The sequence below is a fragment of the Lissotriton vulgaris genome, chromosome 4_1 (assembly GCF_964263255.1).
Source record: "Lissotriton vulgaris chromosome 4_1, aLisVul1.2, whole genome shotgun sequence".
Classification (NCBI taxonomy): domain Eukaryota; kingdom Metazoa; phylum Chordata; class Amphibia; order Caudata; family Salamandridae; genus Lissotriton; species Lissotriton vulgaris.
Genome location: NC_141691.1, coordinates 1,933,327,127 through 1,933,471,305, shown reverse-complemented (window position 1 = coordinate 1,933,471,305; position 144,179 = coordinate 1,933,327,127). Strand labels below are relative to the sequence as shown.

At 45.6% G+C, this 144,179-nt stretch overlaps 1 protein-coding gene across 1 annotated transcript; it reads left to right on the top strand.

The window, feature by feature from the left end:
* Positions 1-92,701: 92,701 nt before the first annotated feature.
* LOC147724727 (uncharacterized) lies at positions 92,702-93,622 on the top strand. The gene has a single exon (XM_086967050.1). The coding sequence runs from the start codon at positions 92,702-92,704 to the stop codon at positions 93,620-93,622; it is 921 nt and encodes a 306-aa protein (XP_086823176.1).
* The last annotated feature ends 50,557 nt before the right edge of the window (positions 93,623-144,179 follow it).

The window sequence follows — 144,179 nt, the reverse complement described above, 5'->3', positions numbered from 1 at the left end:
TCTCACTCCACCGTCCACTATGTGTATGTACATGGTAATCTGATGTGACTACGTTTGAGAAGTTATTTGCGTGATATGAGTTATGTATGCGTATACAGTGTAATTTGATTACAGGTAGCAGCTGTAATAAATTCTGTCATTGAGCCCTCGTGGAATAAGAGTGCCCAAGTGTTCAATACAAAATAACTCCCTTTGTAAGAGTTTGGCATGATTATTCTGTCCTTCTCGTTTCTTGACTACTTCAATGATCTGAGCTCTCAATTGTGCGATGTTATGTTTTTCGTCAACCCAATGGTTGGCTACAGAAGTGGTCTTGTTCTTGGTTCTGAAATTACTTTTGTGCTCAGTTAGCCTGACTTTGAGTTTCCGTTCTGTTTTACCTATGTACAATTTACCACACAGGCACTTTAAACTATAGATAATATTACTGGTGTTGCAGTCTCCAGTAAAACACAATTGTATTTTCTTGCCCGTCAGAGGGTGTACTAAAATGTTACCTGTAATGATATTGTTACAGTGTATACAGTTCAAACAACGCGTAGTACATTTATGTAAATCCATGATGCCAGTCTGTTTCGAGGTTCGTATAATGTCTAACAAATTATTACCCCTAGTATAGGCAAAAATTGGTTTCTCCACGAAAATACCATTAAAATCTGCTTCATTTTGTAGTAGTTCCCATCTGTTCAAAATGACTTTCTTGATTTTATTAGAGACTGTGGAATATTTTGACACAAATGTAATTCCTTGCTTTTGTGGCTTACTCATGGGGTTGAGCAACGTTCGCCTGTCCAAAATCGCTAATCTATCAACCGTTTGTTCCAAAACTTCAGGTGGATACCCTCTTTGAGCAAACCTTAATCGATGTGTTTGGATCTGAGTTCGACATAATTCCTCATCAGAACATATCCTTTTGATGCTTAGAAATTGCGAATAAGGTAAGTTAGTGATCAAACTTCTGGGGTGGAAACTGGTGAACAGCAAGATGTTATTGCGGTCAGTGGGTTTCATATATATGTCTGTGAGGAGCATCGATCTCTGATCATCCTTGGTAATTTTCACATCCAGAAAGTTGACCTCTCTTGTGCTTATGGTGTGGGTGAATTGAATTCTTGGATTTTTCTCATTTAGTTGTACTATCTGTTTCTGCAATTCAATTTGAGACTTCGACCAAATAAGAAAAATATCATCGATATAGAGACAATATTGTACGAGACCGATTTGCCACATTTCATCAGTTAGAATGTATTCTTCCTCAAATTTCGACATAAATATATTCGCATATGCAGGTGCCCCTGAGAATCCCATGCTGGTACCGGTCATTTGACCATAAAACCTATCTTTCCAATTGAAGTAGCTGTTGTTAAGACAGAAGTGTAATAATTTCAGAATGAATATGCTTTTGTCTTGCGGTAAATCTAATTGGAGTAAAGCCCACTCTACTGCTTCCATTCCTTCATGCTGATTAATCGATGTGTATAAGGCAGTCACATCTATGTTGCATAATATCCAATTTTCATCATACACATCTTGGATCGTCTCTATTTTGTTGAGAAAATGCGTGCTGTCTCTGATGTACGTACACCATTTCTGCACAAATTTGTGAAGGTAATAGTCTAGATATTTGCCAACTGGATCAAATATTGAATCACATCCTGCCACTATGCGGCAAAAAGGTGGATCCGTAGGGTGCTTATGTATTTTTGGTGTCATATAGAGATGAGGTCGTTTTGAGTACTGTGTAGTCAGGTAAAGTTTCTGTTATGCCATCATCCTTGGCCTTAGTCAAATATTCTTGTAGAACTCCCTGCAGATTGTTAGTGGGATCAAGCAGAATATATGTGTTAATATCGCTTACATGTTCCTCCACTTTGCTTGTATAATAGTCTGTGTCCATCACGACAAGGGCTCCTCCCTTATCTGGCGGTTTCAGTGTGAGCTTTTCATTCTGTGTAATACCTTGAATAATTCTCTGTTCATGTTTGTTAAAATTGGACTTACGAGTTGATTTGTACTGAATCTTCATCAGGTCCAGCTTGACTGATTCTTCAAAAAAATCTATCATCTTATGGGACAGAGGATGCATCACCACATCAAATTCCCAGAGTCACAGCAGGAACTGGACCAAACAAAAGAAGATTTTTACCAAATTGCTTAATTCCCCCACGTGATTGGCTGCGTAGACAGGACACATGTCGCACTGTCCCCCATCACACAATGAGTATCTTTTTAGAAACAGAAAATCAAACCATTCTTTAAACATCCAGGTAGTCTGCAATGCTAAACATGTAATCACAGATATAGTAGCAAAATTCCCAGGAAGCACTCATGATTCCTTCATTTTTTGGCACTGTGGTTTATATCGCAGACTCACAAATGGCGAATTTGGAGAGGGATACCTGCTAGGTAAATGTATGGCACACACAAACAGTAGTATGAAATGTCTGAACTTGCAGGTTCTCACTAAACATCAACATACTTTATCCCTGCCAGAGACAGTGCATATGCTGTGCAGGACGAAATCAATCCATCCACAGCTGCTGAGCGGAGGTACAACACTGCTCACAGAGCCACAAGAGCCACCATTGAGAGGACCCTGGAATCCTCAAAACCCGTTTTTGGTGCCTCCATAAGAGTGGAGGTACCCTACAGTACAGCCCCTGAGACGTGTTGCAAGATTGTGGTGGCCTGCGCAATGCTACACAACATCGCTACCAAGAAGGGCACCCCCAGTGGATCTGACAGATTCAGACACATCAGATGAGGAGGATCGAGCTCCTCAAAGCAGGCGTGCAGGTGGAGCCAGGGTAGCTGCCGAGCGCCTGAGACGTGATGACATCACACAGAACTACTTGTAGGTGAGAAAACAGACCACAATGACCAATGTTGATGAAAAGAAACTAGGTTTATTCCCTTTACTGCAGGATGTGAAAAGTCACACAGTTTGACTGTAACTTTACTGGTAGCACATGTTATTGTCCTCACAGTGCCATCATGATAGTGAGTTAGGTAGTCCTCATAGCAAGTGTTGCCTTACAACATGCCATTGATGCGTTGCGCCCCTTCACCTCTGGCGTTGTCGGAGCTGTCAAGGTCAGCCACGCCCATCACTGCCTCAGGAATGAGTGTGCCCTCCACCAACTCCTCCCGAGCATCAGATCTGTTGCAGTGGAGGTCCCACCTCCAGTTGCCTTTGCCTCTGCCAATCTGGTAGCCACCCTCTCCTTTGATCTCTGCCTCATGTCGTATCACCTCTTCCTTAACCCCTTCGACGCTTGTGACAAGGTCAACTCATCATGGGATTTACCTGCCCTTGACCTTCAGACAAACAATGGGATTTTCAAAAATCCAGCGCACAGAGGGGAATATACAATAGCATCAATGTGGTTAAGTCCTCGATGGTTCCAGTCCAGGGAGGACCTTGCCTGGAAGTTCGGGCTGGACTGTTCCCATTGGGCGCGGGGTCGATTGATTTGCATATGGCTGGGTGCAAACTGGAATGGCATGGTGTGCAAAAAAACAAAGGATTTAGGCCCAGATCTCTGTACTGGGGTGAATGTATGACATTTGTGTTTGGGGGGAATATACAAAGACCAACTGCCACTCACAACTAGTCATGTGACCCAGAAACAGACAGCAGGCACCAAATGGTTAATATAAGAAAATGCCACCTTTTTAAAGGGTGCATTTACAGAACTGTGCATTAAAATGCGACGTTGGCATTAGAGGATTTTAAATTACAATTCCTTAGATACCAAGGACATGTAAAACTTAAAAGTACATCTCTTAGGGCCTGATTTTGGCGGATGGGTTACTCCTTTGCTGCGGTGATGGAAATCCCGACTGCCGAAATATGAAACCCTTTATATCTTACGTGATTTATATTCCAGCGGACAGGCTATACAGCACCGTTGTGTCAGAGTAAACCAGCTGCCACGATCTATATCTTTCCTAAGTTGTTTATTACAATACACCCTTTCATATGGGTTGTCTAGGCACTACTATATTGGGTGATATATGTATTAAAAAGGGACCTTTAAGCCTGACAAAAGGGCTATTTTTGCCAAGTCGAATTGGTAGTTTAAAACTGCATACGGGGTGCAATGGCAGACCTGGGACAAGTTTTATGGGGCTACTTAAGTGGGTGTAACCATAGGTGCTATATACAGACTAGTAGCAGTTCATTTGCCATCACTGGGAATATAGGACAAGTAGGATAAGTAAATTAAATATGCCAATTAAGTATAGACCAATTTGACCAATTTTATAGGTAGCGTGCACAAGCACATTAGCACTGGTTAGCAGTGGTAGAGTGCACTGAGTCCTAAGACCAAAAACAATGAATTCAGTAAAATAGGACAAGTGAAGTCAAAGGTTTGTGGGAAGACTACCCTAATGGTGACATGCCTAACAATTGCATTATACATGTTTGTCTATAAAGCACTCTCAGATGCAAACTGAGTCACCTACAGATCTAATGAAATACCAATTATCTACTTTGGTCAAAAGATTCAATTCACTGAAGCGGTTAACAGAGATATTGGATCCACTCTTCTGTCCCTATCAACTATTTGTTAGAATCTTGGCTTACATTTTTTTTCGCAACTCGTTTTTACTATGGAAGTCTTCCTTTTCCCAACAGGCCTCAACATAAGTGATTGTGTATTTATTTAAACTCCTTCATGCACACAACATTTACGCCATTGAACACCACTCACCTTTGCTTGTAAAATCAAATGTCATCAATGCCCTGATTGTATCTGACTTGGTGTCTGTGTCATATGCAATTAAATAAAGTCTAAATTGTTTGCTCATCATCCAAATAATGGGCTACACCCTACGGGCCTCATTTACAATACTTTTGCGCAAGGCAACACCGCAAGCCATCCTGCTGAACTACGTGAAAAGAACAGGGCTGGAACGTGCCGTATCTATCAGATACAGCTGTTGCAAAGTCATCCATGTGCCCTGGGCACCCCCCTTTTTGCTGACTGGTACTGATGGGAACTGACTCTCACTGACCCTGGGCTCTGTCTAACCAGGCCCAGGGCCACTGTTAGGCTGAAAACACACTTCGAATACAGTGAAAACACCTACACACACTTAGGCACACTAGGGGTTAGGGTACCCCTATGATTGCCTTGACCTCCCCTATAAGGCCCTTGTACATAATAGGGCAGGGGGGTCAAAACTACCTTTAAGTCCCTAGTATATAATAGGGCATGGCAGTTTATAGGCCAGCAGCCCTTTCTGCACTTTGCATGTGGGCACTGCTGAGGCTTGATATCACTATAAAAGCAGCCCTGTTTTGCAGGGCTGCTTTTAAAAGGTAAATTGTGCCCAAACTCGACTTTGGTTTTTGGGCACTTGAATATTAATAAGTTATAACCTACAATATTTTGGCACATTAGGTCCACCCAGGGTCTTCCCTATGTGTGCACAGTGGTGGTGGTGGGGGGGGGGTGGGGGCAGGTACGTATAAAGAGGACCCTTATAAAAGTGTTTTCCAAAATCAACTTTCATGCTAGGAGCACTGTTCTTATGTTTCATAGGGCACCCTAATATTGGCTTGAGTAGTCCCCTAACCCTTCACCTACATTTACCGTACCATTACACACAAAACCGATTTTGGTATTGACCTTTTGCGTAGTTAAGCACTGCATTAATGTTGTGTGGTTTTCCCCGAAAATTAGTCTAAATAATTATGCATAGGGATTCTCAGAATCACAGCAGGATTAAAATCTTCTACATAATAACTATGTATAAGGGTCATCCCTTCTATCATCCTCGGCCCACATGACACAGGTAGAATCCCCTGAGGGTAGCTTTTGGGTATATATACACCATATCTTTGCAAGGGCAGGCAGAGGAGAAAGACTTCCATGCTGACATGCTGACCCGAGACGCTGAGGTTCCTGCACGCAGACACCCCTGCTCGCAGGGGTCTGACATCCCTCATGGGGTGTACATCTCGAGACCAAGACAGGGTCCCACAGTCACTTACTTCAGGTAATAGGGTTGACTTCACCCTAGGGGGATTTGTGGCTCTACACCTACATGCATGCTAGGTACACTTAGGTACATCTAGTTAGTCTTGCTTCGTAGGAGTACATATTATTATTGTCATATTTATATACCTACGTATATTAATTGTTTTAGCACTAGGTTAGAAATCTACTATCCAATTACTCTGTTGGTACTTAATATAGTTTATATCTGTTTCTGTCTTATGATTGTTTCAGCACACCTATTTTACACTTGAATGATGCTGGTTCAGTAAATGCTTATTGAAAACGTACCCACTGTTTATTCTGGGTGTCTCTGAGACAAAGTGAGCACGAGTGCCTGAGTCAAAAGTACTGTACTGTTTCCATGATCCCTGATGGGACAGAGTTGTCATGTTCGATAGTTTCCAGGAACTATTCTCTCCTTGGTAAGAAGAGTTTACAGGGGCACTGTGAGTCAAGCTAGGTATACAGGCAAACATACCCGGTGGGAGTGTCTGGAATCAGTCTGGACACCATTTGCACAGTTTTTGTTGTCTAAACACCCAGATCCTATATAGGTTTAGAGGGACTACATAACACTGTGGAGTGAGGATCTGCAATATGTTTACATTTTCAAAACCCCTATAGTCTGCAATAGGTGTGTCAGGGGTGGGGGCACTGTAGATATAGGCAGGGTCCTGATAAAATATGTTTCATAAGTCCTGGTGTTGGTGAAATTGACCAGTTCATTTTCCCCATTGAAGATCCCCAGCTACATAGGTTAACATGCAAGAAGTTATTAATTTGACTAGAGAGTGGACTCCCTGCAAGCTACCAGTTAACAGAGCTCACCTCAATTATCACCACCCAAAAAATTCCCATCCTGGAGGACTACCAGTGGATTTGTAAGGGTTTTGTTCAAGTGGATTGGGGGAATTGAAGTCCCAAACTTTCCAGGACCATCTTGGAGCTTCCAGACCCTTGAAATAAGTTTTTGACACTTTGAAAGACTCATAGCAACTTCAGGAAGAAGTTCCAGAAGTTTAAAAAAATTTGGAGCAACTTTGGAAAAATTCTCCATAAGTGGACCTACTCGACTGGCCAGTCAAGCTGGCACCCCTCAACCGTAAGCTGGCCTCTGTCCAGGTTCATCCCCCAGAAATGCTCGGGCGGTTTGTTTTCCAGAGTTTGACTGGGAGCTGGTCGAAACCCAATCCGGCGAACCCTCACAGAATCTGGCCTGGTTAAGAGTATCGAGGGAGCACAGGAGTAAAAGCTCCATAAAAGTTTCTAAGTCCGATTGTAGAAGAGGTGACTGGGACCAACTGTGAGAGTGAAGCCGTCCACCGTCAATCGCAAAGTGGCCTGGATCTCTGGTTTGTACCGCTGTAAAGCTCTGGATGTCGGACTTCCATAGTTTGGACCGGTAGCTCAGCCCATGGTAATCCGGTGATCCCTCGCCAAATCGGGACTGACGGAGAGCATCAAGGGGCCCAGGGAGGAAAATTTCCAGAAAGGTTTCTGAGTCAGAAGATAAAACTTTGACAGAGACCTACTGCCAGGGGTACCCACACAATGCGACATCGTGGTCAGCCTGAAACCATGACTTTGTCCCGGTCTACCGCGTCCAAATGTCCCAATAGGCGCCATAGTTTTCTTTGTGCTATATAGTGCTACATCTTTCAAATTGATTTAATATCTCTGGTTTCCCACATTGGATTTTTTTCATTTATTTGTTTGGTGACATTTTAAAGATAAAAATATTTCCAATTTTTATAAATTCGTGTTGGATTTTTATTTTGTATAATGTCTTAATTATTTACTGAATTGGTGTTTTTAAATGGTTTACATACCTGTCTCTGAAGTTAAGCATGCCTGCTCGCAGCCAAGATATGAAGGGTTGAGCATGGGAATCATTTTCTGAGACCTATTCTGAGCCCTAGACGATGTTTGTGACCTTATTACCAGTGGTGGATATATATTTATCACTACTAATAACAGACTTTCCAAGAACAGCACATTCCTGTTCGCTTTTCATAGCTGGTGCTCAATTGGCTGTCTTGCCCCAATGTGGGCACCCTTGCACTGTGGTACAAGGGTGGCTGTTTTGATGGGATGATGGTTTTTGTGCAGGAAGGGGCACCTTCCTGCACAAAAACAATAAATGGGGGCGGTTTTCTCCTTCTATGTTGCTGCTGAATGCAGCACGCATTGCAAAAGGAAACAATAGGAGAAATAATGGTGTTTCTCCATGTTGCGCCTCACCTACGACTCCCCTGGGAAGCCGTAGACTTTTTATGCATTCCCAGTTTTCCAAGAACGTTGAAATTCTGGGAATGTCTCAAATTTCATGGGTGTTGCATTGAAACACTCACTGTAACCCCTATGGCATGCCACCCCATTGCAGTGTTTGGCAGCGCTGTGACTTGCGCTGCTTTGCCCCACACCATATTTACAAGACCATGATAAGCCATGACGAGTGGCTTTAAGTGGCCTTGTAGATGCAATGTGCGCCACCAGATTGTCATTAAAAGTGACATATTGGCAGCGCAAGGGACTTGTAAATGAGGCCTCTTGTTGTTAGTGTAATATGTGGTAAAAGTGTAGTATACTTACTACCCAAGTTCCCTTTGGCAACGAGCTGCCTTTGTTCTCGTCCAGAAAAACTAAGCCCAAGATTCCATGTCTAGTCTATTACAGAAACACTCTTAATTGGCCGATTGTGTTTAATTGGAGAAAAAGTTACATTTAGATTCCAATGCTATCCATGAACATGTACAAAAGAAACTTATTTCTAATGTAGTGCTTTCTCTTATAATTAATCGTTTTGGCAATGCTGTAAATGACAGGTGGTATCCTAACCCAGGCCAATGGCTCTCAATCAACTTATACCAGGAGGATGAAATACTGAACTTCCCTGCTGGGAAAGAAATTTGAGATTAGCAGGTCAAGTTCAGATCTCAGTGGCGGGCACTTTACTGACTGGGATATCTTGCAGCCTAACCAATAATCAGAATTGTGAGCTGCCAAAGCTGCTGCCCAGTAACCAATAGCATCCTCAAAAGTTCAAAGTAGATTAGAGAAAAACAATCGAAATAGCCCATCATTGAATTCTAATGTTGCATAGACCTCATCTGTGAAATCATCCGGATCAAAGGGCAAGTGAAGTTATTCTACTGTGTAAATATATATATATATATATATATATATATATATATATACCAAGAACTTCGTTACTCGAACCAGAAGACTGGAAGTAGAAGAAACGAACCGGACCCAACCAGGTATTTTCAGCGCGTGTTTTATTTACTCTTTGTGCAACCTCTCGTCCTCCATGACGCGTTTTGGGCCCTGGAGCCCTTGATCACATGACCTGGTCTTGTATTACCAGTGATTTTAAGGTACAGGTAATAGTCACATGATCCCAGGCCTATAGACATAGACAACATACTTCAGCCTAATCCACAATTTTCATCCGTCATCCGTTTTTTACAAGATGTTACATTTGAATTCTCTATAATTCACGGTTTCATAATTTGCAACTCCCTTATTTTATGACTTCAGACTTATATATATATATATATATATATATATATATATATATATATATATATATATATATATATATATATATATATATATATATATATATATATATATATATATATATATATATATATTAAAAATCAGGCAAGAACGACGAGAAAGGGTATGACAACATCACAGATGAAATCTCGCCTCGCTCGCGCCACAAGAGGTGCTTCAGCTCGGGCAGTGAGCCAGCCTCCTTGCTGAGAGCCAAGATGTGATGTTCCAGATGCGGAGAGAGTTGTACCATCTGCTGTGGGAAATCAGAGAGGATGGAACCAAGCACACGGCTGTGCCAATGGGCCCAGCCCCCACAACCCACCAGAGCCAGACAAGAAGCAGAGGACGCTCGTAAAAACAACCGAGATAGCCATTGTCTGCAATGATGCTGACGGTTAACAGCAAGAAACGTCCAACACGGAGGCAGTTTTGCAGGAAACTACACAAGGTTTGCGGCATTTCAGACACATTCAGTGTTAATAAAACATGCACTCGTACCTTTTGAGTTAAAAAAAAAAGTAAATGAACATAAAGGAGCTGAAAGACAAGACCATTTTCGCTCGTTGATCGGATTTATGAGCACACATGCCCGGATTTGTCAGTGCCCTGTATTCACCAAAGGATACTTTGCACTAGTAAATCCTTTTGCTCTGACACAATATGACCCCACCCTGGGGTATACTTTGCGGAAGTAAATCCCTGCCAATGAGTGTGTAGGGGGTGCTTGAAAGTTTTTGTTGTTCAGCTTTCAAAGTTTCTGACCACCCACACGTATGTCAGCTTGTCGCAGTTTGCAAACTCTTCCTCACCCTTCCCCCCCTGTAAACATTGGGTGAGGTTTGCTTCTGGCAAGAACTGGAATAAGTTCCTTCCTGGGGTAGGAGTGAGGAGAATCTAACAACCATTTTTTTTTAACAAGTGTTATTGTTTTGCGAAGGAAACAAGTCACATGGTCAGCCCAAAGGGCACGCCATTCTGTAACAATCAAGAGTAGCAAAATGCCCATCATAATCAAACCGGCACATACAGGTGATAGAGCGCGCAGGTCACCCGACTCAGTTTACCATACTCACCTGGGCCCATAGACAACACAAATTATACTTGGGAGTTTAATCAGGTAGCCTGTGCGCTTACTCTAATCAGAGATTTATGAATTTCATTTAGAACCTATACCATTGACTTACCAATCCATGTACTCGGTACCTAAAGTCCTAAGGAATCAAGGGTGTTATAATAATAGGAAAATAACATTTGCACTCGTATAATAACCACAAACTCTGGAAGTGTTTAAACTCTTTATCTAAAATCTTTTACATTGTCACAATCCAAGCATTAATAATAGAAATTTCTCAATTAGGAAAATAATGATTAGAATGAAAATATGCAGAGTTCTTATAAAGCAGTCTTTACGCATTTAACAAAAGGGTGGGGAGAGAGAACGAATCAGAACAATGATATACGACAATATGCAAAACTTTTATCATTTAACATTAGGGTGGGAAGAGAGAAGGAATCAGAGCAATGACATACCCACATAGAATATTTACCTAGAATGGTGTGAAGAACTAACCCTGGCCACAGGTCAGTTTAAAGGACAGAACCCCGAAAGTGCAGGCACCATAAAGGCAGACAGGTGCAGATCAGAATCAGGACAGGTAAAACCGAATTGGATCAGGACCACCAAGGGCTAAGACCAGCACCCGCAGTTAAAGTTGCAACTCCTGCGTTACTCCCTCTCTGCAGCTAACAGCCAGAACCCGGTAAAAGTTATTGATTTCTCCGACAAAGTGCTTCGCCAGCACTTCAGCTTTCAACCCCCGATCTGGGTTCGAACCTTCTGACAGGGGGCTCCGCCAGCACCTCTGCTCCCGATTACCTATTGAGTGCGTTGGGTCAGTGTCAGTGACAGGTCAGCTATTCGGACAAGTTGGACAATCTAACTAGCTAAGCCTACCCTAGTTATACTATTTTCCAGGTCAGTGTACCACCCCCCAATGTTCCAAGTGTAAGGATCCCCAATTTTGATTAGACAAAAGAATGAGGAGAGGTCATCACACCATACCAAAATGAGACTTTTGAATGAATATTAATGTTAGCATTCCCGCCCATCATTTTTTTTTCTCACGTATGTTTTATTCCACCCGGCAGTGAATGTATCAATAATGATTACAATGTAGTCCATTTTTTTTGTTCAGCTTCCTTTACAGGGGTCAGAAGTTGACTTTCCCAGGAACATCTTCTAGCAAGTCATGTCTTGGTCGGATTTCAATGCCAGTCCTTCAGGGTTTGTGTTTATTTCTGCGCAGAAGCAGTTTCTTTCAACATAGAGTTCAGTGATAGGCGTCAGGCCCAAAATGTTTTACATTTAAGAATAGAAAAGAAGCAGTTTGAGAACACGAAATAAATGAATGGACTGTATACCACTTATCTCTACTCTATTCCCATTACTTTATTTTTACCTATAGTGTTAATGTGAAGCAGAACAAACAGCTTAGCAAAAGCAGGAGTGCAAGCTTCTTGCATGTGAGGACATAGAGCAGCCATCGTAGTACTAGTGCACAGAAGCAGATAATTCCCTACAAAGCATAGATACGTCATGTCACGTGAGTGTGACAGACGCATGCGCAATAGAACACCCAGCGTAGCAGCAGCAATCTTAATGTAAGGGGATTACAGTTAGTAAAACACATAAGCAAGCTTCACTCAGACACCTATTTGTGTTGTGTAACTGCAATATTAATAAGACAAACATGTTTATTAATGTATTAACGTTATGTCGAGAGGACTGAATACAAGCAAGTCGCATTACATGTGAATGCTTGCTCCATCACAGGTATATTGAAACACAGACATTGATATTTTCTCATTCTACTTCCGCATCCACTACCGACACTCTAAACCATTTTCCCCAAACTCTAACTTGCCTTACAACACCTGGCATCATAGACAGGTTTTTCGTGCGGCGCACACCACTGGATCCCATGCCTCAGTAATGTCAGCGATGATGCCCTGGTGACCTTCCAAAATGCAGCAATATCCCTCTTTGCAATTACAAGAGCGTTTTCAAGCAATGCTTTATCAACCCTAGAGCCCCAAACACCATCATCCACCCCCAGGAGGATCAGCAATGAGGACAGATCCAGGGTCATGTCCAGTACATCCAATAATTTAGCCACCACCGCCTCACAGTAACGGGTTATAACATGACAGGATTACACCATGTGAAAGAAGTCTGAAGGCGTATGGGAAGAGCGATAGCAGGTAGGTTTAGAAACCAGGCCAACACAAAAAATCCTGATAGGAGTAGGAAAGACGCAGCGTAGATAATAGATTTGCACCAAACGGAGCCTGGAGGAAATCGTTATCACTCTGGGGGCCATCAGCACATCGCGCCAAACATCATCTTCTAACGGTGCTATCCATTCCTCCCAACGGGCTCTGAAGGCATCCAATGACCTCAGGCATTAGGAATCAAGGTAGGTAGATCTGGGATACTTCCCTTTGCCTAGAGCCCCAATCAGTAACTTGGCTTCCATGGGAATACATTCTGGGATTGTCATGTCTGAGGGAATATGGGTGCACAGTGCATGGCGCAGCTGTAGGAATCTATGAAATTGTGTATTGGAGAGTCTTCATAAACTCCTTCTTAATCTGGTCCCAAAGACTGTTCACATTCCATGAGAGAACCACAGACTGGGCCATAGGTGGGATAGGGATACATTATGCATATGGACTAATGGTGTTGAAACGGTTTGCCTAGGATTTAGGTGAAAGTGTAAGGCATGCATGCTTGGGCATAATGACGCAATAATAATTTGAGCTGTTCCAACTGTGTAACAACCTAGAGAGATTAAGAAAAAGTAAGAAACATGATGAAGAACTAATCAGTGTCAAAATCTTGATAGAGCATCCTGTAACCCCCAACTCCCTCCTCCCCAAACTCCCCCAAAAGCATCTGTCATTCAAATAAATTGACCCAACTTATAAAAAATTCCTCACAGACAGGAGTGGAGTGGTGGTCACAATACCTGTACGCTGTTCACCATCATGCAAGCTGCTACGAGTTTCATTCATCAAGGAATGTTTTAACAAGACCAAATTACAGATCTTACAAAAAGGGGGTGGGGTCGCACACTACTCCCACACCGGCGGAAGTTGCCCCTAAGGACTCTAGTCATTGTAGTAGAGTGTTCGCGATGCATCATCTTTCGATCTTGCTATCTTCGCTGTCTTCGCCATCCCTGGACAAGTGTTTCGGGTTTTCAACCCTCGTCAGCAGGGATAGGCAGTGTTCTGGGGTCGCCGATGGCTGCCAATATCTGCCAGGTATAGTACCACTCCGGCGCGTAGGTGCGGGATCCCAGGCTCGTCAGCCCGCTGCTCAAGGGAGCTTTAAGTTACAAAAAGGGGGTGGGGTCGCACACTACTCACACACCGGCGGAAGTTGCTCCTAAGGACTCTGGTCATTGTAGTAGAGTGTTCGCGATGCATCATCTTTCGATCTTGCTATCTTCGCTGTATTCGCCATCCCTGGACACGTGTTTCGGGTTTTCAACCCTCGTCAGCAGGGATAGGCAGTGTTCTGGGGTCGCCGATGGCTGCCAATATCTGCCAGGTATAGTACCACTCCGGCGCGTAGGTGCGGGATCCCAGGCTCGTCAGCCCGCTGCTCAAGGGAGCTTTAAGTTACAAAAAGGGGGTGGGGTCGCACACTACTCACACACCAGCGGAAGTTGCCCCTAAGGACTTTGGTCATTGTAGTAGAGTGTTCGCGATGCATCATCTTTCGATCTTGCTATCTTCGCTGTCTTCGCCATCCCTGGACACGTGTTTCGGGTTTTCAACCCTCGTCAGCAGGGATAGGCAGTGTTCTGGGGTCGCCGATGGCTGCCAATATCTGCCAGGTATAGTACCACTCCGGCGCGTAGGTGTAACTTAAACTTAAACTTAAAGCTCCCTTGAGCAGCGGGCTGACGAGCCTGGGATCCCGCACCTACGCGCCGGAGTGGTACTATACCTGGCAGATATTGGCAGCCATCGGCGACCCCAGAACACTGCCTATCCCTGCTGACGAGGGTTGAAAACCCGAAGCACGTGTCCAGGGATGGCGAAGACAGCGAAGATAGCAAGATCGAAAAATGATGCATCGCGAACACTCTACTACAATGACCAGAGTCCTTAGGGGCAACTTCCGCCGGTGTGTGAGTAGTGTGCGACCCCACCCCCTTTTTGTAACTTAAAGCTCCCTTGAGCAGCGGGCTGACGAGCCTGGGATCCCGCACCTACGCGCCGGAGTGGTACTATACCTGGCAGATATTGGCAGCCATCGGCGACCCCAGAACACTGCCTATCCCTGCTGACGAGGGTTGAAAACCCGAAACACGTGTCCAGGGATGGCGAAGACAGCGAAGATAGCAAGATCGAAAGATGATGCATCGCAAACTCTCTACTACAATGACCAGAGTCCTTAGGGGCAACTTCCGCCGGTGTGTGAGTAGTGTGCGACCCCACCCCCTTTTTGTAACTTAAAGCTCCCTTGAGCAGCGGGCTGACGAGCCTGGGATCCCGCACCTACGCGCCGGAGTGGTACTATACCTGGCAGATATTGGCAGCCATCGGCGACTCCAGAACACTGCCTATCCCTGCTGACGAGGGTTGAAAACCCGAAACACGTGTCCAGGGATGGCGAAGACAGCGAAGATAGCAAGATCGAAAGATGATGCATCGCGAACACTCTACTACAATGACCAGAGTCCTTAGGGGCAACTTCTGCCGGTGTGTGAGTAGTGTGCGACCCCACCCCCTATTTGTAACTTAAAGCTCCCTTGAGCAGCGGGCTGATGAGCCTGGGATCCCGCACCTACGCACCGGAGTGGTACTATACCTGGCAGATATTGGCAGCCATCGGCGACCCCAGAACACTGCCTATCCCTGCTGACGAGGGTTGAAAACCCGAAACACGTGTCCAGGGATGGCGAAGACAGCGAAGATAGCAAGATCGAAAGATGATGCATCGCGAACACTCTGCTACAATGACCAGAGTCCTTAGGGGCAACTTCCGCCGGTGTGTGAGTAGTGTGCGACCCCACCCCCTTTTTGTAACTTAAAGCTCCCTTGAGCAGCGGGCTGACGAGCCTGGGATCCCGCACCTACGCGCCGGAGTGGTACTATACCTGGCAGATATTGGCAGCCATCGGCGACCCCAGAACACTGCCTATCCCTGCTGACGAGGGTTGAAAACCCGAAACATGTGTCCAGGGATGGCGAAGACAGCGAAGATAGCAAGATCGAAAGATGATGCATCGCGAACACTCTACTACAATGACCAGAGTCCTTAGGGGCAACTTCCGCCGGTGTGTGAGTAGTGTGCGACCCCACCCCCTTTTTGTAACTTAAAGCTCCCTTGAGCAGCGGGCTGAGGAGCCTGGGATCCCGCACCTACGCGCCGGAGTGGTACTATACCTGGCAGATATTGGCAGCCATCGGCGACCCCAGAACACTGCCTATCCCTGCTGACGAGGGTTGAAAACCCGAAACACGTGTCCAGGGATGGCGATGACAGCGAAGATAGCAAGATCGAAAGATGATGCATCGCGAACACTCTACTACAATGACCAGAGTCCTTAGGGGCAACTTCCGCCGGTGTGTGAGTAGTGTGCAACCCCACCCCCTTTTTGTAAATTACAGATCTTGTTTGTCCAGGTGTAGGAGCAGGATGAAGGAAAGAAGGAGGTTGACCGGTGAATTTGTTTTTCTTCCATCAGCCATTTCCACGCAGACTCAAGTATGTGAAAAAAGTGGGTCTTCTCCTCATAAATCACCTTAAGGTGCATCGGAAAGTGGAGCGCATAAGACAGGTGGAGGGCCCAAAGCTTCTGTATGACAGATTTGTAGGATTTCAGGCAAGGCTTGACCTCCTGAAAATAATTTGGAAAAATCAAGATTTTCACCTTTTGGAAGCAGAGATCGGAGTGCACCTGAGCTTAATGTAGGATTAGGTCTCTATCTTTAAAATGAATTAATCTTGCAATAATAGGCTGCCTCAAGGCACCAGAGGAGACATGGGGACAAGTGCTCCGTGGGCACGCTTCACAGTGAATCAGGGTGATAGTTTATCAGTGCTTATCCAGGATTTGAGACAGTTCTCCAGAAACTCCACCACTCATGTGCCTTCCACATCATCTGGAAAGCCTATAAAGTGCAGATTATTGTACCTTGAATGGTTCTCCGCATCTTCAGCACGATGATGTAGTTCATTAGTATGAGTGAGGAGGCGAGTCACTTTGGCTTTGAGTTCAGCTGCTTCATCCTCCATCATGGAGAGACAACCCTCTGCTTTGATGATTGGTGATACAGTTTGTGGCGTTACTGAGATCCTGACAGAGAAGAGCCACTTCCACTTGCACCACTTCAATTTATTTTCAACTGCTGCCTGTGAGGTGTGGATAGTCTGTAGAATTTTGTCAAGCTCTCCCTCCCCAGGGGAGGATTTGTCTAAGGTCTATCTCCCTGATGCCCCAGCCTGGGGGGTGTACTGGTTAATACATGGCAGGAAGGGATGGGTCTTTGCTGGTTTGTCTTTTTCCATGTTCAATGTCCAGTGCGGGGGGCAAATAAGACAGGAATCTGGTCAACTTGCCACTGTCTGTGGCCCTTCGTGCAGCCAGACCTGGAGTGAATTGTGTTGAAGGTGGAGTTGAAGGCCAGGAAGCCGTAAGCTGGAAGGTGGAATGTGGCAATTGAATAGAGAAAGGTGACACTACCCCTTTAGGAAGTAGAATCTAAAGCAGTGCAAGTCCCGGTGTAGCATCTGTAGGACACAAGGCGTACACTTATTCACCTAAATCTCTTACTGCTCATCGCTTCCTCGACTTTCGTTGAGATCCCCACTCCCCAGAACTCAATTCTGCAAGTTGTAATCGATTAAGGAGGGCGAGAAAGGACAATGGAAGTGCAGTGTTAGTACTTGGTCAGTGAGACAATGCCACCCAGTGCAACGAGTCACAGAAGGGTGCTTACCCAGGCACACATCTAGGGGAAGAGAGAAAGCAAAGGGCCCCCAAGTCTACAGCCGGGAAAGTCCCAGTATACAAGAGTCACCTGCAATGAGATCCAACAATATCTGTACAGAAGGATTAGGGTTTCTAGGCCCTATGCCACTATAGTAATTCCCATGTCTCTTTGAGCAAGGACACAAGGTAGAGGCAGGCAAGGTTCACAGCATTTCTTGAGGAGAGCCCCTCCATGGGGTGTAAGTACTCACAATTACACATAAGGGGGCCACCAGTGAAACATGATCACTGCTTGAGGGGGGATCAGGTCAGTCATATGATCATGCCCCCTCCCTCTCTCTTCTTACCTCTGATTATCAGCAGTTGACAGGCGGTGGTCTAAGGGACATATTGCAGGGCTCATTAGCAGATGCTCACGGTATCAGCAAAACTCAGAAAGGCATTGCTTGCGGCTCCACCTGCCTCCAGCAGTGGATCCTTGGTGGCAGGGGGTTAAAAGCGAAACCACCCAGTCATTCCGGCTAGAATCCAAAGGGGCCCAAGGAGCCCGTCAGCCAGTCGGAGGTCTCACCATAATCCCTAAAGATGGCATTTCTGCCGTCTGGTTTACAATGTCAGTTTCCGACAGGCTTTCTATGTCCAGCTTTCCGACATGGAAAGCCTGTCGGAAAGCAACTTTGAGGGCCCCCTTCTCCGTGTGGCCTCTGGTTAGGGACCGAAGGGCCACTTATGTTCGCCCTTGTCAATCCCTGAAGCATGTGGCAGGCACCATGAAGTGCCTGCCATGCTGTGAAGGGAGTAACAGAAACTCCCCAACCGTCCACAGCACAAGCACCCATAGAGAAATGGGATTATAATCAATCAATCAATCAATCATAACACTTGTATAGCGCACTACTCACCCGGAAGGGTCTCAAGGCGCTTGGGGGAAGGGGTCTGCTACTGCTCGAACAGCCAGGTCTTTAGTTGTCTCCTGAAGGCTAGATGGTCCTGGGTCAGCCGAAGGTGGATGGGGAGGGAGTTCCATGTCTTGGCCGCCAGGTATGAGAAGGATCTGCCTCCGGCGGTGGCTCTTCGGATGCGTGGTAGGGTGGCGAAGGCGAGGCTAGAAGACCGTAGATGGCGGGTGGGCGTGTAGAAGGTCAGGTGGTCGTTGAGGTACTTGGGGCCCAGGTCGTGGAGAGACTTGTGTGCGTGGGTGCGGAGCCTGAACGTGATCCTCTTGTTGACGGGGAGCCAGTGCAGGTCCCTCAGGTGGCCCTTAAATGTGGCTGCGTCGGGAGATGTTCAGGATGAGTCGGGCGGAGGCGTTCTGGAAGCGTTGGAGTCTTTTCTGTAGCTTGGCTGTGGTTCCGGCGTAGAGGGTTCTTCCGTAGTCCAGTCGGCTGGTGACGAGGGCCTGGGTGACCGTCTTCCTGTTTTCGGGTCGGGATCCATCGGAAGATCTTGCAAAGCATGCGTAGGGTGTGAAAGCATGATGAGGAGACGGCGTTGACTTGTCTGGTCATTGAGAGGGAGGAGTCCAGGATGAAGCCTAGGTTGCGTGCGTGGTCTGTTGGCTTGGGAGCGGTGCCCAGGGATAGGGGCCACCAGGAGTCCTCCCAGGCGGAGGGCAATGGTCCCAGGATGAGGACTTCCGTCTTGTCTGAGTTCAGTTTTAGGCGGCTGTTCTTCATCCACTCTGCGACGTCTTTCATCCCTTCGTGTAGGCTGGTTCTGGCGGTGTTGGGGTCTCTGGTGAGGGAGAGGATCAGCTGGGTGTCGTCGGCATAGGAGATGATGTTGAGGTTGTGTTGGCGTGCAATGGCAGCAAGAGGTCTCATGTAGACGTTGAAGAGGGTGGGGCTGAGTGATGATCCTTGCGGAACGCCGCAGATGACTTCGGTGGCCTCGGATCGAAACGGGGGGAGGCGGACTCTCTGTGTACTACCGGCGAGGAACGAGATGATCCACCCCAGTGCCTTCTCTTGGATGCTGATGTTGCTGAGAGGTTGGACTAGGGTGCGGTGGCAGACAGTGTCGAACGCTGCAGAGAGGTCCAGGAGCATGAGTGCCGCTGTTTCCCTGTTGTCGAGCAGGGCTCGGATATCGTCGGTGGCTGCGATGAGGGCGGTCTCGGTGCTGTGGTTGGCTCTGAAACCGGACTGCGAGGGGTCGAGGGATCCGTTCGTTTCGAGGAAGGCGGCAAGCTGTCTGTTGACGATCTTCTCGATGACTTTGGCAGGAAAAGGGAGGAGCGAGACGGGGCTGAAGCTTTTGAGGTCGGTGGGGTCCGCTGTTGGTTTCTTCAGTAGGGCGCTGAACTCGGCATGCTTCCAGCTCTCCGGGAAGGTGGCGGTGTTGAAGGAGGTGTTGATGACGTCCCAGAGTTGGGGTGCGATGATGGAGTCGGCCTTGTTAAAGACGTGGTGGGGGCAGGGGTCGGTCGGAGATCCGGAGTGGATGGTGTTCATCGTGCGGTGGTCACCGTGGACCAGGTGCGCAGGGTGGTGGTGGGGGCGTTGGTTCGACGGTTGGGTGCATGGATGGTGTGCCGAAACTGTTGTGGATGTCGGCAATCTTGCAGTGGAAGAATGAGGTGAGAGAGTCGCAGAGATCTTGTGAGTGAGTGATGTCGTTGCCGGTGCTGGGGTTGGAGAACTCCTTGACGATGGTGAAGAGTTCCTTCATGTCGTGGGCGTTGTTGTCCAGTCGTTCCTTCAGTGATTTCTTCTTGGTGGTGCGGATGAACTGGTGGTGCTTGCGGGTGGCGTGTTTGAGGGCGGTCATGTTGTCAGTGGTCTGGTCGAGGAGCCAGGCTTTCTCGAGGGCGCGGCAGGTCTTCTTGGAGTCCTTGAGTTCATCGGTGAACCAGGAGGCCTTCTTGCTTCTGGGTCTGCTGGGAGGGTTCTTCAGTGGTGCGAGGTCGTCGGCGCAGGCGGTCAGCTACTGCGTGAGGTTGCTGGCTGCTTCGTTGGGGTCCGTTTTGCTGGCGGGTGGGTTCTGGCTGAGGGAGGTGGTGAGCTGGTTGGCGGTGATCTTGCTCCAGCTTGTGCGGTCACATTTAATAGCACTGTCAGAACTGCCGACCTGTGGTTGGTCGGTCCTGAGACCGCAACAGTCCCCCCCAATTGTAATCAGGCCCAAAATGTCTACAAGTATGGACGATATGTGATTCCTACACCATATAACCGTCATTGTCTCATGTTACATTTCCTGGTCATGTATTTACACATTTGTATGATTTATTGTGCCCCTGTGTGTAATGTAAAGTGCTCTGACACCCTACAATGGGATGATTAGCGCTATAAAGTAATTCATTAAAATATAGGTGCCTTTCAAATCATTACTTGTTTAATTACTCATACACACAGATACATCTTGTGTTCTTATAGTACATGCACACCTCTTACATAGGGGTCTGATAAAAAACAAAAACCTGCCTCCAAGTCATAGTTTCTCTAAAGTACTTGTGAAGTGATACACTGTGACTCTTTGTTTCCTCAGAATCTAGGTGTTAGGCTTTAGCTGGCTCTCGACTAAGATGACAATTGAACAAAAGAAGGGCTGATGACCCTTTAAATCAGGCTTTTGTGTTAGGCGTGCTAGAAAGTAAAAGTAAAAAAGTCCCCTCAATACCTTCAGGTTGCTGCTCTGAACAGAATGCCGACAATGCGGGGACTGCTGAAATTTATCCCTGTGTCTGGAAATGACACCAGCGCAAATTTATGTTGTTTCCCTGGAGATCTGGTGGGTTTTTCCAACTTTCCAGCAGTGCCTAATTCTCAATTGCATCTCTCGTTTGCAATGATACAGTGATGTGACCAGAACATTTTGCAAGATTCCTCTGGTCACCAAATACCATTTTCTCCCTCCAGGAAACAGTAGCACGTTCCTAAAAGTAGCACTCTTACAGGCTATCATAATACTGCAGATGGTCTATTCCATCTGGCACCAAACACGTCAGATAATTTTCAGCAATACATATTGATAGGAGTGTCTGATTTATTCTTGGGCTTCTCCAGACCAGTAGACTTGTCAATTTAATTAACACCTTTAGACGAGCAATATGCCTTTGTACATGATAAAAAAATAATCTGCTCATTAATTAGTATTCCCCGGGGTATATGGTGATATTTACTTGATAAAATGAATTAGATTACACAGACAAAACGTTAAAGGCGTTTTTTATTAATCAAATGTATTGTCTTAATCTAGGTTCATAATGTTAAAGGTGTTTTTTACTGATCAAATGTATTGTCTGAATGTACGCATAAAACCCAAAACTTTTGAGCACATAAAACCTACTAAAAAAATAAAAAGAAATGTTCGTGAACATCTGGAACTGTGACTTATTCTCAGCCTAGTGCTGCAGCCATCTTGAACGAGTTGGAAGATTGAGCTCTGCGCCCATCTTAATTGACATCAACGCATATTTACAACACACAGAGAGGCATATGTTTTATCTGACTTTTTAATCCACGCAAACCCGCGTTTCCAAGCAAGTACAATCGTTTAAAAAGCGTTGCGTTTTCTGTTCTGTGTTTGAGTAAGTTGCCTACGATTGCACGTGATGAATAACAAGAAGCGAGAATGCAAACCCAGATTATACCACGAGAAGAGACACATTCGGCGCCCGCTGGATAACCTTGCAGAACCCTTGGAGTAAATGGTGTTTTTTTGTGCCAGCAGGTTCTACAAACATTTGATCTGTGGGAGTGAGTCGTGTTTTCTTCTAGCGATCGGCTCTAATGTAGGCAGTGTTTAAAACCTCTTTAACAAGAGGACTCCCGGGGTATTTTCTAATTAAGCCTGACTCACCCCTGCCCTTCATTGATTAAATTAGTTTCATGATTCTTAAAGTCCTGTTCATTAAGCGGGGACCTCATTAATCAAAGGTTCTCATAGGACAGAAACCCTGCAAGAGCTAAAAATGCAAGCTTTGCAATCGAAAGCACAAATGTCGGCTCTACACTTTGTCTTTGATCTCTCGGCAGAGCAGATGACCTAGAAACTGGGGTCTTTTGTCTTGGACTCGTAGGTCATGTTAAAATTAGCTGAAACAACAGAGTATCTTGAACCATTTAATCTCAGGCCATTACGTTTATTATCGTATTAGCCAATACAAACACACGATGGTAAACGCTGTTGTGGCAATACAGAAAGGTTAGTTGTCCCGTAAATTGAACTCAGGTACTTTGCTAGTCGTTGAATTACAGCCGCTACATCTCTGCAGTACTACTTTTCTGTAATATTCAAAACCCCAGGGTATGCAAACAGTTTGCTGCTTTACCATTTGGGCATGTTTTTCAATTTTTTTCTGCACGTTTATCAGGTTGAAGCAGAAAATGTGCTTAAATATTCATGTTTTGGAAACGTATTAGCTGCAATCATATTCAGAGTGATGAGAAATTGAGCCGTCTTAACCACTGATAAGGAAAATCTGATAGTAAGTACTAATTACGGACTTTACCGCTGCTCGAAGTTCCCAAAAATACCTTTTAGACAAAACATAATTTCCTCCGCCCCTATTACTGAATGATTGCATAGTAATTCGTTGGCCTGAAGCTCCCAGAAGAGATGGGAATTCCGTTTTTCAAGCTATGGCTATCGACAAAAGAGTTGGTGACTCCAGAAAAGTTGTGTGAATGTCACAACATCTTACACTTTCACTAAAGCAAGGTACTAGGCCTCAACGACGATGCATAACATAAGGCAGCAAGATACCTTTCTGATTGCTCCCAGAAGTAATAATGGTAAAAATGAAAAACATATTGTGATATTGCCTGCAGTCTATGCAAGAGCAAATGACAGGCCGGAGAGCTGCCTGGTTGCTGCTCCTAGACAAGACACGTCATGCTGCTGTTATTTTCCACGGCTTTCCTTCTTATTGCTGACAAATACCCTTCTTATCCCTAAGAATGTTCTTATCCCAGTCCCTCTTTTCTCTGGCATTTGTCTCCTGGCCTGTCAGCAGTTTGAGGCACATCTGTCTTTGGGTCTCTGCACTTGAATTATCTTTTTCCAGTTTCTTTAAATTTTAACACATTGTTGCATCTTTACATTGTCCCTTCTAATCATTTTGCTCCCACATAGTACAAAGCTGTTTCCTTGTTATAACTAACCATCACTAGGGATGAGCGGGAAATCCGTTACGCCCGCGGATTTTGCGGATTTTTGGGAAATCCGCAATCCGCGAATTTTGCGGATTTCCCGCAAAATCCGCAAAAAAAAATCCGCGGACGTAACGGGTTCAAAAGTTGAACCCCCACTCATGTATCTATTTTACAATGGCGCCAGCAAGCTGCCAGCGCCGTTGTAAAATAGTTACAAAGTTAGCTTGCACAGGAACCACTAGATAAAACGAAGCAGGTGCTGCTTTATTTTATCTAAGTGCTTCCTGTGCAAGCTAACTTTGTAACTATTTTACAACGGCGCTGGCAGCTTGCTGGCGCCATTGTAAAATAGTTGCATGAGTAGGCTGGGCACAGGTCTGCTTAGTTTCTTCCCAAATCTACCATGGAAAATCAGCTGATGGACAGCTCACTCAAGGGACCTCTGCGCCCTTCGGGGCGATTGCATAGTAACACACACATGGTCGCTCGAACTAGTTGATGCTCAAATTCAGTGACTCATTCATTAGCCCAAAAACAATCGTGAGCGTCGTCGAGGCTGGACAGGTGTGCCTTCTTCCCAAATCTACCGTGGAAAATCAGCTGTGATGCTGGATAGACTTTGCATCCTTGACTTTCACGAGCGCAATACCCGTGCTGTTCCTGAGACCAGGAGCTTCTTTCTCTTCATCTGCTGAACTGATCTTTCTCTGACCTTTTATACACACAAGAGGCACATACCCTACTGGGCACATTGTGTTCGCACGGGTTTCTGCAAGTTCGCGAGCGTTTTGTACAATTTCGCAATTTGCGAAATTGTACAAAACCCTCGCGAACTTGCAGAAACCCGTGCGAACACAAAAAAAAGAAAAATCCGCGAGGATTCGCGGATTTTGCGGATTTTCGCAATCCGCAAATTCGCAAATCCGCAAATTCGCGGATTGCCAATCCGCAAAATCCGCCCATGCCTAACCATCACTCCGCTTAAGTAAGTTTTGACATTCTTATCTCCTATCTACCCACCTGATATAGTGAGGCTGATTATTCTGCCACTCTTCTCTCTTGCACATCACCTTCAGTGATGGTGTAGCATACTCTGAATGGACTTTTGGTACATTGCTACTTTGCGACCACTCTATTCCTCCCTCTCTGTTGGGCATGTCAAGATGTGAAGGCCATTTCATTAACGTTAAGTTGCGCAACAACTTACAGACATACACTTTCATCTCTGGCTATTCATTTTTTAACCGCTTTTTAACTCTTCTTGCTGTCTTTTGCTCACTTGTACCCCTGGGACTTTTGAAGCAGCTTTTTGAGGGCTAGCAACATATTTTTTAACCCGTCACTTAAAAAATATTTTTAAAAAAGTGAAAGGTGATAATTTGTGAGAATAGAACTTAAATAGATAGACACTTGATTCTTGCTGTTAAACAAATAACACCACAGTTTAATTGGTGTGAAAGAACACCTTTCCTGCTGAATCACAGATGTTTAGTGAAAGTGACCTGAAGTCAATCCCTTTGTTGCAATCAAACACTTAGGGGCCGATTATGATGGCGAACGGACCTGAGTCCGTCCGCCACCATAGAGTAGGAGGGAACCTCCGCATGGCCTGCGGAGTTCCCTCCTGTGCAATTAGGATGTGACCGCCTCCCTGGTGGTCACATCCTCTATTTTTACCATTGCGGCGGGTGCAGCTTCAAGCTGCATCCGCCGCAATGGTAAAAATGCATACATTGCATTTGTATGCAGAAAGTGGCAGGCACCGTGCGCGATGCCTGCCGATTTCTGCATACAAATGCAGGGGGGTACCATAGGTACCCCCCATGTGCACCCCCCAAGCCCCCTTCACCCAGGGGGCCCGCAACAGGCCCCCGCAGTGAAGTTACAGATGCTTTTCCACGGCCGAAAACCCGCTGCGGAAAAGCATTTTTAATAGCCCATCCTAATATGGCTGACGGTGTCTGAGAGACACTGTCACCATATTAGAGCTTTTCCACCGCGGTTGTAAGCCAACCGTGGTGGAAAAGCTGCAGACGGAAACCAGGACCCACCAGCCATCCTAATGTGGCGGTGGGTCTTTGAGGTTCCGCTGTGGTTTTTCCGCATCCTCCGGGCCGGCGGTGGCTTCTGCCGGCCCGGAGGATGCGTAAAAACCGCAATCGTAATAGGCCCCTTAATTTGGCCTTTGCAAACTGATCATGTGGCAAGTAGCTCTTCTTATTTTTATTCTCCCCTTCTTTTTCTTTCTTCATTAGGGCTACATTTACTGTGCTAAAGATTGTGCTAAAGGCTCTCCTTCTCCATTAGTCCATGTTTCATCCTGACCTCTGCCAAACGTGCAATCACTCCTGGGTCCATCTCCATTCTTTCTTGGACACTCCCTTGAAAACTCAGCTCTTTAGCATTTATGCCTTTCAGACATTCTCTGTGCCCCTTCATGGGCCCCGGCTTCCTCCGTCTCTTCAACAAAACCTGGTAAGATTGTGTGTAAATTCAAGCATCTTCAACAAACATTCCTAAGGATACAAGGAGTGTCAGTCTCTAAAAAAATGTGTCAGACGACCATGTGGGTGATCCCTTTAGATACTTGATTCTCATGAGGCCTATTTGTTGAGGTCTATCCCTATCATTCCAGTACTGAGGATGAGCCTTCTGATCCTCTGCCAACCTGTGATGCTGAAGGTGACCATTTAACAGACTATAAGGGCCCTCCAGACAATTTGCTGGTTGCTTCACAGCTACCCTACACTGCTTCGGCGATGCCATCCTCTGCAGTTGCCATTACTTTTTCCAAAAGGGAGCTTCTGGGAGAACCCATATTTGACATGATGGACCTTGCCCTCTGTTGCCTTGAGAGTAGTTGCTCTCTCCTCACGTTGCTGACTTTGTCAACCTTTGGCTCTCCTCACCTTTAGGACTTTTACTTGTTGCTCTCTCATGCTGGAGTCCGACGTACAACTATTCAGGTTAAGGACTTCTCTATTCAAGACATTGATTCCATTCTGATGAGAGTTCTTGGACCACGGCGACCCCTGCCTCTTTATTAACTATGGCTCAGTATTATGAGCGTCAGGAACTGGAGGCTAAGGAAAGTACTGATAAGAAAGCGAAGGAATTAAAGATGAAAGTGATGTTGGCTCAAGTTCGTGCTACACAGCCGAGAGGGAACGACAGAGGTAGGCGTGGAGTGTATGGTGCGTCTTCTGGTCGTACTGACATTGCTGAGGATCAATGTGCATACTGTAAAGAGTTTGGACATTGGGCTTCAGATTGTCCGGTGCTTCGTGAGCAACGTAATCAGCGTGGTCGAGGAGGTGGAAGGACACGGAATAGTTATTCAGTAGCAAGGGGTGAAGCAGGTGATCGTGGCAGCTTTGAAGCGAGGGGTCGTGGTCAAGATGATCGTAATACTTTTGACTGATGGAATCAGTATCAGATATCTGAGGGTGAGAATGTGGAATCTCAGGATTATGTTCATGCATAGGAATGCGTAGGATGGGGTGTGGAATTGGTTGAAATACCAGTAGATCAAAGAGGTCCATATGTATCAGCGGGCGTTTTGGGTTCTACTGATCAGTTCCTAGTGGATACAGGAGCTACTCGTAGTGCTCTGTCTAAAAACTTGGTTCCAAGGGCTCCCCTGTCTGGCGAAACGATTACATCTATAGGGTTCGATGGAACACCCTCTCTTAGCCCATTGTCACAACCCCTTACATTTTACATTGACAGATTCTTTGGTCCGTGCCCGTTCTTATTGTCACCAAATACTCCAGACAATATTATGGGTATAGATTTGCTTAAATACTTCCGAGCAACAATACGTTGTGCCCCTTAAGGAGTGCGGGTTATCTTGAACGATAATTACCCAGATGTAGAGAGACTGTGTACAATGCAAGAAATTGAAGCGTTAGCCTCTCTCCCACAAACATTATGGGCTACTTCGGACACGGATGTGGGACAGATGCTTATTCCCCCTATTCGAATAACTGTTAAGGAGGGTGCGTCTTTGCCACGTGTGCCACAATACAAAATATCTAGGGAAGGTGAAATTGCCTTAACTCACATTGTGCATGATTTGATTATTGCAGGAGTAGTGGAGGAAGTTCCCTACACTGTCTGTAACAGCCCGATTCTTCCGATCTTAAAGAAAGATACCAATGACAAAGTCTATCGATTTATTATTGATTTGAAGGAAATTAACAAGATTGTAGTGCCCCAGTACCCGGTGGTGTCTGACATCACCACCTTACTTACTTTGATTCCGCCCACTGCTACCACGTTTACCGTGGTTGACCTTAAAAATGCCTTATTTTCCATCCCTATCCATCCTGATAGCAGATATCTATTTGGCTTTACATTAAATAATAAATTGTATAGATTTTGTCGAGTTCCTCAAGGCTATACAGAAAGTCCTAGCATCTATAGCCAGGCCTTAAAAAGACAGCTCGATTCATTTGACTTGCAGACTGGAGTGGCCCTTATCCAGTATGTTGATGATATTTTACTTGCTGCGGATACACATGCACAGTGCGAGGAGAGTACTCTTGCTTTGCTCTCCTTTCTTGCTCAGAAAAACCATAAAGTATCTAGAAAGAAACTGCAATATTGTAGACCAAAGGTGACCTACCTCGGTCATCTTTTGTCTAAGGAGGGGCGTGCATTAACATCTGATCGAATTCAAGCGATTTTGGATACACCAGTCCCCCGTACCCAGAGAGATGTGCGCGCTTTTATAGGCTTAACGTCTTTTTGTAGGCAGTGGATAATGGGGTTTTCACACATTATAAAACCTCTGTTAGCGTTATTGTCCAAAACTACACCAATGCCCCTTGAATGGACAGATGAATGCCAGAATGCTTTTGAACAATTGAGACAAGCTCTTTGCTCTGCACCAGTGTTAGGTACACCAGACTACACAAAGATTTTCACGTTGTACGTACATGAGAAAGATGGGTGTGCATTGTCAGAGGCCCTGGGCGTCTTTTTCCGCAATACTTGACCCTGTGGCACGAGGATTACCTGGGTGTTTTAGAGCAGTTGCAGCAACAGCAGTGGCCATACGTCAGAGTGAGGGAATAGTTTAGTCACACAAATTGCTGGTGTTAGTTCCCCATGCGGTAGATGCTCTGTTAAACCAAACAAAGACCCAGTATCTCACGAGCGCAAGTTTAACAGGATATGAGCTCACACTGTTGGCGCCGCATATCACACTAAAGCGATGTGCTACTTTGAACCCTGCCACTTTATTGCCGTATCCAGTTGCTGAGGGCCAGGAGGAAGAACACCATGATTGTGTTTTCCTGACTGAAGAACAAACAAAGGGTCGTGTTGACTTACAGGATACGCCACTTCCAGATGTGGATGGGGAACTGTGGGTTGATGGATCGTGTTTGAGGCTGCCAGATGGTACAACTTCCGCAGCCTATGCGATCACGACACTTAAGACAGTGGTAGAAGCAGCACGAATACCACAGAAATCGGCCCAAGCAGCAGAACTGATAGCCTTAACAAGAGCATGTGAATTGAGTGCTGGCTTGTGTGTGAACATCTTCACTGATAGCCGGTACGCCTTTGGAGTAGCGCATGATTTTGGCCTACTCTGGAGAGAAGGAGGGTTTTTGACTTTGCACGGAGTGCACATCATGCACGGAGAACTAGTGCGTGATCTTTTGAATGCGTTACTTTGTCCGAAGAAAGTGGCGATAATCAAATGCATTGCACATAAGAAAGTGACTGACAAAGTGGGACAAGGAAACGCTTTTGCAGATAGTATAGCGAGTGAAACTGCTATGTTACGAAATGCTTCACCAATGTATGTAGTGAAATCGCAGGCTGAGCGATGGCACGATGCTAGAGAGGAGATACTAGATATTCAGAAATCAGCGTCTGAAGCAGAACTCGCAACTTGGGCAGCAGAGGGAGTGCTGGATGATGAGGGTTGTTGGAGAAGCAAAGATATGGAAAGATGGAAATTGCCTGCAGCTTACTTGCAAGCAATGGTTCAAATGACACATGGATTGGCACATGTTGGAGCTCTTGCAATTACTCGATTGCTAACGCGAGTTTGGGAGCATCCTGAGATTGCCAATATGGCCAAAAGAGTAGTGCAGACCTGTCTGATATGCTTGCAGCACAATCCTGCAAAAGGGACGTATACTCCGAAAGGAGGGTTTGTTCCACCTACTGCACCATTCGAGGTACTACAAATGGATTACATTCAGCTTGAGCGTTGCAATAACCTTAAATATGTCTTAGTGGTGGTGTGTGTTTACGGTAAGTGGATTGAGGTCTTCCCCACGAAGGATAATACAGCGCTGACAACAGCAAAGGTTTTGCTCAAGGAGTACTTCCCCCGCTACGGTGTTTGTAAATTTTTGTGGAGCGATAACGGTCCTCATTTTGTTGGAAAAATTGTGTAATATGTAATGAAGGGATTGGGAATTCAGCAAAAGTTTCATGCTGTATTTCATCCGCAGTCAGCAGGTCTTGTGGAGAGGTATAATGCTACTCTGAAATTAAAGCTAGCAAAGATCGTGGCATCCACGTCTTTGAAATGGCCAGATGCTCTGCCATTGGCATTGCTATCCATTAGATCAGTGCCCCATTCCCGAACTGGCCTCACACCTTATGAAGTGGTGTTCGGAAGGCCTATGAATATATGGGGAGTTCCAAAGCCTCGATTGTTACATGATGTGCCTTGTATAATGATGAACGATTATTTGGCACGATTAACAAATGATTTACTTTCCATTCATCAACAGGTTCGAGAAGCGCTCCCCGACAATTCCATTGGAGAGGCTCACAATCTTGGTCCTGGCGATCATGTGATGGTCAGGTCCTTCGAGAGAACCAGCAGCTTGGAGCCGAGGTTGCGTGGCCCGAGCAAGTGCTACTAGCGACTCGTACGGCGGTGCGAGTTACCAACAGGAAGCGGTGGGTTCATTCCACTCACTGCCGTCGAGTCTCTCCGGACCTGGTGAGCCCAACTGTGCTGTCTGATTATCGAGACATCTTGGATGAGGAGAAGAGCCCAGCTGTTGCGTCTACTGAATCGGAAGGAGCCTTCCCGGACCACACTGTCTCTGGAAGAGAGAGATACAATCTACGACCACGAAAAGCAGTTGTTTTGTGCGAGACTGGTTGAGTTACCGCTCCAGGTTTGTGAAACGGAAGCCGAGAATATCAAGGGGGGGGGTCTGTTCTGCCAAGTGTAGCGACACCCGTCTTGAATCTCGGAGAAGAAACCAACGGCTACCTCGGAGCTCAGCACTCATATTTTTATTTTTTTAGTTGTTTTTTGAGACACTTTGAACTTTTGAACTATGGCATCTTCTACAATGCGAAATAAGAGAATTCTTGGTGCAGTATTATTTGTTGTAACAATTGTGGTGATAGCTGTGATAGCTTGGGTGGTAGAACTTCTGGTGCCGGCAAGAGAACATTTATTGCCAACTACCCCAGTTCCGTCTGAACATTTTCATTTTACTTTACCTTACCATGAAGAACGACACAGACAGACTTATTTGAATAACAGCTTCATCCAGATTCTGCATCATACACATAACATGACAAACACTTCGAACTGCTGGGTATGTGGGATGTTGCCTGGACATCAGAAGAAAGGAGACACACCACTTATTCCACTCCCGTTTTCCCATAATTGTTCTTGTAATGCTTGGTATACACTTTTGTTTACTTTGCGATGGCCAACGAAAGGGGGACTACTTTTCCGACTCAACAAAGTTTGTTTTAACGATCGAGATGGCTATCCACAAGCTGCAGGAACTAAGTTTGAATGGGAAGAGTGCAGGCCTGATAACGTATCTGCGCCACAAATTTATAGCAATCAAAGAAGTGTAAATATGTCTAATATGCACGTGATTACTGTTATCGATACAAAAGCTGATTTATGTGTTCGTAATAAAGGTACAATCCAGTAGGAAGAAGTGAATGTAATACCACTCTCACCTTTGACACTCCAAATGGCATTACATTTGTGGCCTCACGAAACACGTACTTTATTTGCGGGAATAAAGGTTATCATCGTCTCCCTATAGGATGGTTAGGAACATGTTATATATCCTTTGTATTACCCCCTGTGTTTATTGCCCCGCCTATGTATCATAATGATTATGTGTTGTACCACGATTTTATATTGAATAGAGTGAAAAGAACATTAGTTCTTGACGAGATCGATCAAACAGACACTTCTCTGCAACAGTATGTTGACTTTAATTTAGGTCTCTTTTCATTCTTTGGGGCTGCTTTAAATAGTCGGAAAATAAGACGACTGACACGTGTTGTAGAAGCTGTTGCTAATGAGACAGTCTTCGCTTTAGGAAACTTAACAGAGGAACTTCAGATTACCAGAATTGTAACGCTCCAAAATCGTATGGTTTTAGATGTTATATTAGACGATAGTGGAGGTGCATGCCGCATTATCGGAAGTAGTTGTTGTGTATATGTGCCAGATAATTCACCTTCTGTATATGATGCAATATCTAAGTTACATAAGATAGCTGCTGAAATACATCCTGATAATGGTACTTGGACACTTTCGGGGTGGTTTTGGACATTGTTTAGTACATGGGGTTGGAAGTTGCTGACAATCCTATGTGTAATAATTGGGATATTATTCTTTCTGTGTCTCTGTATTCAATGTGGCCCTATGTTGTGTTCTGTGTGCTTCACTGCCTGTATCCCGTCCAAACGAGCTATTGTAAAAAATGAACAAATGATTCATAGAGAAGTAACGAAAATAATGTCCATTGATATTGAGGATGAATACCCTGACTACGTCCATTATGAGGTAGCTTCAGCTGAACGCTAAAAGGGTTGTCTGTCGTAATTTGACGGTGATCGGGTTAGCGTTAAGCTTTGCTACACAAATTCCCCTTATCTTGACTATGGTTGTCAGAAGCCATTTTGAATATGCCGGCGGACATTTTATATGAATGCGTCACGTCGTGGCTAGCATGCCCGTTTGTCCTTCCTCTGTACCACTGACCACTCGAGTTTGCCCAGCAACAGGCTATTTTTAGTACTGGTCAAGCCCGCACATGCGCAGTTGAGCCCTTTAGGACCATTGGATAGTAATCACTTAGGAATGTCCCTCCAAACTGACCAGTGGTGTTGTAACTCCTCCCATGAGTTGGCTGTGTTCCAAAAATGACCATATATGTACCTAAAACTCTGTAAATGTGTTCTGCCTACATTTATATTACTGTAAAACTGTATAAAAGAGGTCTCGCACCGATGTTCGGTGTGATACTTCTTGCATTACCAAAGGGTGCTGTAGGAATGTACCACCACCCCATGGGGTCTTAATAAACTTGTCTTTTGCATTTTCAGTTTCCGTGCCAACATCTTTTCATGGTGTAGCGGGCTTTGCGGAATATGTAGGTTTGGAGAACCCGATACCACACACTATTCTCTAGGGAAGTGGTCTCCAACTTAGGCCCCCGCAGGTCCCCATCGCCATCATCTATGAGGCTTGATGTATCCCTCCATTTTTTACGAGTTGATGATGGTCAGTTGACGTAGTTCAAGGGGCTGTACCTATTCTCTAGGGAGATGGTGTTGGCTCTAGCCTGCTCACGTTGACGAGTATGAGATTGATCAATACGTCTGTATGACTACTCGAGGGGATAAAAGTAGCCCAGAGGAAGTGAATAAATAGTGCCAGATTCATTATCACTACCCCTATTAAGTATGTGATTTACTACGCCCCGGTCTCTAAAGTTGATCACCACACAGTCCCCAGCCATATTCTTACATTTTACTCCCAGCCAACTAACCCTTCGGGCGAACAGTATTTCCCCCTGTGCAGATCCTGGAAGAGGTCTATTCCTATTTAGCCAGTAAATGATCTTATTCTTGAGCTCAGCGTAGGATTCTGTTCGCTCGGGTTTTAACGGTGGGACCCCTGCTAGTACAACTACGTAAGGAGATGCAGCTGGAGGTAGGTCCAAGCAGGGCAATTGATGGTAAGTTTCACTAGTAACCTGATGGTGTAAATTGCCCTGTGAGACTGCTTGGTATTCAGGGGGGTTCGGATTAAGACCGTGTGTATTATTTAGAAGGTTTAGACGGATTGCCTCTTAAGAATGATTCTTACAAGCTTGGGAAGAAGTGGGGGGTGGGGTACCCCGGATCATTTGGGATGGTGCCAATGTTAGCCTTTCGATAGGAGGACCAATGAGAGTAGCTTCACCTGTTGTAGGCAGATAATTACTAGGGGTTGCAGTGTCAGGAGAATTGCACCTGTATGGGGCAAAAGAGTGGCTGCCTTCCACGCCCCTTGTATTCAGCAGTGTGATAACCTTATCAATCCGACTCAACAGTGTTTTAAACTGCGTCTTGTTAAATTGTTCAAGATGCAAATGCAAGTCGATTAATAAATGGGTTGCCCAGAACGGAGGTGTAAATGTAGGATTCGGAGAAGCTATACCCTCAGAGGGACTCTCAGGATCATGTTTTGTTCGAATGCTTGCTTTTCTTAGATCTTAATTGGCGCTTATGGCTGTTAACAGAAGTTTTAGGAACTTTTACAGTAGTAGGCACAGATGTTAATAAAGGATCAATTTGAGGCTCTGCACATGGGATCTCACTGTTGAATAGATCATAAGTGGTACCCGGCGATTTAGGGGATGATGGAAGAGTAGGGCCTTGTGTCGACGCAGCAATGGAAGTTAATGGGGTGATTGAAAGACGTCGTTCGGTACTCTCAATAGCACTTGAAACGGCTCCAATGGCTTGTTGTACCATTTTATCTATGGCAGTAGGATTAGTGGTTAAACCTTTTGAGGAGGTTTTTTGCTTTGTCTGAGGACGTGTGGTTGTGGGGTTGGGTTTGCCCATCCTACTATCTGGGCTTGAGTTCTTCAAAAGAGCATAAAAACATAAAAAGGAGATGTAAAAACACAACTTAATAGAATAGAGGTGAGAGAAGAAAAAGAATCTATTTTTCAAACTACAGCCAACCCCAGTCAAAGTCTGTATGAGAGTACCCACACAAATTGAACAACGCTTATGGCAATCGCATAAATGTTACCGTGATCAAAATAGGATGGCCCAGTCCAGTCTCGCCCTGTCACGGACAGGCACAGACAGGCCCGCCCTTGGTCCCGGACTTAGTCCCGGCTTCGTCCTGCGCCACGTCCCACACCACAGAGAAAACAAAGTGCCTTTTGGGCGCGATGTGAGCGCCTCCCCCTGAGTGTCCACAGGTGAGTTTGCAGGGATGCACCCTGGGGGCTGTAGTCCCAGCCCCGGTAAATGCGTTCAGGTGGTCGTGCTCCGGTGCGGCGGCTGCCCTCCTCTTCACTTCACTGCCTGGTTTCACCTCCGTAGGGGTCACACGATCATCAGCTCACCAGAGAAACTCCCACAGAGCAGGGGAAGAGGCAGCGCTTTTGGGCCAGCTCACAGGGCCCTCCTGCAGGGAGGCAGTCCCCAGTGGTGGTTCCTCCTGGCGCCCAGCAGCAGACCCCCCTTCAGTCAGGAACCAGAGAACATTTTCAAGGGGTCAAAGCCCTTCTTATCCATAAATGTCCTTTGTTACACACTGTAGGGGAAGGGGAGAACCAGTTACAACTGGTTCTGGAGCACTTTGTTTAGCTCAGCCCCTCTCCCTATTGACAGGACAGGCTAGGGACATCAGAGGCACTACAGGAGGTGGAGCCAGCATTGTGTAGGGAAGGCACAGCCCTATTCAGATCCCAGGTGCAACTCCTCCCTCCCATCTACATGCAGATCTCCCTATTCACCACCGAGCAGACCCATCCTGGCTCCTGGAGCCAAGCACACCAGCCTGCCCCTGTCAATCACAAGTCAGACAGGTAATTCACATTCACTGCACACAGAAATTCCAACTTCTAAAAGTTTATCAAGAGAACAAATGATTTGGTCTCAATTTTTTGGTTGCTGCTATTTATTCAGGCAGACTGTGGGCCCAAATATATTTATTCTTAGGCACAGGCGAATTGTATCGCAATTTGCTTCCATCATATTTTCATTCATTTGCAACTTTCAATATGTCTAAGCATGACACAACCAAAAACATTTAAAAGTTTTTGACAATATTCAAAAACACAATATATACATGAATATGTGGAAAAACAATTACAAACAATGTAATACAAACAAATTAGTACATGACAACAATACACCAGTATTATTTGTAATGCCAGTCCTATCTACTACTTATTTATATCTTAGTGCGTTAGGACTGTTCTCACAAGGGGTGGTTCCCAAGGTGTATAACTTATTGAGAGTGGCCTCCACTGGGATGCACACTGTATATTTAGATGCCCTTTTGAGTAATATGGAGGAATTCCTTGTGACAAAGCCGACGCGTTTCCAATCCTGTTATATATTTCGCAGGATTTTCATCAGGGCTGTACTGGGTAACCTGTTGAATAATGAAAGGTACAATTGAGTGTGGGTTCCTTCTCCTTCGTTTTACCTAACATTAATTATGGCGTTCGATTATTTACCTTTGTCTGTCAAAGACTCTTTTTCTGAGATACTCTTGCGCTTCAGGAATGGCCTGTAGCCATAAATATGAAGAGACAGACCAATTGTCTCGAGTTATGTGAATATTTAAGAAATGTATTTTTGTCACTACGCTGTATTTAGGCAGGCGGCAATAAAACTTACGGTTGTTTGGTTATTATTGAAGAAAGACAGATGGCCACGCTTCTTTTTGTTTGAACATATGTTGCAGTCTCTAAAAATGGTCAGACAGAAACAGCGCTGTCTGTTAGAAAATGAACGAGCATATATGCATTAACCATGGTCTGTGCTAAGCTCTACACATGTAAATGATGTTTATAAAGTTTGCAGGCCTCGTATGCACTTACTTAAAAGACTGTTTTTTAAACTTCTCAAAGTGGCACTTCTCCACTAGACACATTGAATCTGCGCACACCATTACGCAGCATTTATTCTCACGAGTTTGCACATACCAAACTCACCTCTGCACTCCTCTCACACCAGAAATTACCATGGACACACATAACCCCCATGCATTCCTAAGGGAGGGCAGGCCAATCTCACCATACACACTTTACACTGGGACACAGTGTTAAAGTGCGCAGAAGCCAAAAACAACTATCATCAGGTCACATTTAACACCTTCAATGCTAAAGGTATTTTCCCAAGGTGCTACGTACCCCTTTTTCCCATTGTTCATGACGAGTTTAGCTCGTCATGAGCACAGAAGCACTGTACTCCATGACGAGCTGAGCTCGTCATGAGCATGGAAGGGGTTAAAAGCAAAAAAAGTTTAGGGGTGAACCTGCCAAAAGGGCCAAGTCCAACACAACCCCCTTCGCAGACCAATCACTACTGTGATGGGCTTCCCTGCTTTGGGCAATAGAACACGGATGCGGGCCCGCAATTGCAGGGACACCCTTCTGTTCTACGCCACAGTGAACCCATGTGGTTCCTTCTAAAATAGCTGTCCGGAGCAACTGGGCTACCCCACTGGTACTCCCTAGCTGCCCGCGACCCGGACCAGGCCCTAGGCCACCCAGATGCCACTGGTCCTTGCCCATTCACAGAGAGGGAGATAGTAACCCCTGGCACATAGTAGCCATTCTCCACTCTTCCCCTCCGCAACACAGTTCTAGACTGCCACTGATCCTCACTTCGAACGTCTGTGCCCTCCCAACGGGAGTGATTCAGAAAAGGGGGTGGTGATGAACAGAGTGTCTGAATTAAGCAGAGCACTCTTACCCAGTCCAAAGATCAGGGCTTGATCCATCACCGTTATTTATCTCACTGCACCATCCCAGCTCAGAACCTGGCTATATGCAAATCAGTCTGTCCCTGGCCCAGTGCATCATGGGAACAGGGCAGACTAAACTACCAAGCCAATTCTTCACCAGAAAGAAGACAAGCTACCCGGAACCGGTTTCTGGCATTTCAGCCGTCTTCGGCCCGGCTTGCTTGAATCCAGATGGTCCAACGGGAGTGGCACTGCCAGACACTAGAACCACTGGTTCTTTATTTACAGACGCTCCAGGTCCTCTAGACACTAGGAGATCCTCCTCAAATAGACTAACAGGACATCCTAGGTCCCCAACCTGGTGTTCCCTGAAGAAACAATCCATGTTTTGAGAATGGGCTTCGGGCACATGGGAACACTCAGTCCCACACTCACTCCTACTCCACTGAGACAAGACGTGAGCCCCTACACCCCTCTCGCTATACTGGGACCTAGCTGGGCTACTCTGAACCTCTTCCACTACTCTGGGCTGGAAGATACCTGAACCACTACTTTTGGGATCACTCCCCAATGCCTCTGCAGAAACCTTGGCACTTTCCCAGCGGTCTGCTTCTTCTGCAAGGACCCATGGATTAGCAAACCCACACTCCAACAGGTGTTGGCGCAACCCCTCAAAACAGCAACTGAGCAGCTGCTCTTTGATAACCAGGTTGAACAGTCCAGCTCGCCGCCTTCCTCGAAAGCAACAAATCCCTCGACTCCTCACAGTCCGGCTTCCGAGCCAAACACAGCACGGAGACCGCCCTCATCGCAGCAACAGACGACATTCGAACTCTACTGGACAATGGAGACACAGTCGCCCTCATCCTCCTCGACCTCTCCGCAGCCTTCGACACAGTATGCCATAGCACCCTTCTACAGCGCCTCAGAAACATCGGAATCCAAGGAAAAGCACTGGAATGGATCACCTCGTTCCTCACCGGAAGAACCCAGAGAGTCCGCCTCCCACCATTCAAGTCTGAGGCCACTGAAGTCATCTGCGGCGTACCCCAAGGTTCCTCACTTAGTCCCACCCTCTTCAACGTATACATGAGCCCCCTCGCGACCATCGCACGCCAACACAACCTCAACATCATCTCCTACGCGGATGACACCCAACTGATCCTATCACTCACCAAAGACCCCAACACCGCCAAAACCAACCTACATGAAGGAATGAAAGAAGTAGCCGAGTGGATGAAGCACAGCCGTCTGAAACTGAACTCAGACAAAACTGAAGTCCTTATCTTAGGTACCTCCCCCTCCGCTTGGGATGACTCTTGGTGGCCAGAGGCCCTTGGAAAAGCACCCATCCCAACGGACCACACACGGAACCTGGGCGTCATCCTGGACTCCTCACTCTCTATGAACAGACAAGTCAACGCTGTTTCATCTTCATGCTTCAACATTCTCCGCATGCTCAAAAAAACATTTCGCTGGATCCCCACCGAAACCAGAAAAACAGTCACCCATGCACTGGTTACAATTCGACTGGACTACGGAAACACCCTATACGCCGGTATCACCGCAAAACTCCAGAAAAAACTCCAACGCATCCAGAACACATCAGCCAGACTCATACTAGACATCCCGCGTAAAGACCACATCTCTAGCCACCTGAAAAACCTCCACTGGCTCCCCGTCAATAAGAGGATTACTTTCCGCCTCCTAACCCACGCTCACAAAGCACTCTACGAACTTGGACCCGAATGCCTCAACACACGACTTTCCTTCTACACCCCCTCTCGCCAGCTACGATCTTCCAACCAAGCCCTTGCTACCGTTCCTCGCATCAATAAAACCACCATGGGAGGTAGATCCTTCTCCTACCTCGCAGCTAAAACCTGGAACTCACTCCCCACTCACCTTCGTCTCACTCAGAACCACCTAGCATTCAGAAAGCAACTTAAAACTTGGATATTTGACAAGTAATTCCCCTCCCTTCTTTAAGCGCCTTGAGACCCTCCGGGTATGTAGCGCGCTATACAAATCTCCTGACTTGACTTGACTTGACTTCATAATTCCGTTCCGTGTTAACCCATATCCAATCAACCAGTGCATCATTACATTCATCCGCAAACTCCCCCCAAGGCTGGTGAGACAGTTTCCTACTGCCCCTGAACTCCAACTTGTACTCCTCTTCTCTGGAACAAGGTACCATACTCTGGAAACTGGGAATGGGACTTCCGGCATTTTACTCTAAATTGCTGCCACCACTGGACCCCACCCTCACTGGGGAAACCAGAAAACCATAACTGCGCTCAGGGGATAATGAACCCTCCATAACTAATTTCTCTCTGGCGGAGGCCCTCTCAGCCTCCGCCATCTTGTCCTGCGCTAGAACCCTCTCAGTCTCTTGCTTCTGCTCTTCAAGGACAAATGCCTTAAGACTCAACTCCTGAGCCCATAATGCCTTTTTCTTCTATAAGGCTAACCTCCTATGTTCCAACTCCAATTTCTGAGCTTCCATATGCTCATAGCCTTCTGGAGTTTCTCTAAAGCCAGCTGATACTCCCTTTCTTCGCTCCTATCTACCCACTCCTCTGGGGACAGGGAAAGGGATGGAGCGCTTCCCCCGACACTGGATCCAGCAAGGGACAGAAGTGGGGTCCTCACTATCTACTGGCGTCCATGTCCTGTCATTTTCTTCCTCCTCTTCAGACTCTCCAGGACTCCCCTTTGACCCACCACCCTCTCGGTGTGCAGCCCGGGCCCTCTCCTCCTCACTGTGCTCACGCTCCCAGGCAACCTTTTGCCATTGGATTAGGTTATCCCTAAGCTTGGACTGGGTGTCTGACCCACTCACTGCTATGTCTCTCTCTTCACAGAACTCTACCAGCTCAACCATACTGTATCTAAACAGACCACAGAAATGGAAAGCAGACTCCATCTTAGCAGAATGCTCAGAGACACTTGCAACACAGGGGACCTAACTGTCTGAGCTGAAGCAAGAGTACACAATCTAATAATTACACTCTTAGGAGAAACAATAAAATAAAACTTAAAAACAATAATCCCCAAACACGTGATTATCTAAATGCAGAGCTTGTAGTGCAACCAGTTGTCTCTGTGGTTTTGCGCAAACACAAGTCCTAATCCTCACCGCTGACAATCAATGTTAGAAATGGGATCTCTGGTTGGCTACGGTTTGCGCCAAAGCCAGGCAAAGACCACCACTCTAGTCAGGGTAAGGGAGTTACATGCCAAGATAACCCCTGCTCACCCCCTTGGTAGCTTGGCACAAGCAGTCAGGCTTATCCCGGAGGCAATGTGTAAAGCGTTTGCGCAACACACAACACCAGCAGCAACACCCTAGGCACACCACAAAAGGAACTCCACAAAAGGTTATATATATAAAAATGGCCTTTGTATTACCATAAACACATTAGATCATAATCACACATATACACTGTGCTGACTGGCACTGGGCAGTATTTACAGGGGATTATTTACACATGACAGCTGGGTCACTGTCAGAATCAGCACTTTTTGTTTGTTTGTTTGTTTGAGAAGTTTTATGTAGCGCTGGCTAGACCCGGAGGTATCAGAGCGCTTTACATAAGGATTTGCAAGTTACATAGTTACAAACAGTTGCTGGAGCATAGAAATACAAAAACAAAAAAGAACAATGTTACATAGGTACATGACACAGGAGGAATGGGGCAAGGGAGGAAGAGGAGTAAGGTAAGGAGGGATGGGAATTGGTAGTGATCCGGGGGACTGGCAAGGGTGAAAGAACAAACCAAAAACTCAGAGTGAGAATCCACAAACCGGCTGAGTACCAGTAAATCGGAACATCCGGAGTCAGGCTCATTCCCCGCATCAGACGTTCCAGCACATGGCAAAATCGGGTGGGGGGGCACAAGAATGCAGTCAAGGGGCACACACCAAACAGAAAAAACATTGGAGCCAGTAAAACCCCTGAGGCCGCCACGATGCAGGACACGACCAATGACCCAGGAACATCACAGCAAAATGGCGGAGCTGCAGATGGGCAAACATCAGCTCGGAGAAGCCACCAAGGGAAACGACCCCACGTCACCACAAGAAACAGGCGGGGGAAAGGCCGGCAAAGCCAGTCAAGCCCAGTTCATCACCGGTGAGCAATCGGGCAACATGTGAAAAATTATTACTGTTAAATAAGCTCTGATAGTAGGAGAAGTTCACTCAGCTGCCCAGGCGGCAGCCCAGGGAGTGGGGGGCGGCAGAGGGGTCAGGAGGACAAGCTTACAAAGAGAGACGCAGAGGAAGGAAACTGAGCTTGGTTGAACAGGGCAGCAGCGTCATTGTATTCATGCTGCATTCTTCTCCGTACATCCAAGAGCAGGGCAGATGGGGGGAGAGGGGCAGCCAAAAGCTCTGGAGCGCAGAAGGTCTGAATGTCGTCGATCCCTCACGGGTCATCAATAGTCCGGGGAGAAGTCAGCCCAGGCAGTAGCCCCGGAAGGGAAGGCAGGGTCCGGGTGAGGAGGGCGCCAAAACACAGAAAGTGAAGGACAGGCTCGGCAAAAAGGGCATTGGCGTCACGTCAGGTTATCCCGACATGGCGGCACGACCGATCACGTCTCAGCGTCTCAGCACAGGATATCAGGCAACCGAAGTACAGAAAAGTTCCGGAAAGGTAGGTGTCATTCAAAGGAGCCACCAGGCCAGCTGAGTCTTGCATTGCCGGCTGCTTAGAGGATCAGCAACTGGCAGACCCTCAGAGTCCAGGTGGCGAGGGAAGGAAGGAGAATCAGCAGAGGGACATGGAGAGCTATGTCGATGTCCAGCTGGTTAGGTGACGGCTGAGGCGAACCGGAGCCCATCTCCTCTATAGCTGTCGCAGCAGCTCCACTGGGCATAAGCCATGCTGCTCTGGCTCCACAGGAAGAACACCGATCACGATTCCTCTGGAGGATTCGGAACCACATGGAGGAGATTAGCAAGGCAATGACCGCAGACCAACATGACCCCAGGTAAGTAAAAAGGGTCCGTGGATGGGGTAGATTTCCGGGTATTAAAGCCAAAAAGGCAATCCCTAGCCGGCAGCTCCCGGCCGGAACTCCTGTAGAACCTAGAATAACTGTATCACAAAATAACAATTGTAGAACACAACCATTAACAACTGGTAATAGGTAGGAACACATTACGCAATACTAATCACCTTATTCATAGGTCACGCAGTGAAACAAACTGACTACCATAAACCATAATGCAAAACACCCTCCTAATCATAAAACACATTTAGAGGTATAGAACAGGCATTAAGGCATTGCGCATTAGACATCACATTTAGGCATAGACAGTGTACCCCAAGCGAGGGCAGAACACATGAAGATTGTCCCCAGGCCAACTGGTCTCTAGCAGGGCGCCAACGCCCTATGTCCAAAATAGTCAGGGTTGTCTGGGCACACAGCCAAAAGCAACAACGCAAAAGAACAGGACTGCCAACTAATTGCTGGGCAGCTGTGTGAGTAGAAATGTGGGCACTGGCACTCCTGTGCCCTTAGTCCCTCACTGGGCTCGTCCTAACCGAGTGTGCTTATAACGAATGGCCTATCATCAAGAGGTGGTAGGGTAATTTTTGTCAGAGAGTCACATGCATATCGGCAGACAGAGGTATTCTATTCATAGATTGTCTTCCCTGAAGGAAATCAAGTAACACATGTGTTCCACTTCTACAAAGTAGAAGAACCTCCAACTGAATACGTTCCTTTTGAGGATATTGAAATTCCACTAACTTACCAAGAGCATCAGCTCTGGTTTAAAGGCGCCCTACAACATCAAAATCACATTACCAGGCTCGGTCTACTAGGCAGACCAGGAGCAACATGGCTGGTACTAGCCAGCTAAACACCACATCCTGACATTGAAGAAATGTCAAGTGACGAACTATTAGTCAACTAAAACAACTAATAAAAGAAAATGGACAATTGGTTCAATATGTCATGCGGACTCTAATAGTCCAATCTCCAATAAGGATTCTACAACAAACCCCTCACCAGGGGAACACAAATAAAATCACACCACAGACTATACAATCAGTCATTGGTAAATTGCCCCCAAAAAGGGGATACATTCCATTCTGGATAGCTTAGAAAATCACTCAAATAGAGGCAGTATTTTCAGATAGTACACTCATCCGCACTCAAGTCAGGCCTCACTCTTGTGGCCGACTGGATGCGGAGAAACTGTCTCAAACTGAATGGGGAGAAGACTGAGGTGGTCATCCTGGGTCGGAATAAACATCTCTGGGGTCCCCGCCATTGGCCCATCGAACTGGGTAATGCGCCAATACCATCCACCGCAGTTCGTAACCTGGGTGTCATTATTGACGACAGGTTAACTATTAGACAACAGGCCACAAAGGTTGCGGCCATCTGCTTTTCAACGCTGCGGTGGCTTCATAAGATCCTGTGGATGCTTCCACTCTCTTCCCGCAGAACCGTAGTCCAGGCGCTTGTAACATCACGCCTGGACTATGGTAACATTCTCTACTTGGGCGCAGATAAAGTCACCTTACAGGTGCTACAGGTAGTGCAAAATGCGGCTGCGCGCCTGTTAAAAAACATCCCCAGACGCACTTCAGCCAAGGCCGCCTTACGTGACCTTCATTGGTTGAGCATCCCTGAACGTATAAAATTTAAGGCACTCTGCTATATGTTCAAGGTTAAGCAGGGTAGTGCCCCAGCCTACCTCCAAGGGTTGATAACACCCTATAGACCCATACGTCCACTAAGGTCATCGGACATGGGAAACTTCACTATGCCAAGATGGAAGCTGACAAAAATGGGAGGTCGTTCCTTTTCTACTCTGGGCCCCAAATATTGGAACACCCTCCCACTGGCTCTAAAACTAGAGACCAATTTGTTTCGCTTCCGTAAGGCTTTGAAGACTCTGCTTTTTACTCAACGTGCCTAATAGTCTGCTGTGGCTCAAGCTAGGTGAAACTGCCTCTTTTCTCCTACAGTCTATCCCTAGCGCCGGGAAACCCACTGTGGGTAGCTGTGCGCGATATAAGCTTAAATAAATAAATAAATAAATAAATAAATACACCTCATGAGAAACAAAGAATTTTAACAATCTGTTTAACAATGGGGATCGCACCACACCTGGAGGACTGTGACACTTGGGGTACAGCCTTTGCCGTAATCTACACAAAAACACATGGTGTTCCGTCTATTGCGGTGATACCAGACGTCCTGAAACAGATTAAAAATGAATATGGGGCAGAGTCTGCTTTAAATCTGGGTATGAAATTACTGAAAGATTTCAAACGTCTCTGCTATAATATTAGCTAATGTTAAAGGTGAAGCAGCATCCGTGGCAATCTGCCAAAAATTAAAAGAAATTGATGTAACTGAGCAACCATATGAACTGGCCAGAATAATTGAAAAAATCCTATGAAGAACTAGGAAGAGATAGTTTGGGTGGGAAACCAGTTAAACCCTAACAAACAGAAAGTCCTGAAAAGGTCTTTCTAAAAATACTCTCACTACACCTAAAAAGAAGTGGGAAAATACTAAACAAACTTCTAATGAGAAGTGTTCTCAGGCCCGAGGTAGGTCTCCTAAAAAAGAGACCTCTGAAAAGAGGTATGCCCTCAGGAATAGGGATAATTTGAGAAAAACTGATAGCTATCAAGATACTGATACTCGTTCCACTCGTACCTTTCAGACTTCCTCACAGAAATCGGAAAGAAGAGGACGGTCAGAACACAAGGAAGAACGAGTGAAGTCCAAAGATGATCAACACATTCCAAAAAATAAGAAAACACAATTCACCAAAAAGAAGGTAGCAGGTCTAAAAATCAGACATGCTGAGGATCTTGAGGACACAACTCAAGAACGGGGAGTGGGCCCAGACAATGCTGGACAGCGCAGCAGTAGTCACCACAGCTCTCAAGATCTTAAAGGATCATCTGGAGACAGAGGACTTGAATGAGTACATTCAAGTTGAAACAGCTGATACCAGGGTTAGTGTACCCCATAAGGTATATGAAAGCAACGCTCTGGATGGAGGGGGATATAACTGGTAAAAAAAAGAGCACTTTTTTGGGAGAAGATCTCTAAGGGTTATGTCTTTCTTCTAGCTGAAAAAGATTGGCTACCAAAATTTGTCAGGGAGTGCCCACATGGCGAAGACATCATTATGCCAGCCCTCTCGAAGCATATTCCAATTAATTTAAAATACACCTATGCCACAAAATGGGCAGTAGCCCAGGTTCTAGAATTATATAAAAATCATGTTGGATGGGATGAGGATTCTCCTCACCACAAAATCCAGTTAAAATCACAACCAACTGCACAGAGGCAGTATCCAGTTAAGCAAGAAGCTAAAAAACAGGTCAAGGAGATATTAAATCAACTTGAATACCAAGGGGTGATTGAAACATGCACCTCGTCAATGAACAATCCTTTATTTCCTGTCTCCGAACCAGACAATACATATCATCTAGTTTTGGACTACAGACATTTAAACTCTGGTTGCAAAACCTTTGCAGTACAAAATGCACACAGTACAGCTCTGTTAATTAACATTGTGCGAAAAAAATATAACACCACATGAAATATTTCTAACGGTTTCTTCTGTCAAAACATTGCACCTGAAAGCAGAAAAGTGACCGCTTTCTAAATTATGGGGACACAGCGTCACTTCTGTCGTTTCTTCCAGGGATTCAAGAATAATCCAGGGTATTTTCAGCCAGAGTAACAGAGTTACTACAAACGTATGATGATGAGGCATTATCTTATGTCAATGACATCTATCTTACAGACGATGACTTGGACAGGCACTTGAACAGAGTGAATACCATTATACTTGGATTTGCCTCTGAAGGGTACAAATTCAACTTTAAAAAATTAAGAATTGCCCACCTCAATGTCCTATTCTTGGGATACGAGTTATCAAGTGAAGGCAAAAGCCTGGCAGCCAACTTTTTAGAAAAGTGTGCACTGCTCCAACCTCCAAAAATGCTGAAAAACGTACAGTCAATTCTAGGTTTCCTGAATTTTTGAAGTACTTACATTCTAAACTATGTAAAAAGGGTTAAACCTCTCTAAGAATTAATAAACCTGATTTCAAAACTACTAATTGGACTCAAAATCACACAGTAATTTTGCGTTCAGTGCAAACAGATATGTTAGCAACAACACATTTACACACACGCGTAAACGTACGCAACCTTGTAATTGGAATAATCCCAGGAAGATGCGGATTTACGTACTTAACCTTTAATGAAGGTGAAAAAGTACCAATTGCTTACAAATCACACTTGTACACACAAGCTGAAATGAAATTCACTTCAATAGAAACAATTCTGACAGCGGTTCAAACTGCAGTAGCAAAAGAGAGAGCTCTCGCACAGGGTAAACGCATAATGGTTGTTACTCCTGTACCTGCCTTAAAAGCAGTGACTAAAGCTTGCATTCCAAATGCAAAGGCTTTACATCCAAGATGGATACAATGGGTTAACTCTCTAGCTGCAACAGACGTTGAATACGTTTTTGACCCCTACTTGAAAACTCAAGAATTTTTACAATAAAAACAAGAATGTCCTCTGCCAACTGAGATTCTGCCTCTGGAACAGTACGAATGTATAATTTATACAGACGGATCAGAACACCCCACAATTGGGGGTAAACAAGCCTATGGTGCTGCGTGCTCAACCGTTAAAGGTCACTGGCGCGATGGTAAATTCCGACCTATGGTCACAAAAACTCAATCTCTGGGAGACTGTACAGCTCAGCGAGCTGAACTACAGGCTTTCAAGATGGCGCTTGAAAATACCGATCGCGAATTCCCCACACTCATAGTGTGTGATTCGTATTACTGCGTCCAGTCTTACAATGAATACTTGCAGAACTGGGTTCAAAACGGTTTCAAAGATGCAAAAGGTTGCTTTGGGAACAAGTAGTTGAATTACAGAAAGAACTACAAAAGACTCACGTGATCCATACACTGAGTCATCAGCGTGATGGCGTGCACGTTGCAGGGATTTCATTGGCTGATGAAGCCGCAAAGGCAGCTCTGCAAATGGATTCCGTAGCTGCAATCACTCGTTTAAAAACAAAAACAGACAGCAAAATAATGCAGGCTGTCGCCTCTTCCAAAAAAGACAGCCGTAAAACGTTACCAAAAGGCTCTCCACACAAGTACTCATATATAACTGATGCAAATGATGTTCCTTTTGTTCAAATCCCTGGAGTGAGGGAAAGAGTAATTCCAAACATGGAACTTAGATGAGGACTAATCTTAGCAGCACATGAAGGGGTTGCCTCTGCACATGCAGGTGTTTCCGCCACAGTGTCATTATTAAAACAAAGATACTGGTGGCCACGCATGAGGAAACAGACCAGAAACTATGTTTTGGAATGTGAAATCTGCCAGAAAATAAAGGTTTCAACAGTGAAACGCCAGACGCAGGTGCCCCTTTTAATTTCAGATAAACCATTAGCATGTGTTTACCTGGACCACTGTGGTCCCTTACAAAGGGATGGTAACTACAAATATATCATGGTCCCAGTGAATTCATGCTCAAGATTCATTTGGATGTGGCCACAGCGCTCTGCTGACGCCCGAACTGTTATAAAGGATTTGCGAGTCTTTATTGGCGCATACGCAATCGGCACGCTACAGTATGACCAGGGTCCTGCGTTTAGCTCCAAAGCTTACAAAGAGGCCATGGCCAATCTGGGCATTGCATTGTGGTATTCAAGTCCATTCTATCCTGAGGGAAATTCGATTGTGGAAAGAAAAAAACATGACAAAAAGCAATCTATAACAGCTAGGGTACTAGGCTCAGGTGATGGGTGGGTCAAACATCTAATAAGTGTCCAACGTAGTCTTAACAATCTGCCAAGAAATTCTCTGGGTGGAATCACTCCATATGAAATGCTTTTGGGTACTAGAAGGCTTGTCCAGGACCTCGATCGGCACACTTCAGTGGTGGAACAAAAACCCTTTGATATGAAAGACCGTTTGGTTGTTTTGCAGGACTTAAATGAGAAAATAAGAAGTCAAAGCAACACAATACAGAAGCCAATGACCACTGAAGGAGAACCACCCGTCCCAGCAAGGCCTGTCTGGATTCCAAAGATTGGGGATCTAGTCAGAAAAAAGATCGCAGATACGAAGGAATTTGGGCCTTTCTACAGAAAACCAGTACCTGTACTAGCAATCCACGGATCAAGAACAGTGTTAGTGCCGCCCCTTGCAGGAAGAAAAGAGAACAGGTTTGTATTCATCGACCTGGTCAAACCACATCATGTGGCCGATAATAAGTAGTAGGCCCAGTGGATTACAAAGATGTAGAAGAAGACCAAATCTTGCTACTATCCAAGAGGTTTAGACTGAGAGACTAATAACATTTGAAGACTCTGCAGCACAGAACAAAGGACTAAGCAATAAAGCTATGGAACTTGTGCCTCTTGAGAGCCAAATTACAGTTCATCAAGACACTCCCGTCTACAATGATGTAGCATCTGACTACACTAATATGACAAAGGATCTGGTAGCCCCAGCGATTTCAAATAATCCTGATGCAATTCCAACAATTGACAGAACTGCCTCTGGCTATTTCATCAACTTTTATACATTTTCTGAGGATTACAGTGAGCCTGAAATGAGGCCACAAATACAACTTTTAAAGATCAAGTGACAGAACTCTTTAAGCAACTTAAAGACACTCATCTGGTTTCACCATGGGTTAAACTTTGGATTGTGCTTGGCGTACTTTTTCTCCTACTTTGACTAATCATGGTATTAACTTTGGGGATGCTGATGAATGGAAAATATAGTAAAATGGACACAGCAAGTAAGAACATCAACTTGCTCCTGAAGCCACACAAATCATCTCATCGTGAACAAAGAGACTTGACATCAGTAAACATCACAGCCATCCCTATACCTGGTGGTATAGCATGGGAAGGAACTGATTAATGATATCTATGGTTTGTCAGAGCTGCTGAAGATTCCACATCAATTTAAGGTTTCCTTGAGTGACTTTGTTTCACGAAGCACATTTTCTGATGATTGGGACTTTGAGACTGTTAATAATATGATGTCAGATTTATAGATGTCTGCTAAATTTACAAAACATGAATACTTAGAAGGTTCATCAGATTATGCACAAATGTATTGTTATAATCACTTTGGTCATAATTATGTGCACAAATCTGCAAGCCCTAGAAATGTTTATACTTTCAATCAATGGGAACAGCACCAAAAGGTAGCTCAAAAACATTCGATGAAAAATGTCCATACTTCTCAGGTTTTAATACCACAAATCCGGAAATATTTTACTTTAGAAATGTTAATAAGACAGGAATGAAAAGTATGTTGACCAATACAAAGCAAATTTACTCAGCAGCCTTTTATGCCCAGCTGTCCTCGTTAGGTTTCGAATTCTGTAGTGACAACATAGAAACAAAAACTGTCCGGGGCTCAAAAGACTGGCAAGTGCAGGGAATAGAAGCTTTATTTTGAGCCTGCATTATTCCTGAGCAAATAATGTTTTTGAATTACACTATTGAAGACATCCTGCCTTGGCTTAGCCAAGATAAAAGACTTAAACAAACCGTCTACACCTACACCTACACCTGATAGTAAAAACACTTCAGAGAGAGGGGTGTACGTAAAAACTATTTTACTTAAAAACAGAACTGATCCTGATTGGAAGAAATGGTTACTCTGGCCCACAGACACGAGCAACTGTCAAGATAGATTCCTGAACAAGACACAAGGTTTACAGTAACTAGGTCAGATCCAAGATATGTCCATAGACAGCATCCAGGGATAGTAACAACATACAGTGTAGGAAAACTGTGCCTTGAGTGGCTACAAAAATATACACTTACAGAGGTTAAACAATACTTATCTTTACTTAAAGATGGCATTGATTTCAGGGACTTCTTACAATATCTGGCAAAACTACGTCATAAACATTTCATATACGCTGGTATATATGCCATTTATAATGAAGCTTGGAAAGAGACACAGGCAGAGATTGCAGAAGGAATACGAGAAATTGATTGTTTTAATTTAGAGAAAGGGAGGCGCAAGGTCTTTTCAAAGTCCCGGTGTCAGGGGGAGGGGCTGGCGTTCCGCTGCTGATCCCGCAGCCTCTTGGGACGACGAGTCCTAAGCGTTGTGTCCCTCGCTCTCCCTCGGGCAAAAGTGCAGATGCGATGCATCTCCAAGTGATAGTACATCATCTCATTCTTAGGAAAACACCCATATTTCCTTGTGCCAGCTCCCTCTGAAACAGTTTTCCTGTCCACCTTGACCGCAATCCGCTACCCTCTGCTGCCTGTCTATCGGCTGCTCACTGTTTGTCCCTCCTCTGCTCGTTTCTTGCACTGGTTTGCCTTTCTGCTAATTTTCCGCTCTCTGTTTTGCCTTTTCTCCTAGTCTATTTGCCCTTAATTTAGCCTTTTCTGTTTGTTTTTCTACCCTCTGTTTTTCCTTCTTCTGCTCTGGATTGCCTTTTCTGCTAATTTTTCCTACTCTTCGTTTTGCCATTTCTGCTCGTTTTTCTGCCCTCTGTTTTGCTCTCTTCTGCCTTTTTTGCAAATTTTTCTGCCCACTGTTTAGCTTTTTCTGCTCATATTGCTGGTCTCTATTTTGCCTTTTCTACTAATTTTCTGCCTTGTCTGCTTGTTTCCTGCCCTATTTTTTGCCTTTTCTGCTAACTCGTTTTTCTGCCCTCTGTTTTGCCCCTTTCTGCTCGTTTCTCCAATTTCCTGCCATTCAATCAAGAATCGGCTTTTTAATGGGGAGCTTGCATCCCAGTGCCCAGATTCCTCCAGGGGTGACAGTGCCACAATCTACAAATGCTGATTGATTGTTCAATAACAGCAGACAGGGCAGCAACGTTTTGTGTTTTCTTAACTTGAAGGGATACAGAAGAAGCAGTCTTTGATCAGTAGGTATAGAGGTCAAAATAAGATAGCCAAATGAAATGGGAAGAATCACTGGATTGCAGCACTTTCAGGAAGGAGTACCTAGTAAAGCAGGTGACAGCAGACAGGGAGAACTGAAAGTTGGAAGCAAGTGTAAAGAGGCAGGATCAGGTAAAGCACCTCCAAAACATGTTTGCTCAAGCACCGGCTAAACATTGGGGGCTAGGAATGGGGCAAAGCATGCAACAAACATGACAAGGGTGTCTTCTAATGCAAGCAGGCATTTTAGTGTGTGGGGCATGTTCTTACAGTGTGCAGGCTTGCTAGAACCGGACGTTATATTGGTTGCTTATTCAGGGGTTGGGCTCACACAATGATGGAGAGCGTAGGTATACTGTTACTGGGTACGAAGAATCTGAGAAAGAGAACCACTTAATAAAGGTTAGAACTGAGGGAAGCATCGGACCGAAATTCAGAGGATGGAACGAAGAGGATGAATACATCATAGGTAGAACTTAATGAAAATAAAAATTGGATGTAGTCGAAGCACAAAATCTGAAGACTGGCTGTGTGCCCTGATACTGGAAAATTGCAGAGACAAACAAGTGAAGCCAGGGTAACCTCAGATAAGAAGCAACTAGAGGGAACCCTGGTCCAGTGTCGGAACAGCATGCTGCTCCTAAGTGAATGTCAACGACTTAGGGGCTTGTGATGTGAAGCCATGAAAAGGGAGGATAGAAAACAGCTGACATGTCATCTGCAAGATATGGGATGTGCTTCTAAATTCGCATCTTCAAAATTTGCTGGCACAGTTGTCACTCAGTGCTCTACATTCCATGCTGGGAAGCAGTTCAGTAATGCAAGTGTAAAAAAACAACACAACACATCGGGAAAACTAAGGGGCATATTACCAACAACTAGCGATAATTATCGCTATGTTGGTTTAGCCGCGATATTTTTATCGCCGAGCTGCGGCTATTTTTATAGCTTAGGAACCTTGCTATTATCAAGGTTTATCTCCTAAGCGATAAAAATCTTCCGAAATGCATGAATATCGCTGAAAAGTCAGCGATATTCATGCATTACCGAGACTAATGCTCTTAGCCATGTAATCCACCTTCCAATGGATAACATGGCTAAGAACTGCTCAGGGCAGGTGTTAGCTTTTGGAGATATTCGCACTTAGCGCGAATATCTCTAAAAGTTGGTAATAGGAGATAGCGATGTTAGCGACTGTTTCCAGTCGCTAACATCTTGGCACGCCCACTTTGCATGTCATTAGTGATAAATATCACTGACATGCAAAGCGGGGCCGAAGATGGTCGCTATATCCTACTACCTGTCGCTAACTGGTGTTAGCGACAGCTAGGTAATAGGGAGATAATTATATCTCCACTTTCTTGGCTTTTAAAGCCCAAAAAAGCGCAGATAAACCCCCTTGATAATATGCCCCTAAAAGTCGAATCTGCATTCAATGCAAAATTAGCGAGCGGCACCGAAAAAATCAAAAGACAATGCATGCAAATTGAACGGTTTATATACATTTATCCCTTATACAAGTCAATAGAGTGTAAAAACATGACAGAAACGTGTTACTTTCAGCAAAACTAATGATCAGGAAGCAGTTTTATCTCTTGAAGAAAATGCATGACCTCCTAGAAGCAAAAGATACGATACATAAGTACCCTTCTGACTAAATTTCTTAAAAATCATCTTTCTATGTGCAAATATCGAAAGCAAGGCTAGGCTTTACTGCAAGAGAAGAAATGAGCAAACGTACTAAATGGCTTTTAATGCTACTAGAACATGATACTTATCCGATGTGTACACTCCAGGTTAATGAGAAAACAGCATTGCTATTTGTTTAAAAACCATATAGGTGCACACTGTGATACACAGGTGCAAAGCAAATGTCATGTAAAGCAATGGGAATGTAAGATTCTGTTTTCACACAAGCATTAGCTTGTGTTCATGGTGTTTACCGCACGTGACAGAGATAAGCAGCCCATCCTTGCATGATGAATGGAGATCTGGTGTTCCCAACAACACAGATGTTAGATGCACAGAACACCGCCAAGTACCCCCTGCTTCAGACTTGTGCTACTTTTTCAGAAGTGCTATAACTGTCCACATTTCCATGTAGTGGTCTTCCCTGCCCACTAGAGGCTCTTTCAAAATAATTAACTGCATTTGACATTCGATCTGCCTTTGACATAGTGTGTTGCTCCATTCTGTTAGTAAAACTCATCTCCTAGTATATATGCAATGTTATGTTATGTTAATAACACTTATATAGCGTGAAAATACCACTGGTCTCTCGGGCGCTTACCAGAAGGCTAAAATAATACTGTTCCTGTAAAGTGTGTTTGAAGATAAGAGTTTTAAGACTTTTCCAAAAGGAAAGGAAGGGGGATATGATACTGACCTAGTTGGCTACCCTTATATCTCCACTCCTAGCAAGTTCTGTTCATCGGACCCATCTTCTTCATACTATTACCATCTCAATAGAGTTGCTTATGGTTCTGTTTTTTTCTTTTTATGGACGTCATTCAGGAGTGGCAATTGCTGCTTGCTTAAGTCTTGATACTCCTGAAAATCCTGTTGCAACTCCTGGCATCAGAGGTTTTCAACGGTAGTGCCTCAGCAACATTATATTTTTCACCAAGTTACTTTCCAAAACAGTAACAGCCTGAACTTGTGCTTACTGCACACAGTTGCAACTTGCAAAGTTAGCCATTTGTCTGAATCAGACGAGGAGTAACCTGTGACAACCCAATAACACTACCAAGCATGGGGAGGAATTAAGGGTCAGGGGGTTACTCTCTGCTTTACAGGCTAGGAATATTGGGGTCAGAGAGAACCATACATTCTCAGGCCAAGAATTGTTGTGCTTGAATTGATTTTCTACTAAAATGATTATAATGCCAGGTGACTCTACTGTAAGTGCATTATTTTTTAAAGAGAAGGTACACAATGTCCAATATCCTTTCAAACCACACAGTAGAATTTATTGAGGGTCTGGGATGACATAGTGTCAAACTGAAAAGAATAGCGTCCTGGTTAAGCATTAACTCACAAGAACAACTTACCATCATTCAGTGTATGAATTGACAGACATGGAAAAGAAAGGTGAAGCATGGAGTTGACTGCAAGATATTGTCTGATACGTATTGGTTAGCAAATTGAAGAGCAGACAGATCTAGTTGCTGGTCCAGACAACAGACTTAGGCTGTAGGTCAACTGGGCAGTTGCAGAGAACCTCTCATATCTCCCTATAGCCCAGAGAAAGAGTTCAGCTGGTTAACTCTTGGAGTCACTTCAGCCTCGTATGAAGGGTGCGGGTCTCATCTTCAGTCTCAGCAAGCAGGGCAGAAGGCAACAAAGTAGCAGAGCAGAAGAGTGGTAGTCCTTTTGGTAGCAGAGCAGCACAGCAGTTCTTCTTCTGTAGTATCAACATGCCCTGAGGTGTACTGAAGAGTTGGTGTCTGATGTCCAATATTTATGCCTGGTGCCCTCTTTGAAATGGGGGAAAAGTCTAAAGGAAGTTCTCGGGTTACCTGCCTCCCTTGCCCTGGCTCCAGACTAACTTCAGGTGGTATGCAATCTTTGTGTGAAGGCAGGACACAGCCAATTCAGGTGTAAGTGGCGCTTTGCCTATCTCCACCCTCCCACACTGCTGATCCAGGCACACCTAAGCTTTCGATTGTTTGTGGCCATCTAGGAAAAATACACAAAGACCAACTGTTATTTACACCCAGTCATGTGAGCCAGAGACTGTCTGCAAGCACAAAATGGCTAGGGCAGGAAAATACCAACTTTCCATTACACTTCCAAAGACACCAAACATACCATGTTTACCGGCTCAAATCTGGAAGTTACAGCTTATTAAGGGTAACTTCCATATAATCGTATGGGAGAAGCATGCCTTCTAGTAGCGAAAAATTAATGTAATAGTTTATCACTACCAGGACATGTAAAACTTAAATTACATTCCTACTTTTTAAGAACATTGTTCTCTGCCCTGTGAGCTGTTTAGGGCCTACCCTACGCGTGACTTATATTTATTAGATATGCAAGATTGAGCCTGTGAAATGGTGTATTTTGCTAGTTTGAAATGGCAGTTTACAACTGCAGACACAGACTGCAGTGGCAGGTTGGTTATACTCCTAGCAAGTTCTGTTCATCGGACCCATCTTCTTCATACTATTATCATCTCAATAGAGTCGCCTATGGTTCTGTTTTTTTCTTTTTATGGACGTCATTCAGGAGTGGCAATTGCTGCTGGCTTAAGTCTTGATACTCCTGGACATCCTGTTCCAACTCCTGGCATCAGAGGTTTTCAACGGTAGTGCCACAGTAACATTATATTTTTCACCAAGTTACTTTCCAAAACAGTAACAGCCTGAACTTGTGCTTACTGCACATAGTTGCAACTTGCAAAGGTAGCCATTTGTCTGAATCAGACGAGGAGTAACCAGTGACAACCCAATAACACTACCAAGAAGGGGGAAGAATTATGGGTCAGGGGGTTACTCTCTGCTTTACAGGCTCAGAATATTGGGGTCAGAGAGCACCACACATTCTCATGCCAAGAATAGTTGTGCTTGAATTGATTTTCTACTAAAATGATTATAAAGCCAGGTGACTCTACTGTAAGTGCATTATTTTTTAAAGAGAATGTACGCAATGTCCAATATCCTTTCAAACCACACTGTAGAATTTATTGAGGGTCTGGGATGTCATAGTGTCAAACTGAAAAGAATAGCGTCCTGGATAAACATGAACTAACAAGAACGACTTACCATTATTCAGTGTATGAATTGAAAGACATGGAAAAGAAAGGTGAAGCATGGAGTTGACTGCAAGATATTGTCTGATATGTATTGGTTAGTGAATTGAAGAGCAGACAGATCTAGTTGCTGGTCTAGGCAACAGACTCAGGTAGTAGGTCAACGCTTTAAACATCTCAGGCATGCCATTGAAGCTTGCTTGTACAGTTTTAAACTGCCATTTTTTCTCCTGTCAAAATAAACCTTTTTAGAACAAAAGGAGGGAGGGAGAGAAACAAGTGGATTCAGTCTCCCCTGGTAATTCGTTTAAACACAATGGAATCCACTCAGAAGGTGGTAGTGATCCCTAAAGCGATGGGGAGCACACAGTGTTGTTTAAATGCCCCTCACACACCAACAGGCCCCTTGATGTCATGCTTCATCATCGGGGCCTTCGCACCCCTCTACCGGATGCGGTGTGCTGCGACTCACGGATACGTAGGAGCACTGATAGTGAACCATGTGTTAGTGTGTGTGAGGGAAGGAGTGTGAGTGGTGAGGTGAGGTGAAAAAAAAAGTGAAGGTTAAAAAATACCTGGCTCGTAGGAAAAAACTTATTTATTATGTCCTCGGCTGGTATTGTTAAAAGGGTGCAATGTGAGGTTGACAATTATACGTATTAGGGTATATCAACCTCTAAAAAGAGGCGACATGTTTCGGAGTACAGCGACTCCTTCTTCAGGACGAGGATATGCACGGTTATCCTCACCTTACTCACATGGATGTAAAATGTAAAAGTGTATTTTACCAAAAAAACACTAGGTGAAATGTACCTATCAGTGTAAACTTGTAGATAAGCTCTGTTGCGCCCAATTGGCGTTAGAAGAACCTGTAGGGTGAAAAACATAATGAACATCACAATCGGATGTCCAGGAACAGGGAAAAAACAATAATTTCCAGTTATGTGAGGGTAAAAAATGAACCGAAAATAAGGTTCAAGGACCCTGTAAAATAAAACACTAAAAAGACACACAGTAGACACAGACATACACTTAGTGGAAATACGCCAAGACCTCTTTCCCAACAAACACTGTGGAGGAAGGGAGAGAATTTAATAATAGTGGCTTACTTATAGATCAAGGTTGTCTGACCTCATGAGCCTAAGCGTGGTATTGGGGGTTCCTTCCTCACTGCTCAGTATAGCAACCTAAAGGATGTTAAGGGTAGGTTTTAGGTTCATATAGTTGTAATGGGAGAATTCGATGGCCCTTGATTTTACAACCCAACTCACGGTTACTGCACGGTCTAGTAGACTGCCTTCCCCTCAACGCGGCTCCGACGGTGTGTCGGATCAGGTTGATTTTGGCCTCTTATATACTGCCAGCTGCTTCAATTAGTGAGTAATTAGAAGCGGAATCATGCCCAAACAAATATAAAGTATGCAGATCAGGTCCGGTATTGCGCGCTGGTCAAGGGCGTGTTACGCAGTTGGACTGCGCATGCGCTAGGAGTGAGTGTACCTGCACTCGCGCATGCGTATTGCCGGTAATGATGCCGTTCGGTAGACACGGCAAATCAAGACGGCCCGCATGTGTGCTGATGTTTTCTTCAGACGCTGATTATTAGCGCATGTTTCCGGGGCAGGGGGTGGCACTGAAGAGAGGATATTCAGCACTGCGGGGTAGGGTACCAAGGACAGCGTTATTTGAAACAAACAAAGTCATAACCATATGCAGGTAATGGTGTTCATAGATTCATAGAAAAGACAGCCCTCATGCATAGATGTTTCAACATAGTTTCGCTGCCAGCATGGAAGGAAAAACAAAGATGCCTATTTTATCAAAACAGATCAGCGCAACTGGCTCCATGGAATGGAGTCATTTAGCCCAGTGGTGTCTGTTCCAAGGCGGAACACCCACCTCTGCTCTTTTTCAAATAGCCCTACTTCTGTTGGCAGTTGTTCAATCACTGTCCAGTCAGTATATTTCGTTAACACAGTGTTGGTACTCTAGAAAGTGGGCTGCCATTTTCATGGTTGATTTCTTGCATCTTATGTTGCTTTTATGTTCATTGATCCTTATTTTGACTTGCCTTGTTGTCATGCCCACATATTCTTTGTTACAGGGGCATGTGATCAGGTACACAACGTTCTTACTATTACAGTTGGTGAACGTGCGTTGTTCCCAACTGGTACCATTCGTGAAGGTTAGGATCTGGCTCTTTTTGGTTAAATGACAGCTGTTACAGTTGCCACAAGGGTGGTGGCCATGTACTCCTTGTAACCTTGTTTGTTTTACTTTGTTTGTTGGAGGTCTCGTGTGGACAAGCATGTCATTTAGATTCCTTCCCCGTCTGTGGGCAAACAGTGTTTTTTCCAGATTCAGTGAGCCGCTTGTCAGAGTACGCCAGTGTTTATTAACTAGTTTGGAAACTTGGTTTGAGACGGGACTGTAAGTGGTGGCACAGACTGTTCTGCTAGGTTGGTTTTCTCTCGGAGGTTTGTCTTCCAGAAGGGCTTCACGGTTATTGTTTCTAGCACTTTTCATTGCCTTTTGAATAACCTGGTTTGGGTATTTCCTCTGTTTCAGACGCCGCATCAAATCAAATCAAATCAAATCAAATCAGGTGTTAATTAAACGCGACTACTCACCCGTAGGGGTCTCAAGGAGCAGAGGGTGTGCGGTGGGTTTGCAGGTTCCAGTCCATCAAGAACGAAGTCTGTCGAAGAGCGAGGTTTTGAGGTTTCTTGCGAAGATGGGGAGCGATGTTATCTGTCTGAGGAGGAGCGGCCTTCCTATCTGGTCTTTCTAGTGCGCAGGACCACGGCGTAGGAGAGCTGGGCTGATCGTAGGGTCCTTTAGGGTGCGTGAAATTTGAGTCAGCTGTTCAGGAATCCTGGTCCGGTGTCGAGGAGGGCCTTGTGAGCGTGGGTTAGCATCTTGAAGTTGACTCTAGCTTTAATGGGGAGCCAGTGGAGTGTGCACAGGTGCTGGGAGTTGTTGCAGTAGCTTGGCACGTTCTGTAAGTTGCGGGGGAGGTTTTTGTTTATTCCGGCATAGAGTACGTTGCCGTAGTTGAACCTGCTGGTGACCAGGCATGAGTGACGGTCTTTCTGTGTTCGAGGGGGATCCATTTGTAGGTCTTACGTAGGAGGCAAAAGATGTGGAAGCAGAGGGCGAGACTGAGTTGATCTGGCAGTCCATTTTGAGCTCTGAGTCCAGGATGATACCCAGGTTGCGTGCATGGTTCGTGGGGGTGGGCGGGCTTCCAAGGGCGAGGGGCCACCAGGCGTTGTTCCAGGCGTCTGGGTTTGGGCCCATGATGAGTGCTTCCGTTTTGTTTGTGTTTAGTTGTAGGCAGCTGTTTTTCATACATTTGGCGATGGCTTCCATGCCTTCTTGAAAGTTGTGTCTGGCGGTGTTGGGTTCGTTGGATAAGGAGAGGATGAGTTGGGTGTCGTCTGCGTATGACACAATGTTGAGTCCGTAGGTTCTGACAATAGGGGCAAGCAGAGCCATGTAGACGTTGAAGAGCGTAGGGCTGAGGGCGGACCCCTGGTGGACTCCGCAGGTCTGAGAGGAAAGTTGGGAGTCTGATCCGCTGTGTTATGCCGGGGAGGAAGAAGCGGATCCAGTTGAGGACCTTGTCTTGGATCCCTGCATTGTGGAGTCTGTGTATTAGGGTGCGGTGGGAGACTGTGTCGAACGCCGCTGAGAGGTCGAGGAGGATGAGGGCTGCTGTTTCTCCTTTGTCCAGTAAGGTACGGATGTTGTCTGTTGCGTCAAGGAGGGCGGTTTCCGTTCTGTGGTTATTTCTAGAGCTGGATTGGGAGGAGTCGAGGATGTTGTGCTCTTCGATAAATGTGGCAAGTTGGCTGTTGATGGCTTTCTCAGTTACTTTTGCTGGGAAAGGGAGCAGAGAGATGGGTCAATATTTTTTGAGGTCGGTGGGGTCCGCAGAGGGTTTCTTCAGGAAGGGGTTGATCTCACATGTTTCCAGTCATCAGGGAACAAGGTGGTTGCCAGGGAGTGTTTGATTGTGTGGCAGAGCATGGGTGCAATAGTGTTGGCGGCTCTGTTGAAAATGTGGTGGGGGAAGGGGTCTGTGGGGTCCCGGAGTGGATTGACTTCATCATCTTCAGTGTGTCTGTGGTGGTGAGGGCTGTCCAGTTGTCGATCTCTGGCTTCAGGGTGTCGGGGGTGGTTGGTGAGGGTTCAGTGTGTTGGATGTCTTCGTCGAAGTTGTCATAGATGCTCTTGCTTTTGTAGTGGAAAAAGGTGCTGAGTTTGTCGCAGAGGTCTTGTGAGGGAGGGATGATGGTGGACTCGCTGGTGGGTTGGACGATCTCCTTGATGATGTCGAAGAGTTCTTTGCTGTTGTGTGCATGAATGGAGATTCTGTCTTCAATCGCTTTTTTCCTCGTTTTTCTGAAGAATTGGTGGTGGGCATTCGAGGCAGCTCTGAAGTTGTTGTGGGCTTCTGTGGATTTAGTGTTCTTCCAGGCCTTTTCGAGGTGGTTGCAAGTGCATCTGGACTCTCGAAGTTCGGTGGTGAACCATGTAGCTTTCTAGGCATGGGTGTTGGTGTTTTTCTTGAGGGGGTTATGGTGTTGGACTTGTCAGAGATCCATCTGTGCAGGGTTCAGGCTGCAGTGTTGGCATCGTCGTTTTCTACGATGGTTGGGGTGGAGTTGCTGAGTGATATGGTTAGCTGGTTGGCGGTGATTCTGGTCCAGTTTCTTCATGTTATGTTATGTTAAGTATGCTTATATAGCGCATGGCTACCCCATCAACAGGGTGTCCCAGCGCTTGCAGACAGGCCAGATGGCAGACCGCAGCAGGGGAAAAGAAGTGACAGTTTAACCGGCACCCGGAATGCTGGTCGTCCTAAATGGAGGAGAACAGCCAGGTTTTAATTTGATTACGGAAGAGCCGATGGTCCTGTGTTGCGCGTACCTCTGGGGGGATGGAATTCCAGACCATCGGGGCCATGGACTTGAAGGATCGGCCACCTCATGGGAGCATATGCTGGTGTCTGTGGACGGTGGGTGTTCTGGACGCATCGATGGTCAGACCATGGGAGTTCGGTGGTGTGGCTGAAGGTGATGGAGTTTCCTGTTGTGAAGAGGGGGTTGAAGGTGTGTCCTTCTGAGTGCGTGGGTTCAGTCACGATCTGGCCGAGTACAATGTTGTGGAGGTTGTCCAGGAGGGATGTGGTTCGGGGTCCAGTTGGTTGTCGAGGTGGAAGTTGCGGTCTCCCAGTAGGGTGTAATTGGTGGACGCGATGGCATGCGTGGAGATGATGTCAGTGATAGAGTTGGCGATACGTCCGCAGGGTCAGGGGGGTCGGTAGATGAGGGTTCCATGGAGGGTGGAGGTAGGGCTGGCCAGTATCTTGAAGTGAAAGTGTTCTATCAGATCTGTGAACTCGTCGGGGAGTGTGCTCAGGCAGATTGTGGATTTGTGGAAAATGGTGATTCCTCCTCCAGGGCGGGTGGAGCGGTCCTTCGTAGAGATCTTGTATCCATGGGGAATAGCGATGGCAATGTCCGGTCCCGAGGTGGTGTTGGTCCAGGTTTCGGTAAAGAATGCTACATCCGGGGTAGTTTTGTCAAGGAGGTCCCAGATTTCGCTGGTATGTTTGTGGAGGGATCGGATGTTCAGGAGGATGTATTGCAGTGTCTTCGGTTTGGTTGTGTTCTTGCAGGCGGATTGCGCTTGGTCAGTTGTCTTGGCGGTGCTGCAGGAGTGCGGGCAGCGGTGACAGCTGAAGGGTCCGTGGGTGTTGGCTGGTGAAGCTAGCTTGCAGTTGTTGGTGCGGCCTGGCTTGAGAGCGTGGAGTGCCTCTGGGTCGTAGCGTTGGAGGTGCAGAGATCCAGGGTTCCTGGCGCTGGTCACAGTCGGGTCACGGGCGGGGGCAGACAGGCTTGCCTTTGGCACCCCAGGAGGGTGAAACAGGGAGATTGAGATGAGGGTAAAAAACAAGTGAAAAACGAAGGAAAGACCCAGGAGAGTGAAGGGTGGAGCTTAAAATGAGGGGAAAATGACTGAAAATGGAGATTAAGACCCTGAAGGAGAGTAAAGGGGTGAGATAGATGTGAGGGAAAAAACGAGTTAAAAAGGAGAGAAAAAGCGGAGCAAGAGAATGGAGACAGAGGTCCACTGGACCATCAGGGATGAGCCGCAGGTGAAACCTGCGGTTGGAGGAGGGCCTCGAACACCAACAGAGTGCAGGGGCTCCTGGGAATGCCTCACTTAATGGTGGAGCTGCGAGGGAGGGAGAGCAATTTCACTGGCAATGAGTTAGTGGCATCTCACACTCCGCTGCTTCTTCAGAAGCAGCTGGTGCACCGTGCACCTCCATGCATTTCTTGGCATAGCAAGCACCTCATTGATGACAGCCTCAACGATGAGCACAGGACCTCGCACCACTGATTTGCAGCTACTAGGAGTCACTGCTGTGCAAAACATCCTCAACACAGGACTCCACATTGCTTCACAAACAGGATTTAAGGAAGTCTTGCTCAACAGGCCCAACTGGGTACCTCTAACCTGCCCATGCTCCATTGATGTCAGCCTGAACTTGTGATTTTGTCCTGTTCTGATGTGACCAGATAACTTATTTTCACTTAACTCTTTAAAATTGCAAATCCCTGGTTCTACTGATTAGATTTTTGTTAGTTTGGTCTTAAATTATGTCTTACATTTTACTCCTTTTTTCTAAATTGTGTGGAATTCTTCTTGTGTTGTGATTACTTTATCACTGTTTGAAGTGCTGCATAAATACTTTACACACTGCTTCTAAGTTAAGCCTGAATTATTTTGTGTCAAGCTACCAGAGAGTTGAGCACAGGTTAATTCAGCGTTTAATTGTGACTTCACCCTGGCAACGATTGCGGTTCCTGCTTGAGTAGTATTTCACCCCCCCGTCACCCACCCACCCCCAGCCAGTAACACAATTTGTTACACTGTGATATTACCTGGGCAAGAAGAATATTACAGTTTAGGAATAAAATGTTCTCAAAAGCAAATGTTTTTTTTCTCAAATATAAACTCAAAATTGCTGTGCTTCATTGTCCATGCAGTACAAAAAGGAATGAAAAGAAAAAACTGTAAATTAATTGCAAATATTATAATATGATGAATATACAATGTGGAAACACTCCGGGGCTTATTCACAAGGACTTACCTCCGATTTATCTCCACGTTAATGCATCAAAAGTGGAGATAGAACCAACACCCCATTCACAAGCTGGTGCAAACAGCAGAAATCGTCAGAATTCCCGCAATAACAGCCCCAAAACCTAACACCATGGCGGACGCCACCAACTAACACTAATGAGATGCAGAATAGGCGTGCCCATGCAGAAACACATGAAAAAAACAACAACACCACTTTCAAAATGAACTGACAGATCCACAAACCAAACCAAAAACACCTGCCTCAAGCAGTTGTAAAGACGGACGGCTACCTACAGTAGAAACGGAGCCCCGCACACAGCCATACCCGAAGAACAAACAAACACATGGAGCTACCCATCATGCAGCTCAGAGCTCCAACAGGGCCATAACACCCACCGCCACCACCCCAAGGACCGCCACCACCCCCCAGGACCTGGACCCACCCCCCCCCCCGGACCTCCAGAGAGGCAGCAGAGAGTAAGACAGCGGACCTACCACAAACGAACCATTGTCTCAGACCTAACGCTCAAGGAAGTCTTTGTCCACTACAGGCTCAAAAGGATAACCATCATCCTCATCATCCCTATCATCCCCATCATGACCCACAGGTTGGCGGTCCCAACATAGCGGAGAACCAACTTCAATCCGCAGACAAAGCTGGTGGCTGTGCAGCACCTGTTGGCCTCTGGTACCTTCCAACCAAAAACTACCAGAGTCGGAGGGGTATCACAGCCAGCCCTCTCAAAGTTCATCACAACTGTCCTGAATGCCATCCTCAGCTTCATACCCCAGTACCTTCACTTCCCCAACACATACCAGGAACAGCTGGAGGCAAAGCAAGGCTTCTACGCCATAGCCAGATTCCCAGCCGTGTTGGGGGCAATCAAATGCACACATGTCCCAGTTGTGCCCTCTGCGGATACTGCACACCACTACCGCAACAGAAAGCACAAGCATTCCATCAATGTGCAGGCAATAGTGGACCACAAGTGACTCTTCACCAATATCGTTGCCAACTACCCAGGCAGTGTGCATGATTCCTTCATCTTCCGACAGTTCATCATCAACAAGCGCTTCCAGAATGGCACATATGGAACAGGAATGCTCGTTGGTAAGTACCAAATCAGCAAACCACACATCCCAAAGCCTCCAAAGCACAATGCACAACTGTTTCGATGCACACGTGAGCAAAACACATTCAACATGTCATACTACATGACCACCTACCAGACACGACCACACCACTCCATGGTCATCCTGAGCTACCCCTGCACCCAATACCGACATTTCATGGCACCACAGCCACACAAAGGCTGAACGTGTGGAGATGCGGAATGCAGCCATGACAAATTTGAGGCACTGCTTTGCCCACATGACCTGACCCCAGTCTACCGCAGGTCAGCCTCCTGTGGTGGTGGGCCCATGTCACCCGCTGCGCATCCTGGGCCACAAGCCCTGTGCAACTCGTGTCATCCCCCCTTGTAGTTCTAACATTGCATTTCTGAGTGCCTGATGACTGTTGGTGTAGTTGCCAGCATCAGCTACTCCCTGTGGGTTGGCTTACACTCACCCCACACACAGCCAGCACAGGCGTCACTTGATTGGTGGACCCGCCATCACATCCTGCGTACCAAGTATTGACTCTTTTCTCCCTGCACTGTCACAGGTGACCAAGGATATGCACTCTGTCCTTGGATGATGACACCCCTCTGAGACCCAGCCACACCCGCACAGAGGCAGTACAATGTGGCCCACATACACACCAGGGGCATCATTGAACGAACATTTGGCATGTGGAAGTCACGTTTCAGGTGCCTGGATTGCACAGGTGGGAAGCTCATGTACAGACCAGACATTGTTTGCAAGCTGATTGTTGCATGTTGTGTGTTGCACAACATCTGTGTTCACACCATGGCCCCATGGATCCCAGTTCCAGAGGTATCGGCCAATTGTTGTGGTGATGGGGCAGGTGGCCCACACCCCACTGCAGTAGCGGCAGGAAAGGCCCGTAGGAATACCATCATTGACATTTCCTTCTCATGAGCACGTCACATTGTGACCATCCATGGCAATCATGCGACAGTAGAAGATGTCCAAATGTACTGCATGTGTGAATAAAACATATTTGCAGGTTACAGGTTGTACTTGTACATTATCATGTTACATTTCCCTGCGATTTCAGATGTGATTTGCACGGTTGTGCACATTTGCTGAACCAGTTGTGTCCTGTGTTCAAATGTGGTGGGGTGTTGTTTGTACCGGGATGTTGTCAATGTCAAGGTGCACTCCTGCTTATGTGCGTATGCTTCACAGTGGGTGTGTCGCTCCTGATTTGTCTGCCACTGGTCTCTTTCATTCAGTTTGCCTGCAGTTCTGTTGTTCTATGGTGCTTGGATGTTGTGGTGTACATGTTGTCCTCTGCAGTTAGCCTGGGTGCATCCGTGGTTCTCCGCTGTTGATGGATTTTGTTCTGTGCTATTTTCTGTATTCTGTTCTTTTCCCCGCATTGCGTGAGTATTGCTGCCCTCGCACTAGTTGTCACTGTTTTGTTGTCGCGCTTTTTCCCATTGAGGTTTTGTTCACTTTGGGGTTTGTCTTTTTATCTCCGTTGAGGTGGTTATGTCACGGTCATTGGCCGTGGTTTCAGCAAACTAATGCATGCTACCACCGTGTTGTGAATTCCACGTTGTCACAGAGTTGTTTTCCCGCGATAGGCTGCGATATTGAAAGTTGCGTTACGCTACTCTTGCTGTAGTTATCACCCGTCCTTGTGAATACACCCATCTTACTTAACTGCTACATAAAATAAGATACAGAATACTAAACGGGATTTAGAAAACATAGATAAGCATTTTGTGCATACTAACATTGGCACGCATATTATAGTTTAAAACATGGACTACAATACTTAATAATCCACACAAGCACAATTCCCTCAGTGGTTGCTGATACATTTTCAGAGTGGTTTGATGTAAAAACTCGGCTCGAAAGACACAGAGCAAGTCAGCGAAACCAGTGCCTGGGCTACACACTGCCCCCTAGCACAGGTAATTGTTGATTAATGGGATCGAGGTTACCGGGCACAATTTTCCATATAATCCCCAGATATTTTTGTGGGACTTCTCATCTCACGCATATTTTCAAAGGTGTTTGGCCAAATAGTGCATTTTAGAGCCCAGTTTCACTAATCATGTGGTTAAAAAGACTTAGGTCGTTGAAATTGCCTGGCTATGCAATTCCATATGTAATCTTTTGATTTATTTTATACATTATCAATTATTTTTTTATTTCTACCTTCCAGTAAATTAATTTACTCTCTAAGAGTAGTATGTCTTTCTAATGAAGTAGAGTAAACCTCTACTTGGAAGGAGAGTAGAGACATACAACAGGTTAGGCAGATATTAAACCATATATATAGCAGAGCTCGGATAAATTGATCTTTTGGCCACATGCCTGAGAGCGTGTATGTGCAAAGATAATTCGATGATAAAATGATATTTAGCACAGTAGTTCATAAAATAGGTTTAAATGAATCATGCAAAATCCTAAAATGACCATGAAATATTATGCTCACATAAACATTACAGTTTTGTAAAGCACACATGGACATATTTACAAGCCCCTTGCGCCACCCTTACATCACTTTTCCCATGTTAAAAATGATGCAAAACTGGCGCAAGGGGCTTGTAAATCTACCCCACAGTCTTTTGCCATCATATATCAGAAATATGCCAATGAATGCCAGCAAACACCATTGGATCCTTCATATATCACCATATTGTTCCCCAACAAACCACAATATGTCAGTCAATTTCACAATATGAAATATGGCTCACATATATACAAAATATTTCTCACACCATATGGCCAGTCAATGCCATGATGTGCCATAGATTTCTAGAGAATGAATTTCAATGCCAAAAAAAGAAATCTTTTACATTATGTAATTATTGTACATCTGTTGAGGTGCTACACACAGCAGTAAGCCACCTCTTGCTTTGTAAGAGTTACCCAGGAAACAGCAAGAACACTAGTGCTGTCTGAAGCCTAGAAAATAGAAGGTAAGTGTGGTTTTGAATCAACTGTTGAAGAATCTGGTTTGACAGCTAACCAGGGATATACTAAGCTAATATTATGAGCTAATGTTCCGTTGAACTTGCTGACATGTAAAGGCATTTAGAGGGTTGTTAATTTATTGCATAGTCCAACTTTTGTCCAAAAGATGCTTGCAGATATTGAGGGGCATATTAGCAAGAACCTCGTTAAAATTATCGCCGTTTTAGAGGTAGGAAATTGCCGCTTAAACGGCGATAATGGGCTTGCTTATATGCGTTGTAGAATTCCAATAGAAGCCCTGGTTAGAAGTGCAGGACATCTATCCTGGGCTTCTATTAGAATTAGAAAACGCATATTAGCAAGGCCATTATCGCCGTTTTAGCGGCAGTTTCCTGCCGCTAAAACTGCGATAATTTTAATGAGGTTCTTGCTAATATGCCCCTAAGGGCTAGATGTAGGTAGAATAGATTTACCGAATTTTAATTACCGAATTTTACCGATTCGGTAATTAAAAATCGGTAAATCAAAGGGGTGGATATGTAGGTATATCCAGATGTGGAAATACCGAATCTGTAACATTCGGTATTTACCGAATCTGTAAATACAGATTCGGTATTTCCCATTGATTCAGAAGAGTCCCACCTACATCTGAGATTTACAGAATCGGTAGAAATACCGATTCGGTATTTTACAGAATCTGTAACTTTACCGAATCGGTAAAGTTACCGATTCTGTAAAATTGTGCCCCTACATGGCAATTCTGGAATACCGGTCGGTAATGGCCGAAAATACCGATTTTCGGCCGTTACCGACTGACCTACATCTGGCCCTATGTCTCTAACACAGCTACACTGAACATGGAAATGCAATGCACAGTAATGAGTGTTTGACTACTAGAGCAATGGATGTATTAGAAAGGAAATGTACCAATCAATGATATGCCAGTCTGAAAATGTAGGTCCTCGTTGCACCTCTCCTACACTGGTACTGGAGTGTGATCAGTGCCATCTAGTGGATTGTGAACGCCAGAAGACGTGGAGGAGACGTGCAACGTGGAGTGGAGCAGCGGAGCATTGGAGGCAGGCAGGTAGCAGAGCTCGGCTTGACGTTTGGAGCCCGGAAACTGCAAACCACAGGTTCAGTGGGGCGAGTCATTGTGGAGTAAGCCGCAGGAGGGCAGCGGGAGTCCAGTGCTGCCCTGACCATTTTGACCACTGCTGTACTGTGCTTGGTCTCGCGGTGCTCACGGCGGAATTGACCCCCCACCAGAGTGCAGTGCTGTCCCAAGTGCTGTGGTGTTGGCGCTGCCCTGACTGCTGTGGTGTAGGGGCTGGCACCTTGTTTCAGTGCCTCTATGCGCTCCTCATCAAAAATTCTCTGCCATTTCTTCAGTTCTCCGGTCTACAGCCCAGCGGGTGAACAGGCGGGAGACCTCCCACAATATCTATATAATATATATATATTTTTTAATATTTTAATATTTATATTTCTTTTGCTGGTCTCCCACCTCCTCTAGTCACCCTCAGTCTGGCAGCGGGCCCGAGCAAATTGAGCGTATGCACCCTAGAACTGTTTAGCTGGGTACTGTAAGTGTGTAGTGAGGCTGTGTGAAGAGACTTAGAGTTGTAAAACTGTGGGAAAACTGGTTTGCTCAACTATTTTTCAAAGCCTTAAAACCATAAGGGTCGGCCCATAGAGGTTGACCCTCATAACTTGCAGTTTCAGAGGATGAAAGGAAAGGAGTGGAAATCTACATTGAAGGAAACTGAGTGGAATTGCACTTGCAATACCATACCATTAATGGTCACTGTCTTCCGGTTGAGTGTGGAGTGCGGATTGTGGATTGTGGACAAGAGCTGGGTCGTGCTTGGACTGCTGAAACGGAACCGCGATTCTGCAGCGCTGCAGTTCTGCTCTCACTTGCTCCCACCAATACCTGCAAACCTGCTGAACTCCAACAGAAAATCCTGAACAAAGGAAAACTGTGAGTGCGTGCCGGAGCTGGGGGTGAGCAGGCAAGAGCTGGATCTGGGTTGAAGCTGATGTTTGAGCAGAGCTGCAGGGGTGTTGCTTGTTAATGCTTGAAGGGTACTTGAAGGGTGATGGTAGTGCACTAGCTAGTGCATGAGAGCTCCATTTTCATCAGCTGCAAACCTGTACTGCAATGGCAACTGTGGCCGCCATGAGCGGGTGGCTGCAGTGAATTGATTGGGTTTATTTGGATTGTGGAGTCTACAACCACGCCAAGCGCGTCTGCTAGACCCCCCCATGTTTTATGCTGATTCTCACATGTATTTCATATGATTCAGCAAGAAATGTTGGCACTTCAAGAACAACATCTGGACCTACAAACCCACGCCGAAGACCTAGAGAATAGGTCCCGGCGCAATAACGTGTGCATCAGAGGCATGCAGTGGAAGGAAGAGGGGGACTACCTACGAGCCTACACGGACGCGCTCTTCCAGCAGGTATTGAGCGAGCCACAACCAGTGGACATTCAGATGGATCAGGTCCACAGGGTGGGTCTCCCGTGGGGTGCCAGCTCCCCGCTTCTGGACATTCTTGTATGTGTCCATGATTTTCAATTAAAAGAATGCATCATCCGCAAAGCACGAGAAACACAACCACTGAACTTCCGTGGGCACACACCAGCAATGTATCAGGACCTGGCGGCCACCAGGCTCATCAAGCAGTGAAACTTTCCAGCAGTTACCACACATCTATGAGAACGTGGTATCCCCTACTCATGGGGTCACCCTTTCAGTATCGTCTTCAAATTGAATGGGAAGCTGCAGCAGATCTGCTCACTGGCAGAGGCCATAAACGTGCTTGAACTCGACGCTGATGCGCCTACCGGCTCCTCATCCCAGCAACAGAAATTGGGACCTCAACATGCAGCTGAGTAGCAGAAAGTTGGCACACGCAGCACGATCCCGAAGCCAGATCAGGCGGAGATGACCAAAGAGAGGGCTGCTGTGATTACTGAACTTTCACAGGTTACAGCAACCCAGAAGACTCATGAGGTAACAGATTTGGGGCTTTTATGGGAGGCCTTTGGGGAACAAGGTGGTCCCACAGGAGACGACCAGAACGGGCCCTGGGAGTGGGCATCCCGAGGTGTCAGAGGGGCGCTGTGCATGGACCAGCTGCTCTCTGCCATCCAGACCGCAGGCAGGTGGGTATACAGTTGACCATTGATGGTCCAACCCATCCCACTTGCCATGTCCTATTGGGTTTCCCCTATTTCGACAGACTCTGGTCATTGCTGTTCTTCTTATTGTATATAGCAAATATTGGTCATGTATTTCTTGTTGATGTGTTCTTTTCGGTTCTGTGCTGCTGGTTATTCTTTTGGGTTTGGGGTTTGTTTGGGGTTTATTTTAGCCTAGGAACAGCAACAGTTCCTAGGGCAGAAATGCGTGCAACAGGGCGCTGGAGGGTCCTATGCGCAGCTCCGTGGTCGATCAAAGGGTAGTTGCGATATGTATAGTTTGAAGATTGTAAGTTTGAATGTCCGAGGGTTGAATAACCCTGTGAAGTGTGCTGCAGTACTCTCCTTTCTAGAAAATTCAGATAGTGACATCTGCCTTCTCCATGAGACTCATCTGGTGTCCGAAGATGTTGCGCACATGCGTGATAGGCACTTCCCGCAGCAGTTCTGGTCCGCTGGACCGTACAAAAGGAATAGAGGGGCTATCTTATTGGGTGCGGGTTGCCCGTGCAAGGTGGTGTTGACAGTTGCAGAAATAGAGGGAAAGCTATTAGCCATTAGGGTGCAATTGGGGGAATCACATCTGACGCTGGGCTCTCTCTATGCCCCGAACAAGAAGCACGAGCCATTCTTGCTTTCCGCCTTAGCAGAAATCCTCACTTCCCTGGATGCAGCGATTCTAGTAGGGGGCGATCTCAAACTAGTTTTGAACGTGGAGCTTGACAGGCAGTGATTACACCAGGCTGGGACTCTGTCCTTGGGTAGGATAGGTTAGTTGGAGGATAGTGTCTTCCATGATGTGTGGCAGAAGCCGCATCCAGGTGAACGAGACTACACATATTCTGCAGCACACACAATTTATGCAGCCTTGACCATTTTCTAGCATCCACTGCTCTCAAGGGCACCTTACATTCCTCTGAGACAGCTCCGCACTCCCTCTCTGACCATGCCTTTATCTCTGTCTTACTCCATGCGCTTCGCTCGCGAACTTTCCCCCCCCGACTGGAGACTGCGCGATAGCTTGCTTCACTCTGAGGCAACAATTCAGAGGGTGCGGGATACTATAGTGCAGTATTTTCAGGCAAATATTGATGAGTCCACTCCTCTTTTGGCAGTGTGGGAAGCTCTGAAATTGGTGACATGGGGTGAGTTTATAGCGATTGCGGCGACATACAATATCATGCGAAAGGGAAAGCGTGAGGAATTGGAGAGGGAGGTGATCCACAAGCGTACGGGGGCGCCGCGTGTGTGGCGAGAGTTGGAAAAGCATAGACGTATGCTAAAACACCTGGGCGTGGACAGAGCAGAGCATGCTCTTCTCTGGTTGCGTCATAAATTCTTTCTAAGCAGTGATAAATGCGGGAAGATGTTGGCACATAGATTGCGGGTTCAGACACAGATGTCCTTGATCCAGTCAGTGAAAAACCACTCCGAGGTGGATCAGACCGCTGACGATCGGATTGTTGATACATTTCCACCTTTTATCGCCTCCTATACACAGAGTAAATCCTGCCTCGCAGGACCCAATGCCGTATTTGGCAGCATGCGAGATAACCCCTCACCCTAAATCTGCCTCGGAGGACCTAGATTCGGGTATCTGTATAGAAGAGGTGATATCTGCTATCGCTAGGTTGAAAGTTGCTAAGTCACCGGGTCGGTACGGCTTCATGGCTATATTTTATAAGACATTTTGTGTGGAGCTGGCTCCTTTTCTGGCCCGATTGTTTAACTCTTTTCTAGACACAGGAAGGTGACACCCTCAATGTCTGAGGCAGCGATCTCAGTCATTTTGAAGCCGGGGAAAGACTCGAGCTTATGTGGGTCCTACCAACCCATTTTGTTTCTTAATAGTGACGCTAAATTATTTGCGGGCATTTTGGTGTCGCGCCTCATGGTGGGGATGATCGATCCCGATAAGTTGGGTTTCATTCCCTCCAGACAAGGGGGGGACAATTCCAAAAGATTACTGCACCTTATCGATAGTACTCACCGCTTCTGGAGGCCGGTCTTTCTCTTGTCTATAGACGCGGAGAAGGCCTTTGATCGGGTCAATTGGGAGTACCTGTTTGTGGTTTCGCACCCGTACGGGATTGGTGCCAACTTCCTACGCTGGGTACAATGCCTATATGGCTCCCCCAAGGCCTTTGTTTGGGTCAATGGCTGTAGATCAGCCTCTTTTTCCATCGGCAGGGGCACAGGACAGGGTTGTCCCTGTCCCCACTTTGATTTGTGCTCTATATGGAGCCTTTTGCTCAGTGGGTCCGTGCGAACCCGAATGTGGTAGCTCTCAAATTCGGGGCTGATGTGCACAAACTTAGTTTGTATGCAGGCGATGTGATCTTCTTGATAACCCAGCCACGGAGGTCCCTGCCTGCTTTGTTCCCTGCCCCACTGCGGCCCGTGGAGGGAGTTGCGGTGGGGCAGGGAAGCGGGGTGGGGGATGGGCCGTGTGGGGGTTGATAAAAACCGGCATATGGATATTTGGAGGTAAGTAAACAATTTAATTAATAAAACTAATTTTGTAGCGTGCCCTGCATCGCAAAATGCTGCTGAACCACACGGCCAAGGTGCTGGATGCCTGGTCACGTCTCTGGCTGGCGTGGTTTGGGAAGGTAGCGGTGGTCATCACAGCATCCTCTGGTTCACCACTGTCACCCTCGGGTTCACCACTGTCACCCTCTGGTTCATCACAGCACACTCTGATTCATCACAGCACCCTGTGGTTCACCACTGCCACCCTCTGGTTCATCACTGCCACCCTCTGGTTCACCACTGCCACCCTCTGGTTCACCACTACCACCCTCTGGTTCACCACTGCTACCCTCTGGTTCGTCACAGCACCCTCTGGTTCACCACTGTCACCCTCTGGTTGACCACTGTCACCCTCTGGTTCATCACTGCCACCCTCTGTTTCACCACTGCCACCCTCTGGTTCACCACTGCCACCCTCTGGTTCACCACTACCACCCTCTGGTTCATCACAGCACCCTCTGGTTCACCACTGTCACCCTCTGGTTCACCACTGTCACCCTCTGGTTCATCACTGCCACCCTCTGTTTCACCACTGCCACCCTCTGTTTCACCACTGCCACCCTGTGGTTCACCACTGCCACCCTCTGGTTCACCACTACCACCCTCTGGTTCATCACATCACCCTCTGGTTCACCACTGTCACCCTCTTGTTCACCACTGTCATCCATTGGTTCATCACTGCCACCCTCTGGTTCATCACTGCCACCCTCTGGTTCATCACTGCCACCCTCTGGTTCACCACTGCCACCCTCTGGTTCACCCCTGCCACCATCTGGTTAATCACTGCCACCCTCTGGTTCATCACTGCCACCCTATAGTTCACCACTGCCACCCTCTGGTTCACCACTGCCACCCTCTGGTTCATCATTGCAACCCTCTAGTTCATCACATCACCCTGTGGTTCACCACTGCCACCCTATGGTGTACCCCCACCACCATCTGGTTCATCACTGCCACCCTCCAGTTCATCACTACCACCCTCTGGTTCACCACTGTCACCCTCTAGTTCACCGCTGCCACCCTCTGGTTCATCACTGCCACCCTCTGGTTCACCACTGCCACCCTCTGGTTCATCACTACCACCCTCTGGTTCATCACAGCACCCTCTGGTTCGCCACTGCCACCCTCTGGTTCACCACTGCCACCCTCTGGTTCACCCCTGCCACCCTCTGGTTCATCACTGCCACCCTCTGGTTCACCACTGCCACCCTCTGGTTCATCACTTCCACCCTCTGGTTCACCACTGGCACCCTCTGGTTCATCGCTGTCACCCTCTGGTTCAACACTGCCACGCTCTGGTTCATCACTGCCACCCTCTGGTTCATCACTACCACCCTCTGGTTCACCACTGCCACCCTCTGGTTCACCACTGCCACCCTCTGGTTCATCACTGCCACCCTCTGGTTCACAACTGCAACCTCTGATTCACCACTGTAGATTATGGGCACATTAACCTGCCCAGCCTCAACCGGGGGCTGGTTAATGTGTTACTGAATTTGAGCTTCAAGTCCGGCACCTGCTTCCTTATCTGTAAGTGCTTCCTGTTTTGGCTGTTTGGATGTTTCTCAGTTTAGTCATAGTAAAGTTAAGAAAAATCCTAATGTTAAGACTTCTGGTATTCACAGAAGGCATTTGGGAGTCCCAAAGTTAGGATTCCTACATTTACTACTACTAAACTGAGAAAAATCCAAATTTTAGACTTTCGGTATTCACAGAAGGCAATTAGGAGTCGGTAAGTTAGGAGTCCTAACTTTACTACTATAAACTAAGAAAAATCCTAATTTTAAGACTTTCGGCATTCACAGAAGGCATTTAGGAGTTCTAACGTTAGGAGTCTTAACTGCTGTGAATACCGAAATGAGTAAGTGCCTTCTGTGAATACCAAAATGGTAGTAATTTTAGGATTTGATTTTGCAGTTCAAGACAATGTTTACCTATATTGTTAATCCACTATATGCGTATCCTATTCCCTTGAAAGGTGCATCTATACTGCAATTCATATAACCTGAATTCAACAATGGAATTGTGCACCATTCTGCCTGAAATGTCCAGATGTGAAGCTTATCTACAAAGTTGCACCAGTCAGAGTCAGCTATCTTTGAATTCATCCCACCTATATTCCAGGATAAATTGCCCTCAGTGTATAGTACACTAATCATGAAGTTTGGGATTTTACACAGCCCAGATGTGTACACGGCGTTGAAGTGATTAGATGCTTATCCAATTTTGACAAATGTTGGATGATTAGCTTGGCACTTGTTGCTGGTGTAGATATCATTACAATTAAAACTAGATTCCCTTTGACTCACATGTCAGGAAGTACTAGAAATGGGGTCTCTGGTTGGAAGAGGTATGCACCCTGGCCAAGTAGGGGCCACCAATCTAGTCAGTGTAAGCTAGATACTCACTAGGGGCCCGATTCACAGAACTAACTTAAGACAAAATCCTAAACGTGCGACCATTTTCGTATTCACAGAAGGCACTTACTCATTTTGGTATTCACAGAAGACACTTACTCATTTCGGTATTCACAGAAGTTAGGAGTCCTAACTTTAGGACTCCTAAATGCCTTCTATGAATATCAAAAGTCTTAAAATTAGGATTTTTCTCAGTTTAGTAGTAGTAAAGTTAGGACTCCTAACTTCAGGACTCCTAAATGCCTTCTGTGAATACCAAAAGTCTTAAAATTGGGATGTTTCTCAGTTTAGTCATAGTAAAGTTAAGAAAAAATCCAAATTTTAAGACTTCTGGTATTCACAGAAGGCATTTAGGAGTTCTAACGTTAGGAGTCTTAACTGCTGTGAATGCAGAAATGAGTAGGTGCCTTCTGTGAATACCAAAATGGTAGTAATTTTAGGATTTTGTCTTAAGTTAGTTGTGTGAATCGGGCCCTAAATGATTACCTCCCCACCTATGGGGATTATCTGGTTGCGCTAGACTAGGGCTAAGTCGATGGCACACAGCCCGGGGATTGGAGCCACACAGGCCCGGATAACAGAGTACCTTGATCCTGGTCGCAACAATGAGATGCAGGGTGCAGACGAGGGATGTCAAAGTCGAACCTGCAGTCGAGCTGATGCGTTGATTTTCTTCACGCAATGGTGGTGATGCCTCGGGTTTGTTGAGCTAATCGCCTGTTCCGATTGCAGCAGTTCTGAAGGCAATGCACAGGGTTAATCCATGCTAGAGGAGCAATGCATTGATCTTCAAAACGCAGTGGAGGCAATGCATTGGTTCTGAAGCAGCGGTTCCGGATGTGATGCAGCTGTTCCCAGTGCAAAGCGCAGATTCTTCTCTAGCAACAGGGCAGATGTGCTGGTTCTTCCACACGCAGACTTGTGATGTGTCAATTTCTCCGGTGCAAGTATCTTGGTATGCTTCCAGTGATAATTTTCTCAAGAACTACTGAACAGATTTACACCATTTAAAGCAAAGAGTGCACTCTAGACCAAGAGCTACCTCTCTGACAAATTGAGTGTAATTCCGTTCAGCAGTTCAGGCTGTGGCTGTGACTAATGTTTCCTATGGAAATTAACATGGAGAAAACTCGGTTGAGACCACCCTTTTTTCTCGGCCCTCGCTTGACAAATCACCCCGAAACTTTCAAGACAGGAGTTTACCTAAGTAGGCCATTAGCTTTAAAAATGTTGTGAAAGATATTGGCAAAAGAAAAAATGCTTTTTGAATCGAAACAAGGTCCAGTAGGTAATATATATGTATATTACCTACGAGTGGTTTCCAGTAGGTAGTTATAGTTAGGACCTAGTTTCCATAGAAAAAGCGTTATGTGATTTGCCAATAACTTTAGCACTGCTTAAGGATTCATTGTGAAACTTTCAAAACGACTGGGGCGATCACTTCAACTGCTGTCTGGAACATTTCGAAGTAATTCGACAAGCGGGGCCGAGAAAAAGTGGGGGTCCCAAAATGCTTTTTTTCCATGTTAACTTCAATAGGACATTTTTACACAGTTACAGCTCAACCTGCTCAACGGAATTACACAAAATTTGACAAAAAGGTAGCTCTTGGTCCAGAAAGCACTCTTTCTCTTAAATGGTTTAAATCCATTCACTAGTTTCTGAGAAATGTAAAGATTTCTCAGATATCCAACTGTGGCCGCGGTGGATCAGCGAACCCTCCCGATCTTGTGCCTCTGATCTGATTGACTGCCAACACTTCAAACCAGGAAGTGTTGGCAGCTATCTTGTGACACAGTTGAACCGATTCACAAGCAAAAATGGAAAAAAACAGAAAAGGGGGCAGGGTAAAAACATCCTGACCCCCCTTGACCTATTCAGGCGGCCTCCTTTCCAAACCTAAGATAGCACTGGGACCCCATCCCATAAGGTCATATTCAATTCAATTCAATAGAGACTTTATTTCGGTTTTGTTTCACACCATAAAAGTACACATAGAAAATACATCGAACATTTCATTTTTAAAAATCATAATTACATAAAAAAGACATATTAATGATATTATACGTATTTCATTAATGAGTAAGTGGACAAGATCAGCAGTAAAGTGCAAATAATACTGGGTTTACAACATGATATAAGATCTTTCAATAAATAAGCTCATCATCCTTCAGAGGTATTGAATCACTGGTCCAGGCAATTTCTCAGTTTGACAGTTAATTTTAAAAATTCTATGACATGAAGAACACTGTCACTGTGCAAAAGCTGTAAATACATAAGTGCTGGTCTTATTTGATTAAAATTGAATTTCTTTAAAAGAGCAACAAGGTAACGTCTGCGCGGGTATTCATAAAACCTACATAAAAATATAAAATGCAGCATATCCTGTGGAGACTTCCCGTCGCAGCCACAGGGAGCAACAGTTTTAATAAAAATAACCGACTTTGGTCTAATTAAAAGATGATGAAAAATATTAAACCTGAACCTCGTCAGCAGAAATTTTTCATGAGAAGTAAAGGTGCATGTTAAATATGGTTCCATAGTGTCACAAGTTTTTAACATAACATATTTCCTAATATTAGGTTTCTTGAGCTCCTCCCCTTCTCTTTAGGCCCTCCTGTCCATATGAAAAGCCCGTTTAATTGCTGCCACATCTCCCTTTACAATCCTGCAAGGGTTTTCAAACATGTTCAAACATCCAAGCCTCAAAAAGCAAGATTTCAGGTATTTTAGCCAGGGCACGCACATTGAGTTGTCCTGAGACACAAGGTCTTTCACAATCAGGTGGGTAAGCGGTATATCTTGGTTTAACCACAATTTTACCCAACATATCAGTGGTCTTAGGGCAATTATATCACATAGGTACTGAGTCCCCAGTTCTTCGTGTACCGCTAAATTCGGTGTGCTGGCCGGAACACAGAGGAGACATTTTTAGAAAATTGTTTTCAGTGACCTGTAACTGTTCTCCACTTACGTAGCCCCATAACTCACTGCCATATACAGCAGTAGCTATCGATTTAGCATTATAGAGTTTCATCATTGCAGTATTTGGCTTCTTCCCCAATTTTGCTGCAAAATTAAAGATAGAGGCATTTACCCTTGTCATTTCCCCTTTCTTTCTTGGCAGGTGAGGGCCCCAGCTGAGCTTTGTGTCAAAGATATGAAAACGTTTGAGTAATGGGGATCAGAACATCATCTAGTTTAAAAATAAAATGATTTTTCGGTTGTCGGCCAACATGCATGATATATGATTTAGAACTGTTGACCAATAGGTCTCTGTTAGTCATAAAAATATTAAAAGCATTCAAAAGCGCCTGGAGACCCTTTTCCGTTCTAGAAATTAAAACTGCATCATCTGCGTATAAAAGAACAGGAATACCCCGCCTGCCAACTCTGGGGCAGTCTGATTTTACCTCCTGTAAAGCAGCATCTAAATCATTAATATAAAAATTAAAAAGAAATGGGGCCAGAATGCAACCTTGGTGCACTCCCTTTTTAATTTTAAAATTACCAGTGGTTTCCCCATTTGTTGAGTACCTAACATTTGCACTGGTGTTACTGTGCATGTCCACCAAAAAATCCACAATCCCTATGTCCACACCTTTCTCCCTCATGATCTGCCACAGCCTTCCCCTGTTAACACAATCGAAGGCTAATGACAGATCCATAAAGGCAAGGTGGACGGTTCCCTTCTGCACAACAGTGTAATTACTCAATATAAGGAAAAGATTAAGGCACTGGGTTATGGTGGAACGGCCTCTACAGAAGCCGCATTGGGAGATGGACATAATATTGTTGTCAGTCGTCCAACTTGACACTCGCTGCAGTAGGATCCTCCCCATAATCTTGACCATGGAATCTATCAATGAGATTGGACGATAACATAGGGGGCTGCCCTTGTCTCCTTTCTTAAACACAGGGACGATTGTTGATAGACCCCAGGACAAGGGACAGCCCGCTATAGCAGCTGCATTAAATACAGCTACCAAGATAGGTGCCCAAAAACCTGGATCAGATTTGTACAGATCCGGGGGGATTCCGTCAGGTCCAGGGGCCTTCCTAGCTGTGAGTCCTTCTATGGAGTCCATTACCTCACTTATATCAAGTTTAATTATGCCTCCCCTGGCATAAGGTGAAACATCAACTGTTACAGGGTCCACTAAGTGATACAGTTGTTTAAAATGAAGTTCCCACTCCTCCTTAGTTATGCAGCAATCTAGTCCATCACCCGGGTCTTCTGCCAAAAATGGTCTTTTGACTAACGCCCAGAATTTAGAGCTACAATTTAAGGTGGAGGGGTCAAGTATCTCATCCCAAGCCTCTTTTCTTAAAAACTCCTTATGGGATGCAATAACAGACTTATATTCTTTCCGACACAGTTTTACATCCTCCTGATTTCTCAGAGTAACTGACAGAGCTAACCTAAGATTACGTGCAGCTTTGGAACAATCGTGATTAAACCAGCTGGGACCCCCTTTCACCAAGTTCTTTGCGGGGGCCATCATCAGTTCTGACACCTTCTCCGACAGGTTTTGATATGCAATAAGCGCCTGCCTGGGATCTCCCCCCTCCTGTGTACAGTTCTTACTATCCTCAGTACATTTATCCACAATATTTTTGTATAGTAGATCTGGGGTAACCATTAACCATTTAAGTCACCGCCTCCCATCTGTTGTACACAGCCTACCTGAGCTACAGTTCTGTTTTTCCTTGTTAGCCCAAGGTCCCTTCAGACAAATTATTAAAGGGTTATGATCACTGAATTCACTATGCTCAATACTGAACGAGTCCAGAAGAGTCTGCATCGTCAGTGAGACTAACATATGATCAATAAAAGTGCCCCTTCCATGCCCTTTAAAAGTAGGAATATCAAAGCATTTTAATGGGTCCCTGAGTGTCATAGCCAGTGAGAGGTCCAGGTTGTTCATTAGGTCATTACAAAGTTCCCCATCCACTGTATGTTCCATGTGTAAACCACCCAGGCGCTCACAACACAAGTCTATTAAGCATTTCTTCAGTGGATCACCACAGGGATAAACATTAAAATCTCCCATGATCATGAGATTATGACTAAAAGCCTTCATAGAAGTAGTGATAAAATAATTCAATACAGATATTTGATTAGAGCCTGCACTAGCATTAATCGGATTATAAAAATTCACCAAACCAGCCAGACAGTTTTCTCCATTTAAAACTAAACCCATCACTCCAGAATGCTGTGATTCAATTATACGCATTTTACAAGGGACTAAAATAGAAACAAAAATCACAAGTCCTCCCTTTGTTCTGCCTCTTATTGATGGAGTAGCTGGCACGTAAAAGGCCTTATACCCTTCCAAGAAAAGATCACACTCTACCGACCAAGTTTCTTGTAGACAGATGACCTTAAATTGCTTGATATAGTTAACCCAGTTTTCATCAGCCATTTTAGAAGCCAAGCCCGCAATATTCCACGAGACAACCAGACATCCAGGTACTATGTCCTGTGAGTTCTCTGCGGGTGCAAGTTCACCTGAAGCCACAGTGCCCTGAGCCACAGGTACCTCCCGTCAATCACACATCTCAAGTCCAGAAAAAGCATCATACCTATTCTATGTGTTGACATTAAACCCATGGTGGTAGCGTCCAGCGCTAGAATTCCTATTGTGGGTTTCAGCCATATTTCCAGGCCCGCATGGATTAATAATGTTATATAAAAATTGTGTGTCCATGACTGGGGTCTGAGGTTCAAACACCCGCCTAGTTATCCTTTATTGGGGGGGGGGTTTGCACAAATGTGCGTAGAAGTACCCCAGTGGGCGCACACATATACTGTTCTCATTATACATTAATGATGATGCTCTTAAGAGGACAGTTGCCACATGTTGGGGATGTTTAAAATGTACAACAATGCAATCCCAACTTCCCAGTTTTTTGGACGGGCCTACCCAGTTCACCCTCCTTACTGCCATTATCTGGTCTGAGTAAGAAATAGGAAAACCACAGTTTTTATTAAGCCAGGCGACTGTCTTGTTTTTCAGTGAGGCATGAGATTCATCATAGGGTGAGGCAGGATGGGTACCACAAGGTGGAACGTTAGTCAGTACCGCCACAAACGGTGCACAGTCAGGTGGTAAGTTCAAATATCGATTGTTCCTAGGGGGCCTTGGATCTGTTCCGCTCCGTGGAGCTAAATTGGGTTGTGTCAACAAAGCAGGTACTACTGGAACGGCTGGTGTACTTAGTACCTCATTCACAGTAGTAGCTACTGCAACAGTATTACGAGTGTTCTGATGGACTTTAGCACTCGTCACCTCCTGCCCTCCTCCCCCAGCCTTAGCCCACACTAGTGGCTGCAGCCAGGTGTGTGGACACCAGGCCGCCAAGCCTAGCCACTGCCATAACCAAGGTGTCTATCTGAATGGTCAGCGGTTTAATCATCTCCTCTATTTTTGCTTCTAATTGTACTTCTAGATTTTTAATAAGAGATGCAAACTGTTCAACATTTATGTTCAGACCACTTTCATTATTTCCAGTAAACACAAAGGGGTTTATGACAGTGCCATTAGATTCTTTCCCATCCAAATCCCTTCTTTTTGTACTATGTTTTCCCCCCCCCGTTTTGCTGTACTTTCCTGCAGGTTCGCATCTGCCTTATGACAGGCGGAGCTTCTCCTGATTCCTCACTTGACAGGGCGTGTTGGTCTAAATGTACCTCAACACTCACCGTAGTGCGCGTCTGTGAATCTACTCTAAAGACTCCACTCGTATTTGCTCGGCCTCTGTGGTCACCCTTTGCGGATACAACTCAGGCAAATCCAGTGTCGGGGTCCCCTTCCCTAATGATGCATGCCTTTCGTTTTTAATCTGGCTTACTTTCTTCACCATATAATTGTCAATGGTGCCAGGGCCTATTGCAGGTTTATCATTTTTGGGTTTAGACGTCTTATATAGGTATAAAGCAGTATGTAAGGTTGTCTAAGAACCACTACTCACATACACGAAGTACACAAAAATAAAGAAATAAAGTCTCACGTAGGTAGTACACAGTAGAAGTCCAGATAAAAAGGTGTAGGGTCCCTGGCCCAGCCCAGTCTCCTCAGGCCTCTGAGGGCCACAGAGGGCCCGCCCTTTGCCCGGGCTTCGCCTGGGCGCTCCCGCGCGCGACTCGCGGGGCGAGAGGCGTTACTGTCCTTTAACGCGCCTCCAGGCGCTGTGTTGATGTCACTCTCGCGCCACAGCCACTGGGGCACCTGGGAAATGGAGTCCCAGCGGCGGCGATGGTGCAGGTGAGGCACGAGAGTGAAGAGCGACAGGCCGTTCCCCTCACGGCAGGAGAAGATGGCAGCGACGTGGGCCGGTTAGCCGTTCCCCTCACGGCAGTCAGGCAAGTCCCTGGTGCAGCCAGTGTGCAGAAAACGCTCCCACTGAGCGCTCGGCGCTCCTGTCCTTTAACGCACCTCCGGGTGCTGTGTTGACATCACTCTCGCGCCACAGCCGCCAGGGCACTTGGAAAATGGAGTTCCAGTGGCGGCGATGGTGCAGGTGAGGCACGAGAGTGAAGAGCGACGGGTCGTTCCCCTCACAGCAGGAGAAGATGGCAGCAACGTGGGCCGGTTAGCCGTTCCCCTCACGGAAGTCAGGCAAGTCCTTGGTGCAGCTCGTGTGCAGAAAACGCTCCCACTGAGCACTCGGCGCTCCTGTCCTTTAACGCGCCTCCGGGCGCTGTGTTGACGTCACTCTCGCACCACAGCCGCCAGGGCACCTGGGAAATGGAGTCCCAGCGGCGGCGATGGTGCAGGTGAGGCACGAGAGTGAAGAGCGATGGGCCATTCCCCTCACTGCAGGAGAAGATGGCAGTGACGTGGGCCAGTTAGCCGTTCCCCTCACGGCAGTCAGGCAAGTTCCTGGTGCAGCCCGTGTGCAGAAAACGCTCCCACTGAGCGCTCGGTGCTCCTGTCCTTTAACGCGCCTCCGGGCGCTGTGTTGACGTCACTCTCGCGCCACAGCCGCCGGAGCACCTGGGAAATGGAGTCCCAGCGGCGGCGATGGTGCAGGTGAGGCACGAGAGTGAAGAGCGAAGGGCCGTTCCCCTCACGGCAGAAGAAGATGGCAGGGACGTGGGCCGGTTAGCCGTTCCCCTCACAGCAGTCAGGCAAGTCCCTGGTGCAGCCCTTGTGCAGAAAACGCTCCCATAAGGTCATATATATGTTAAAGGGGATGTGGGCAGTTTGGCTCCCTCTCCCCAAGGCTCCTTAGGCCCTTGGAAAGGGACCCCAGGACCTATATGGCTCCGGGGGGGACGCCCTCTTCTATTTTAAAAGATTTCAGACCCAGAAGTTGACTCCTCCAGCCTGTAATGGCTCAGGAAGGCGGTCTGCCTTTTTATATTTTTTGTAATTTACTACTTCAGGACAGGGAACTGAGCTTTTCCTGGATCCAACCTACCAGATATACAAATACTTTGTACTGACCGGATTTGCACCATATCACAAAATCCACAATCTGTGTACCAAGATCTCGCTTCTTACCAAATTTAGTGTAATTCCGTTCAATAGATTTTAGGTCGAGACTCAACAGAGATGCAAGACCTGGTGTATCTCTTCTGTGAGCGCTTGGCACACACTCAGATTACCATTGGTTTTTAACAGGGCCTTCAGAAATACTGGCTTGTTATTGGTGCATTTGTGTAAATGTCCCTCCTCTGTGTGCAGAGTTCCCTACCTGGCAATGTAATAAAGAGAATAATTTTGTTAGCCATCACTATGTACATGTGTGAAGGCTCATTCTCCTTCCTCCCCCTCATCTATAGGCATTGTAGACTTATACACACCTTGCTTCCCTCCCACTCGCTGTTCTCAGCTGCAGGTTCTTCGTCAGTGCTCCTCGCGGTTTGTTTTTGTTGGCCTGCCTTGCAGTGGGAAGCGATCATGTTTTGTTTACTTCACTTAATGTGTCCTGTGCTTAATCTTTCCTCAGATGCGCCCGTTGTTTACTTTAGGTGCAACCTGTTAATTGTTTATTTCACTCTTTCTTGGCTTGTATTGTTTGGCAGTTGATTTTAAAAAAAGTCTGCAAAGAAATAACAGCTTCGAAAATGAATTGAATACTAATCATACATTCTTGTCATCTAGACCCAGTCGAGTTTGAACCCCAGTCCCGAATCCGGTAGCTTTGGCAATGTGCCATGTAAATGTTCTTAAAAACCCACTAAAAAAGCATTGGTACAGCAATAAATGTGCCTACCTGCATATTCATTCTGAGAGTCTTCTAGACAGTTCTGTTATATCACTCCATACTGGCTCTGAGAGTGCAAAACAGGTGTAAAATCTGCTCCAGGCAAAAAGTGGATTAACACAACATGAGCAATACAGTATTATAACTTTGCAAATACCCAATTATTGTTCTCCATACTCGTGACAGAGTTAAAGGAAGGTGTCCAACCTCTTACCAAAAAAAGACTGTTTTTAGGTTTGAACTTATGTTCCAACGTGACCAATGCAAAGCTTTGAGGGTTAGCTTGTTTATCTGATCACTAAAGCGCAAAAGAGAAGCAAAAAATAGGAGGCAGTTTAGGACCAACATGGGCTGTAGAAATACTTCAGAAAGCCCTCGCCACTATTAGTTAAAAGGTCACAAAAAAACATAGGGGGCATATTATCAAGAGGGTTTATCTCCGTTTTTTTGGCTTTAAAAGCCAAGAAAGCGGAGATAAAATTATCTCCCTATTACCTAGCTGTAGCTAACACCAGTTAGCGACAGATAGTAGGAGATAGAGACCATCTTGGGCACCGCTTTATATGTCAGTGATATTTATCACTAATGACATGCAAAGTGGGCGTGCCAAGATGTTAGCGACTGAAAACAGTCGCTAACATCGCTATCTCCTATTACCAACTTTTGGAGATATTCGCGCTAAGCGCGAATATCTCCAAAAGCTAACACCTGCCCTGAGCAGTTCTTAGCCATGTTATCCAATGGGAGGTGGATAACATGGCTAAGAGCATTAGCTCGGTAATGCATGAATATCGCTGTCTTTTCAGCGATATTCATTCATTTGCGGCAATTTTTATCGCATTTGCGATAAACCTTGGTAATACCAAGGTTTATTTGCGGTAAAAATCGCCGCAGCTCAGCGGTAAATTTTTGTCTCTAACCAAGCAATAGCGATAATTATCGCTAGTGCTTGGTAATATGCCCCATAGTTTATAAACAACCATTTTACAATAAAGTTATTCTCATCCGAATAGGTCCTCCACTGTTACTGACCGGCATGCTCCACATACAGCACATTATACACAATGAACTATAGGTGCACTCAGGGACACCTATACAGCAATTACCAGAACTTTAAGTGGACCGCGTCCTGCCGGTGCCCAGCACAAGCAGTTCTAAAAAGTAGATTTTGAGACGTGTCCCTATCGGGCTCTCCATTTTTGACCTCAGCCTTGGTAAAAAAAAAAAAATCTTATCTCTGCAGCTGTACCACCCTTCGCTACCTTCGATATAACCTCGAAGAGACTCGTCATAGTAATTTCACAGTCTCATCATTTCAGAAGGGAAGCATTTTCAATATTATATACAACAAAGCCACTGTTGCAGATTTTTTTTAATCTTATGCAACTAACGGCAACTGACAAAGCCAATAGCCCTGACGTGTTGTCGGTGTGAAGTCACTTCTTTTTTATATATGTGAATGAAATGACAGAAGCAGCAAAATACCAGTGGGGCAGCACCCTATGTTGAACACATATTTTTTGCTAAAGAGTTTTAAGCCATGCCCTTAATTCCATAGGCCACGCTCCTTTGCGCGACCCCCGGATTTTTTATCACACTTAAAGCCCTGGCAATAATCAAAAAGTAAATTATACTAGAACGGATTTGGACAGACCAGTGTCAGAAAATATATCTCTACTGAGAATACCTGGAATATTTTTACAACCATTTTACAATAAAGGTGTAGGCTCTCATCTGAATAGGACCCTCACTGTTAAGTGACACAAGCGCTCCACATACAGCATTCAATTCAATCAATCAATCAATCAGGGACTTGTAAAGTGTGCTACTCACCTGTGAGGGTCCCAAGGCGGTGGGGGGGGGGAGGGGTAAGCAGCTTCGATCCGTCAGAGTTGGGACGGCCTTATGCATGTGCAAGCTGTGCACCTGCACAGGGCCGCCAAACCCCAGGGCCGCCATGAGGAATCGGATACAATACATATTCGTGGGTCTGGCGGCGCCTGGCAGGGATTTGGTGGCCTCCGGCTTCCACTAACTTGCAAACACCCTGACCCACCCTTCATCCCCTCCAGTTCTCCCTTCACCCCCTCCCCTTCACTGGCCTTCGGCTCCGCACCTGTGTTCCTCGTTACTGATTGGCAGTCAGTGGCTCCGGGGTGTTTCAATCTCACCAAGGGCGTCGCGGCTGACAGACGTCGGAAGCCGAGGATTAGAGTGATCTGCGCAGACTCAACCTCCTCATACTGGTACTAGACCGTAAGTGACCCCGGCCATCAGCACACAATGGCCCGGACTTGAAAGGGCCTCAGAGGCCTCTCCGGCTTTGCCCAGGGCCTGCTGTTGCCCAGGCCAGCTCCGGCCCCACTAACGTGCTGCTAAGTACCGGGTTTCAACCCTTTTTTGCAGCCACAGAAGGGGTGCAGGCAGGGGGTGAAGGGGTCTGCATATCCTGCATGTGGGGGCGGGCAGGGGCTGGGAAGCAGGGACCAGGCAGGAAATGGATTCCCAGCCTTTTATCCAATTCACACACCCGGGCTGCTGGTCTAGACACAGTCAATACACAAAGATGTCCCATTGCACCCGCATACCCGGCAACTTTTCAAAACCAAAATGAGGGTGATAAACCTCCCTCTCGCTCGATTTTTGATGTTGCAATTTTTAATAGTGCCAACTCGGCACACGTGCGTGGGAGCGCTTTACACGAGCACCCGATTACATTCCCCAGAGTCAGGATTTTTATTTTTTGTCTGGTGGCGCCCAGGGTCTTGCAAAGGAAACCCCCTCCAACCTGTCCCCTCCCCCCTCTTAGTCCTACCTGCAGTACTGATAGGCTGCGCCGAGGTCCTGCTGCTGACCTGCTGCCAGTGGCGAGCGCGAGCCGACGAGCTTTGACACAGCAGACTCACCATGAATCACACGCAGACGAGGTCAGCTGTCCGAAGCATTACCTCTGGCAGTCGTGAAAAGTCGTTGCACTACTGAAGTATGGTGCTCGTCACACAGCACATGAAAACACGTTTCACATTGGTGCAAAAAAACAAAAGACAACACCCTTCCAGCCACAGGCCCTGCACGGCGTTGCATGCTACCCATGAAGGCAACTGCTTCAGTGCCCCTCATGGGCTCAGTAAGCACTATAAAATGCTACAGTACAAGTAGTCCATTCAAGGAGACTCAGCACGCTGGACCCTTGTTGCAGGTGCACCATGGCCACCGTGAACAGCCTGGGCTAGCGCCTTGAAGCTGACTGCCTGCTCCTTGTCCTTCCTTCTAGGGAGGCGACCGCAGTGTCTCTCACAGATCTGACAGGCGCCTGTGAGCGGCAGCTGGTGCCATCAGCATGCCTGGACCCTGCCAGACACATGCAATCAGGCCACAAATTTGTCCTTCTTACTTGCAGGTGAAATGACGAAAAGGCTAAATGCATTCTTGGCTTAGAGTTGGATTCGGGGCTCCTGTGTCAGCTCTGCTATGTCTTTATTTTTTCTCCTCGTCTAAAAGGTTTTAACTTGTGTTTGTCTTATTAGAAACTTAGAAACATGCAATGGAGATATATATATTCCAGGTTATGCGTTTCGGTTGCACAGCAAGCTTGTATATATATATGACCAAGCTTGCTGTGCAAGCGAAACGCATAACCTGGAATAAAATCAACTACTGGTGTATGCAACAGTTTTAATTAATCATGCATAATAATAAATTACAGTGCTTCCCACGTGCGGCGTGGTGTGTGCCAGTCTGCATTCTTTCTGGTGGCAGGTCGGATTTGGCGGAACGTTACAACGCGTCTTGCTGAGGTCAAACATTGGTCATATATATTTAGGTTTATATTTTATAACAATATGTTTACATATATATTTTTCTGAATGTGGAGTGCTCTAGGCTAACCTTGAACACTCACAAGTTCACCAGATGAGAAAACTAACTAAGGCATTTGCGGACAAATTAACTTGTACAAGACCACACCACATGTTCAGTTCGGGTAGCCAAGATTCATTAAAAAAAAACGTTTCGCCTGCAAGAGTAACTAGAAACTTTAGTTACTCGGCGAAACTTTCGGTGGCTTGTCTGCAAATTCTATTTAAGTTAGATTTAGTCGGTTATTATTTATGAGAAACCGGAAAGATACTGAAATAACGCTTTTTTGACTACTATAGTCAGGCAAAAGAAAACGAATTGATTAAACCGCAGTCCTCACTTAAATGGGAACAACTGGCATCTCATGCGTGCTCAGAGTGTGGACGATGGGGTTTCTATGGGTTTTAAGCAAACGTTCACTCAGACACCTGTCAGGAGGCCCGGCGGCGAGCGCAGAGTGACAGGGAAGTGCCGGCGTCACTTCCTCTTTCGAACGACTACATAGCCAAGCTTTGTCGGCGAAGGCTAAACACATCAGTCCTGTGGCAAGAGCAGACGCCGCAGTCCATGCACCGAGGAGGAACTGAGCGGCACAGCCACCGACTACAGGACAACCCCGGGCTCAAACCACTGCGGCCCGACAGCAGTGAGCAGCGTTGGCGGGAAAGGGAAGGAAGCTGGCACCATGTCAGACCCCTACATCAGGCACATCAAGCTGCTGGGCTTTGAGAAGCGATATTTTCCCAGCAAGCATTATGTAAGCATCAGGGATTCCTCCCAGACTACATATATATAAATTCATCAAAAGTTTCTTACTTTTTTAGATCAATTGCCAAAGTTAGCACGAGTTCGTCAGAGGTATTTATATGATTACAGGCATAATCCATTCATAAAATAGCGAACCCTGTACCAGATATCACAGTATTGAGAACACACTTAGGGTAATAAGTGACTGTTAATTAATGAAAGTTTATGTGAGCAATCTTTCTTGAGAGTCCCAAAATTGGGCATTTTTTGGTCGAGCCTACTAGACAACGCGGGCACTGTTGTGAGACATATTGTGGCTTATCAAGAGCAGAGAGGGGCAGGGGGCCTGCACTTTTGGGATTCCTTTTTACTCTCGTTTGCCTGTTTCATTTTCCAGGTTGTCATTATTGTGTTCGAACCAAGCTGCTGTAAGACAGCTCCATTTTCATTTGAGGTTTCTAGCCAAAGCAGTAAAAGAGAATTGCATTCAGTGCTACGTTTATAAACGTGCAGAAGTTGGTTTTCACCTGATATAAGTAAAAAAGAATGAAATGACAATCATTTGTTTGCCTTTCAAAAAGCATCACTGAAGTTGGACATGTATATAGTTTTTCTCCTCTGGTGAACTCCTTTTTCTGGACATTTTATTAAAACACATTCCTGAGCTCCGTCCTGTCCCGCCCACACCCCCTCATCTGGGGCCCCCTACCTACACTCCCTGCACAGGGCCACCATGAGCCTACAGCCGCCCCTGCTAAAAGTAAATGATACTAGAATGGATTTGGACACACTTGAATGTGAGAAAATATATTTCTACTGAGAATACCTTAAATATACGTATTTTTCTTAGAGTCATTGATGGAGATAATAAATAGTGTCCACAGAAAAGTCAGCTCTACGCACGATACTGAACTCTATGATAAAACGAAACCAATTTCTGTTTGGAACGTGTGCTTTTGTCCTTCCTACCGCTCCCACTATTGATCTCTTTTGGCTGATTGCCTCTCTGCCCCAACCCCCTCTGTATTCCTTTATGTGCTTTTCCAAGCTTTCCCGCAACCACATACGCGGCCTGCTTTCCAGTTTACATTTTCGGAGGATATCCTTGGAAGCAAAGAGTGCAGACTGACCAGTTAGGTGCCTCGAGTGCTGTCCAGTGAGCTGTAGAACGTGGGCTTTTACCCCAAGCTGTGCCATTGCAGCTGCATGCAGACCCGGTGGTGGGTCCGCGTTCAACAAATAACATATTGAGACTTTGTTATTAAAGCAACAGTCTATTGTAGACTGCCTGAGACACTCCAGCTCTTACAGCGAAGTCTTCCCAGATGACATCTAATTACAGAATGCAAATACACAAAGCTGATAATCCCAACCTTTTTTGAACATGGTAGGAGGCCAACACCCCCCATCCTTCGTTGACCCTTAAGAGACATGTGGCCAGGCAGGCACCATGTCATGACCATGTCATGAGTGATGTAATAAGTGACGTCATCAGCAGTGCATTGCAGGCGCGCAAGTTATAGTGAGTCCAATTAACTATAACGTGGGAATTTCAATGGTTTTATGTCAGTAACATTTCCAGCTAACTATAACTGGTGTCAAACCTATGATTTTTTCAGTGAATTTAATAGGTTTTTTAAATGCCAATTCCTAACTATAGCTGGTGTGAAACTTATGGTTTTTTCAGTGAATATATATATATACGCTGCCACGTCTGGTGCAATCGTATACCCACCGCTATGAGTGTGTGAGGGTCTATCCCCTTTTGGGCCATTAATATTTAACGGGAGCTCTCGTGTTTGAGTTTTGTTCAAAATTCAAATTCAGTTTCACATTACGTAATCTCTCACTACTTCTAAGAGCCAGTTACAGGCTTGCGGTCAGGTGGAGTTCTATTTGGTTTCATACCGAATCGAATGGTCCTTATCTACACACACGCAATAGCGCAAACTACTGTAACCAGAATGCAATGCGCCCACATGTTGTGCAATGCGCGGCTGAGTGCGGGGAGACCAAATCCAAATCTTAATGTTGTGCAGCATCCTAAATTGCCGTGAATGTATGTCCCTGATACACTAAGCAATGCAATCAATTGTATGACGTGTCACTATTTATGTATCGATTTCTGGAAAAAATACGAGACATTGTGTGTTTTTTCTATGTTTATTATTGACATGGTAAAGGGGACTTAAATAAGTGCAAGAACAAAATGGGGGCTACTTGAGAAAGGCTCAACGCCGAAACGCGTCGTCTTTAGTTTGTGCACAATAAAGTTTTTGTGCTGGACTTACCTGGTGTGCCGTGTCATTTTCTGGTGATACCTCTCATGGCTGTGAGCAGGAACGGAGGAGAATATATATATATATATATATATATGTATATATATATATATATATTTTGAAAAGTGGTCCTCAACATGAGTCCCTCAGAATAACAATGATGTTTTGTTTCCGTTTGCGACATTTGCACACATCCATAGCAAATTTGCACAGAATGTATGAATTGTATATTTTTAATCATGATTTTAACATGAAATATACGAGTTAATTTATTCTTTTAATTGATTGCATATTCAGATCAATTTAATTAATGGAAACTGACATGAAAGGGATTTGGGAACAGAGAGTTCATTAAGTGTAAAGGAGCCATAATCTCCTTGAAAACGTTTATTTTGTTATCTCTTTATACATGTTGCACTTCAAATTTATTTTGGACCACACGTTATCAATTGTAATTTGTCATTTGATATGTTATGGAGTTGTACCTGGACTAGGCTGAAGTCTGTCTTTTATATCCACAGGCTGAGGGGTCAGCTGATGATGTTAACGCACTTTAAAACGATGGGTGTAATGTCGGACCATGTCATGTGATCAAGGGGCGGAGGTCCCGGAACGAGTCATGGCGGCGTGTTTTCTGCACAAAGGATGAAATAAATTTTGATTTTGCAAAATATCCGTTTGGGTCCGGTTTCATTGTTGTCCTGGAGTGATTTTCGGGACTTGACGGAGTTCATGTTACGTTATTACACCGGCAGCTTCTGGGTGTATACCGGACCCCTTCAGTAACTAGGGCGAGAGCGGAAGGAAGCAAACTTACGGGTTTCCGGAAGGTTTAACGGCTCTGGTAAGAGCAACCGCAGCAGCCCCCGACAAGCGGCAATCTCCAAAAGCGGCGGCTGCACAGTAAGGCGAGGCAGTTCCCACGGCTGTGGTAGAACCAACGCCAGGCAAGCAGCTAACAGCTTTATAAAGGGCCGCGTGAGATAAGTTTTGGGACTGAAGGAGGAATCAGCACGGTGTGAGGGGTTATTCATAACCATCGGTACACATCGCTGAGTGCAAGGAATCATCCGCGATAAGTAAAAAATGTGCAGAGGTCATGGCCGCCGCTGATGTGGTCAGAAGCCGTGAGGAAGCGGCTATTGGAATGTTCGACGACGCCCCAATTGTGGATAACAACCCCGTGAGACAGGCAACACCATCAGGCACTGGGAGCAATGCAATGAAAGATCTTTTAAAAAAATTGGAAAAAGCCATGCGCACTGAACAGGCGAAATGGTGGGAGAAGAAATCATTGTCCCGCTATTTGGAGTTTGAACGTGTCCCCCGTGGCTTGAGAATTATGCTTGCCCCGAGTTTTGAAAACCCGGATCCCGAGATGTTGCATGAATGGGCAAGATGCAATTTAGACTCCTCCAGCAGATTGTTAAGAATCTTGATTAAATATGCGGAGAGTGATGGTGAGAAACTGGGGGTGACAATAAGGGATCTAAATGAACAGATCAAAAAGTTGGATGACGCGGAGCAGGAAAAGCGACTTCGCAAGCTAATGCTACAAAGGCTTACTAAAGAAGAGGAGGTAATCAAAAAGAGAAAAACCTTCAAGTTCCAGAGGGACAAATTAGATTACCAAAACGGCCGTATATTTACCTTTTCAAAAAAATATGACCAGCCCAAGGGAACGGCCGTACCGCTCACAGCAGGTACTGGACAGAGTGGCAGCAGGGGCATTAGTCCTTCAACATCGGAATCAAACTTAAGTTCGGTACCGGGCAGTGAGTCGGAGAGTGAACAACGCAATACTGGCAAAGCGGTGGGGTTTACCAAGCAGTCGTTAGGAGAGGAAGTGGAGTGCCTACGACACGACCGCAGACAGACCCTAAGATCACACACCGCAGGTACAGAAACAGGCAAAAACACAACCTCAAGCGCAAGTGGCGGAGGAGAAGTCAGGCAGCAAACCGGCACAGTGAAACCACCAACGAGGGGCCGAGGAAGAAAACAATGGAAACGCCAATGAATGCACAAGTAAGCAACCAACTTTCTATTATCAACCTCTCAGATGTCCACTTAACGACCAGTGAGACTAAAACTTTATCGCTGGGTCTGACATATTGCCCCCCATGTACATTTAATTATGCGCGAACAAGGATGGACTTTTTTAAATATATAAGAAAATTAAAGCTTAAAAAGCTATTTTTGCAGAATAAATCTAAAGCGCGCATGATATCTCAGGACAATATCAGAACTGATCGGGAACCTGGTCCGTGTTTGGCAGGAGAGGTTGACCTATATGTGGACCTTGTTGAATTGAATAGAGAAGGTGGAACTTTGGAGGACACTGGTGCAGAACGACAGTTAATAACTAATGCCCCAGGGACTACAAGTTTTAAGCCTAAGTCAACGTTCAACCCGGTGTCAATGTATGACAATATAGAGGTATTTAACAATCTGGTAATATCTGATTTGAAAGAACTGCATCAGGCATCAATGGCAAAGGATGTAAAGCATAACAGAAAAAGTAACAATGCCTATGGTAGCCTAATGAAAAAACTGCAAGGTGACAACACAGTCATTGTTAAGCAATCAGATAAGGGGGCAACATTGTCCTGTGGCCGAAACAAATGTATATGGAAGAGGCTCTTCTACAATTGAATGATAGAAATTGTTACTGTAGAAGCGATTGGCAAACAGCAAGATAGGCTTGGGATGCTTTCCATGCCAGATTGTATACTTGGAAGGGTGTGGGATTACTAAGTGGGGATGAGCAGAAATTCCTCAAATCTAATTACCCAGTAATCCCTGTTTTCTATATGATCCCCAAAGTTCACAAGAACCTATCCAAGCCACCGGGTAGGCCTATAATTTCTGCCAGGCAGGGTACATTCGAGAATGCCTCGAGATACATCGATCACTTCCTGCAGGAGCATGTGAGAGCGCTTCCCTCGTACATCAGGGATACTGGTGACTTTTTGGACAAGATTAGACCTATTGTGTGCCAGGAAGATTACCTATTGTTAACGCTGGATGTAACTTCCTTGTACACCAGTATAAATCATGATGATGGCTTGAGGGCGGTGAGACATTTCTTGCAGCGTAGGCCTGCCTGCATGCTACAACACAACAACATGATCAGTGAGATGACAGAGATCTGCCTCAAAAGCAACTTCTTTCTGTTTCAAAAACAAATATTTCAACAACTGAGGGGAGTTGCGATGGGGGCCTGCTTCTCCCCAAGCTACGCGTGCTTGCACATGGGGCTTTGGGAGGAGCAGGTCCTTGGAAGAACTTATGAAGGTACCATGGCTAATAACATCATAGCCTGGTACAGGTTCATTGATGACCTCTTCATTATTTGGAGGGGGTCAGAGGATGAGGCATCCAGGTTCATATCGGATATTAACGTAAACGACTTGAACTTGAAATTCACTGGTCAAATTAGCAGCACAAGGGTTTCCTTTCTAGATGTGGAGGTGAGCATTGCCAATGGAAAAATGGTAACGGATCTACATCGCAAAGAAACGGCAGGAAATATGGTGTTACACGCCACCAGCCATCACCCAGCCCACCTGGTTCGTAGCTTTCCCTACGGGGAAATGCTGAGGATCAGGAGGATCTGCAGCACAGATGAAAGCTGTGTGAAAGCACAAAATGCCAGCAGGGAAAGATTAATTGAGAGAGGGTATTCGAGAGTAATGGTGGAGGGTGCTATGAGACATGCAAATCAAACCTCTGAGCACAGTCTGACAATGGGTGCGGTACCTACACAAACACGAGAGGATAATGAGTCTGGTCAACCAAGATTAATAACAGCTTACAGCAGACAACACAAAGAAATATACAACATCATTCGCAAAAACTGGCAGGTGGTTAAGGGAGACCCGGTGATTGGTGGGATTCTTGCTAATAGACCGGCCATAACTTACAGCCGAGCCAGGTCGATGAGCGATATGTTAGTGAGAAGTAGTCCTGGAGTAGCCGATGACAACTGGCTAGGTAAGAGCAAGGGCTTCATCAAATGTGCTGTCTGCAAGGCGTGTAGGATAGGGAAGAGTCGCACAACCTACACAACGCCTTTTAGCAGTGAGGTGATAACAATTAAAAAGAAAATCACCTGTAGATCAGACTTTGTTGTATACGTGTTGGAATGCGCTTGTAGCCATTTGAGGTGTCATCAGTGATGTCATGAGTGATGTCACTGAACATGTCATGAGTGATGTAATATGTGATGTCATCAGCAGTGCATTGCGGGCGAGCAAGTTATAGTTAGCTGAACTAACTATAACGGGGGAATTTCAATGGTTTTGTATGAGTGAAATGTCCAGCTAACTATAACATGTGTGAAACCTATGGATTTTTCAGTGAATTTCTAAGGTTTTTTAAATGCTAATTCCTAACTATAATGTGGCTGAAACATATGGTTTTTTCAGTGAATTTCAAAGGTTTTGTAAATGATGATTTTTAAATGTATTCCTTGGTATATTTTTTTATACTGATTTACTACATTGTTATAAACTATTTATTGTTAGATATTTTATTTTTTAAATTACATTACATATTTTTAATATAAATTGAAAAAAGTGTTTAAAAATATTGAAATTGTAATATTTGTTTTTTTACATTTTATATATATTTTTTTAATTTATATATATTTTATATAGCAGGCAATGAATCCTATGAAAGGAAATTCAAGTTAGTGGTAAATACGGTTAAAATTACTTTTCAGGATCAGAACTGGGCTTAAAGATGCAGCACTGAGGTCTCTCCTGATAACAGGTGAGTAAATTGGAATTCTTCGCTCGGCTGATTTTAGAGGAATTTTTTTAAGTACCAAAACTTCACACCATGAAGAATTTCCAAGTGAAACCAGACAATGCATTCCTATGAAAGAAAATTCAAGTTACTGTAAGTACGGTTTGAATTTCTTTTCAGGATCAGTAGTGGGCTGAAAGATCAAGCACTGAGGTCTCTCCTGATAACAGGACAGTAAATCAGAATTCGTAGTTCGGCTGATTTTAGAGGAATATTTGTCCGTTTAAAAAATCAACTCTTACTAACTTTTCTGCTGAAAACCACTCAATGGATTTCTATGGAAGGAAATACAAGTTAATGGTAAGTACGGTTAGAATTAATTTTTAGGGTCAGTGCTGGGCTAAAAGAAGCAGCGCTGAGGTCACTCCTGCTATCAGGTGAGTAAATCAGAATTTGTAGTTCTGCTGATTTTATATGAATATTTGTAAGTTCCAAAACTCCACACGCAGAAACTTTTCTGGTGAAAACCACACAATGGATTCCTATGGAAGGAAATTCAAGTAACTGGTAAGTAAGGTTAAAATTACTTTTCAGGATCAGTACTCGGCTTAAAGTTGCAGCACTGAGGTCACTCCTGATAAGACGTGAGTAAATGGAATTCGTAGATCTGCTGATCTGCTGATTTTATAGGAATATTTTAAAGTTCCAAAACTCAGATACAAGTTACTGGTAAGTACGGTTAGAATTACTTTTCAGGGTCAGTGCTGTGCTAAAATATGCAGCACTGGGTTCTTTCCTGATAACAGGTGAGTAAATTGGAATTCTTAGTTCGGTTGATTTTAGAAGAATTTTTTAAAGTGCAAAAACTCCACACTTAGAATCTTTTCTGGTGAAAACCACACAATGGATTCCTATGGAAGGAAATTCAAGTAACTGGTAAGTACGGTTACAATGATTTTAGAGGAATATTTGCACAGTGCTGAAGGAAGGGGGCGGTGCCTGAGGTGACATGTGTGCTATGAAGCCCTGTGGCACGTTTTAAGTTGGGGAATTAATTCCTCTTTATTCCTGAGGTCCCCTGTGGGCCAACTAGCCCACCGGGTACCTCCAGTATTCACCAGGGAGCTGCTTTGCAGAGAGGTGTTCAGAGGCCACCCCCCTTTTTACAACACTCTGCAATGCAGCTCTGTGGCGCTTACTGGACGTACCTGGTGGGCTAGTTGGCCCCTAAGGGAACTCTGGATTGAAAAGGAAATTCCCCAACTTAAAACGTGCCACAGGGCGTGTTTTGCACACACATCACCTCAAGCCCCGCCCCCTACCTTCACCACTGTGCAAACGCGCCCATGGCACATTCTAAGTTGGGGGATTAAGTCCCCTTGAATACTAGGGTCCCTGGGGGCCAACTAGCCCACCAGGAACCTCCAATATGCACCAGGGGGCTGCGTTGCAGAGAGGTGTTCAGAGGCCACCCCCCTTTTTACAACACTCTACAATGCAGTCCCCTGGCACGTTTGCAGAGGGGGAACTAATTCCCCTTGCATACTGGAGGTTTCTGCTGGGATAGTTGGCCCACAGGGACTGCCAGAATTCAGTAATTGACATTCAGTAGTTTCCAATGATTCATAGGTTGTGTTAAAGTCTCCAACAATATTCCATTGGAACATATCACTGGTGCATTGAATATGAGATTGGAATTGGTATACTGTATCAGATCCACTAATTCCCCTCACTGTGTGACAGCAGATATTATATATCTTGAGCTTTTGATACATTGCAGAAGGTATATGAATGATTAATATATCATGAGAGCTGGTTCCCAATGGTTTTATTTTGCAGTTCAAGACAATGTTTACATATATTGTTAATCCACTATATGCGCATCCTATTCCCTTGAAAGGTGCATCTATACTGCAATTCATATAACCTGAATAAAACAATGGAATTGTGCACCATTCTGCCTGAAATGTCCAGATATCAAGCTTATCTACAAAGTCGCACCAGTCAGAGTCAGCTATCTTTGAATTCATCCCACCTATATTCCAGGATAAATTGCCCTCAGAGTATAGTACACTAATCATGAAGTTTGGGATTTTACGCAGCCCAGATGTGTACATGGCGTTGAAGTGATTAGATGCTTATCCAATTTTGACAAATGTTTGATGATTAGCTTGGCACTTGTTGCTGGTGTAGATATCATTACAATTAGAATTAGATTCCCTTTGACTCACATGTCAGGAAGTACTAGAAATGGGGTCTCTGGTTGGAAGAGGTATGCACCCTGGCCAAGTTGGGGCCACCAATCTAGTCAGTGTAAGCTAGATACTCACTAGGGGCCCAATTCACAGAACTAACTTAAGACAAAATCCTAAACGTACTACCATTTTCGTATTCACAGAAGGCACTTACTCATTTTGGTATTCACAGAAGACACTTACTCATTTCGGTATTCACAGAAGTTAGGAGTCCTAAATGCCTTCTGTGATTATATATAATATATATTCATAGGAATGCATTGTCTGGTTTCACTTGGAAATTCTTCATGGTGTGAAGTTTTGGTACTTAAAAAAATTCCTCTAAAATCAGCCGAGCGAAGAATTCCAATTTACTCACCTGTTATCAGGAGAGACCTCAGTGCTGCATCTTTAAGCCCAGTTCTGAGAAAAATCCTAATTTTAAGACTTTCGGTATTCACAGAAGGCATTTAGGAGTCGGAAAGTTAGGAGTCCTAACTTTACTACTATAAACTAAGAAAAATCCTAATTTTAAGATTTTCGGTATTCAGAGAAGGCATTTAGGAGTTCTAACGTTAGGAGTCTTAACTTCTGTGAATACCGAAATGAGTAAGTGCCTTTTGTGAATACCAAAATGGTAGTAATTTTAGTATTTTGTCTTAAGTTAGTTATGTTATGTTATTCGAAATTTGTCAAGCGCACGGTCACCCAGGGGTTTCATGGCGCTAAAGTGAGACAGATGGTAAAAAATGCTCTAACCGTGCGCTTGCTTGAATAACCAGGTCTTCAGAGCTCCCCTGAACTCTGCCAGCTTAGTACAATTCCGAATTGACAAGGGGAAGGAGTTCCAAGTTTTTGGGGCAAGGTAAGCAAATCGGGATCCACCAAGTCGTTTCTTTTTGAACGTAGACAGCGTGAGGAGGGACAAGTGGGCAGAACGAAGGTCACGGGTCGGTTCGTATTTATTTATCCGTTGATTGACAAACCTAGGGCTTTTGCCATGGAGAGCTTTGAAAATTATGCAGCCTACCTTAGAGGTGATCCATTGGACTATAGGAAGCCAATGAAGGGAGGCTAACAGAGGTTTGGCCGACATCCTACGATTGCTCTTAAATATTAATCTGGCAGCTTGATTTTGAACAATCTGCATGCGTTTAGCAAGGGCAAGGGGTAGGCCCAAGTAAATGGAGTTGGAGAAGTCTAGTCGGGAAAGGACCAAGGCGATTACCACCTGGATGAGAGCAGAATGAGTAAACAGATGGGCAATTTTCTTGATCTTTCGTAACTGAAAAAAGCTGGAAGAGATCACTGTTCTGACCTGACTTTTCAGTGAGAGGTCGGAGTTGAGAGTGACCCCGAGGCTCTTCACCGACTGAGAGGGAGATGGAGGGGAGCCCATCGAGGTCGACCAAAAGTGAGGGCCCCAGCTCAATGCGCTGTTACCTGGGAGTACCAGCTCGGTCTTTCCTGGATTGAGCTTTAGATGGTTCTGATCCATCCAGCTCTGAATGTGCAGCATGGTAGTTTGGAATTCCTCAGTAGAGTCCGTAGAGTTGAGAGGGAATACCAGCTGCAAGTCGTCCGCATAATTGTAGATGGTGACTTTCCTGTTTTTTTGAGATTGCAGTAGCGGTTTGAGATATAAATTAAAAAGGAGGGGAGATAATGATGAGCCCTGCGGAACATCGCAAGTAGTGGGGAGTTTAGGTGCCGTAAAGTTCTCCAGCTTTACTGCCTGGGATCTGTCCGTCAGAAAGGACTTAATCCAGTCAAAAGCCAAGCCGCTAAGGCCGGCTTGTTAGACACGGTGTAATAAGATGGTATGATCCACTGTGTCGAACGCGGCCGACAGGTCGAGGAGTACGAGGGCTTGGTGTATGCCATTATCGGCGTTGGTCCTTATAGTATTCTGGACAGCGAGGATCACCACCTCGGTGGAGTGTGCCTTGCGGAATCCGGCTTGGATTGGCTCCAGGTAGTCGGATGTTTCTATGAAGTTGGATATGCAGCTGGCTACATGGGCTTCGAGCAGCTTGGCGCCATATGGAAGGAGGGATATGGGGCGGTAATTAGATAGATTGGATAGGTCGGCACCCGGTTTCTTGATTAAGGGGACTAAAGTAGCATTTTTAAATGAGTTGGGGACTATTCCCAGTGATAGGGAAGTGTTCAGAAGGGGGAGTATGCCTTGAGGGAGTGTAGAGTAGACTTCCTTCAATATATGCGGAGGGCAGGGATCATTGGGGGAACCAGATTTTACACGATTCATTAATTCCAGCAGTTTAGGTGGATCGATGGGAGGGATAGCCTGGAGTTTGTATGAGTTTCTGCAGATTTCCGAGCTGACTGCAGTGACATGGTTAGTTTGAATACTGTCCTTTATGATGTTGATCTTCTCCTTAAAGAAATCATTAAGCCGATTGCACATCATTTGGGATGGTGGTTGAGAAGGAGAGGTTCTGGCATCATTACACAGATCGTTTACGACTCTGAAGATTGCTCTCGATTTGTTTTGGGCGTTGGAGATTTTTTCTGAGAAAAAGGCTGCTTTGGAAGATAAATTAGCGCACTTGTAATTCCAACGAGCTGTCGTGTACGATGATCTATCTTTGTCGTGATAGCTTTGCCTCCATTTTCTTTCTAGTTGGCGGAGTTCTAATTTTTGTTTTTTTAAGTCGGCAGAAAACCATCTGTGGGCGTCCATGCGGCGAGCACGGGAAAACCTAGTTAAGGGAACATGTTCATTACACGCAGAAAGAAGCCACTCAGTGTGTGCTTTATCCATCGAGTTGATATCAGGGGCCAGGGTAGGGATGGAATTAGTCAAGGTGGATAGGAAATCTTGGATGTTTAAAGATCTCCATTTCCTAGTTGTGTGAATCGGGCCCTAAATGATTACCTGCCCACCTATGGGGATTATCTGGTTGCGCTAGACCAGGGCTAAGTAAATGGCACACAGGCTGGGGATTGGAGCCACACAGGCCCGGATAACAGACTACCTTGATCCTGGTCGCAACAATGAGATGCAGGGTGCAGACGAGGGATGTCAAAGGGATGTCAAAGTCGAACCCGCAGTCGAGATGATGCGTTGATTTTCTTCACGCAATGGTGGTGATGCCTCAGGTCAGTTGAGCTAAGTGCCGGTTCCGATTGCAGCAGTTCTGAAGGCAATGCACAGGGTTAATCCATGCTAGAGGGGCAATGCATTGATCTTCTCAACGCAGTGGAGGCAATGCATTGGTTCTGAAGCAGCGGTTCCGGATGTGATGCAGCTGTTCCCAGTGCAAAGCGCAGATTCTTCCCCAGCAACAGGGCAGATGTGCTGGTTCTTTCACACGCAGACTTTCTGGTGCAAGTATCTTGGTATGCTTCCAGTGATAATTTTCTCAAGAACTACTGAACAGATTTACACCATTTAAAGCAAAGAGTGCACTCTAGACCCAGAGCTACCTCCGTTAAGCAGTTCAGGCTGTGGTTGTGACAAACGTTTCCTATGGAAATTAACATGGAGAAAACTCGGTTTGAGACGCCCCTTTTTTCTCGGCCCTCGCTTGACAAATCACCCCGAAACTTTCAAGACAGGAGCTTACCTAAGCAGGCCATTAGTTTTAAAAATGTTACGAAAGATATTGGCAAAAGAAAAAATGCTTTTTGAATCGAAACAAGGTCCAGTAGGTAATATATATGTATATTACCTACGAGTGGTTTCCAGTAGGTAGTTAAAGTTAGGACCTAGTTTCCATAGAAAAAGCATTTTGTGATTTGCCAATAACTTTAGCACTGCTTAAAGAATCATTGTGAAACTTTCAAAACGACTCAGGCGATCATTTCAACTGCTGTCTGGAACATTTCGAAGTAATTCGACAAGCGGGGGCCGAGAAAAAGTGGGGGTCCCAAAATGCTTTTTTTCCATGTTAACTTCAATAGGACATTTTTACACAGTTACAGCCCAACCTGCTCAACGGAATCACACAACATTTGACCAAAAGGTAGCTCTTGGTCCAGAAAGCACTCTTTCTCTTAAATGGTTTAAATCCATTCACTAGTTTCTGAGAAATTTAAAGATTTCTCAGATATCCAACTATGGCCGCGGTGGATCAGCGAACCCTCCCGATCTCATGCCTCTGATCTGATTGATTTGCCAACACTTCAAACCAGAAAGTGTTGGCAGCTATCTTGTGACTCAGTTGAACCGAGTCACAAGCAAAAATGGAAAAAAACAGAAAAGGGGGCAGGGTAGAAACACCCTGACCCCCTTGGCCTATTCAGGCGGCCCCCCTTCCAAACCTAAGATAGCCCTGGGACCCCATCCCATAAGGTCATATATATGTTAAAGGGGAGGTGGGCAGTTTGGCTCTCTCTCCCCAATGCTCCTTAGGCCCTTGGAGTGGGACCCCAGGGCCTATATGGCTCAGGGGGGGGACGCCCTCTTCTATTTTAAAAGATTTCAGACCCAGAAGTGGACTCCTCCAGCCTGTAGTGGCTCAGGAAGGCGGGCTGCTTTTTTATATTTTTTGTAATTTACTATTTCAGGACAGGGGACTGAGCTTTTCCTGGATCAAACCTATCAGATATACAAATATTTTGTACTGACCGGATTTGCACCATATCACAAAATCCACAATCTGTGTACCAAGATCTAGATTCTTACCAAATTTAGTGTAATTCGGTTCAATAGTTTTTAGGTTGAGACTCAACAGAGATGCAAGACCTGGTGTATCTCTTCTGTGAGCGCTTGGCACACACTCAGATTACCATTGGTTTTGAACAGTCGCCTTCAGAAATACTGGCTTGTTATTGGTGCATTTGTGTAAATGTACCTCCTCTGTGTGCAGAGTTCCCTACCTGGCAATGTAATAAAGAGAATAATTTTGTTAGCCATCACTATGTACATGTGTGAAGGCTCATTCTCCTTCCTCCCCCTCATCTATAGGCATTGTAGACTTATACACACCTTGCTTCCCTCCCACTCGCTGTTCTCAGCTGCAGGTTCTTCGTCAGTGCTCCTCGCGGTTTGTTTTTGTTGGCCTGCCTCGCAGTGGGAAGCGATCATGTTTTGTTTACTTCACTTAATGTGTCCTGTGCTTAATCTTTCCTCAGGTGCGCCCGTTGTTTACTTTAGATGCAACCTGTTAATTGTTTATTTCACTCTTTCTTGGCTTGTTTTGTTTGGCAGTTGATTTTAAAAAAGTCTGCAAAGAAATAACAGCTTCGAAAATGAATTGAATACTAATCATATATTCTTGTCATCTAGACCCAGTCGAGTTTGAACCCCAGTCCCGAATCCGGTAGCTTTGGCAATGTGCCATGTAAATGTTCTTAAAAACTCAATAAAAAAGCATTGGTACAGCAATAAATGTGCCTACCTGCATATTCAATCTGAGAGTCTTTTACACAGTACTGTTATATCACTCCATACTGGCTCTGAGAGTGCAAAACAGATGTAAAATCTGCTCCAGGCAAAAAGTGGAATAACGCAACATGAACAATTCAGAATTATAACTTTGCAAATAGCCAATTATTGTTCTCCATATCTTCGAAAAACGGCGCCGGGAACCACAGGAGGGGGAATGAATCGAAACAGGTGCACCCGCCTGATTTCCTTTTTTCGAGCGTTACAGCTTTAACCTATTCTCCTCCCGGTCATAGCCACCCTTATGAGACCTGTAAGGAACTAACGAACTACGCGTTTACAGCGCATTCTTCATACTCTCGCCCCTCTGGGCGTTGGCCACAACACTAATCCCGGCTTTTGACTTTAAAAGGCCCTGAAGATTCGCAGTCTTGTTTCCCTGCGATGAAACACGTGTTGGCCACAACAAGAGGAACAATAAACTGTTTTCCATAACAAGGATTCTACTCCATTTCAAACTTTTTCTTGGCACACCACTATCTATTGACTTTGAAACATGTTGATGTGTTTATTTTACTACTGTTTCCACAACCAGAAACTACTGTGACTTTATTGCTATTTTCCTAGTGCAGGGGATTTTGTTGCTTTTGTGCTACCTGTGTGGATTTATCCACCTTTGAGCGGTTACGAGGGATTACCGCCCGCCCCTTTGCCTGGAAACTGTTACTTTACCCCACCTCAATACCCTGCGGTCACACGGCTGTGCGCCTGTCCTAATCTGGAATACCTGAAACCCTCCCAGTAGATCAATTGTTCTCCATACTCGTGACAGAGTTAAAGGAAGGTGTCCAACCTCTTACCAAAAAACACAGGGTCATATTACCAAGCAATAGCGATAATTATCGCTATTGCTTGGTTAGCGTGAAAAAATTAACGCTGTGCTGCGGCGATTTTTTATCGCAGATAAATCTTGGTATTACCAAGGTTTATCGCAAATGCGATAAAAATCGGCCGCAATGCATGAATATCGCTGAAATGTCAGCGATATTCATGTATTAACGAGCTAATGCTCTTAGCCATGTTATCCATCTCCCATTGGATAACATGGCTAAGAACTGCTCAGGGCAGGTGTTAGCTTTTGGAGATATTCGCGCTTAGCGCGAATATCTGCAAAAGTTGGTAAAAGGAGATAGCGATGTTAGCGACTGTTTTCAGTCGCTAACATCTTGGCACGCCCACTTTGCATGTCATTAGTGATAAATATCACTGACATGCAAAGTGTGGCCCACGATGGTCGCTATCTCCTACTAGCTGTCGCTAACTGGTGTTAGCCACAGCTAGGTAATAGGGAGATAATTTTATCTCCGCTTTCTTGGCTTTTAAAGCCAAAAAAGCGGAGATAAACCCCCCTTGATAATATACCCCACAGTTTTAGGTTTGAACGTATGTTCCAGCGTGACCAATGCAAAGCTTTGAGGGTTAGTTTGCTTATATGATCGTCACGCACAGCATACAACTGAACAGGTTCCTAAGGCGTAAAAGAGAAGCAAAAAATAGGAGGCAGTCTAGGACCAACATGGGCTAAAGAAATACTTCAGAAAGCCCTCATCACTATTAGTTAAAAGGTCGCAAAAAAACATAGTTAATAAACTTCCATTTTACAATAAAGTTATTCTCATCCAAACAGGTCCGCACCGTTACGTGACCAGCATGCTCCACATACAGCACATTATACACAGTGAACTATAGGTGACCTATACCGCAAGAACCAGGGCTTTAAGTGGACCACGTCCTGCCGGTGCCCAGCACAAGCAGTTCTAAAAAGTAGATTTTGAGACGTGTCCCTATCGGACTCTCCATTTTTTACCTCAGCTTTGGTAAAAAAAAAATATATATATATATTATCTCTGCAGCTGTACCACCCTTCGCTACCTTTGATGTAACCTCGAAGAGACTTGTCATAGTGCTTTCACAGTCTCATCATTTCAGAAGGGAAGTATTTTCAATATGATATACAACAAAGCCATAGTTGCTGATTTTTTAAAATCTCATGCAACTAATGGCCACTGACAACGCCAATAGCCCTGACTTGTTGTAGGTGTGATGTCACTTCTTTTTAATATATGTGAATGAAATGACAGAAGCAGCAAAATGCCAGTGGGGCATCACCCTATGTTGAACACATATTTTTTGCTTAAGAGTTTTAAGCCATGCCCTTAATTCCGTCGGCCACGCTCCTTTGCGCGACCCCCAGATTTGTTATCACACTTAAAGCCCTGGCAATAATAAAAAAAATATATATACTAGAACGGATTTGGGCAGACCAGTGTCAGAAAATATATCTCTACTCTACTATCTCTACTGAGAATACCTGGGATATTTTTACAACCATTTTACAATAAAGGTGTAGGCTCTCATCTGAATAGGACCCTCACTGTTAAGTGACACAAGCGCTCCACATACAGCATGTTCATTCAATCAATCAGGGACTTGTAAAGTGTGCTACTCACCTGCGAGGGTCTCAAGGCGCTGGTGTGGGGAGTAAGCAGCTTTGATCAGTCGGAGTCGGTCTTCTTATACACAGCGAACCACAGGCGCACTCTTTTATTTGACAATAAACTAAAACTAATCGATATTAGAATGGATTTGGACACACTTGAGTGTGAGAACATATATCTCTACTGAGAATACGTATTTTTCTCAGAGTCAATGCTAGAGATAATAACTAGTGTCCACAGAAAAGTCAACTGTACGCACGATACTGAACTCTATGATAAAACGCAACCAATTCCTGTTTGGGACGTGTGCTTTTGTCCTTCCTACCGCTCCCACTATTGCTCTCTTTTGCCTGATTGCCTCTCCGCCCCAACCCCCTCTGTATTCCTTTATGTGCTTTTCCAAGCTTTCCTGCACCACATACGCGGCCTGCTTTCCAGTTTACACTTTGGGAGGATATCCTGGGGAGCAAGGAGTGCAGGCTGACCAGTTAGGTGCCTCTAGTGCTGTCCAGGGAGCTGTAGAAGGTGAGCTTCCTTATTAACAGGCAAGCTCAGAACCACCATTTAATGACAAAATACATTGAAATGTGTTGGCTAATGCACTGAGATTACAGAGAAGTCAACCCGTAAACTGTTTTCCAACACTTACGTAGACTGATAGTCTGAGGGTTGTGAGAGTAGTGGTATGTGACTGCTCTCAGTCATTATAATTTACCACAAACTTAATATCTTTAACGGCTAATGTGATAGAATGGATATTTTACTGCATGGCTTAACACTTATAAGTTCCCAAAGGCGAGATCTATTGCGATGCAAATGCTTGTTGATATAGGCCTTCTTAAAGAAGTCTATGGAAAATGCAAAGGGATTTTGAGTTTTGGAACACCACTTTTTGCCCAGCCCTTGCTTGACAAATCACCCTGAAACTTTCCACGTGCAAACTAGGCAAAAAAGTGCATGCTTTTGGAAAGTTTTGTGGACATTTTTCAAAAGGTATTTACAACAAGGGGTGGTGAGGGACAGAGTCTCTGAATTAAACAGAATACTCTCACCCAGTCAAGAGATCAGGGCTAGATCCAACACCGTTTTTTAGCTCACTGCACCATCCCAGTTTCAGAACCTGGCTGTATGCAAATTAGTCTGTTCCTGTCCCAGTGCATGATGGGAACAGGGCAAACCAAACTACAAAAGCCAATTCTTACACTGGGAAGGAAACAAGCTACCGGGGACCGGTTTCTGGCATTTCAGCCGTCTTCGGCCCGGCTTGCTTGAATCCTGATGGTGCAATGAGCAAGGGACTCACATCTGAGTATACCCTTCCACGCTTAGGGTGGACAAAAATATTTACAACAAGGGGTGGTGAGGGACAGAGTCTCTGAATTAAACAGAATACTCTCACCCAGTCAAGAGATCAGGGCTAGATCCAACACCGTTTTTTTAGCTCACTGCACCATCCCAGTTTCAGAACCTGGCTGTATGCAAATTAGTCTGTTCCTGTCCCAGTGCATGATGGGAACAGGGCAAACCAAACTACAAAAGCCAATTCTTACACTGGGAAGGAAACAAGCTACCGGGGACCGGTTTCTGGCATTTCAGCCATCTTCGGCCCGGCTTGCTTGAATCCTGATGGTGCAATGAGCAAGGGACTCACATCTGAGTATACCCTTCCACGCTTAGGGTGGACAAAAATATTTACAACAAGGGTTGGTGAGGGACAGAGTCTCTGAATTAAACAGAATACTCTCACCCAGTCAAGAGATCAGGGCTAGATCCAACACCGTTTTTTAGCTCACTGCACCATCCCAGTTTCAGAACCTGGCTGTATGCAAATTAGTCTGTTCCTGTCCCAGTGCATGATGGGAACAGGGCAAACCAAACTACAAAAGCCAATTCTTACACTGGGAAGGAAACAAGCTACCGGGGACCGGTTTCTGGCATTTCAGCCGTCTTCGGCCCGGCTTGCTTGAATCCTGATGGTGCAATGAGCAAGGGACTCACATCTGAGTATACCCTTCCACGCTTAGGGTGGACAAAAATATTTACAACAAGGGGTGGTGAGGGACAGAGTCTCTGAATTAAACAGAATACTCTCACCCAGTCAAGAGATCAGGGCTAGATCCAACACCGTTTTTTAGCTCACTGCACCATCCCAGTTTCAGAACCTGGCTGTATGCAAATTAGTCTGTTCCTGTCCCAGTGCATGATGGGAACAGGGCAAACCAAACTACAAAAGCCAATTCTTACACTGGGAAGGAAACAAGCTACCGGGGACCGGTTTCTGGCATTTCAGCCGTCTTCGACCCGGCTTGCTTGAACCCTGATGGTGCAATGAGCAAGGGACTCACATCTGAGTATACCCTTCCACGCTTAGGGTGGACAAAAATATTTACAACAAGGGGTGGTGAGGGACAGAGTCTCTGAATTAAACAGAATACTCTCACCCAGTCAAGAGATCAGGGCTAGATCCAACACCGTTTTTTAGCTCACTGCACCATCCCAGTTTCAGAACCTGGCTGTATGCAAATTAGTCTGTTCCTGTCCCAGTGCATGATGGGAACAGGGCAAACCAAACTACAAAAGCCAATTCTTACACTGGGAAGGAAACAAGCTACCGGGGACCGGTTTCTGGCATTTCAGCCGTCTTCGGCCCGGCTTGCTTGAATCCTGATGGTGCAATGAGCAAGGGACTCACATCTGAGTATACCCTTCCACGCTTAGGGTGGACAAAAATATTTACAACAAAGGGTGGTGAGGGACAGAGTCTCTGAATTAAACAGAATACTCTCACCCAGTCAAGAGATCAGGGCTAGATCCAACACCGTTTTTTAGCTCACTGCACCATCCCAGTTTCAGAACCTGGCTGTATGCAAATTAGTCTGTTCCTGTCCCAGTGCATGATGGGAACAGGGCAAACCAAACTACAAAAGCCAATTCTTACACTGGGAAGGAAACAAGCTACCGGGGACCGGTTTCTGGCATTTCAGCCGTCTTCGGCCCGGCTTGCTTGAATCCTGATGGTGCAATGAGCAAGGGACTCACATCTGAGTATACCCTTCCACGCTTAGGGTGGACAAAAATATTTACAACAAGGGGTGGTGAGGGACAGAGTCTCTGACTTAAACAGAATACTCTCACCCAGTCAAGAGATAAGGGCTAGATCCAACACCGTTTTTTAGCTCACTGCACCATCCCAGTTTCAGAACCTGGCTGTATGCAAATTAGTCTGTTCCTGTCCCAGTGCATGATGGGAACAGGGCAAACCAAACTACAAAAGCCAATTCTTACACTGGGAAGGAAACAAGCTACCGGGGACCAGTTTCTGGCATTTCGGCCGTCTTCGGCCCGGCTTGCTTGAATCCTGATGGTGCAATGAGCAAGGGAATCACATCTGAGTATACCCTTCCACGCTTAGGGTGGACAAAAATATTTACAACAAGGGGTGGTGAGGGACAGAGTCTCTGAATTAAACAGATTACTCTCACCCAGTCAAGAGATCAGGGCTAGATCCAACACCGTTTTTTAGCTCACTGCACCATCCCAGTTTCAGAACCTGGCTGTATGCAAATTAGTCTGTTCCTGTCCCAGTGCATGATGGGAACAGGGCAAACCAAACTACAAAAGCCAATTCCTCCACTGGGAAGGAAACAAGCTACCGGGGACCGGTTTCTGGCATTTCAGCCGTCTTCGGCCCGGCTTGCTTGAATCCTGATGGTGCAATGAGCAAGGGACTCACATCTGAGTATACCCTTCCACGCTTAGGGTGGACAAAAATATTTACAACAAGGGGTGGTGAGGGACAGAGTCTCTGAATTAAACAGAATACTCTCACCCAGTCAAGAGATCAGGGCTAGATCCAACACCGTTTTTTAGCTCACTGCACCATCCCAGTTTCAGAACCTGGCTGTATGCAAATTAGTCTGTTCCTGTCCCAGTGCATGATGGGAACAGGGAAAACCAAACTACAAAAGCCAATTCTTACACTGGGAAGGAAACAAGCTACCGGGGACCGGTTTCTGGCATTTCAGCCGTCTTCGGCCCGGCTTGCTTGAATCCTGATGGTGCAATGAGCAAGGGACTCACATCTGAGTATACCCTTCCACGCTTAGGGTGGACAAAAATATTTACAACAAGGGGTGGTGAGGGACAGAGTCTCTGAATTAAACAGAATACTCTCACCCAGTCAAGAGATCAGGGCTAGATCCAACACCGTTTTTTAGCTCACTGCACCATCCCAGTTTCAGAACCTGGCTGTATGCAAATTAGTCTGTTCCTGTCCCAGTGCATGATGGGAACAGGGCAAACCAAACTACAAAAGCCAATTCTTACACTGGGAAGGAAACAAGCTACCGGGGACCGGTTTCTGGCATTTCAGCCGTCTTCGGCCCGGCTTGCTTGAATCCTGATGGTGCAATGAGCAAGGGACTCACATCTGAGTATACCCTTCCACGCTTAGGGTGGACAAAAATATTTACAACAAGGGGTGGTGAGGGACAGAGTCTCTGAATTAAACAGAATACTCTCACCCAGTCAAGAGATCAGGGCTAGATCCAACACCGTTTTTTAGCTCACTGCACCATCCCAGTTTCAGAACCTGGCTGTATGCAAATTAGTCTGTTCCTGTCCCAGTGCATGATGGGAACAGGGCAAACCAAACTACAAAAGCCAATTCTTACACTGGGAAGGAAACAAGCTACCGGGGACCGGTTTCTGGCATTTCAGCCGTCTTCGGCCCGGCTTGCTTGAATCCTGATGGTGCAATGAGCAAGGGACTCACATCTGAGTATACCCTTCCATGCTTAGGGTGGACAAAAATATTTACAACAAGGGGTGGTGAGGGACAGAGTCTCTGAATTAAACAGAATACTCTCACCCAGTCAAGAGATCAGGGCTAGATCCAACACCGTTTTTTAGCTCACTGCACCATCCCAGTTTCAGAACCTGGCTGTATGCAAATTAGTCTGTTCCTGTCCCAGTGCATGATGGGAACAGGGCAAACCAAACTACAAAAGCCAATTCTTACACTGGGAAGGAAACAAGCTACCGGGGACCGGTTTCTGGCATTTCAGCCGTCTTCGGCCAGGCTTGCTTGAATCCTGATGGTGCAATGAGCAAGGGACTCACATCTGAGTATACCCTTCCACGCTTAGGGTGGACAAAAATATTTACAACAAGGGGTGGTGAGGGACAGAGTCTCTGAATTAAACAGAATACTCTCACCCAGTCAAGAGATCAGGGCTAGATCCAACACCGTTTTTTAGCTCACTGCACCATCCCAGTTTCAGAACCTGGCTGTATGCAAATTAGTCTGTTCCTGTCCCAGTGCATGATGGGAACAGGGCAAACCAAACTACAAAAGCCAATTCTTACACTGGGAAGGAAACAAGCTACCGGGGACCGGTTTCTGGCATTTCAGCCGTCTTCGGCCCGGCTTGCTTGAATCCTGATGGTGCAATGAGCAAGGGACTCACATCTGAGTATACCCTTCCACGCGTAGGGTGGACAAAAATATTTACAACAAGGGGTGGTGAGGGACAGAGTCTCTGAATTAAACAGAATACTCTCACCCAGTCAAGAGATCAGGGCTAGATCCAACACCGTTTTTTAGCTCACTGCACCATCCCAGTTTCAGAACCTGGCTGTATGCAAATTAGTCTGTTCCTGTCCCAGTGCATGATGGGAACAGGGCAAACCAAACTACAAAAGCCAATTCTTACACTGGGAAGGAAACAAGCTACCGGGGACCGGTTTCTGGCATTTCAGCCGTCTTCGGCCCGGCTTGCTTGAATCCTGATGGTGCAATGAGCAAGGGACTCACATCTGAGTATACCCTTCCACGCTTAGGGTGGACAAAAATATTTACATCAAGGGGTGGTGAGGGACAGAGTCTCTGAATTAAACAGAATACTCTCACCCAGTCAAGAGATCAGGGCTAGATCCAACACCGTTTTTGCCACCTTTTTCAAAAGGTGGCAAAGCTATTAGTAACACAAATCCTATATATATATATTACCTACTGGCGATAGCCAGTAGGTATATATAGTTAGAATTTTTTCTCTATGGGACTTTTGAAAATTCTATGTCTAATAACTTTGGCGTTTGTGGACGGAATCGGCTGAAATTTTCAGGAAAATGGCACATTTTGTTTCTGAGCAGCCCCTGAAAATTTGGGGGGGTTTCGTCAAGGGGGGGCCGAGAAAAAAGGGGGGTCCCAAAACGCGTTTTTCCCATGTTAATTTCCATAGGGCGGTTGGACTCACTTTTAGCTCGAACGGCTGAATGGATTTGCACGAAACTTGGCAAAATTGTAGGGACTGTTAGCCCGATGTGCCTTTGCTAGGTCTCAATATATGTGCTCCAGTAGTTTTTGAGAAATTAACGTTCAAACCAAGATATATATCTGTAACAGCGCTCTGGGCAGCGATCCGGTCCGCTTACTTTTCGCTTATCGGAACTTTGCGCGCAGAAAGCTGATTGGCTCTCCGGTGTCTGTCAACATTCTAAACAGTCCGGAGCGGACGCCATCTTGTCTCTCGGTAGGATCGAGAGAGAAGAAGAGGTGGAAAACGATAGGGGAATTTAATGAAAGGGGGCAAGGTATCCCCCTCTTGACCCCCTAGGAATGTTGTTGGGGTTATTAAAGGGTCCCGTGGGGAAAATAAAAAAAAAATGATTTTTCACGGTAGAAGCGCGGCCGCGAACTGGTAGCGAAACGGGAATTCGCCATTTTGTGCTTCGTTAATTAAATTACTAGTTATAAGTGGGTGCGGGAGACGTATCCTAATCCCCTATGTTTCCTGAGGGTGGCTGAGGAGGCTGATATATGTTGATACATCTCTTCCAGCGGCTGTGCGTGAGCTTTTTTTTTTTTTTGCTGCGTGACAGTCCGGAGAGGCCGCCATCTTGTCTCTCGGTAGGATCGAGAGAGAAGAAAAGGTGAAAAACTAAGGGGGAATTTAATGAAAGAGGGCAAGGTATCCCCCTCTTGACCCCCTAGGAATGTTGTTGGGGTTATTAAAGGGTCCCGTGGGGAAAATAAAAAAAAATGATTTTTCACGGTAGAAGCGCTTCACGGGCCGCGAACTGGGCCGCAAACTGGTAGCGAAACGGGAATTCGCCATTTTGTGCTTCGTTAATTAAAGTACTAGGTATAAGGGGGTGCGGGAGACGTATCCTAATCCCCTATGTTTCCTGAGGGTGGCTGAGGAGGCTGATATATGTTGATACATCTCTTCCAGCGGCTGCGCCATCTTGCCTTTTTTCGAATGCCACAATTTTGTCGTGCACGGCAGCCATTTTAGATGCCAGGCTGGTCCCAGGCTATCACCTAACCCTGCGGATGTAGTTTATGGCCCCAGCTGTAGAGAATTCAGACATGCCAATCCTCCCGATTCAGGCGTGTGACTACTGATTTCAGTGCTAGTCTCCCGCCTCCCGATTTCTGCAAGCAAAAACCCGGGGGCATATTACGAACAAGTAGCGTTAATTTTTGTCTCTAACTTGTTTAGAGACAAAAATTATCGCCGTACATCGGCGATTTTTATCGCAGATAAACCTTGCTATTATCGCAGAAAATTCAGCGATATTCATGTATTATCGAGCAAATGCTCTTAGCCATGTTATCCACCTCCCATTGGATAACATGGCTAAGAACTGCTCAGGGCAGGTGTTAGATTTTGGAGATATTCGCGCTTAGCGCGAATATCTCCAAAAGTTGGTAATAGGAGATAGCGATGTTAGGGACTGTTTCCAGTCGCTAACATCTTGGCACGCCCACTTTGCATGTCATTAGTGATAAGTATCACTGACATGCAAAGCGGGGCCCAAGATGGTCGCTATCTCCTTTTAGCTGTCACTAACTGGTGTTAGCGACAGCTTGGTAATAGGGAGATAATTTTATCTCCGCTTTCATGGCTTTTAAAGCCAAAAAAGCGGAGATAAACCCCCTTGATAATATGCCCCACGATTCCTTGGGGTTTCAGCTGACAGGGCTTGGTATTGTGTTACATGGTAATTTTTCCAGGAAACGTCAGAGGGTCGATGCAGGGGTTCTAGAAGAGGTGATAAACCATTTAAGCCTCATGAACAAGCGCATGGTGTTTTAAAGATTTGTGAAGTACTCGGGGCGGCGGTGTGTGTGTGCCCTCTTTCAGGAGCGGGCGGGGGGGGCACTGCCAGCAACTTGCCAGGTCAGGTAGTGTTCAACACGTGCATCACCCTTTCTCTGTCTGCTATTGCGCTCCATGCTTCGGAAAGGTAAGAAAAAGAACGTGCATTTGAGTTTGAAATGTCCGATCCTGCAGCAGCACACTTGCAAAGCCCACACATGACAATAACCCGATTCAAGGCCCCATTCACCCGTTTTTAAAAAAATAGATAACACTCCAACAAAGTAAGGTTATAAAACTTTATTAACTATTAACTATAACGAACGGAACAAAAACTAAAAACATTTAAACATTTTTCAACACAAAAAGCAACAATGGTTAGAAGCTGTCTTTTGTGCGAATAGTCCCAAGGCAGCACAACGTGCAGAGTTCTGGACGGCACCCAGGTGATGTCGCCTGGGTGCCGCACTGGTTTAGGGATCCTACAATGCTGCTCCGAAAATTGGCATGGGGCGTCCCGGGTGGGGCGGGGGGAGGCCTCGTCAGTAGCGGTCTGTTGTGCGAATAGTCCCAAGGCAGCACAACGTGCAGAGTTCTGGACGGCACCCAGGTGATGTCGCCTGGGTGCCGCACTGGTTTAGGGATCCTACAATGCAGCACAGAAAAACAGCGTGGGGCGTCCCGGGTGGTGCGGGGGGAGGCCTCGTCAGTAGCGGTCTGTGTCCAGTGTCACATGGCTGACACAACATGTACGACAGGCACCCAGGTGATGTCCAGTAAACTGCCGCACTGGTTTTGGTATCCTACAATGCTGCTCCGAAAATTGGCGTGTGGCGGCCCGGGGGGGGGGCGTGGGGGAGCCGGCGTGAACGGGCCTCCCCAGGTGGCGGCCATCTAGCTGAGTTGCGCTCGCTCTTGCGGCCACAGCGTCTCGCTCACCATGTTGTTGAGTTGCTCCCACTCTTGCAGTGCAGCGATAGGCGGCTGCCACATGGCTCTTAAAATGGCGGACGGCTCCTCGGTTTTGGGCCTGGTCCACTGAAATGGCCCTGGGACACTTTGGAACTCGGACGCTTGCCTGCTAGGGCTTGGGCTCCATTCTCGAAAAGCGTCCCCTCAGCCGTGAAGATTGTATAAAAGTCTTGGGGGCCCCCGACTCCCGCAGGCTTCCGGTGGGGAGCGGCTGCCATGATTGCTCGCGGAATGACCACGACGGAGCCACGAGATGGTGGTGCTCTCATGCTGACGCCAGCTTCAGTCTGAATGATCCAGAAACAAGGTGGGGCTTTCATCGTTTGGGAAAAAAAAATGTTCTAAACCAATGAAAAGTGTTATTTTTAGGTCATATGACCAAGCCTTCCATCTTTAGGAAACCAAAAGTAAAATGAACCAATGAAAAGTTTTATAAACAAGTCACATGACCTGTTATGCGGCATAGGGCTACAAAAAGCGTAGAAAATCCGTTGGCACGTGAGGCGGCATCAGTAGCGGACCGATGTGCGAATAGGCCGAAGGCAGCACAACGCGCCGAGATCCGGATGGCACCGAGGTGGTGTCCAGCAAATTGCCGCACTGGTGTGGCCATCCTACAATGCTGCGCCGAAAGACGGCGTGTCCAGCTGAGTTCCGGTCACTCTTCCGGCACAGTGACTCGAACGTGCCGAGATCCGGATGGCACCGAGGTGGTGTCCAGCAAATTGCCGCACTGGTGTGGCCATCCTACAATGCTGCGCCGAAAGACGGCGTGTTCAGCTGAGTTCCGGTCACTCTTCCGGCACAGTGACTCGAACGCGCCGAGATCCGGATGGCACCGAGGTGGTGTCCAGCAAGTGGCCGCACTGGTGTGGCCATCCTACAATGCTGCGCCGAAAGTCGGCGTGGGGTGCCCCGTTGGCTTATGAGGTGATGTCAGTAGTGGACTGATGTGTGAATAGGTCGGAACCAGCACAAGGCGCCAAGATCCGAATGGCAAGTCCTGGATGTTGAGTGCCTCAGTTGAGATTTCTGAGCAGTGCTTGTAGGACTGTCTGAAGCTTATTTGCACCTGCTGCAGCTTCACTATTGCCCTGGTGTGGCCAAAGGTGGCACATGACATAGACGGCCGGCTCCCGAGGTCCGGCGGAACTTTTTGCCTTTTCCTTTCTGCTTCTTTTCCTACAATCCATTTCATCTGAAGACACGACCAGGTCCCTGAATGTGTGCAGGGGGACGCTATTGATTGAATGAAAATGGCGGCTTGACACAAAGCTGACTCAAGCGTTACTGTTGATGCTATACAGACAAAAATTGGTTTTCAGTTTGTACATTCTTCAGGATTTTTTTTTCCATCCAAGTCTGATTGAGAGTTTGTAGAAAAATGGCTTCAGATTTTCCACATACTACTCTTCAACATTCTTCCTAAATGTAACAATGTGAAACTCACTAGGACAATGGCTGTTTCTGTTTCCTTTCAAAATGCTGCCAACAATATTTTCTGAATGGAAGACATCATCTTGTAGCATAAAGGGACGAAAGGGGTTCTGGTCTGGCCGATGGTTGGTGGAGACATTTTGACTATATCTTGGACCTGCCCGGCCTCGCCCAAAATGGCGCCGGTATAAATGGGACTCGTAACTCCTTGCCCGCAAATGTATATCTAGAAAATGTTATTGTAAGTGGCCGTGTCGTATTTTAATTACAAAATGTACGTCCACCGATTCCGCAACTGTTAGACACCTTTGTTCTTGCAACCTAATGGCCCGCTCATTACGTTCTTCTACAGTGTAAATGTCTCCTCATCATATACGATTTCAGTTTGCTCCGTGGCCGGCCCACGTGGTTATAGGCCCGTATTTGTATACTGACATTTTCACAATAAAGGTTTTTAAAACAAAACACGGTAGTAGTATTTACATTGGTAAAGTTTTTACTTTTAGTCACTGTTTTCGAATCAGTAAAGGCAAGTGAAATAAAGCAGTCCAATTACATGACGGATAAAAGGTATAATATGTAGGAACGCAGTAAAGATAAATGCTTAATAGCAGTTGTGTTTTTCATGTCTGCAATATAAAGTGATCGATAAGAATCTGATAATCAGGCGTATCGGCGACTAAGATAGCAGGCCGAATCTCTTTTACTCAACGGCTCCGTCATGGAAGGAAGAAACGCCCTTTTTCTCGAAAAAGGAATATATTTTACTTTCAAGACAGTTGTAGATTTTCCGGGAAAGTACATTAGCCTGGAATATTATAACATATGTTTGAAAAAAAAATATTGTTCGAAAACAATAAAAAGCGTAATTTTTAGGTCATATGACCAAGCTTTTCATCATTAAATTAACAAAAGTAAAATGAACCAATGAAAAGTTTTATTAACAAGTCACATGTCCTGTTATGCTTACGTTGCGCGCTGCGCGCCGCGCCGCGGATCACTTCCGGGTGCGGTAACGCGGCGTGTCATATAACGCATTACGCGACAACGTGGGTCAAGAATATAGTCAAAATGTCTCCACCAACCAGCGTTCGGAACACAACTCCTTTCAGCAGTCCAAAAAGTTCTGTTAAATGACAACAGAGGGGACAGGCAACAAGAACCATCAGTCAAAGAGGGGAGGGCAAGTTCTTCTCTTCCGGGTCATGTTGGGGCGCTACCGGAACTGATCGAATTGGTAGTCTACAGTGTTTCTGGATGTTTCAGACTAAAGCTGGCGTCAGCATGAGACCACTACCATCTCGTAGCTCCGTCGTGGCCATTCCACGAGCAATCATGGCAGCCGCTCCCCACCAGAAGCCTGCGGGAGTCGGAGGCCCCCAAGACTTTTGTAGAATCTTCACGGCTGAGGGGACGCTTTTCGAGAATGGGACCCAAGCCCTATCAGGGAAGCGTCCGAGTTCAAAGGTGTCCCAGGGCCATTTTAGTGGACCAGGCCCAAAACCGAAGAGCCGGCCGCCATTTTGAGAGTCCTGTGGCAGTCGCCTATCGCTGCACCGCAAGAGTGGGCGCAATTCAGCTGGATGGTGGGCAAGACGCTGTAGCCGCAAGAGTGGACGCAACTCAGCTGGATGGGATAAGGTTCAGAATTGAAGAGTCATCAAAAGGCAAAAAGTTCCGCCGGATCCCGGGAGCCGGCCGCCTATGTCGGGGGCGATCTCAGGCTACACCAGTGCTATAAGACTTGGGGAGGGTGTCGGAGCCAAGCGTCTTCTCCGAGTCCATGGCCATCACACCGCCCCTCAGGGACCTCCGTCAAGCTGTTTAGGAAGGTAACATATCACATTGTTTTCTAATGCAGTCAGGTCCACAAACGACACTCACTTACTTTGAGAATAGTGAAGCTGCAGTAGGTGGAAATAAGCTTCAGACAGTGTTACAAGCGCTGCTCAGAACTCTTAACTATGGCACCCAACATCCAGAACTTATGCTATTTGAGAATGGCAGTGACATCGAAGCATCTCAGGGACCAAAACCATTAACGTACTTTCACGTATGAAAATCTTACTTGGGGAGGGGGCAGGAGCAAAGCGCCCCCTCCCAGTCAGCGCCACCACACAGTATGTTGAAAATTTGAAGCCATCGTTCTACAAAGTCAACCAAACTTGGATTAAAAATCTAGAAAAATGTACAAACTGAAAACCAGTTTTGGTCTGCATAGCATCAGTAGCAACGCTTGAGTCAGCTTTGTGTCAAGCCGCAAATTTGATTCAACTAAGCACAGACATTCAAAAAGGTTCAAATTCAGAACTCTAAACTATGGCACCCAACATCCAGGAGCTTGCCATCCGGATCTTGGAGCCTTGTGCTGCTTTCGATCTATTCACACATCGGTCCACTACTGACATCATCTTATAAACCAACGTTATGTAAATAGTTTTTTAATAAAATGTTTTACCCTGTTTCTTTGCTGGTGTGTTGTCTATATTTTTCATATTTGCATACAGTTTGTCGTTATTTTGTGCGGGATGGGTGATGGAGCCGAGCTGTCTTGCAGCCCTCATGGTGTGGAGCTCAGTTCATCTCACTATTTTCGTATTTCTCATGAAGGGTTGTTCCTAATATTTCTATTTTAGCGAGGTCAAAAAGAGATCCAATTAGTGGCCTACTGATTTTGGTCGATTACTTTTATTTTTTTTACACGATTTTTCACTATCTGCAAAGACTAAACAGAGTATTGCGACTTTGTGCTTGTTTGTAAATAGAGAATGATCCAAAGAGAACCAATTCTAAAACAGTAAATGCTTGGACAACAATCAATCAAATGGAGAGACAAGCAGCCACGACGGATTACAACGGTGGTAAAGGCCTGCGTTAACTACTCTTCACTATCTGCAAAGAGAGAGTACTACTAAGAGAAAAGAGGGGAGGGGGGCAGCGTTCAAAGCACATCAGCGTGCATAAATACGAAAATGTTTTTATCTATCACGTACTTTACATTTTAAAGCTTTTCATATTTGCTATTAAAAAAGCCAATGAAATTCACAGAAAAAACCATAGGTTATAGACCATATATAGTTAGGAATTAGCATTTACAAAACCTTATTTTACTCGCATAAAACCATTGAAATTCCATATATAGTTAGAAGCGCTAACTATATATCGCGCACCCGCAATCCACTGCTGATGATGTCACATATTACATCATTCATGACATGGTCAGTGACATCACTGATGACATCACTGATGACATCTCAAATGACATCACTGATGACATCACTGATGACAACTCAAATGACATCACTGATGACATCTCAAATGACATCACTGATGACATCACTGATGACAACTCAAATGACATCACTGATGACATCTCATTTGTCATCACTGATCACATCACTCATGTGATAATACAATGAACCTCTTCAGACTCTAATATAACCTTACATACACTCAGTATAAACAGACACTCACAGACTGTCACTCATCCATGGAGTTACTCACACACCTAGTCAGTCATGCAAAGAATCAATCACACCTCCATTTCCTCAACTATACAGTTATACAAACTTTACTTATTCATATACTAACACATATTTATTCTCTTATACAATCCCTGACACAAGTTCACAATGATCCATACAGCCACTCACACATTCACTGGCTCTTATGCACAGTTATTTATATATGTCAACTCTCACATGTACTGTGTTTTACATATGTACTTACTTTGACATGTAGCACTGAGATAACCATTCACTCACCAATACACTCATGCACACAGTCAACCGCCTATACAGCTGTTTCCACATGCACTTTTGAAACCATACATCTAGTGAATCAACTGCTCACACATCTATGCACAGAGTCATACACCTCCCAGCCACCCACACACACACTCAGCCTCCCATACAAATACTTGGGCAACCAATCAATAACCCATATAGTTACTCATATAGCTACTTATCAACACATGCAACAGTTTACAGAACAACAGACATAATGATGCACAAATTAAGACAGTTTAGTCACTAACCCATGCACTCAGTGAGACACATTTAATCACTCACTCATACAGTCAGTCATGCACCTACTAAATCCTTCATCCAGACACTTATACATCCACTCATTCTTCAATATGTAAGACATATTTTAACTTTACAGAAACATACAGTCACTGGATGTTGTCATCAGTGATGTCATCAGTGATGTCATTTGAGATGTCATCAGTGATGTCATCAGTGATGTCACTGACCATGTCATGAATGATGTAATATGTGACATCATCAGCAGTGGATTGCGGGTGCGCGATATATAGTTAGCGCTTCTAATTATATATGGAATTTCAATGGTTTTATGCGAGTAAAATAAGGTTTTGTAAATGCTAATTCCTAACTATATATGGTCTATAACCTATGGTTTTTTCTGTGAATATATATATGAACAAGAAGAGTTGCCTCCAAAGAAGAAGCCACACCACGGCAAGTTGAACCTTTTATTTGTAGAATGCAGGATGCACAGACCAGCTGCTCCTTCGCAAATTGTCTTTGAGCCAAACGCGTTTCGGGCGTGTGGTTGCCCTTGTTCACTGGCATTGGGAGAAGGCAGCAAACGCACCACCTGCGCAAATTTAAATATCCCGCCCCAGTGGGCGTATGCGCGATTTGCATGCTGGTAACTGTAGTGCGTTTTTACAATGTTCACCCCAGTGGGTCGCATGCCTTGCCCCAACAAAATGTACATATTCATACCCAAGTGGGCTGCTCGAAGCTGACAGGGCTCGCATCATGCCCATACTCCTTCCACAAAGCGGACTTGCCATCCCCGCAGCGTCTTTGATTGTTGTCGCTGCCGGCCCACCATGATATCAGTGGGGCTTCCTCGCGGCGGGGCACACCGCTAAACACGAACAAGAAGAGTTGCCTCCAAAGAAGAAGCCACACCACGGCAAGTTGAACCTTTTATTTGTAGAATGCAGGATGCACAGACCAGCTGCTCCTTCGCAAATTGTCTTTGAGCCAAACGCGTTTCGGGCGTGTGGTCGCCCTTGTTCACTGGCATTGGGAGAAGGCAGCAAACGCACCACCTGCGCAAATTTAAATATCCCGCCCCAGTGGGCGTATGCGCGATTTGCATGCTGGTAACTGTAGTGCGTTTTTACAATGTTCACCCCAGTGGGTCGCATGCCTTGCCCCAACAAAATGTACATATTGATACCCAAGTGGGCTGCTCGAAGCTGACAGGGCTCGCATCATGCCCATACTCCTTCCACAAAGCGGACTTGCCATCCCCGCAGCGTCTTTGATTGTTGTCGCTGCCGGCCCGCCATGATAGCAGTGGGGCTTCCTCGCGGCGGGGCACGCCGCTAAACACGAACAAGAAGAGTTGCCTCCAAAGAAGAAGCCACACCACGGCAAGTTGAACCTTTTATTTGTAGAATGCAGGATGCACAGACCAGCTGCTCCTTCGCAAATTGTCTTTGAGCCAAACGCGTTTCGGGCGTGTGGTCGCCCTTGTTCACTGGCATTGGGAGAAGGCAGCAAACGCACCACCTGCGCACATTTAAATATCCCGCCCCAGTGGGCGTATGCGCGATTTGCATGCTGGTAACTGTAGTGCGTTTTTACAATGTTCACCCCAGTGGGTCCCATGCCTTGCCCCAACAAAATTTACATATTCATACCCAAGTGGGCTGCTCGAAGCTGACAGGGCTCGCATCATGCCCATACTCCTTCCACAAAGCGGACTTGCCATCCCCGCAGCGTCTTTGATTGTTGTCGCTGCCGGCCCGCCATGATAGCAGTGGTGCTTCCTCGCGGCGGGGCACGCCGCTAAACACGAACAAGAAGAGTTGCCTACAAAGAAGAAGCCACACCACGGCAAGTTGAACCTTTTATTTGTAGAATGCAGGATGCACAGACCAGCTGCTCCTTCGCAAATTGTCTTTGAGCCAAACGCGTTTCGGGCGTGTGGTCGCCCTTGTTCACTGGCATTGGGAGAAGGCAGCCAACGCACCACCTGCGCAAATTTAAATATCCCGCCCCAGTGGGCGTATGCGCGATTTGCATGCTGTTAACTGTAGTGCGTTTTTACAATGTTCACCCCAGTGGGTCGCATGCCTTGCCCCAACAAAATGTACATATTCATACCCAAGTGGGCTGCTCGAAGCTGACAGGGCTCGCATCATGCCCATACTCCTTCCACAAAGCGGACTTGCCATCCCCGCAGCGTCTTTGATTGTTGTCGCTGCTGGCCCGCCATGATAGCAGTGATCAAGAGCGTCAGGCTCGAAACGCATATGGCAATTGAGAAAGATGCTTCTCTTTTCAAGCATTGCTACCTGCGGTGTTGTGTGCCGGAAACCCTCCGTGTGTGGTGTCTTTGTTTGGAGGCAATCCTGGTGTTTTATATATAAAGATTAGCAAATTTGCCCGAGATGCCGCAGATTATACAAATGGGCAAATTTTCACTTTCTCCAGAAAGTACAACGCCACAAAAAGACAACAGTTTAGAGGTGCTTCAAAATCCACACCCAATGCACAGCCTACAGCAACAGCAACTGCAAATGCAACCGAAAATGAAGCTCTGGCTGGCGCCAGTAGTGACACCTTGTCCAGCTACAGTGGGTCCAGCGGTTCGAACACAGATTTAGATGCCATCAATCAACCCTTGCCAGTTTTGGAGATCGATGAGGAGTTGGGTTTTTTAGTGGCAGAGAGACTACGCACACTCCGGTCATATCAAAAGGCAGCAACAGATCCCGCCGCAACCAAAAACGTCGGGAAAGGCGGAGAAGTCGCAAACAAAGGAACCAAAAAACAACAACAGAAAAACAACCAACAGTGGAAGAAAAAGAAGCAATAGGGGATAGATCAATTATCAACCTATCTGACGTGGTCCTCAATAAAGCGGAGCAACAACTTCTTGCTTTAGGTCTAAATTACTGCCCTGACCAGAATTTCAACTATGCCTCCACCAGAGTAGATGTGTACTGCTACATCCGTAAATTAAAGTTACGCAAATTCTTTGCCCTACAAAAGTTAAAAGGTACTGCTGCCAGCACTAACAATCCAACTAATATAGCTACAACTAACACGGAACAGCCCTTGTCAGTGTTGGATGCATCTACACTCCTTGCTATCCATGATTTGGCGGATGATGTTAGTAATGAGGCAATAAATGAGAGAGAAGCTGTGAGTACCCAGAACCGACTTGAAATGATTAATATATCCAAATCTGGAGCAGGCATCACTCCATTTAAGAAAAAATCTGAATTTGTGCCTATAATGACTCGCGACACAGTTGATGTGTTCCAGGACTGCATCATTATGGAAATGAAAAAATTGCACAAAACCAGCAATATCCATAAAAAAAGAAGAAGATTTAATGTGAAACAAGCACAATATCATGTACTTATGAAAAAATTAAAGAACAATCCAGATATCGTGATCAAAATGGCAGATAAGGTGGAAACATCGTTATTTGGCCAAAATCAGCGTACATTCTGGAAGCACAAAGACAGCTATCAGATCCTCTATGTTATCAAAAATCTACCAACAAGGAATACATGAAGGCAAATGAAAATTTAAGCAAACTCCTACTCAAACATCGTAGAGTGGGTTTAATCTCGGAGGATGAGTATAAATTCATGCTTAATGAACATCCAACTTTGCCAAACATGTATTTAATTCCTAAAATACATAAAGGACTATCACCAGTGCCAGGCAGGCCAATTATCTCCGCGATAAACAGTTGTGGAGAAAAAGTAGGACAATATGTGGACTTTTTCTTGAAAGAACTGGTAAGCAACCTGCCCAGCTTTGTACGCGATACTGGTGATTTTTTGGCCAAAATAGAGGACCTAGAATGGCAAGATGATATGCTGCTTTTGACCTTGGATGTAGAACAACTATATACAAGCATTTCACATATCGATGGAATGAATGCTGTCTCTTATTTCCTGGGTCACAGGCCAATTGACTTTTACGAGCATAACAAAATGATTCTGGGGTTAATTGAATGGTGCTTAAATAATAACTATTTTTTGTTTGGCAAGGAAATCTGGAGGCAACTAAGGGGCGTGGCAATGGGGGCCTGCTTCTCCCCCAGCTATGCGTGTTTACACGTAGGCTGGTGGGAGGAGCGGGTCCTCAATGTTACGCTTCAAGTGTGGGTACGAGAGAAAGTCATCCGGTACCTACGCTATATTGATGATATTTTTATAGTCTGGCAAGGTAGTGAAACAGAGGCTACTGCTTTTATTGAGGCTATTAATGACAACCCTTATAACCTCAGATTTACTTCAAAGATCAGCACTAAGAAAGCAGAATTTTTGGATGTCATGGTATATATTGACAATCACAGTAGAGTGCAGACTACCCTTCACCGTAAGAGCACGGCAGACAACACTACCCTCCATGCCTCCAGTTTACATCCCAGGCACACAATTCAGAGTATTCCATATGGAGAAATTTTGAGGTTAAAAAGAATCTGTAGTGTTGCCTCTGATTTTGATACCTGTGTTGATGAGTTGCGAATCCGCATGAAAGCCCGTGGTTACACTGAAAAAATGTTTAATCTAGCTCTAGCTAAATCTCAGAGTAGAACCCGGGCGAGTTTGTTAATGCAAGCCTCTGACAATACAGAATTACCTGACGAAACACTAGATATTGCCAAACAAGAATGTCCCAGGTTTATCACAAACTATAGCAGCCAACACAACAAAATAAGACAAATGTTCAACCACCACTGGCCCACGGTATTAACTGACAATGTTTTGGGCAACATGCTTCCTGACAAACCTTTGGTTACCTTTCGCCGGGCTCTGAATATGGGAGCTACACTAGATCAAAGCAGCCCAGAGCTCAAACTGAAATCCAACTGGCTAATCAAGGAGGGATTCCGAAAATGCTCTACGTGTAGAGCTTGTAATTTTGGAATAAATAAAACACACTATAAAACTCCCTTCAGCGACACTGAGTTTCCCATCAAGGGCCAATTTACATGTAAAACAGAATATGCTGTATATGTACTGACATGCACCTGTGGCCTCAATTATGTAGGCAGCACTATACAACCGGTGCATGTCAGAATCTTGCAGCATATTCAGGCCATTCTTCACTCAGATCCTGCTTATCCTGTCGCCCGCCATTTTTTGAGCTCACACAACAAAGACATCAATTGTCTATCATATTATGTTGTGGCTTCAGTTCCCAAATCTAGAAGAGGGGGTAATCGAGAACTAAAACTCCGACAATTGGAGACACGTATGATTCTCGAATATGATAGTAAGTGGCCAAATGGGCTCAATATCACAGAGGATCTTCGTCACTTTATATAAAAAGGTTTTTGATGTAAACATGGAGTCCTTGTAAACAAAGTATCAGCTCTGGATGTAACTTCCCCTAGGTAGTCAGGTTCCCTGTTACCTAGTGGACCATATGAATATATAGGAGTCTGTATGTGTCTGCATACGTATAAACATATAACATGAACTAGGATATGACTTTTCTGATAGGTAAGACAGGTGGCCAGTCAAGTTCCTTGTTGGCCTCCTTTTCATAAGAACAGATAGCTCCTTACCTCCTCCTATTTTGTAAATATACACTAATTACTATTTAAAAATTTTGTATACACTTTTTTACTACCTATTGTTATTTAATCAGCACGTATTTTACACTGGGTGTTTTTAGTCATAATGAATTTTACATATTGTAGTTTTAATACCAGTATCAAATGTTTTTACAGTTTTTAATATGAGATATAGCAAAGGACAATGTCCTATCTCTAACTGTTAAACTGCATTTATGCATTGAATACACATGGTACTTTTGTGCAATATGTTGGCTCAGCACTTTATTCCCATCCTCCTTATTCCCTCATGCACTTTAATATACTCCACTTGACGCAGGCTCAGAACCGGTCTAATTTAAATACATTCACACTTATACATTAGTCCGCTAGTCACTTTAAAGATTTTATACATATGAAATAATTGGTCCTTTTTAAGGGATTTATCCTGAAAATATGAAATTCCTATCAACTATGTGTGTGGGATCATATGACATTATTTTTGCATTTATATATATTTCATGGTATGTTGTTTTAAAGAATGTCTTTTTACACATACTCTTTTTGCAATAATGTACAAAGGCCATATGTAACAACTGATTCGATATATATATAAAAGTATGTCTTTTATGTCTATCAGACCTCAACATCACGTGTCTGGGCGGGCTAATTGTGTCACACTGCATTATAAAATTAGAAAAATCTAACTGGTTCACTTGCATGTGAACAAGGGCTCTTGAAGCCCGAAACGCGTAGTGCCCTCTTGCTACCGACTGGAATGCAAATAAAGAACCTGTGTAGCGCATCAGCTGGTCCGTCTCCTCTGTTCCTGCGCCGACCTGATCTCTGGTCTGACTCGGAAGTGGTGTGTGGAGTTCTGTGCATATATATATATATATATATATATATTACCTACTGGCGATAGCCAGTAGGTATATATAGTTAGGATTTTTTCTCTATGGGACTTTTGAAAATTCTATGCCTAATAACTTTGGCGTTTGTGGACGGAATCGGCTGAAATTTTCAGGAAAATGGCACATTTTGTTTCTGAGCAGCTCCTGGAAATTTGGGGGGGGTTCGTCAAGGGGGGGCTGAGAAAAAAGGGGGGTCCCAAAACGCGATTTTCCCATGTTAATTTCCATAGGGCGGTTGGACTCACTTTTAGCCCGAACGGCTGAATGGATTTACACGAAACTTGGCAAAATTGTAGGGACTGTTAGCCCGATGTGCCTTTGCTAGGTCTCAATATATGTGCTTCAGTGGATTTTGAGAAATTAACGTTTAAATCAAGATATATATCTGTAACAGCGCTCCGGGCAGCGATCCGGTTCGCGAACTTTTCGCGTATCGGAACTTTGCGATGCGAAGCTGATTGGCTCTCCGGTGTCTGTCAACATTCTAAACAGTCCGTAGCGGCCGCCATCTTGTCTCTCGGTAGGATCGAGAGACAAGAGGAGGCCAAAACAAAGGGGGAAATGTAGGAAAGGGGGCAATGTAGACCCCTTCTGATCCCCTAGGATTGATGAGGGGGATATTATAGAGCCACGCGGGGCAAAAAAAAAAAATCCGATTTTTTCGCCGTAAAGACGCGTCTTGGTTCGCGAACCGGGCAGCTAACCGGGCAGCTAACCGGGCAGCTAACCGGCAGCGTAACGTGAGTCGGAGGAGTAGCTGATTGGCTGTCAACATTGTAAACAGTCCGGAGCGGCTGCCATCTTGTCTCTCGAGAGACAAGATGTGGTGAAAAACGAAGGGGGAAATGAAGGAAAGGGGGCAAGGTAGACCCCTCCTGACCCCCTAGGATTGATGAGGGGGATATTATAGAGCCACGCGGGGCAAAAAAAAAAAATCCGATTTTTTCGCCGTAAAGACGCGTCTTGGTTCGCGAACCGGGCAGCTAACCGGGCAGCTAACCGGGCAGCTAACCGGCAGCGTAACGTGAGTCGGAGGAGTAGCTGATTGGCTGTCAACATTGTAAACAGTCCGGAGCGGCTGCCATCTTGTCTCTCGAGAGACAAGATGTGGTGAAAAACGAAGGGGGAAATGAAGGAAAGGGGGCAAGGTAGACCCCTCCTGACCCCCTAGGATTGATGAGGGGGATATTATAGAGCCACGCGGGGCAAAAAAAAAAAAATCGATTTTTTTTCGCCGTAGAGACGCGTCTTGGTACGCGAACCGGGCAGCTAACCGGGCAGCTAACCGGGCAGCTAACCGGGCAGCTAACCAGGCAGCTAACCGGCAGCTAAGCTAAAAAAAAAAAAAAAAAAGATTCGATTTTTTCGCCGTAGAGACGCGTCTTGGTACGCGAACCGGGCAGCTAACCGGGCAGCTAACCAGGCAGCTAACCGGCAGCTAACCGGGCAGCTATATCTGTAACAGCGCTCCGGGTAGCGCTCCGGTTCGCGAACTTTTCGCGTATCGGAACTTTGCGAAGCGGAGCTGATTGGCTCTCCGGTGTCTGTCAACATTCTAAACAGTCCAGAGCGGTAGGGATTGTTTGTTTGATGTGCCTTTGCAAGGCCTCAAGATATGTGCATGTGTGGATTTTGTCTAATTAAGGTTAAAAAAATATATATATCTGTAAGCGTGCTCCGGCGCGCTTACGTTACGGGTTTGGTTTGCGCAAAAGATTCGATTTTTTCGCCGTAGAGACGCGTCTTGGTACGCGAACCGGGCAGCTAACCGGGCAGCTAACCAGGCAGCTAACCGGCAGCTAACCGGGCAGCTATATCTGTAACAGCGCTCCGGGTAGCGCTCCGGTTCGCGAACTTTTCGCGTATCGGAACTTTGCGAAGCGGAGCTGATTGGCTCTCCGGTGTCTGTCAACATTCTAAACAGTCCAGAGCGGTAGGGATTGTTTGTTTGATGTGCCTTTGCAAGGCCTCAAGATATGTGCATGTGTGGATTTTGTCTAATTAAGGTTAAAAAAATATATATATCTGTAAGCGTGCTCCGGCGCGCTTACGTTACGGGTTTGGTTTGCGCTGCAGAGGCGACGCGTCATGAGGCGTCTCACGTGGCTACGTGATACGTCACGTAATAAAGAGTATATTTTACAGCTACAGATATTAGCTTTTAAAAAACCAATGAAATTCAATGAAAAAACCACAGGTTATAGACTATATATAGTTAGGAATTAGCATTTACAAAACCTTGAAAATTCACTGAAAAAACCATAGGTTATAGACCATATATAGTTAGGAATTAGCATTTACAAAACCTTATTTTACTCGCACAAAACCATTGAAATTCCATATATAGTTAGTTGCACTAACTATATATCGCGCACCCGCAATCCACTGCTGATGATGTCACATATTACATCATTCATGACATGGTCAGTGACATCACTGATGACATCACTGATGACATCTCAAATGACATCACTGATGACATCACTGATGACAACATCCAGTGACTGTATGTTTCTGTAAAGTTAAAATATGTCTTATATTTTGAAGAATGAGTGGATGTATAAGTGTCTGGATGAAGGATTTAGTAGGTGCATGACTGACTGATTGAGTGAGTGATTAAATGTGTCTCACTGAGTGCATGGGTTAGTGACTAAACTGTTTTAATTTGTGCATCATTATATCTGTTGTTCTACAAACTGCTGCATATGTTGATCAGTAGCTATATGAGTAACTGTATGGGTTGATTGGTTGTCCAAGTATTTGTATGGGAAACTGAGTGTGTGTGTATGGGTGGCTGGAAGGTGTGTGACTCTGTACATAGATGTGTGAGTAGTTGATTCACTATATGTATAGATTCAAAAGTGCATGTGCAAACAGCTGTATGGGCGGTTGACTGTGCATGAGTGTATTAGTGAGTGAATGGATATCTCAGTGCTACATGTCAAAATAAGTACATATGTAAAACACAGTACATGTGAGAGTTGACATCTATAAATAACTGTGCATAAGAGCCAGTGAATGTGTGAGTGGCTGTATGGATCATTGTGAACATGTATCAGAGATTGTATAAGAGAGTAAAGTAAATATGTGTTAGTATATGTTTGAATAAGTAAGGTGTGTATAACTGTATAGTTGAGAAAATGGAGGTGTGATTGATTTTTGGCATAACTGACTAGGTGTGTGAGTAACTCCATGGATGAGTGACAGTCTGTGACTGTCTGTTTACACTGATTGTATCTAAGGTTATATTAGAGTCTGAAGAGGTTCATGGTATTATCACATGAATGATATCATCAGTGATGTTATCAGTCATGTCAAATGAGATGTTTTCAGTGATGTCATCAGTGATGTCATTTGAGATGTCATCAGTGATGTCATCAGTGATGTCACTGACCATGTCATGAATGATGTAATATGTGACATCATCAGCAGTGGATTGCGGGTGCGCGATATATAGTTAGTGCAACTAACTATATATGGAATTTCAATGGTTTTGTGCGAGTAAAATAAGGTTTTGTAAATGCTAATTCCTAACTATATATGGTCTATAACCTATGGTTTTTTCAGTGAATATATATATATATATATATATATATATATATATCAACTGAAAAAACATAGGTTTCAGCCACGTTATAGTAAGGATTTAGCATTTAAATAACCTTAAAAATTCACTGAAAAAACCATAGGTTTCACACATGTTATAGTTAGCTGGACATTTCACTCATACAAAACCATTGAAATTCCCCTGTTATAGTTAGTTAAGCTAACTATAACTCGTGCGCCCGCAATGCACTGCTGATGACGTCACATATTACATCACTCCTGACAGGGTCAGTCACATCACCCCTGCCTGGACCCTCTGATTGATGCCTTATATCGGACCCTGAGTGGAAAGGACGCTGAGGCAGAAATCCTGCAGAACACCGGGGCAGGGACTGCGAGACCCAGGGTGCTTAGCGCCTCCTCATTCAGCGCACCTGGTGTCTCTTCCCCGCCCCCAACTCCCGTGTGTTTAAACTACGGCTCGCGGCCCCCACTCCGCATATACCGCTCGTAGCCGGGACCTGGGCTGATCTAATTTCCTGGACGTGTTGCCGGATTTGTGACCCCCTGCCTGGCCCCTCTGATTGATGCCTTATATCGGACCCTGAGTGGAAAGGACGCTGAGGCAGAAATCGTGCAGAACACCGGGGCAGGGACTGCGAGACCCAGGGTGCTTAGCGCCTCCTCATTCAGCGCACCTGGTGTCTCTTCCCCGCCCCTAACTCCTATATATTAACCTTTGTCTCTCGCGCTAGCGGGACGCGCGCGGGTCCAAGCCTGGGGCTAAGCCCGGGCAGAGGGCGGGCCGTTGTGTGGCCGTTTGGTGGCTGTGGGAGGCTGGGCTGGGGCCCGTCCCCTTCTTCCCACATTTCCATCTAGCAGCTTCTTGATGTTGTAGAGACTGCTGTGCTGTATTTTCTCTTGCTTCCGGCTTTTGTCTTGGTTATAGCAGCCCCCTCCATATCACTATTTTTACGTGCTAGGTGATATTTTTTCCCTGTGTTGTTGCCTTGCTAATGCTCCGTTTGGCAGGGCTAATGTATTAGTACACCTGAGTCTCTGATTAGATATTCCCGCACAGGCTTCTGGTATTCAATTCAACTACAAACAAACATTAGCATGGATTCTTCTCTCCCTAGTGGCGCGGGGGGAAACTCTAGCAAGGGCACCTTAGACAATTATTTAAAAAAATCTATTTCTGAACTTGATGTCAAGTCAAGTCAAGTCATTAAATTTATATAGCGCGCTACATACCCAGAGGGTCTCAAGGGGCTTGCAGAAGGGTGGGGAATTACTTGTCGAATATCCACGTTTTAAGTTGCTTTCTGAATGCTAGGTGGTTCTGAGTAAGGCGAAGGTGAGTGGGAAGTGAGTTCCAGGTTTTAGCTGCCAGGTAGGAGAAGGATCTACCTCCCATGGTGGTTTTGTTGATGCGAGGTACAGTGGCAAGGGCTTGGTTGGAGGATCGTAGCTGGCGGGAGGGGGTGTAGAAGGACAGTCGTGTGTTGAGGCATTCGGGTCCGATTTCGTAGAGTGCTTTGTGTGCGTGGGTTAGGAGCCGGAAAGTAATCCTCTTATTGACGGGGAGCCAGTGGAGGTTTTTCAGGTGACCAGAGATGTGTTCTTTACGCGGGATGTCTAATATGAGCCTGGCTGAAGCGTTCTGGATGCGTTGGAGTTTTTTCTGGAGTTTGGCGGTGGTACCGGCGTAGAGGGTGTTTCCGTAGTCCAGTCGGCTTGTGACCAGAGCGTGGGTGACTGTTTTTCTAGTTTCGGTGGGGATCCAGCGGAATGTTTTTTTGAGCATGCGAAGAATGTTGAAGCAAGATGAAGAAACGGCGTTGACTTGTCTGTTCATCGAGAGTGAGGAATCCAGAATGACGCCCAGGTTCCGTGCGTGGTCCGTCGGGATGGGTGCTTTTCCAAGGGCCTCTGGCCACCAAGAGTCATCCCAGGCGGAGGGGGAGGTGCCTAGGATGAGGACTTCTGTTTTGTCTGAGTTCAGTTTCAGACGGCTGTGCTTCATCCATTCGGCTACTTCTTTCATTCCTTCATGCAGGTTGGTTTTGGCAGTGTTAGGGTCTCTGGTGAGTGATAGGATAAGTTGAGTGTCGTCGGCGTAGGAGATGATGTTGAGGTTGTGTTGGCGTGCGATGACCGCGAGGGGGCTCATGTATACGTTGAAGAGGGTGGGGCTGAGTGAAGATCCTTGTGGTACGCCGCAGATGACTTCAGTGGCTTCTGACTTGAATGGTGGAAGGCGGACTCTCTGGGTTCTTCCGGTGAGGAACGAGGTGATCCAGTCCAGTGCTTTTCCTTGGATTCCGACGTTTCTGAGGCGTTGTAAAAGGGTGCTATGACAGACCGTGTCGAAGGCTGCGGAGAGGTCGAGGAGGATGAGGGCGACTGTGTCTCCATTGTCCAGTAGAGTTCGAATGTCGTCTGTTGCTGCGATGAGGGCGGTTTCAGTGCTGTGCTTGGCTCGGAAGCCGGATTGTGAGGAGTCGAGGGATTTGTTGGTTTCGAGGAATGCGGCGAGCTGGTTGTTGACCGCTTTCTCGATGACTTTGGCCGGGAATGGAAGGAGTGAGATAGGGCGGTAGTTTTTGAGTTCGGTGGGGTCAGCTGTGGGTTTCTTCAGGAGGGCGCTGAGTTCGGCATGTTTCCAGCTTTCCGGGAAGGTTGCGGAGTTGAGGGAGCAGTTGATGACGTCTCGGAGGTGCGGTGCTATAATGGAGTCTGCTTTGTTAAAGATGTGGTGAGGGCATGGGTCTGTGGGGGATCCTGAGTGGATAGAGTTCATCAGACGGATGGTGTCCTCAGTGGAGATTGGCTTCCAGTCATTGAGGATGTTCAGGGGGGGTGGGGGTCCTGCAGGGGGTTGGGTGGGTTGGTCTTTGGGTTGGTTGTCGAAGCTGTTGTGGATGTCTGCAATTTTGTTGTGGAAGAATGAGGCTAGGGAGTCACAGAGGGCTTGAGAGGGGGTGATGTCGTTGGAGTTGGCTGAGGGGTTGGTAAATTCCTTGACGATGTTGAATAATTCCTTGCTGTTGTGGGCGTTGTTATCTAGTCGGTCCTTGAAAGCGGTTTTCTTGGCATTCCGGATCAGTTGGTGGTGTATGCGGGTGGCGCTTTTGAAGGCGTCCTTGGTGCTGGTGGTTGGGTCTTTTTTCCAGGCCTTCTCAAGGGAGCGACAGAGTTTCTTGGATTTCTTAAGATCATCGTTGAACCAGGAGGCCTTCTTGCTGCCTAGTTTGATTTGTCGTTTTTTCAGTGGTGCTAGGATGTCGGTGCTGTTGGATAACCAGTGGGTGAGGTTGGTGGCTGCTTGGTCTGGGTTAGAGGAGTAGGCTGGGGTGTTTTGAAGAAGCGATGAGGAGATCTGGTCGATGGTGATTTTGTTCCAGTTTCTTTGCAGAGTGGGTTGGGGGTGGTTGTTGGATGTGGGCTTGTTGTAGGTAAAGTGAACGCAGCTGTGGTCAGTCCAAAGGAGAGCTGTGGTGTGGCTGAAGGAGACATGTTTGCTGGAGGTGAAGATAGGGTCGAGTGTGTGACCTGCGATGTGGGTGGGGGTAGTGACAAGTTGTTTAAGTCCGAGGTTGGTGAGGTTGTCCAAAAGGGTGGTGGTGTTGCGGTCGTTGTTCTTTTCAAGGTGAAAGTTGAGGTCTCCCAAAAGGATGTAGTCGTCGGAGGGGAGCGCGTGTGGAGTGATGAAGTCCGTGATGTCGTCACTAAATTGTGCGCGGGGTCCTGGTGGCCTGTAAAGGAGGGTGCCTCTGAGTGTGGTATTGGGGTCTGTGTGGATCTGGAAGTGAAGGTGTTCAGAGTTGGCGAGATTGACGTCTGAGCTGGTTGAGATGCGGATGGAGTTCTTATGGACGATAGCGATGCCTCCTCCTGTGTGGCCGGTACGGTCCTTGCGAATGATCTTATAGCCTTCCGGGATGGCAATGGTGATGTCTGGGGCTGATGAGGCGTTCATCCATGTTTCTGTTAGGGAGGCGACGTCCGGAGAGATGGTGTCTAGTAGATTCCAGAGGTCAATGGCGTGTCTGTGTACCGAGCGGGTGTTGAGCAGGATGCATTGTAGGTGGTTGGGGTCGGATATCTGTTGTGTGTTCGTAGATGAGGAGTTGTTCTTGGTGCCGTCGAACTTGCAGGAGTTGCAGGAAAAGGGTCCATGGGTGTGTCCAGGGGCGGCTTGGACGCAGTTGGGGAGTCGGCCGGGGTTAAGGGCAAGGAGGGTGGAGGCATCGTACGTAATGCGGGAGGGGTGGACATTACGAGGACCAGGGGCTCTGGTGCTGGGCGCGGTCCAGGCGCGGACGGGCGTAGACGGGCTTACCTTTGGTGCACCTTCGGCGCGACTGGGGCGCGAACGCTGCGCGTGTACGCTGCGCGCATGGGCTACTGTCATATATGGATGGTTGGAAGGGGGAGGGGCGAGGGCGGCTCAGCTGGGAGGCGGGGCGGGCTCACGAGGACGCAGACCGAGGACAACAACAAAATAAACAAAATGGCAGCGGGGGGAGGGCAGAGCACAGCGCCGGGGGTAAACGCGCACTAAAGTTAAATTAATAGCAGCGGAAGCGAGGCGAAGCAGCGCTCAGTGCACTACAGTACAAACAAACTTTACAATACAATGCAATTCAATCAGAAGCGAGGCGAAGCAGCGCCCAGTGCACTACAGTACAAACAAACTTTTACAATACAATGCAATTCAATCAGAAGCGAGGCAAAGCAGCGCCCAGTGCACTACGATAAAGACAAACTTTTAGCTGGAATGCAACAGAAATGCAGCTCAACGATACCAGGTCTCGCCAGGGAGACTGGGGAGCGACCTCTCAGCAAGCAGCACTGAAGGGATCACAGCGCTTCCAGGTACGGGAGCGCTGTAAATACAAAGTGGGAGGGCGGCTCAGCTGGGAGGCGGGGCGGGCTCACGAGGACGCAGACCGAGGACAACAACAAAATAAACAAAATGGCAGTGGGGGGGAGGGCAGAGCACAGCGCCGGGGGTAAACGCGCACTAAAGTTAAATTAATAGCAGCGGAAGCGAGGCGAAGCAGCGCTCAGTGCACTACAGTACAAACAAACTTTACAATACAATGCAATTCAATCAGAAGCAAGGCGAAGCAGCGCCCAGTGCACTACAGTACAAACAAACTTTTACAATACAATGCAATTCAATCAGAAGCGAGGCGAAGCAGCGCCCAGTGCACTACGATAAAGACAAACTTTTAGCTGGAATGCAACAGAAATGCAGCTCAACGATACCAGGTCTCGCCAGGGAGACTGGGGAGCGACCTCTCAGCAAGCAGCACTGAGGGGATCACAGCGCTTCCAGGTACGGGAGCGCTGTAAATACAAAGTGGGAGGGCGGCTCAGCTGGGAGGCGGGGCGGGCTCACGAGGGCGCAGACCGAGGACAACAACAAAATAAACAAAATGGCAGCGGGGGGGAGGGCAGAGCACAGCGCCGGGGGTAAACGCGCACTAAAGTTAAATTAATAGCAGCGGAAGAGAGGCGAAGCAGCGCTCAGTGCACTACAGTACAAACAAACTTTACAATACGATGCAATTCAATCAGAAGCGAGGCGAAGCAGCGCCCAGTGCACTACAGTACAAACAAACTTTTACAATACAATGCAATTCAATCAGAAGCGAGGCGAAGCAGCGCCCAGTGCACTACGATAAAGACAAACTTTTAGCTGGAATGCAACAGAAATGCAGCTCAATGATACCAGGTCTCCCCAGGGAGACTGGGGAGCGACCTCTCAGCAAGCAGCACTGAGGGGATCACAGCGCTTCCAGGTACGGGAGCGCTGTAAATACAAAGTGGGAGGGCGGCTCAGCTGGGAGGCGGGGCGGGCTCACGAGGACGCAGACCGAGGACAACAACAAAATAAACAAAATGGCAGCGGGGGGAGGGCAGAGCACAGCGCCGGGGGTAAACGCGCACTAAAGTTAAATTAATAGCAGCGAAAGCGAGGTGAAGCAGCCCTCAGTGCACTACAGTACAAACAAACTTTACAATACAATGCAATTCAATCAGAAGCGAGGCGAAGCAGCGCCCAGTGCACTACAGTACAAACAAACTTTTACAATACAATGCAATTCAATCAGAAGCGAGGCGAAGCAGCGCCCAGTGCACTACGATAAAGACAAACTTTTAGCTGGAATGCAACAGAAATGCAGCTCAACGATACCAGGTCTCGCCAGGGAGACTGGGGAGCGACCTCAGACTTTCTCTGTCACTAACCCCGCTTACTTTAACATCTGGTTCAGGGGTGGCCCCATTAATTGAGGATCCTCTTGCCACCCAGGGTATTCCCGTACTCCTAAGGGACACCTCCCCTTCACCCTCCCCAACGGTGGTTACAAACAGCACCCCCATAATTCCAAACAGCTCTCCTATAATCTCTATTACACCATCAAGCAATCCTAGTACAGGGCTGGAAGTTCCATCAGCTGCCCTGCGCACAGCTAAAATGACACTAAGAAACCAATCTAGGAAAACAGAGGTTCTAAATGCCCATAGTCCACCTCCTAATAAAAGAAGGAGGAGGGGGGGCTCACTCCAAAAAGGTAGAATTAGTCATTCTGATTTTGGCAAGGGGAAAAGGGTGAAGTTAGTTTCTGCTCCCAAACCAGTAGTGGATTTGAGATCTGAAACTATTGTAACGACCCCACAAGAAATACCATTGTCCCCCCCACCAGTGTCAACTGGTACAGCTTTTGTAAGTGCCAGTTTGGCGGATCCTCATTCGTCTGTCCCCACTTTGGAGCTTCTTGAGCAATTGCTTAGGACGTTCACTTCCCCAATTTTAGAAAGATTACTGGGTATAGAGCAGCGGCTGGGGAATCTGGAGCTGGTAATTTCTAACAAAGTGGAAAAACAGAAAACTCCTCCTAATCCAACTCTAGCCTCGGCTGGGGTTGGATTATCCGCCATCCCAAAATCAACTTTAGTTCAGGCGGCTGCAGCTGCATCCACTACCACTACCTCGGACACATTTATAAAGCCTAATGTATCTACTAAAACAGTGAGTCGCAATCCACAAGGGGCAAAACCTTCCACCATTCCACCCAGACCAGCCACGCAAGATGCTGGTGCAATTCCAAAGGGGGGAAATAGCTCGGCTGTGAGAATTTTGCAGCCGGTCAGAGGGAGGGAGCCCTTAAAAAGAGTTGAACAACGAAGGGGCCACCAGGTGGAACTTCCCCCGGAAGCAGTTCCCTATGTGGTGGTGCTCACGGGTGTCCCTGCACTTGAGCCGGACAAGCAAGAAGGTCCCCTACAGCTTAAAAATAAAACCATGCACTGGTTGACCGTGCATAGACCACTCCCGGGTAATATCAATGGGGAGATTGTGCATGTACGTCGACTCCCGTGGTTGGGGGGTCGAGTTAAGGACATTGAGGGTGATCTGATTGTGGTCAATTTTAGAGACCCTAAAGCTGTTAGGCACATTCTGAGTTGGATGCCTGGGAATCTAGGCAAATCAATCATGCCTTGTGACCTTACTTATTTTTATCCTAGAGCCTTAGTGGCTCCCATGTCATGCCCTTGGCCACCCCCTGCACAGCCGACCATTTTAGGCCCTAAACACAACAATCAACATTTCCCCTTGTTGCCTGGTTCCACGGCACTAAAGAACGTGTCTGGGTGGGAAACCATCCCCCAAAGGGGCTATGGTAGTAATTCTGGGAGGTGGGACCATGCATTTGAAACAGGAGGGATGGAACATCTGCTCCCCTTTACTCCTCTGGAAGTCAGAAATAGATTTGAAGCTTTTTCCGGGCTGGACTCTTGCGACTGACGTTCGGGTACCTGCTTCAGCCCTCCTCCTTGTCCGAGAGGTTGCGGGCCAAAGATGATATTTCTTCTACTGTTTGCGCACATTCCCATCATGATCTCCCTGATCTGACTCCAACCCTTTTAGTCTCATCTAATCAGAATTCTACACCTGTTTCTGGGCCCCCTGTTCCGTTTGTGAACAATGACCCTGTTGATGTTGGGGCATTGGGCTTTAAATCCAATATTACATCTGTACCCCTGAAGGTGCTGTCATGGAACGTTGCAGGTATAGCTAATAAATTACATACAGATGATTGGGACTCCCTAGTAACAAATAGTGATATTTGTCTCTTTCAAGAGACTTGGGCGAGGGAATCCATGTCCAAAACTGGATATGCAATCTTCGAGATTAAGGCTAGCTGGAGTGGGAAGCGGAGGCCTTCGGGTGGTCTGGCGGTGTGGGTAGCGAGTCATATTGGATGCACTGCGGAGAATATAGCCACCCAGTCCCAGGACATACAGTGTGTCTTATTAAAGTGGCCTGGTGCTCCTAAACTTGCAATCATAAACGTCTCTTCTCTCCCTGTCGGCCCAACCATGGAGTCTCACACACTAGATGACCTCTCGCTCTTCTTGGGTCAGCTACCAGCTGATTACAAGGTAATAATGGGCGGAGACTTCAATTGCCATTTCGAACCATTGGAGGAGTTGAGGGAAGGGGCACTTTCTGTGGAAGATGACTTCTGGGGCGTTCGGGTGTGTCAATCGCCCCATCCTAAATCTTGGTCCCCACTCGCGGTACAAATTATGGCCCTGACCCTCAACTTTGTGCTTAGGGCTTGCAATGGACGAACAATCTCTGACACCCCCTCAAAATGCACTTTTAACAGGAAGGACCATGAGTCGCAACTAGACTACATTTTTGTAGATATTAGTTTGTGGTCAAAGGTTGAGGATTTTAAAATAAGCGTGCGCACAGATAGTGATCATAACGCACTCTTACTTTTTCTGGCACATCCCTCAGCAAACCCCGGACCTCCGTCCACTGAGACTAGGGATGACCTGGGCAATCTGGTACTAACCTCAAATAGGCGTAGGGTGAAATGGGAGGAACTGTCAAATTCCCAAGAAAGCATTAGGAAAATGTATGAGCTAGTGTTGCCAAAATTTGAGGCTCTGGATAATCTAATTAATCAACCCAGACCACATGATTTTAATAAAAGTTTAGTCTTAATTCATGAAGATCTATTGGGAGCTCTGGGCGAGGTTCTCTACCCGGAGGTAGCGAAGCATAAGCAAAAGACCCGAACTTCCTCTTGGTATAATTCTGAATGTAAAAGGCTAAGTCTGAATTAATAGCAGCAGTCAAAGAAGGTATAGAGCGCACCAGGGTGGCCGAACTAAGGCGCCAGTACAAGAGTATAATGGCTCGTGCCAGGTCAGATTGGGACTGGGACAGATGGCAGGATCTCTCATCTGCCCTTAGAACAAAGGACTCTAGGAGATTCTGGTTACTGGTTAACATTGGCTCTGGAGAACCTAAAGTGGCAGTGGAGCCAAATATTGCAGCTTCTATCTGGGAAGATCACTTTGGCAAGCTCTATGAAGATAGCTTTGAGGATACCAATGATGTGACCACCCACCTCTTATCCCTCCCTGGTGACAGTTTGGAATTTAGTCTTGGGGAGGTCGCCAGTGCCATAGATGGTCTAGCGCTGGGAAAAGCACCGGGTCTTGACAAATTACCTGGTGACCTTTTTAGGTCCCATCCCGAGATTTGGGCCCCATATTTTTACATTCTCTTTAATTCCATTGCACAAGGCATGGCGATCCCCTGCACTTGGCTGGGGGCAGAGATAGTTCCTATCTTCAAGAAGGGCTGTCCTCTCCTCCCAGCCAACTACAGGCCGATCAGCCTTATAGATGTGCCTCAAAAACTCTTTTCTCGCCTCATACTGGATCAACTCCTGGATTGGATGGAGGATAAAGATATTTTAAGCCCTCTCCAGGCTGGCTTCAGGAAGAACACGTCCACCATGGACCAGATCTTCCGACTCCTTCTCCTCTATTGGAAATCGGTGAGGATTGAGGGAGGGAGGTTGTTCATGGTGTTCGTGGACCTGAAGTCAGCATTTGACCTGGTACCCCGAAATAAACTTTGGGAAGTCTTAAATGAGATGGTAGTTCCTACCCATCTCTTACAGGCCATAATAAGACTTCATGAGGGAAACTTTGTTCAGGTTCGGTGTGGAAGGGGTGGAGTTTTGTCAAAAAGGTTCCCTGTTCTAAAGGGGGTGAGGCAGGGATGCGTCTTGGCGCCTACACTGTTCTGCCTCTATGTTAATAATGTGATAACCCATCTAGCTAACGTTAGGGACAATGATGCCCCAATTTTGGCGGGCAGGAGGGTGCCGGCAATTATGTTTGCTGACGACACCCTCCTGCTCTCCAAATCCCCTATGGGAATACAGCGGATCCTAGACGGATTTGATCTTTTCTGCAGACAGTATGGTCTAGAGATCAACACAGGGAAGACCAAGTTTATGATCTTCAACCCCTCTCCCACGACAAGACCAAATCCTTCACTGAGCTCAGTATCCCTGGAGAGGGTAAACACATTCCAGTACCTGGGCGTGACCTTGCATGAGAATCTAGCTTGGGAACCACAGATATCAAGTTCTCGATTAAGGCTGTCACAACTGTCTGGGGCAATTTTAAAGGTTACGAACACCTCTAACTATAAACCTATAGCTCCTGCAGTTGAAATGTACAAAACACAAGCCAAGCTGGCTGCAATATATGGTAGCGAGCTGTGGGGCTACCAAGCTGGTAAAGAGTTGATGTGCGTGGAAAATAATTTTTTGAGACGCCTTTTGGCCCTCCCACGTGCTACACCTTTGCTTCCCTTGCGTTTAGATTTGGGTCTACCCTCCATAAGTGAGGATCTTAGTTAAAACCATTAAGATACTGGCATAGGCTCTGGACAACAAACGAGCTTAAACACTATAGGCAAGATCTTGTTCATATCATGAACTAAAACCATAGTGATAAAATTCCCTGGCTATCATTTGTTAAGCAAGAACTGTACTGTTAAGCAAGAACTGTACCGGTTGGGTCTCTACGAGCTGTGGGAAGCCCCTGAGTTAGGTTGTCAAAGGGTCTCCCGGAAAAGACTCGTAGAAGCTCATAAGGAAAAAAGTCTTGCCTCCCATGTGCTCGCACCCCACACTGGTATTTTAACCCAACGTTTTATGTTTTCCAAAAATTCCTACCATTTTGAAAGTTTTATGGACATTATCTCCCCGACTTTGGCAAGAAAGTTATTTATTCAATAGAGGCTTGGCACCTTACCCATTAACGGTGACATGCATCAATAAAACGTTTTGCGATTCCTTATTAGCGATTTTTAAGGAATCGCAAATAAGGAATCGCAAAACGGGATGCATGATTTAAATTGCATAATATTTGAGAATCGGCAAAAATCGCAATTTTTACCGAATCGCAAATATTATGCGAATTTCAATTTGCGATTTCGCAATTCCCATTGATTCCTATGGGCCAAAAGGCCCAAAGGAATCAATGGGAATAGCGAATTCGCAAATTGAAATTCGCAAACTGTTGATGCATTCCATGGGTGCAGGGGGGGTCCTTTGGACCCCCCCTGCATCCCTGAAATGTATTTTGGAGTGCATGTTTCAAACATACATGTCCTAAGGACATGTGTGTCTGTAACATGACAGTGTTTTTAAATGCAAATTATAGCATTTTAACACATTTTCGCAAATTACCACGAGGTTCAAACTCGTGGTAATTTGCACCCCCTATTTGCGAATTCGCAATTTTAAAATGAATCATGCATTGCTTTTGAGGAATCGCAAATTTGCGATTCCTTAGAAGCAATCGCATTTTTGGAATTCGCTAAAAATAGCGATTTTCCCAAAAATGCATGATGCATCTCAAAACATGATTTTGCATTCGCAAACGGCCGATTTTAGCGAATCGCACCGTTTGCGCATGCAAAAATCGTTGATGCATGTGCCTGCAAATCCTTCACGTGCAAATGGGCTAATGGGGGGGACAAAACATCCCCCGGCTGTAACCTCTATGATGAGGAGGAAACCCATGTTCTGTTTTTTTGCCCAGCCTACAAGAGACCTAGAAAATACTGGCTTGTGCCTCTGTGTAGGAATATGGGCATAAGGGACTATGTGATCTCGTTCAGAATATTGAAAACCGATTCCTCCCCACACATTGTATTCGCAGTTGCAAAATTTCTACAGGCCATGTGGCATATTAATAGTAAATTACTCAAAGCATGACCTTCATAGGATTGTATTGCCAACTTTCCCTACTGCCACTGTATTTTTCTTTTTTTTCCATCTTAGGAGATTGGTTGTCTTTTAAATATGTTCTTTTATTCTTCAAAACTCTGTTGTAATTTACTGTTTTATAACAAATGTTTTTATGTATGTTCTTATGTATCTTTTATGGCCTAAACAGCCGAAATAGAGAATTTTTGGATTGGATTGGACTCATGACATCACTGATGACATCTCAAATGACATCACTGATGACATCATCCAGTGAATGTGTGTCTTTCTGGAAAATAAATATTTTTTATATATGTATATCTAAAGGTCAATGGAAGAAAAAATGGGTAAATAAGTGTCTAAATGGATGTTTTTTTGTAAAAATCATTGCATAACTGACTTATGAAGTGTATCTTAGTGAATACTAATAAGAATGACTTATTAAGTGTATCTTAGTGAATACATGTATTAGCGAGTAATGTTTAAATATGTAAATATCTGTATCAGTGTCTCACTTTGTCTATAAGTGGCTGCATGGGTTGGTGAGTAGCTACATGAGTGTATATGTGGGTTATTAGTTGTTTTTTTAAGGATCAGTATGAGTGTCTGTATGGTTTGGTGGGGGGTATTACTTAGCGCATAGATGCATGAAGGAGTGACTCACTGTTTGTATGTGTTTTGAAGACGGCATGTGTGCATGGGTGTGTTAGTGAATGAATGACTGTCTCAATAGTATCTTTATGAGTAACTACATATGTTTTAAACTAATATATGTGAGTTTCAATGTATATAAGTGAATAGATGAGAGAGTGAGAGATTGGAAGGGTTCTTGAATAAATAAGTATGTGTTTCCATAAGTGATTGTTTAAGAGAGTAAGTATGTGTACATTTCTGCAGAAGTAAGTGTAGTGGTGTGTGTACAGTTGTATATGCAAGTAAATGGATGTTTGATACTTTATTTGCATGTGTGAGTATGTGTGTGAGTAACTCTATGGATGAGTGTCTGTCTGTAACAGGATGTATAGGTGTATGAGTAAATATGATGAGTGAGTACATGTATGAGTGACTATATAGAACTGTTGGTGA

Excerpts from the sequence above, each read along its gene's own strand:
- LOC147724727 (XM_086967050.1), top strand. The coding sequence starts at position 92,702 with ATGGCCGCCGCTGATGTGGTCAGAAGCCGTGAGGAAGCGGCTATTGGA.